General features: G+C 38.1%; 7 protein-coding genes across 11 annotated transcripts; 3 read left to right on the top strand and 4 right to left on the bottom strand.

Annotated features, from left to right (window-relative positions):
- Nucleotides 1-43,332: 43,332 nt before the first annotated feature.
- Nucleotides 43,333-47,571, bottom strand: LOC128019438 (transmembrane protein 182-like). Its single transcript, XM_052605427.1, has 5 exons — nt 47,276-47,571; nt 46,298-46,436; nt 45,843-45,941; nt 44,929-45,066; nt 43,333-44,778 (listed from the first exon to the last, which is right to left on the bottom strand). The coding sequence occupies exons 1-5, from the start codon at nt 47,417-47,419 to the stop codon at nt 44,555-44,557; spliced, it is 744 nt and encodes a 247-aa protein (XP_052461387.1). The 5' UTR covers nt 47,420-47,571; the 3' UTR covers nt 43,333-44,554.
- A 2,495-nt stretch (nt 47,572-50,066) lies between these two features.
- On the top strand, nt 50,067-56,629 carry LOC128019427 (major facilitator superfamily domain-containing protein 9). The gene is made up of 6 exons (XM_052605410.1): nt 50,067-50,303; nt 51,437-51,524; nt 52,495-52,538; nt 54,248-54,377; nt 54,458-54,667; nt 55,182-56,629. Exons 1-6 carry the CDS (start codon nt 50,220-50,222, stop codon nt 56,033-56,035), a joined length of 1,410 nt encoding a protein of 469 aa, XP_052461370.1. The 5' UTR covers nt 50,067-50,219; the 3' UTR covers nt 56,036-56,629.
- Nucleotides 56,630-62,104: 5,475 nt separating this feature from the next.
- Nucleotides 62,105-93,877, top strand: LOC128019424 (inositol polyphosphate-4-phosphatase type I A). Of its 4 annotated transcripts, none has more exons than XM_052605398.1 (24): nt 62,105-62,226; nt 70,722-70,898; nt 71,646-71,690; nt 72,164-72,282; nt 80,023-80,139; nt 80,213-80,292; nt 80,411-80,519; nt 82,408-82,498; nt 83,114-83,261; nt 84,463-84,593; nt 84,682-84,786; nt 84,885-84,993; nt 85,420-85,437; nt 85,760-85,946; nt 87,000-87,218; nt 87,311-87,452; nt 88,317-88,349; nt 88,456-88,628; nt 89,428-89,551; nt 89,628-89,895; nt 90,665-90,762; nt 90,845-90,957; nt 91,119-91,273; nt 92,324-93,877. In XM_052605398.1, exons 2-24 carry the CDS (start codon nt 70,799-70,801, stop codon nt 92,454-92,456), a joined length of 2,817 nt encoding a protein of 938 aa, XP_052461358.1. In that variant the 5' UTR covers nt 62,105-62,226; nt 70,722-70,798; the 3' UTR covers nt 92,457-93,877. The 4 variants fall into 4 exon arrangements, with proteins under 4 accessions (XP_052461358.1, XP_052461356.1, XP_052461360.1 ...); XM_052605396.1 differs by having other exon boundaries at nt 87,311-87,575; XM_052605400.1 differs by lacking the exon at nt 85,420-85,437.
- A 1,396-nt stretch (nt 93,878-95,273) lies between these two features.
- On the top strand, nt 95,274-100,468 carry si:dkey-4e7.3 (uncharacterized protein LOC402865 homolog). Of its 2 annotated transcripts, none has more exons than XM_052605393.1 (7): nt 95,274-95,587; nt 95,770-95,815; nt 96,067-96,251; nt 98,219-98,398; nt 98,474-98,585; nt 99,704-99,840; nt 99,948-100,468. In XM_052605393.1, the coding sequence occupies exons 1-7, from the start codon at nt 95,507-95,509 to the stop codon at nt 100,293-100,295; spliced, it is 1,089 nt and encodes a 362-aa protein (XP_052461353.1). In that variant the 5' UTR covers nt 95,274-95,506; the 3' UTR covers nt 100,296-100,468. The 2 variants fall into 2 exon arrangements, with proteins under 2 accessions (XP_052461353.1, XP_052461354.1); XM_052605394.1 differs by having other exon boundaries at nt 95,730-95,815.
- A 34-nt stretch (nt 100,469-100,502) lies between these two features.
- Nucleotides 100,503-102,250, bottom strand: LOC128019423 (cytochrome c oxidase assembly factor 5). The gene is made up of 3 exons (XM_052605395.1): nt 102,015-102,250; nt 101,276-101,359; nt 100,503-100,730 (listed from the first exon to the last, which is right to left on the bottom strand). Exons 1-3 carry the CDS (start codon nt 102,114-102,116, stop codon nt 100,689-100,691), a joined length of 228 nt encoding a protein of 75 aa, XP_052461355.1. The 5' UTR covers nt 102,117-102,250; the 3' UTR covers nt 100,503-100,688.
- A 710-nt stretch (nt 102,251-102,960) lies between these two features.
- On the bottom strand, nt 102,961-135,485 carry LOC128019421 (alpha-1,3-mannosyl-glycoprotein 4-beta-N-acetylglucosaminyltransferase A-like). Its single transcript, XM_052605392.1, has 16 exons — nt 135,317-135,485; nt 134,665-134,966; nt 121,590-121,757; nt 120,975-121,115; nt 117,228-117,361; nt 115,469-115,515; nt 115,220-115,333; nt 113,763-113,838; nt 111,329-111,443; nt 110,683-110,813; nt 110,366-110,473; nt 109,727-109,920; nt 107,818-107,896; nt 107,326-107,386; nt 106,908-107,020; nt 102,961-105,930 (listed from the first exon to the last, which is right to left on the bottom strand). Exons 2-16 carry the CDS (start codon nt 134,756-134,758, stop codon nt 105,904-105,906), a joined length of 1,602 nt encoding a protein of 533 aa, XP_052461352.1. The 5' UTR covers nt 134,759-134,966; nt 135,317-135,485; the 3' UTR covers nt 102,961-105,903.
- A 4,122-nt stretch (nt 135,486-139,607) lies between these two features.
- Nucleotides 139,608-142,811, bottom strand: LOC128019419 (protein CREG2). The gene is made up of 4 exons (XM_052605389.1): nt 142,317-142,811; nt 141,278-141,447; nt 141,030-141,143; nt 139,608-140,453 (listed from the first exon to the last, which is right to left on the bottom strand). The coding sequence occupies exons 1-4, from the start codon at nt 142,731-142,733 to the stop codon at nt 140,312-140,314; spliced, it is 843 nt and encodes a 280-aa protein (XP_052461349.1). The 5' UTR covers nt 142,734-142,811; the 3' UTR covers nt 139,608-140,311.
- Nucleotides 142,812-144,179: the final 1,368 nt, after the last annotated feature.

Here is a 144,179-nt window from a genome sequence, read left to right as displayed (position 1 = left end):
AATAAATCAACATCTAAACCTTAGTTCATTCTCAATAAGATCTTCTGTAGACGTCTGACAGAAATAAAGTCAGTCTGGTTATTAATAAGTGGAGCTGGTGATGCTGTTTGTGGGGTTGTTTAATCAGATCTTGAGAGATTTCATGTATTTTATTTCAGTTGATTTCATCTAAGTCTGTGTCTGAAGTCAGTTGTAGTAGTTCTTGTGTTTCTCTTTTCTTCAGTGATTCTGTTTGTTAACAGCAGCTGTTCATCACTAATTCACAATTAGCACTTAGTTAATCACTTAATTACTTGAATGCAAAGTTTTAAAACTTACATGGTTTAAATCAAGGCAATCTGTTTACTCAAACGATTTGAGTTAAGTTAACTTGTCGGGTTTTACAGTGTAGATGAAAAAGAAAATATAAAACGTTCTCATCTATTTACATTATATAATGCAGACTGTATTTCATGTGTTTTGTGCAATTAATTACTTAAAATGACTTGCTGTTCTTTTAACTGTTTTCAACATCAATAATAAATTAATATTTCCTTAGTATCAAATCAGCATATTAGAAAGATTTCTGAAGGACAGTGTGACACTTAAGACTCGAGTAATGATGCAGAAAATAATCGAAATAATATTTTACTGTATTATGATCAAATAATTGCAGGCTTGGTGATCGTAAGAGCCTAAAAGAGGTCTGTCTTTTAAAAATTCCTTAACCAATAAAATCAACCAACTTCTAACACCTAAATCGTAAAGGCACTTTAAAGGAAGGTTCATTTGGACACTATGGGAAATGCTATCCTGATCAATACTTTCCCTTTTATGCCCTTTAGAAAAGAATAAATCATCTGTTTAAGAGAAAGCCCATCAATGTAGAAATACGCTTCTCTTTTCTGCAGGCTCCTGAATCAGCAATCCCCATTTTTTACTCACATACTTTCCTCCCACAAAAAACACCTGATCCAACCTTTCCTGATCAGACTAACATTGACCTCTGACCTCTACCCCTCTCTCTGATGACCTATTGATCAAGTCTGGACCTGACTTTGAGCAGCATCCACTGATAAACTAAGTGGAGGTTTGAGAAGATGCAAGTGTGAGGTATTCATTAAAGATGTACAACTAAAAATGAATATAATACCAATAACTTGTGAATGATTCTGATTCTTATGAATGGTAATTAATTGAATAAACATCTAACTAGCAAACAATCCAAAACCAAACTCAATTCAAACCCACTGACTTCTCAAAGGCCATGTACAAACTGCAACTAAATGTGACTGTCAATTCACCTTATAGTGCTTAATCTTGTTCTGTACACACACAGTTCATTAATTTACAGAAGAGACTGAACAGAACTGAATAAAACAGAATAGTGACCTGAATTAACTCTCAAAACGTGGGTTGCGACAACTGCATTTACAAAAATTCTATGCAGTGTTTATGAAACTGAACTGATCAACTAGTTGTTAATTATGTATGATAGTCATGTCTGTCTTTTATATGCGTGGTGCATGAAATCACAGGAATAGTGGTGCATCTTCACTTATTAGTGTTGCCAGATCTTGGTAGAAAAGTACAGCAAGTAAGAACAAGCATATAATAAACTTAAATCCAAACACGTTATCTTGGAATTAAGCCACATAACACATTATCGTGATCAGCACCTGTTGACTTATTAACTCCAAAAACTGGATAGTGCAACATTTTAAATATGCAACACTTTGAAAGTGTGCTCAGTGAAACAGTCTTCCAAACATCAAACAAAGCACAACTACTCTGTAGAAGGTTGTTTAGTTAAAATTGGCAAAAATAATGAGTCTTTGTAATATTACTCTGGTGTAAAATAGCGGATTTCCAAAGACACAAGATGCCAGAACGCTGCTGTAGTTACCGTAGTGTCACTCATCGCAATTTTGAGAGTGAGTTCTGTTCTGTACACACACACACACACACACACAACAATAATTTAGGTATTCACTCCTGTATTTCAACAAGGCTGTCGCTCCTGAATCTTTACACATACGCCACAGTATCTTTACTTGATTTATATTTAAATGTTTTGCCTAGATGTTTGGATGTGAATCATGCTTGCATGCCATAAAGAAAATCCCTAATCTCCTGCCTTGGCTTAAAAACTAAATCCGAAATCTTTCCAGGAGCGCATGAAAGAAATCAAAACTACAGCACAAAATGAAGTTTGATATGGATACAGGTAGCTGTCAGATTCAATATCACACAGACACTTTTTGATCTGGAGGGAAGAAAATAAACAGGAAAGGTATCTGTCAAAATCAACAAGAAGATAAAACAAAAAAAGAAAATAAATCAATATCTGCAAGGCTCAAATCTGCCTCCATGTGCACTTTCTGTTCATCCCCTCCCAACATATCTGCCTCATTGACACGTTGTGTTTCTCTATGATGTGTAAACCTCTGAATCTGACCTGCTGCTCTGTAAGGCCTGCAGCTATCTCCAGCATGCATGTGCAGCCCCGATGGGAGAGGTGCAAGTCAAACCTCTATAAATATTTCACTTCTGTTTTCCCCCGCTCCCAGCTTCTTGCATTGGAACTCTCTCACCTTTGCTGCCAAAACTACAACATGCTCACCAAGCAACTGGGGTGAAAACACACAAAAAAAAAACAGCTGCATAAAATTGCTGTTAAAGACGAATGCTTTGAATCATGCAGCGCTGATGATAAACACTGTGTGCTTTAAAATACGCGTATAGGGCATCATAATCAGATATTTAGCTTTCATATTTTATTCATAGCATGAGGGTAGGACATGCCTCAAGTGCATGTTTGTGTATGTTCGGTATCCAAATCGAGGATCAAGCTTCCCTCTTTCCCCCTGCCACTTCACCAGTCTCTCCCTTTTACCCTCCTCCACTATCCCTGCCTGTCAATCCTCTCTTTCCCAGCCATTCCCTAATTTTTTTTTCCCAAATAATAAATATCAAACCACTTCAGACAGATGACCCCTCTCTGGGGAGATATCTTGGTCTTGTGAAACACTATTGACTCACTTTAACCCACATCTCAAACTGCCCAGTGGGCAGGCAGATCGCTCAGGGTGTTGTGGAGGGGTGCGTTGTCAGATTTAATTTGAACAGCATTTGGCTGGCGCTTGTACTGTCCTGCTGGTTGCCCCCAGCACTCTCCTAATTCTGCTAAAGAACATGGGTTGGGATCAAAGGTCATGTCACAGGTCAAAATGCAGCATTAGCGCAAGGCCAAGGTGAAATTTCAGAGGTCAAAACCAAGGGATTAGCTGAAGGAGAAGGTGACGGGTGGGTAGGATAGAGGTAGGCGGTTTCTAGAGCACATAGGTCAAAGGTCAGATTACTGGTGTTGGTTCATGGTCAAGGTAACAGAGTTTTCTCCTGAGGGTGAAGTTCATGCCGGCTTCTGACCTCGAAAAGATCAATACACTCTCCATTTTGTCTTCTCTAAGAGAACTGGTCTTCCCATCTTTCTTACCCCAATAGAAGAGTCATTCCTACCAACCCTATCAACGGAGAAAGCACAATGTTTTACATGGGGGACAAAGCGATTTGATGCGGACGATGCGGACCGTAAGCACATTGTATGAAAACAAACAAATGAGATTGTAATAATTCATGCCAGAATTGTTTTCCAGAATTGTTACGAATTGCCAAAGTGTGTTTTCTTCTGTTTTGTGTGCAGTGTTTCATATACTCGTATGTTTATTTTACCCATTATGCATTGCTGCATAATGGGTAATTAATTAATTTATATGTTTTTATATGTCGATTTATCTAACATAAACATTCTTGTTCTTAATGGCATTGATGACAACAGCGCAACTGTGAGTATAAGTAGTGGATTTGATTAATTCTGTGGCGTTTTGTGGTATAAGTTGGTTTGGCTGACCTCTATCCTGTCTGAAACTTAATATCAGTTTCAATATAATAACACTACAATATTACAAAAAATGTATGAAATATTAAAATGACCTCATACTGTATAAGCCAACACTAAATCGCGTATTGAGCAATGATTTACTGTAGCTCTTTAATTCTATCCTGTTCATTTTGTTTCCACCCTTTTTATATAAGCGCTTTTATAAATTACAACACAAGTACATTTTTTTTTTTTACAGTTAGAGTACATGAGAAATGACCTCTTTCTTATTTTTCCATTTCTCTCCACCATTTGCTTACAAATAAGATCCAAAACAAAACTTTGATATGAAATAGTATTATTAGACACGTATTTGAAAAGATTGAGCTCCTTGACCAAAAGCCATCCTCATTGTACATATGGAATCTTTTGGCTTGTATCGTGTGCAATTTCCACTGGCTTCTTCTCAGCATGCATCACTCTGGTGCTTTTTCTGGCCAGAGAATGGTAAAAGGCAATAACACACATGACCAAGCTGATAGCCAGACAAATAGCTGCAGCCTTTATCATCGGGGAGAGAAGACGCTGCTGTTGCTGTGACCCACTGCTGTAGTTTGCATTTCAATTAAAAATGGATGAAAACTTGTCCTATTTCATTCAAAAAGCAATTGTAGGGCTGAGCACTGGATAAGGGTGGAAGAGAAGCCAGGTTTGCTGTAATGGAAAAAGAGCAGAGCAAACAATAAAAAGATTGTATCAAGAGGCAACATACTTTGTTTCTTTCATTTCCTTTCAAAACACTATAGAGATGAAAGTGTGTGTAAATTGAAATCTTAACAGTTTATAAATATATATAATTTTTGAAAATCACTAGAAAAAGGGAATTGAAAACACTGATTGATTGCTTGTGCAACATCTGCTAAAATTGTACCCCAAAAATGTTAAATGTACCATGATTAAAATAGCATATTCTGTGCTGTTCTGAAAACAAGGTCTGAAAACTCCTTAATCAGAACGTGGTGAATATTCAGAAGTCATTTGTGAGAGGTTCATTTCATAAACAAAGATACACAAATACAATGCTCTGATGTTATTTATGGAAATTAATAAAAATTCATTCAGATCCTGAGTCGTACTACTCTAATATAATCATCACTCTCCAGGGAGGCTGTAAAATCATTAAAAAAATTATATACTTATTTTTAACTTCATTCTTCACTTCATCTTATTCAGTTTAAAGACTACTCCTTAAACACTTAAGTCTTTTTATTACACTTATGCAATATCCTGCTATTTGCATAAATTGTAGTATTTTTGGACATCGACTCCTCCATGGTGAAAAAAAAAAAGCCTGTGAAGCATACAACATTCATCGCTTCAGTCAGCACAAGTGAATGCAAAAAAAAAAATTAATAATAAAACAATACAATTAAAATGAAACCCTCAAGTGTGAAGTCAGTATATTAGGGTACCACTGCAGTGATGTCTGGTGTAATGGTCACTACACTGGACGTTATAGCCCAGTCCAGTAACTGAATCCACTACAGCATTACAACAGCACAATAAATCTGTCTGGGTTTGTGTTATGGCAGCTGATTTATTCTCATGTTGCTATTGTGTATGTGTGGAAATGTTAATTTTTTTTTTTTTTAAACTGTGAATCATTCCAATAATAGAATAATTTGGAAGAATAAAGCTGTTTTAGTCATTTCAGCAATTACAGAGTGGGGGGGGGGGGTCTCTGCTCGTTTATTCATATGCATTAGTTCTCTCATTGTGTATTCCAATTGACTGGCCTTTGAGTCTAATCAATATTACAAAGAAACACTAAAGCTGTTCTAAGTGGAGACTGGAGATTGTTAATTACCACTACACTGATTACTCACTGATAGAGACATCTCTTCAAACTTAACTCCAACCTTTTCTGATTGTCATTTGTTTTTTGTCTTTAACATTAACTAAAACGGTTCCTTGAAATTTAACTGAAAATGGTGTCACAAAGTCACTACTACATAAATGAAAGCTTAATAAAAAATAAATAATGAGTTAGTGTATTTATTATAGAGCCCCTGGAGTGCATTAAAAACCCAGAAACTTGAAAAATGAGTGTTCAAGTTTTGTGTTTTGTGTTTTCAAAATCTTATAAGCTCTGATATAAACATTTTCTGAGATTAATCAGAATGGATCATTTAATTATTTTAGAATATAATTAATGATTTATAACTAAAATATGAAAAAAAAAATATTTTATGTACACAATCTTTCAAAAGTTTGGGTTTTTAAAGAAATCTATTTCTTATTATCATCAATGCTGAAAACAGTTTTACAGCTTAATATTTTTGTGGAATACATGATACTTTGATGAAAAGAACGTTCAAAAGAGCAGCATTTCTTTGAATTGGAAATCGTCACAGTATCATAATACAATGATTTACACTCACTTTTGATCAATTTAATGCATTCTTTCTTAAAAGCTGAAAAAGACCAATGTACCTGTAGATATCATTCTAAATGTATAGTACAAAACCACTCAAATGTAAAGTCATGACATTCTTTGCAATCAAGACCTATTTGTATCCTCCTTCCTTTTCATTTAACCTGCAGTATCATTTGTAGAACAAGATCTTTCGGGTCCAGACCTCACTTTATGGCTTTGTCTGTGTATAAACTCTCATATACCGTTCTGAGCCGACACTGAGCATTGCCAAACACTATCTTTGCCAAACAATCAATGCCAAATGATTGTCCCTCTGCATCGAGACAAAAATACAAGACCAAAGAGACGATGATGATCAAAGACTCAAATCCAACACTGAGGTCCTCAGGAGCAACGCCTGGCCAAGCAGGGAACAAAGGCAGCAGTGTTTCCATCCAGACCTCTGTTCACTCATATAGACTTGATGAGGCCGCTGATCTCAACATGAGAGTGAAGAGTGACTTTGGCCAGCCCTCCCATCGCCCTTGAGAAGAGTTCTGTCACTTCAGAGCGAGCCGTTTTCTGAACTTCCTCTTACTCTGACGACTCAGCAGAAAAGTGGTGCATAACTTCAGGACATGTACTATTCCCCCAGTGCCTACCGTTCTCCACACTGCCTTTGGGGCTGCCTTTGAATGGGCATTAATGTATTATTTACAGCCGGGGCTGTCTATGTATTTGATCATGCATTGATTAAAACATGCACAACCTTGAACAATTAAGCCTGTTTTCTTCAAACTTGTGGAGAGCAGACATTAAACTTCTGACATTTCACTTCAAAACACCGGCCTAAATAAGACAAACAAGGACAAAACAAGGACAAAGAAAGAGTATTACCTTTAAAATTAGATCACACATACAAATCTGAGGATTCCTCTAAAAATGTACACACATGCATGATCGTACACTTTGATTATAACCTAACGATATGCAATTACCTTTAACATTTTTAAACCAGCTTCTTCAACGTACTCTTCTGTACCAAAAAGCCCAAAAAGTCCAGCACTGTCCATGTAGTAAACACTCTAGAGTTCAAAAATCTATTTGTAAACCTGCGTAACTGATCCTCACAGACATTTATAAGTAAAAATGACTTTATACCACAACTTATTGAGGAAGCATTAAGAATTTCATGCCTAGATAAGTGAATTAACTAACACTTCCATTAGCGGTCATGAGGGACACGTTGCTGCATCGTATTCTTAATTAAAGAGCCCACTCCTGACAGCTTGTTTCCCCACTCTGCTGCTAAATGAACCGTATCAGATTCGCCATGTAGCTAATTATGAATGTTAATGCAGAGGGTTCTTTTCAAACGGCGACCCTCACCGAACACTGGTAACATCCGCAGTCATTTGCTCCTTCCCACCAGACATGCTTCAGCTGCGCCATTATTTTTCATACATGGAAAGAAAAGCCACTTTAAAGTTGGTGCTTGCTGTCCCATGGTCGGGGAGACATTACCTCAGAAGTTCAGATGTGGAATTATGCTGATATTTGCTCTTATGCATGTGCAATGAACCATGGACAAGAACTAGAACTAGATTCAGTTTCGACACACTGAGCAACTATTCAATTCTGTAGACAGTAATACACCTCAATGCTCCGTTAAGGAACAACTAACCTCCTTCTCTGCTCCCTCCAGACACTTTTACTCCTTCAGTCCTCCTCCACCTCCTCTTCTTCCCTTTTTTTCCCTTCATCCTCTCTTTCCTCTCCATCACCCTCGCCCCCTCAAGATTTGTACTTGCTAATGAGGTGCTAAATCCTACAAGAGAGATGCATTACAGGGCCTGCTTTTATTCTGCGTTGTACTTGTCTTTCCCAAAACTTGTTTTTCTGTTTGGACCCCTGTTACTTTTACAAAATCTCCTGATTTCAAAAGCTGGCCTAAACACTTGGTACACATTACTGAGCAATTGTAACTCATGCATGCTCTAAAAAGTCAATGTAAAAAGGATCATAACCACTGCACTGAGAATTCACAGTTTCTATTGAGGAGTTCATACAGTACATACTGTTCATCTATCATCTATCTATCAATGGCTACTTGTTGGTGTTTTTGTTTGCATTTCTTCTTTAATGATTAAATTAAATATTTAATTACTAAAAAAAATAAATAATAATTTTCACCCCTCATCCACACTTTAGTTTTAACCAGAATATAATATGCTCGGTTACATTTATGGAAGGCTTTAGGGAAAGCTGGTAAAGTTTGTTTTATTAAATCCTGTTCACCTCCAAACGAATTCAATTCAAACACATATTGACGCACCAGTAAAAAACGCACAACAAGCTCAAATTGTGCAGAAAAACCACAGTATGCAGCAGTTCCATCTTTATTTGTTGGAGTTACAGTTTAAAATCAGACTAATCCATCATTCTGCCATGTAAAACGGTAAATTAACGTCAACACAGAAGAATGGATTTTTCACAGAAATCCGAAGAAAATGCTGATTAAGCATAAGAGGGTTACAAGAGGAGAGATATGAGGTGTATCTGAGTTTACTTTCACTAGATTCGCAGCTCATTCACAATGATGATTACACATAATATCGTCACTCCCATTAGTGACCAAGCTTTTTAAAAAAATATTAAACAAACTAAGTCATTCCTTACTGCTTTTACAGAATTTGCCACAGTACATTTGAGTCATTTCATTTCTTTTCCTCGACTTTATGCAGATTGTGTGTTTAAGTCTTATGGCAATAGCAGCCAACTTATGTATGCAAATAGATTCGCCTCTCTGTTGGGTGAGATTACTGTGAAGTGCTGCTATTTGCATTTGAAAATGATCCGGATTGGAGTGAGCGTGAGGCGAGGTGCAGTTAGGGATGATGGGTAAAAGAGAGCTTGCCACGATAAGCTGAAAATTGTGTTTGCCTAAATGCTTGCAGCAGCACACCTCGCCAACGCTTTGTAATTTCCCTTTTCTTTTTTTGTATCTGTCCTTTTTATGTACGTGGTTTAACAGTAACGCTGTTAACAGAGTTGCGGTTTAATACCAAGCCTTCTTTTAAATCTTCAGCGTGGCGTGATAGCTCTGGCTGGGGATTACTAGTCCTCAACAAAGTCAGATGTCAGAGAGACCAGCAGTAAGAGTACCTGCAAATACTCAAGATCACAATGACTTAAAAACACAGCAACCCCCTCCCTGCAAACTACCTAGCTAGTCTGAACACACCAGAAGACACTTTCATTTATACTATTTGGTGTTTGATGTGGACTTTCCTGTGCTGCGTAGCATCGAGTGCAAACCTTTAAAGAGAGTAAATCAAAAGGGACTTGATTTGCAAAAACATGCAGGGACAATTTAGCATGCTCAACAAATGTATTATTGAAATGATCTATATTGAAATTATAAAACTGAAACAATTCAAAAGCTCCTGTTCAAAAGTTGCATATGAGTTGTGTGTGTTTTCTGGACTGATTTGAACATACTATTAGAAAAAGTATGCGCTGATCCTGTAAGTATGAATGTGACAGCTTTTCAGTCAGCAGAACTGAGAAAAAGTCCACCGCAAACTCACAACTAGCATAAATTTGTTAGAAATGCTAAAGTGTTCAAGAGGGGTAAATTTTACTTTTGCACTTTATTAATTAATTAATTAATTGGTTTAAAGTTGTGTATAGCTACTGTACAAAAGTTCGTCGTCAATGAGTGTTTTTTGGTGTTTTTTAATTAATAAAAAATCTTTTATTCAGCAAGGATGCTTTAAATTTATCCAAAGTGACAAAGTTACAAATGTTACAATATATATCTATATATATATATATATATATATATATATATATATATATATAGGAAAGTTACAAATGTTACATATTACATATATATTTTATTTTTTTTTTTTTTACTTTCTTGTCATATAATACTAGGGTTTTGCCATCGCAGAAAAAAAACATTTAAAAATATATCACAATAGGAAACAGCTATTTTAAGTTGTAAAATTATTTTAGAACATTACTGCTTTTTGTAAAATGTTTGATCAAATAAGGCTTTAGAAATGTATAATAAAAATTCAACTTGTAGCCCAAATTTTTAAATGGTAGTTTTGAAAATATCAAATTTATTATCATATTTTTCAATATGACCTGCTCTATTAAAAACTGATGCATTTTTATTTATTTATTTATTTATTTTTTAGCATTTGTATACTTTTAGTACTTCTATTATATCTGACTCTATTTGGTTATACATTTAATCGAAATGATTAATGACTCCCAAAAAGCAATAAGTAAAGCAAATGAACAAAAATGAAAAGGGTTACGGTTATCCCCCCGAGTTCCCTATTTCCTATTTACTTACATGAAACCACAAACTCAGCACAACCTCAGGAAAGAAATGAAATGAGAGGCTCCTGCTGACCGTGATAAGAGAACAGCACAGTCTTGTTCAGACAGTAGAGGAGATGCATGTCTACCAGTCAAACAGGAAGACAAACAAACTTATTAGAGGTGAAGTTAAAGACCTCCACTGATCTGAGGCGATAAGACTGATATCCACTCTGGCAGACCTGACTCTGAGCTTATGTTTCTGTGAGAGAAATATAGAAAAGAATACTCTACTCACTCCTCTATTTCAGAACAGCCGTGCCAGAAAGAGTACAACAATTATTTCATCTTTCAACACACTCCTATTGTAAATAGACACCATAATCTCATATTATGGGTAAATAGAGTATGATAGATAGTTTTTATCTTAGATGTGTGATAACCGATCATATGTATCACATGTCTTGGAAGACCGTGGTCATCGCCGTCGTTAAAGCCTGTATGAAATCTCACAGAATAGTATGTGTCTACAGCACACAGACTCTTGGCTGAATCCCATTAAGCCTGCACGGCGCTGGGTAATGGGATCGGCCACGGGCCTTTATGTTCCCCCACTCCCCCTGCTTCACATCACGGCCTGCGCGGATCCCACGTCTCAGCCAGGATTACGTGCCACAGCCCAAGCCACCGTCACAGATGAATATTCATTAGCGCAGCTTTTGGTGAATTTTCTCCTGGATACGGCTGGCCCTCCACCCCTCCTCTTCCCCTTTGCTCCCCTGAAGGAGAGAGAGGAAGTGGGGTTGGGTGAAGGGGCGGCTGGGTCTCGTAACACCTCAGGTCTGGGACATGTGTGCACAATTTCGATTTCATCTGTGAGCCGCTTTTTACGCGAGATGTTATGAGGCAGATGGAGGGGAATCGAGCTTTCGGAAGCAGTAAATGTACAATATGTGACAGTGAAACAGAGCTGTGACAAGAACGACTGGCAGTGTAAAGGCTGAACAACAATGGGTTTTTGTAAGGAAAACATTCATTATGTGAGGAAACGGAGATAAGTTATCCCTCTCATTCTGTTCTGAAGAAAAAGTGTCATAACCATTTCTAATGGTTAGAAGAAAAATGTTTAATCATAATTGTCTACCAGGGCAACGTGATCTTATTAGCATTCATACTGACACACTTTCAGCTTATCAACAGCATGTAAAATATAAATACTTTAAAATATAAATGTTCATGGATTCTGTTATTCAAGGTTATTGAATTCATTGTTTGATTTCATTTCTCATTGTATCATAAGTGAAAAGAATTCAATACACTACCATTAAAAAGTTTGTGGTTAGTTAATTTTTTTAATATGCTGCATTTATTTGATCAAAAATAAAGTAAAACAGCAATATTGTTACTATTTAAAAACTGCTTTTTATTTTCACCTGTTAACTTAAAGTTTTCAGCATCATTACTCCAGTCTCCAGTGTCATATGATGCTTCAGAAATCATTCTGATATGCAGATTTGGTGGACAAGAAAAAAATAAAATCTTATTATTAATGCTGAAAAGAGTTGTGTTTGCTGAATATTTTTCAGGATTCTAAGATGATTAGAAAATTTCAAAACAACATCTATGATCAGTTTAACCTGTGATCAGTTTCATTTCCTGGCTGAATTAAAGTATTAATGTCTTTGTAAAACAAATTGTATCCACCTTATTTTTGAGTGCAGAAGTAAGTCGTTTTGTACTTCTAAAAATAGCTGGAAGCGGATGACACCGGAAGCCACGCACATTAAATACACAAATGGAAAAATAAGGTGGATTGAACCTAAAGGTTTGATGGATATACTGTATGTTGTCAAATTTATACCTGTTACAATGTTATAATTTGACATATAATGTTAGAATTTTATAATTTGTTCCATTCTATTACACTAATATTAAATATTTGGTGAACTTTGATGCTAATTCAATTTTTAAATGAGTGCTAATTACTTTATTAATTAGTTAAATATATTAGTACCCATCTGAATTCCATGTATAAATATATTTCCAATTAAACAGTCTTTCTCTGGCAACGTTTATTAATCATTAAATGATAAACGATAGTCCATCTGTGGGGACTGTCCCAGAATATACCCAGTCACCTGCTTGATACCCTTACAACACTTTCAGTTCGGACTAGTCTGACTATTTGTATGCTTCCAAATTTGATGTTATGTAAAGGGTACTGCATTACGTTAAAGGAACATACTGTCCGTTTCAGTAGCAAAACACAAAAAATTGCATAAAACAGCACAAAAACACTGTTCAGGACAGGCTACACCATGAACTTTGACCCTCAAATTACTCCATACTTATACTACTGACCTGGGCCGGGGTCTGAGGGGAAACAGGTCTGTGTAGCAGAAGCTCTCAGACTTTGTATCCAGCGAGAGCCTGAAGCCTTCTTCCCTCAAGACAAGCTCTGTATCACCATTACTGCAATCTCAGAACTAAAGCATGAATTATTCCTATTTTTATAACTATATTAACCACATAGCAATAAATTGATTATTGGGAATGAATATAACAATACATATAGAAAGCTCCTTTTTTCTGGACAAAATAATGTTTCTTCTCTCACATTAGCCTCTCTATTTTCCGTATATGTTATTAATTTACCAAAACCTTCACAGGGCAGACTTAAAAAAGGAGGAGGAGAAGGAGAGAGAGATTGAAATGAATGAGAATAATTCTGACCTTTGCCAAGGGTGATGGATGAGAGAGAAACGCTCACTGGCATCCGCTGCACTGGAGACGTCACCATGACAACCCTGACAGCCGCGGCAGCGCACATGAATATGTACGACCCACATCTGGACAGATGCTTTAGCCAATGCACTCCTGGTTAGGGTGTGTGTGTGTGTGTGTGTGTGTGTGAATGCATGCATATTTGCATATGTGTGTGTGTTTTGCTACTAAGAACTGATTTTTTAAATACATACATTTAAAATGATAATGCAATACAACAAACGTAAACAAAGCGACGAACAAGCTGTAAGCAAAAACAGTTCCGCAGTCAAGCGGCAGTCCAGCCGGGCATAGATGTTTTTCCAACATTTCCTGAGGTGAACTTTACTTTGCATTGTAGTACAACTTGGTCAGAATACATCCGTCAACTCGCGGCAGTTTGGCGTGACACATAATTACTGGCTACCCCTTGGATGTTTGAAACCATATGGTTTCTGACCCGTTTTTCATTTCAAGTCATTTTCAATTAGAGAAATGCAAGAGAACATAGTGGGCGAGAGAGGGCCGTAGCATGTCCTGACTTCATCCATCATACCATTTAATCCGAGGGGTGCGGATAGACATCGAGAAAACCGAGAAAGAGAGTAAGAAAGTGCACGTCTTCTATTTATACAGCATCTGGACTCTCTTTTCAGATTATTTGTTCTTGGTGCACCCAGCAGTGTATGCGCGCACATGTGAGAGAAGCAGGGCATGGAGAGAGAGAGAGAGAGAGAGAGAGAGAGAGAGAGAGAGGGAGGGTGGCTTTGTTACTCTTTCTCAGTTCACCTCATTGAATTGTAAATAAGGTGTGATATTTTTACAGAGGGGGAAAAAACCTGCACAGCCGGTGCACAGCAGACAGGCCGTCTGAATGTCTGAATGTCTGCCCGCATTCTGCCTTTCCTCCAATGTAACTACAACACTCGAAAAATCTGCAGCCTCGGCCAAACGCATAAGGGAAATTTGATTTAAACATGTAATTCTTAATCCCAAAACAAACAGAAAAGCAGCCCACCGCATAAATCTAAACACTGCGGTTTGAGACCTAACTTCATTTTCAAAGCCCTGGATGGATGAGCTGACTATCAGTGACAACTTAATGGAGTTTAAGTATGCATTTAAAATGTGAAATATTTATGGTACTTTTTCCGTTGACAAACAGTAAATGCATAAAGGACTTCCAGTATGCTTTCATAATACTGTCATCTTAATTTGTTACTTAAGCAATGGTTTAAAAAAAAGTTTGAGAATTTAGACTTTAAAAATATAAGAAAATGTAACATTTACTTAAGTAAGTAACAATGCACTGTTGTGTACATTGTATACGAGTTAAAAAATCTGTTTATATTTGTGATAAAATGTATTCTACTGTAAAAAAAATAAAAAAATAACACTGAACTATTAATGATACATAAACTGCTAGTAAATTAGCTTTACATGTTGGTGGTGGTGGCCTTTAGATGTTTGGTATTCATAAAGTGATCGAGATGCCACAAAGCATATACTGTATACAATACATGCTATAGACTCTAAGAAAATTGTAAAAATACAGCCCAATGTTGGGATTTTCTGCATTGCATTTTCAGGTGTTTATCTGTTTTTAAATTTTTTATTACACATTACTTTGTGTTTTAGAGAATTGACTGTAAAAAAAAAAGTACTAAAAGTATTAATATGTACACTTTAGGTAGTAATATCTACCCTTCAGTGGCAAATAAAGTACAAAGGTGTAGCTTTTGAAAAGGAACTGCCCCAGTGACAGGTTTTATAACTTTTTATGTATCTAATTTTCTATCAGGACATTATTAGTTTTTCTACAGATTTCTTTTTTATTAAAGTGTAGTGAATATAAACATCTCAATAAATATGTCCATGAAAAACTGAGCTTGCTTCTTATTCATTAAATGATTAATTCACCCTAAATAATAATTCTCCCATCATTTACTTCCACTCATGTTGACTTTCTATCTTTTGTGGTGCACAAGGTGAATTTTTCATTTAATTAAAGTTAATGGCTACAGAAAATGAAAAAATAACGGCACGGTAAAATGATTATAAAAGTGGTCAAACTTGTGCAGTGTGCGTTCCAAGCCTTCTGAAGTATTTGTGTGAAGAACAGACCAAAATGTATTCACTGATATTTTTCCCTTCTGATCTGAAATCACTGAAAGAAGTCGACACAAAATAATCGACTACAAAAAAAAAAAAACGCAATCAAAAACAATCATCATAGACCAAACTTCATGGCACATTTAATGGAATTAAAATGGAGTGAAAGGTTTTCAGTAATGTTCCGGCTGTTCTTCACACAAAGCTACAGCAAAACTTTGGATCTGTTTGGAAAATAGCACTAACACAGAGTCATTTTGAAGCTCGTTCACTTTCATTGGATGGAAAAAAGCAGGGCAGTTTTAAAAAATTCTCCATTTTGTGTTTCAAAGAAGAAATAAAGACTTATAGGATTAAAACAACGTGAATATGAGTAAATGATGGCAGGACTTTAATATTTTTGGGGGGATGATGTACTAAAAGAAAATCTCAAACATGATTTCTTAGGAGAGCCAAACCACTCATTAACACAAATTATAACATTTGCACTGTTATAGTTGTAGTGTGTTTTGGAGGTATTACCCCAAATTTGACTTTTATATATCTCACTCAATATTTTCCTTGCCATGTTGCTTTTTTATGCCATTGTCTTCCCCAGTCGCAGTTGAAGTGATGGGCTATTCTTTAATTTAACAGGAAGGTTTGAAGATCTCGAGTTCATGTAAACAGCACTGACACCGAGCTCCTCTTCTGCTTTTGTCTTCTCTCCTTTTTATAGTAGCCCAAGGTCAAAAGATGCCAGAGACTGTTGAATCACCTCAGAGGAGCCTGGTGTCTGATGTGAACTCCACCTCTCCACTTTGGTAAAGCATGTCCTCTCTTTCATCTCCCTCTTTCCTGTCTTGCGCTGTCGGGTCTGAAAACTCTTCTATCTCTCCCCTGTCCTCCATTCACCTTCTCCGTCAAACATCTCCGTCCTCTCATCTATCTCTCCACTCTTTTTAACTATTCACTCTATTCTTCTCTGTCACTCACTTCTCTTTCCTGCATACCTATATCTCTGTCTGCGTCTAAGTGGTCTGTGAAAGGCCGGCTCTTTTGAGAGGACCAAAGGGTTGAGGGATGACCTTGCTCAGTAGGTACAGCACAACTGAAACTGCTACTCTGCTGAAGAAAGCATTAGAGAGTTTGGTTTCACTTGTTTGAAGTGATGGTGGACGGCTCTTTGAACCGCTGCTCTCATAAATAAAGGTTCCTTTGAAAAAGCAGACCTGATCAAAACAAGAGCATCTTGCAGGTGACAGCGGTGAGCTTACAGACTATGACTCTCAGCTCTCTCTCTGGTTGGTTATGGAAACTGGAATTGATGTATTTGCATTACGAAGAGCAAGGTATAACATTTTGACAAGATGCTTTAACAAATGCAATTTAAATATCGTATCATGGTATCATTTAAAAAAAAAAAAAAATTACAACTTATTTTTCTGAGAAATTTGTGAGCCAGCTTCTTCAGAAATGTGTTGTGTAACACTTTCCGCTCCCACAGTTCAATGCATGATTTCAGCTTTCCCATATTAAGTGAAACACATGAAAGGTCAAACTCGATGCGTTTATGAATATTCAGACGACACATGCAAAAGTAAATTACAGTTGTTTGCAGCAAACTTCTCTGAACCCTCTTGAACCCAATTTATTGTGTTCAGAGTTTTTCAAGTGGGAATATTTTTGAAGTACAATCAGTTTAGAGGCTCGCACAAATAAAAATGCAAGTGCAAGGTTTTCTTTTTTATACATCACTTTCAAAAGAGCTTTCCAGCAACCTATATTAAGAAGTTTTATGGTGATGTATTAAAGTAAAAAAAATACAATACAACCACAAGAAAGATTAAATGATCAATAAAACACCTTAGTTTTGGTTTGCAATCTGGTTCAGTTTTATCCAATAAAAGCTCATGATTAATATAATTTAACATCAGCATAAAAAAAAAAAAAATATTACAAATTAAGTGGTTGTGTTGTGTTTGTAATATATATATATATACACACACAGTGGGTACGGAAAGTATTCAGAACCCCTTAAATTTTTCACTCTGTTATATTGCAGCCATTTGCTAAAATCATTTAACATTGCACAGTACACACATTGACAGAAAAACACAGAACGGTTGACATTTTTGCACATTTATTAAAAAAGAAAAACTGAAATATCACATGGTCCTAAGTATTCAGACCCTTAGCTCAGTATTTAGTAGAAGCACCCTTTAGATCTAATACAGCCATGAGTCTTTTTGGGAAAGATGCAACAAGTTTTTCACACCTGGATTTGGGGATCCTCTGCCATTCCTCCTTGCAGATCCTCTCCAGTTCTGTCAGCTTGGATGGTAAACGTTGGTGGACAGCCATTTTCAGGTCTCTCCAGAGATGCTCAATTGGGTTTAAGTCAGGGCTCTGGCTGGTCCATTCAAGAACAGTCACGGAGTTGTTATGAAGCCACTCCTTCATTATTTAAGTGTTGTGCTTAGGGTCATTGTCTTGTTGGAAGGTGAACCTTCAGCCCAGTTTGAGGTCCTGAGCAGTCTGGAGAAGGTTTTTGTCCAGGATATCCCACTTGGCCGCATTCGTCTTTGCCTGGAGCTCAGCCGCAGTGATCTTTGGGTTCTTCTTTACCTCTATCACCAAGGCTCTTCTCCCCCGATAGCTCAGTTTGGCGGGACAGCCAGCTCTAGAAAGGGTTCTGGTCATCCTAAACATCTTCCATTTAAGGATTATGGAGGCCACTGTGCTCTTAGGAACCTTAAGTGCAGCAGAATTTTTTTTGTAACCTTGGCCGGATCTGTGCCTCGCCACGATTCGGTCTCTGATCTCTTCAGGCAGTTCCTTTGACCTCATGTTTCTCATCTGCTCTGACATGCACTGTGAGCTGTAAGGTCTTACATAGACAGGTGTGTGGCTTTCCTAATCAAGTCCAATCAGTATAATCAAACACAGCTGGACTCAAATGAAGGTGTAGGACCATCTCAAGGATGATCAGAAGAAATGGACAGCACCTGAGTTAAATATATGAGTGTCACAGCGAAGGGTCTCAAAACTTAGGACCATGTGATATTTCAGTTTTTCTTTTTTAATAAATCTGCAAAAATGTCAATAATTCTGTGTTTTTCTGTCAATATGGAGTGCTGTGTGTACATTACATACATATACAATTTAATTTTAATACAAATCATAATGCGGACTGGATTCCCACACACAGATAAGCAATTTTCATATTAACAATAATCTGACATTCTGAAACCATCTATAAAGTATTTAATGAACTGACCCTTCAGCCCGCTCATCCCAGCTCATGTCCTATCCACCGCCCCTGTTGTACCTGGAACAGTGCCCCGCTGGTCCCTTTTATGTGCCCATGAGACAGAGCTGGCCACTCCAAGCACATACCCCCACCCCTGTCACAACCTCCCCCCCAGCTCCCCAAAAGTGTCACCCAGTCTGCCTAACAAGGGTGAAGGCCATATGTGACTCTCTCATTAACGACTACATGAAAGAGACAAGAAGTACAGAGGGACATCTGGGCCTGACTGAGAAACAGAGGAGAGAGAGCGAGAGAGAGAGAGGGGGAGAGAGAGAGAGAGAGAGCATGAGCGAGAGATGAGCAAAGCATCAAGTTGTACAACATGCTGCTGTAAGAGTAAAGGCTCTTTCACATGACTCACATAAGTTGTCCAAGTCTATGGACTGTTCAAATGACATATAATGTCCATCTTTGCAAAGACAAATCCAACTTTGCTAGTGATTTCCACAATGTCTTATTTAGAAGTAAAAAGAAATGCTTAAAAACTGTCATGAAATGGCTTGTGATTTGCAGGGCATTTACAAGCCGAAAAGGGGTGGGGGTGCAGTTTAACTATCACAATGTCTTGTAATTTATTTTTTATATTTATTTTTTCATATTGTTTTAATGAATATTTAATGGAAAAAAAATAGATTAATAGTTTCTTAATTTTGTTCACTGTCATGCGTTGTATGTTTGGTATGCTTTTTTCTCCCCCAGCAGGGGATTATATATATATATATATATATATATATATATATATATATATATATATATATATATATATATATATATATATATATATATATATATATATATATATATATATATATATATATATATATATTCTTTTATAATCTAATTTTTATATTATCTTTTGTTTCTAAGCTGAAACTGTGGATAGTTTTAATATTGTCTGTCCATTATGTATGTATGTATTTTTGTCAGTGTATTGTACCTCTCCTTCATGAGATTGAAGTAGGTGAGATCATCAAATGTTTTTGCATTTCATTGATTAAATGTATAGTGAAAACAGTAATATTTTTAAATATTACATTTTAAAACAACTTTAATATATATTATATATTTAATATACAACAATATAGCATTTAAAGTCTTGTCAGTGTCACATGATCCTTCAGGAATCACTCAAATGCTGATTTAGTACTCGTTGTTTTGATTATTATTATTATTATTATTATTATCAATGTTAATGTTGTGCTAATTTATATTTTTTCCAAAAGAACAAAGTCTTTACTGTCACATTTGACCAATTTAAAAAGGACGCTGCCCACTTTACACATGTTGGTATGATTCTTTAGGGTCTTCATGAACTGTCTGTAACATACTTTACTTTGATTAAAATTGCTCTATAGTCTTGTAATACAACACCCTGGCTTGTCAAAACAGCTCTGTTTACAGTGACCCTTTTCGGTGCATGTCTCTTTAAATGCTAATGAGCTCTGCTCACCCCGCCCCTGTCTTCTGTGAAAGAGGAAAGGTGATTGGCAATTAATCATAAAAAATATAAAGTGTGAGACTTACTTCTTCTGGAAGTGCAGCTATCACTGATCCATCCTTAAATTTGAACGTTTTAACAAAATCTGACTTGAATTGTCATTAAATTTAGAGAGTTAAGTCTTTGTGTTTCAAGAAAAAAAGTAAAGATGTGCAATTATTGTTGAGAATAAACATCTCTAGTTTTCGCATGTAACCATGGTTCCTTGAGGGAACCCAGATGATGTGTCGAAAATGCTACGGGGAACCTGTTTAGCATGAGTGACTCTGAATATCACATGTAATCTGTCTTATGGAAGAGCGTAGCATCACGGGCGGGGTGACGTAAGCGACCAGGAAGCTATAAAAGCACATGCCGCGCAGCTGGCATCAGCTTCGAGTACCAGTAAGCGCCGGCAGGGGTGCCGTGGGTATGGCATCGAGATGCAGCGCCTCAGAATTGTTGTACATTAACAGGATGCTATAATAACAGAGATTTTCTTTATTAAAATTATTAAATAGAAGCTGCCTTATTAGCACAACAAAGCCCTCCCTATAGCCTACCTATACCTAAACCTACTCAATTAATACATCATTAAACACTCATTAGGCAATTGATTTCCACTTTTCCAATGTGATGTGTGATGAAAAAAGGATTCATTCACGAGCATTACGCTCTAAAACCTGCGTCACTGCAGACGCTGACTTACGCTTTCCAATGAGAGCAAATGAACATGACACAAGTGTGTTTATTCTCAGCATTTTATTTAGACTTTTTTCTCTAAATTTAGTTTTTTTCTCGAAACACAATGACTTTTTTTTCTCATAATTTAATGAGTTTATTCTCTACATAATTTTGACTTTTTGTCCTCAAAATTTAACGCATTTTTTCTCGAAGCACAACTTTTCTCATAATTTAATGAGTTTAATCCCAACAGTTAATAAAAACTTTTCTTGAAATTTAATTTCAAGACATTTCTTGAGTTTTTTTTCTCAAATCACAAATTTATTCTCAAAAATTAAATTATCTAATTCTCAACATTTTATTTTGAAATTTTTCTTGCAATTTAGCGAGTTTAATCTCACATTATAATACCTTCAATCTTGAGATGGTTTTATTTTTTTTATTATTGCTTGGCCCTTATCCTCTTCTGTAGTATTCGGTGGTGCATTTCCATCAAAAAAAGAAAAACTAATCCACTGTGTCCTCTTATATTTATTTTGCATCCTTATATTTATGTGCATTCCTTTTTGCTACAGCTGCTAGAATGAAGAAAAATGGCAGGCAGCATACAATTGTCTGAGGGCGGAGATATGCTAATATGGGACAGTCGGTCAGCAGCCATGGCATGACATGACATATTGCCCAGGAAATCAAGACATCTCGATCATAGAGTTTTTTCATTTAAAAAGGTAGTGACTGGATTTTTATCATTGTAGGGTGTTTGTGTCCACACTCTTACAGCCGGACACACACTGTACGATTATGGCAACAATCTGGCCGTCTGAGATAAATTTTGCAAATCCTAAAAGGTTCCTATGATCCTAAGCTAAAATCAAAAGTCTTTGGTCATTAGTTTGACATGTTCATTGACAGCCAATTAATGACTGTTGCGATTAAACTGTACCTCCAACAAAATAAAAGTGAATTTTGCATCTGATGCAAATAAAAGATAAATAAATTAAATTTAAATGTAAATTAAAATTTAAATTTATAAATTATAAATACACCTTATATAAATTTATGAACACCTTACTGACCCTAGTTTTGAACAGTACTTTATTAGTTTGATCATTTCTGTCATGTTCGGTGACTAACTTCAGACTAACTGAGGGGAACAGACAGAAACATAACAGAAACCAAAACACCAAACAGAAGTCCATGAAGGGCATGTTGAGGCACCCACCAGGGCGGAGCAGAGGACCACCACAGCCGTGTGGTCAGGGCGGAAGCCCCTCAGGACGAAGCAGAAGACCCCCACAGCCATGTGGTCAAAGCCAGAGCCCTCCAGGGCAGAGCGGAAGACCACCACAACTATGTGGTCAGGGCGGAAGCCCCCCAGGGTGGAGCAGAAGACCACCACGTTCTCGAGGTCACCGCCCGAGTCCCCCAGGGCTGAGCGGATGACCACCACGTCCTCGTGGTCGCCGCTAGAGTCCCCCAGAGAGGAGCGGATGACCACCACGTCCTCGTGGTCGATGTCGGAGTCCCCCAGGGCGGAGCAGATGACCACCACGCCCCCGTGGTTGAGGCCGGAGTCCCCCAGCATGGAGCAGCAGACCACCCAGTGACTCGACTTGGCTCTGGAGGGTCATCGGTGACTGGCCCTGGCTCTGGAAGGTCCACAAACACCTGATTCGACTCCGGAGAGTCCACCGGAACATGACTCGACTCCGGAGAGTCCACCGGAATCTGACACGACTCCGGAGAGCTCACGGGAGCATGACTTGACTCCGGAGAGTCCACCGGAACCTGACTCGACTCCGGAGAGTCCACCAAAACCTGACTCGACTCCGGAGAGTCCAGCGGAACCTGACTCAACTCCGGAGAGTTTACAGGAACATGACTCGACTCCGGAGAGTCCATCGGAACCTGACTCGACTCCTGAGAGTCCACCGGAACCTGACTCGACTCCGGAGAGTCCAGCGAAACCTGACTCGACTCCGGAGAGTCCAGCGAAACCTGACTCGACTCCGGAGAGTCCAGCGAAACCTGACTCGACTCCGGAGAGTCCAGCGAAACCTGACACGACTCCGGAGAGCTCACGGGAGCATGACTTGACTCCGGAGAGTCCACCGGAACCTGACTCGACTCCGGAGAGTCCACCAAAACCTGACTCGACTCCGGAGAGTCCAGCGAAACCTGACTCGACTCCGGAGAGTTTACAGGAACATGACTCGACTCCGGAGAGTCCACGGGAATCTGACTCGACTCCAGAGAGTCCCCCGAAACCTGACTCGACTCCGAAAAGTCCACCGGAACCTGACTCGTCTCCGGTGAGTCCACCGGAACCTGACTCGACTCCTGAGAGTCCACCGGAACCCAACTCGACTCCGGAGAGTCCACTGGTACCTGACTCAACTCTGAAGAGTCCACGTGAACCTGCCTTGACTCTGGAGAGTTCACAGGAATATGACTCGACTCTGAACTGTCTGTGGAGACCTGAGGCGGCCCAGCTTCGGGCACTGCCTCTGGAACGGCATCGGGCACCGCTTCGGCATCGGCCACCACCTCGGCCTCTGGATCAGCATCGGGCACCGCCTCGGCATCGGGCATCACCTCGGCCTCTGGAAGAGCATCGGGCACCACATTGGGAATGGCCTCGGGCACCGCCTCGGCATCGGGCACCACCTCGGCCTCCGGAACAGCATCGGGCATCGCCTCGACCTCCAGAACAGCATCGCGCACCGCATCGGGAACAACCTCGGGCACCACCTTGGCCACGGCATCGGGCACCGCCTCCGCATCGGCCACCACCTCGGCCTCTGGATCAGCATCAGGCACCGCCTCAGCATCGGGCACCACCTCGGCCTCTGCCTCAGCATCGGGCACCACCTCGGCCTCCGCCTCGGCCTCCGCTTCGGCATCGGGCACCGCCTTGGCCTCCGGAACAGCATCGGCCACCGCCTTGGTCACTGCATCGGAAACGGCCTCGGGGATGGCAGCGGCCCACTCAGGAACGTTCACCTGGACAGCAGCGGCCCGCTCGGGAACGTCCCCCTGCCCGCTCAGGAAATACTCTAAGAATGAGTCAGCGGCCCTCTTGAACGTCGGCGCTGAGCTGGTGGCCATCTGTTACTGTGGTGTGAGGCTGGTTTCCATCTTGCCTCGTGGTGCGGGGTTGGTGGCCATGCACCGCAGAGGCACTGGGTTGGCGGCCATCTTGTGCTGTGGCGCGGGGCTGGCGGCCATCTTGTGTTGTGGTACTGGGCTGGCGACCACTTGGTGCTGTGGCGCTGGGCTGGCGGCCATCTTGTGCTGTGGCGCTGGGCTGGCGGCCATTTTGCTTCGTGGTGCTGGGTTGGTGGCCATGCACCGCACCGGCGCTGGGTTGGCATCCATCTTGGGATGTGGCGCTGTGCTGGCGTCCATTCTGCTCCGGAGGGTCCGCTGGAACCTAATTCGACTCCGGAGAGTCCACGGGAATCTAACACGACTCCAGAGAGTTCGCGGGAGCATGACTCGACTCCGGAGAGTCCAGCGGAACCTGATTCGACTCCGGAGAGTCCAGCGGAACCTGACTCGACTCCGGAGAGTTTACAGGAACATGACTCGACTCCGGAGAGTCCATCGGAACCTGACTCGACTCCTGAGAGTCCACCGGAACCTGACTCAACTCCGGAGAGTCCAGCGGAACCTGACTCGACTCCGGAGAGTCCAGCGGAACCTGACTCGACTCCGTAGAGTCCAGCGGAACCTGACTCGACTCCGGAGAGTCCAGCGGAACCTGACTCAACTCCGGAGAGTCCAGCAGAACCTAACTCGACTCCGGAGAGTCCCCCGGAACCTGACTCGACTCCGGAGAGTCCACTGGAACCTCACTCGACTCCGGAGAGTCCACGGGAATCTGACTCGACTCCGGAGAGTCCACCGGAACCTGACTCGACTCCGGAGAGTCCACCGGAACCTGACTCGACTCCGGAGAGTCCACCGGAACCTGACTCGACTCTGGAGAGTCCACCGGAACCCGACTCAACCTCAGAGAGTCCACTGGTTCCTGACTCGACTCCGGAGAGTCCACATGAACCTGCCTTGACTCTGGAGAGTTCACAGGAACATGACTGGACTCTGAACTGTCTGTGGAGACCTGAGGTGCCCCGGCTTCGGGCACTGCCTCTGGAACGGTCTCGGGCCCCGCCTCGGTCACGGCATCGGGCACCGCTTCGACATCGGGCATCACCTCGGCCTCTGGAAGAGCATCGGGCACCACATCGGGAACGGCCTCGTGCACCACCTCGGCATCGGGCACCACCTCGGCCTCCGGAACAGCATCGGGCACCGCCTCAGCCTCTGGAACAGGATCAGGCACTGCCTCAGCCTCCGGAATGGCATTGGGCACCGCCTCGGCCTTCGGAACAGCATCGGGCACCACCTCGGCCTCCGGAACAGCATCGGGCATGGCCTCGACCTCCAGAAGAGCATCTGGCACCGCATCGGGAACAACCTCGGGCACCACCTCGGCCACGGCATCGGGCACCGCCTCCGCATCGGCCACCACCTCGGCCTCTGGATCAGCATCAGGCACTGCTTTCAGCATCGGGCACCACCTAGGCCTCTGCCTCGGCATCGGGCACCACCTCGGCCTCCGGAATCGGCCTCCGGAATTCCGGAACGGAATCGGACACCGCCTCGGCCTCCGGAACGGCATCGGCCACCGCCTTGGTCACTGCTTCGGGAAAGGCCTCGGGCACCGCCTCAGGGATGGCAGCGGCCAACTCAGTAACGTCCTCCTGGACGGCAGCGGCCCGCTCGGGAACGTCCCCCTGCCCGCTCAGGAAATACTCTAAGAATGAGTCAACGGCCCTCTTGAACGTCGGCGCTGAGCTGGTGGCCATCTGGTACTGTGGTGTGAGGCTGGTTTCCATCTTGCCTCCTGGTGCGGGGTTGGTGGCCATGCACTGGGCTGGCGGCCATCTTGTGCTGTGGCGCTGGGCTGGCGGCCATTTTGCGGTGCGCTTCTTCTCACCTCTCCGTCCGGCATGGTCAGACGGTGGCTCTGACCCATTCCATAGTAGCCCTGGGTCAATGGGAGGCCATGGTTGAGATCAATGCTGAATCTCCTCTCGACTTCCTCCTCGGCGACCTCCCCTGGTCCCCCGGAAAATCACCATGCGAGTTCCCTCAAAACCGCTTCTCTCCCACTCTGTGACTGGGGATGAGATATGGGCAGACATACTGCTGGTCTCGTGTTGACAGAGTCCTTCTGTCACGTTCGGTTTTACAGGAACGAGGAGAGAGAACCAAGTGCAGGTATGAATCTTTTATTAGGGGATAATCCAAAGGGGTAAACAGTCCAGGCAGGGTCAAAACCAGAGAATCCAAATCCAACATAAACATGAGAGCAAGACAAGATGGCAAGGCAAGGCAAGGCAAGGCAAGGCAAGGCAAGGCAAGAATGACGGACAATGAATAACACTCGACATTAAACAAGGACTCCGTGACACAGACTGAGACAAACCGGGTATAAATACACAGAAGGATGATGAGGGAAGTGGAGACAGCGGGGAACAATCAATTAACACAAACAAGGAGGAAGGTGACCAAATAAGGGAAAGTGAGACCTCTAGTGGACACCCAGGGATACACAGACCAGACACTGTGACAATTTCAACTTGTTTGCCATTTTAGAATCATATTTTTTTATTTCAATATAAAAAAAATTACAATAAAATGGCATGGATATTGAGTAAATGAAGGATGGGATGTCTATGTTTTCTATTAGCGTAACAACAGCACTCTTTGGATTTAACATTAATGTATTATTTATGACACTGACAGGGATAAGCTGAAGATTTCTTTATTTTGTAGCATATTGTATACAATTTAGAGATTAATGTCAAAAAAAAAAAAAAAAGTTTCCGAGTTTAATAAAAAAAGGTATCCCTTACTGGATTTTGCAAAGGTTTATACTTCCCACGTTCTTGCTTTCTTTCTAGCACTGAACAAGCACCTCTTAGTGACTAAATCTTCAAGCCGTTTGAACCCATGCTGTCTGGTGAGAGTGCCTTAACAAAGTTTAAAAGAGTTTTTTTAAAAAGCAGGAACCACAACAGGAGAGAGGACAGCAGATACAGTAAATCAGAAGAACACATACCAACCAACGTGAAGCAGCACGCTGCGTGCAGTCAGCACTCACTTTCAAATGTACTGTGGGCCGACTAATAGGACATCACCGCCAGATCATTTCTGCTTGTGGAGTGCTGACAGAGATGTCGTCTGTCTCTCCGACAGCCTCAGCAGTAAATACACACAAAAACACATTTGAGCAGGTCTCAGAGCTAAATCAATCCCAGGATGCAATGACACTCCTGTCATTTCCAACACCTCCATTCCCATGAAGACTTACAAGTACTGCAGGAAACTCCATCTTCCAGCACAGGCCTCGCTCACTGAGAGCTGACAGCCAGCTGTTTAATGTGCTCCTCTTCGGGTGTAAAGCAGTTGGGTTTGTACTGACTGCACTGAACATCTAAAGCCACATATGATAATGCATCTTGTTTTCAGCAGGTTGTACAGAACATTCAGTACTAACTGTATAATGATCCACAGACTAATATATATATATATAACTCCGAGGAGACTGTAAGTGCTGCAGTGAAGGACAGAGTAAAGTGGAATTTTAGTTAATTGAGACAGACTTGTCCAGACCTCTTTCTGAACTTTTCATTCCTTCTTCTGTGAGCACTACATGTTCTTTTTCTATTAGCTCTCTGCAGGAAGAGTGAGGAAGGTTACAGACGCTCCATCACAGTGAGGGCATCCAGGGCCCCCTGGTCTGGTTAAGAGCCCTCTATCCTGGGGCATTGTCAGGGGGAACCGCTAGCTTTTAATGGCAGATCACCAACCCCCACAAATAACATTTCACTTCGGAGGAGCTGGTTTACCTCACCAAACTCACCTGGTGAGACATGACATCATGTTGTTAGCATCTCAACATTTCATACTGATTTTTCTTAAGACAGAATATTTTTATTCATTTTGCTTTTTTTTTTTTTTTTTTTTTTTTTTTTTTTTTGCAGTGGTTTGATCTTTTTAATCTGTGGTCACATTCACTAAGGGTATTTGGTTAGACCTGTTCACCAGAGTCATGGGCCATGCACTGATCAATCCCAAAGTGACCACAATGATTTATGTTAGTATATCTGAACAACCAATAAAATAAATATATATATATATATGTATGTATGTATATTCCTTGTGCAAACTATAGCATGTCCTTCAGTGCCTCGTTGTAATTTTCCTTTTTCTGTCCATCTCTCTGCTTTTTATTTTTCAAGCAGAGACGGTATGTGAGCTGCTCATCTCAGCTCGCAGTGTGTGTGTGTGTGTGTGTGTGTGTGTGTGTGTGGCGACTGGAAGAGAGAGTCCCTTGCACAGGTATATTATAACTCTCACAGAGACAGAACTTGTTAGCCGGCCTGTCAATCAACATGAGGCACATTGGGGAGGCAATCACAGCATCTCCAGCAAAGAGGTCACCTATGAAGACATTCATTTTCAATTCATCCATCAGATCAGCACTGAAATCAATTTACCACACATCAGCGACACTGGGCTGCCCCTATGGAAACCAACACGGCACAAACCTCGGGGAATTCAGACTATTCTGACTCGCAGCACATCTGATTATCAAAACACCCAAATGCTATTAAAGTCCAGAACGTCACCCTTATCTACCACTAAATAATAATCCAACTTTGAACATATGCTAAGGACTAAGTAAATATATGGCTGATTGTGATTATTATCTTTCTCGATAGATAACTCCTTATGGATTGGGCACTGAGCTGACTGTATGGATGCACTCGCTCTTGCATGTTCTCATTGAGATGCAGTGGGTGACATGCACGCCACGGGGAGATTCGATCAGCCGCGTGCGTATTAAATTAGTTGCCGGCATTCTGCATATGTCAGCACAGTAGTTCATTAATGATGTTTGTTTTTGAAAACCTGAAGAAATATGATAAAAGGCAAGATAAAGGAGAGGATGAATGAGGACTGAGGGAGTGTGGAGAAAGAGAGAGGGAACGGGAACAGTGAGGGGATACAGAGTCATCAGAGCACCAAGGACACCACAATGGAGATTTGATATAGATGCTTTCAGCTGGTATCAAATTATAATAACAGATAAAAAGAGTAAAAGCAGTAATTTAGTAAAATATTACAGTTTCAAATATATTTTTTAAATGTACAGTGATTTGCAGGAGTCTTTACCCCAATCTTCAGTGTCACATGATCCTTCAGAAATCACTAATAAACAGTTATTAGTGTTATTATTATTATTGTTATTCATGTTCAAAATAGTTTTTGGAGCTAGTTGTGTGCTGTTCTTTTGAACTTTATATTAATCAAAGGATTATTCACAGTTCTCACAAAAACATTAATGTAAAATATTTAAAACATTGATTTAACATTTAAAATTGATAACAATAAGAACCATTACTATTTCTGAGCATGGATGATGAGCACTAACTATTATGTAATGAATGCTGAAAACTCAGTTTTTCCATCAAAGGAATTAAATTATTTTTTTTTAATAAAATATTTCAAAATATTGAAATTGAAAAATATTGTTTCAAATTCTGATGATATACACCATTTATATTTTTTTTTTCTTTACTGTGTTTTTGATCAAATAAATGCAGACTTGGTGAAAATAAGAGTAACCCCAACCCGAAAACAAAAAAAAAGAATATATTTATATATGAATGAATATATATATATATATATATATATATATATATATATATATATATATATATATATATATATATATATAAATGTCTGTGTGTAATGTTTATATATATTAGAGAGAGAGAGATAGACTTATAAATGTTTTGCTACGTGAAATCCTACACTTTTTAAAGGACAGTAAAATGTGGTAAGTTGATAAGTTCTTGTCTTGTGTAGTTTGAGTGCACAGAACAGATGCCGTTCACTCCCCACCCTGACGTGCAAGTGTGACAGCGCCAACAGACGGATGTGTGAGGACAGGTCTGCAGGCCATGACAGGGTGCAGAGGGGCACAGATGCACATCACAATGCTATAACATAACTCACCCCCCTTTTTCCACCTCTCTTGCTCTCTTTCTCTCCATCTCGCACGAGGCAATCCAGGGAGCGAGAGGCGTCTCAGCGGTCCCGCAGGCTCATCTTTGAACAATAGAACACCTGAGATTCAATTAGAGCAGGTTAACAGAAGAGGCGAGGGAGCCTCATTAGTGGGCCTCTGTGTTCTGTGTGGACAGGTAACAAGTTATCTAGCATCTGATCGTAAAAAGGTTGACAGGATAGCTATTCCAGCAGACAGAGACAGGCTGCCATCTAAATGTCATTTGATCGGCCTACTTTGCATAATTACAGAATCTCAGATGAGTAAATCTTCTGTCCGTCACACTTCCCAGACATTTCTCCGGGCACAGCTATGCCTTTCAGTGAATAATCCTTCAGCTAAGCGGTAAAGTACAGTCTCAGGAGAGAGAAGGTTTGGCACGGTCTCAGTGCCGCGGCTACAGCTGAGACGGGCTCCAGAGGAATCGGGGATCTTTGCTTCCTGCCACACTCACAGTGTATTATTAAAATTCATGTGCGTTTAGCAGAATGCCCCTGCGACACAACTACACCCCTGCTGAGACCAGCTCAGCAAAGCGTGCTCAAATAACGCTGGCTCAATGTTGATCTAACACTCATCTCCGGGGAAGGGTTAGACAATTACAGTGACGATTTCAGAGTCCTACACCTTACAGTAGGAAGAAGTGGACGTCTGCCAGCTGAGTGACAGGGCAATAATGAAAGAAACCATGCGGCGATTTGACTCAGTGCCTCTTGTGTACGCGGTTTGTGTTTATGATGAGCATTTCAAAGTGAACAGAAGACACATCACTCCACGCTTTGAGCAACAGTGAATGTGTGAGTGTGAGGAGCAGAGGTTCATTTCACAATCAGCTGAAAAATGAGGTTTACGGCAGAATATAATCGCTCAGGAGTGGACTTGATAGGGTGTGTAGAAGAAAACAACATTAAAAATCAACAGAGTTTACTAGTCATTTACTGGTAGTGTACTGCCATTAGAAAACACAACTAATGAACAGAAATGAAGACCAAATACAGTAAATAGAACAGTGTAAGTAATAAATAAATACACCTATTTAATCATAAAAAGGGTATATGATAAAATGATTATTTATCTTAACATATATAATGTGCAATAATTAATGAAAATTTGCACATTGCCTCTATAACAAAATATCATGTCCTCTAGTAACTGCCGAGGAAAAGAAAATATAAATAAACATTTAAAATATAATTGTGTGCTCACATGTACCTAGATGCACTTTAAGCAACAGCTAAATATAAATAAATCAATGAATAAAATCATTCAAAGTGATTTGCTTATGGCAGTAAGTGACAAGTGAAACATGCAGACTTAAAAAAAGACTAAAAAACTTCAGGCATAATAAAATAAACTTTTAAATCAGATTTTAAAACTTTTTCAAATCAGATATTAAATCAACAAATGTTTTACATAATAAAGAACAGCAGACCGCACACACTTTACTTGAACATCACTGATGTCGATGAAAAAAAAAAGTCTAAACTAAATCCTTTTTGTTGAAGTGACATAAAATCAAAGGTGTGCCCTTCATCATCAGGGTGTCTGTGGAAACACTGTAACAGTAAATGCTGTGAAAAACAGACAAATATAATCCAGCATCAGAAGAGCAGCCACTGACTAATGTAGGTCGGAAGGACCTGTCTAACTGTGACGCCATCTAGTGGCTCAGATGTCAGCTCTACAACAACAGAAATCAAAAGCAAAAGTATTTTAAAAAATAAATGAATAAATCTAATATAATCTATTAAGTCTTCACTATGCACAGAATTGCTAAATATATGATAAACATAAAAATGGATTCATGGAAATCCATCACCACAGCAAAACACTTAAATGATTAATGCAAATACTATGAACAACCTCTTACAACACAGGCCTACATGAACCAAAATTATTCCAATACCAGCCGACATATATAATTCATATAATCAGATGAACACAGATGACTAAAGTGCTGGTGTAGGACATGATGTACCATCAGCACGCTTGTTCTTCCTGTTTAAGGAGGACCATATCATTAGCTGTAAAGGACAACTTTAACTCAAGCATGAGGAGGGGTCCGTATGCACTTAGTTTTGCACTGCTTCAGGGCATATGGGGTGTTGTACGATGGGGAGGGGTGTGAGACAGATTTTGCATGCAGATATTGTAAATGCAATTGTCTTCTTCGCACGGGCAAGCGAGGGGCTGTTTGGAAATTGACTTTTTGATTATTCATTTAGTGCGATAATTAAATAGTCCTTGCCCTGGGAGCGAAGAACGAGTGAACCATGGCGAGGATATCTAACAGGGCTTGACGGATCCTTTAAATAATGTTTATTTATCTCCACTAATATTTTGCTACCTAAACAAGACTCGGTGTGCTCGGTGACCCATGGCTTTCATATCAAAACTTCTGGAGTCATCTCATTTCCAAGCGCTTTTAAAAAGGGTGTCAAGTTTGGATGAAGTCTCCTGGATCTTCGTCAACTTTCTTTCTTTCTTTTTTCTTCCTTTAAATTATGCTGAATGCAAAATAAAGTAGAAATATCAGCAAGAAATTCTTTTGGACATTAAATCGATCAGTCCCATTTAAAATTGATACATAAACCTCATCTCTCTTGAATTAAACAATGTATAACTCAGAATCCATCCAATTGTATAAATTAATAAATGAATACATGAACATTGCGAATCTGCTTTGTGACACATTATGCACTGACCCCCTACATTTCAGCTAGAGATGTTATTATAATTTAATTATATACTCCTGCGCGAGGAAATTCATGTGTTTTAATGTATTTACTCCCTTCTAATGTCAATCCTTTTAGAGCTCAACACAGGTCTGAAATTTGCAATTCCAGTGATATGTTAAAAACATAACCAGCCAGAAGATGTAAAAGTGACTGGGAACGCTTTTCCCAAGCCGCTTCAAAGTTTCAAGTAAGAGAAAGAAAGCAGTCAGCAAAGGAGATCTCAGCGCATTCACCGCAGCTGTGGAAATAACATGCAGCTCCACATCTGAAGCATCTCTGGAAGCCGGAGAAGTTCGGAAGATCTTTATTATTTTATTTTTTTTAAATGTGGAGACAAAGGAACATTTTCAAAAATGAGTAAGTTGTATAATTATGTTCTGTTTTCTTTCATTGTAACACATGTGCAACATCAATTGCATTTAAAAAAGCAGCAGAACTTGTGAAACAGCACTACTTTAATTTAATAGTTTAAATTTGTATTTATTAATTTATTTTTTTATATTTTGGTGAAACTCTCTCAAATCTAATTTTCCGAACTGCCAGAACCATTCTTGGTAATTTATGAAGTTTTCTAAAACACACATCAGAGATGCCTAATGCAAACACACTGTGAAAGTGGAATCTGTTGCAGTGAATGTCAACATTATAAAATGAACATGAAGTCTTTACTTTATTAACCTCGGATAAACTTTTCACTGGTGTTCGTATAATGCCTCTCAGCATTCAGAAATCACACACATACAGCCTCGGCAAATTTCTCTGCTATTATTGCTGGTTTTGTTTACCAGGGCTCACATGCTTAGACAGTCATCCGGCCATCGTCAGTCGAAGATCTGCTCAGATGAACTGCGCTCGCACACTTTACTGACTGGAGGTGGAGACGTCAACAAAACCATGCTTGTGGAAACAGAAGAGTCCTCGTTATGCAAATTCACGACACACTGACAGGCACGGTTTCTGTTCATGAATTACCAGCCTTGTCACAAGTCAAATTACATTTGAATAACCTGTGAAAGGATTTTTTTATTTAATAATCCTTCTCTAACAGAGAAGAGACTTCTTGATTTGGCCACTGGTCTCAAAACAGGCCCTGTTGTCCTGTTTGTATAAATTAAGTGGCATCATTTTCATAAATCTTATTCAAATGAAGTTGTGTTACATATTCAACTGTGCTGTGAATTCACGTGAATAATTGCAACAATGAAAATGCTACAAATTTACATAAAGGCCATTTGAATTGTACATTTGCTCATAATATATGGAAAGCAGCGTTATTTAGCGTATATTTTAAAAATGATTTTCCACATTCTACAATCATCACCGCAGAGATATGACAGATCATTACTGCAAGGTAACATTAATAAACATGTTTATGTAAGTCTGTATGTATTTAGTTGATAGGAAAAAGGTGGACGAGAGATAAACTCAGAGAACGAAACTTGCAAAACTTACACCAAAGGATTTTGAGGGGTAAAATATGAATAAAAGAGAAAATAAAAGCATTGGAGAGAAAAGAATGAAAACCAAAATGTAAAGAAACCAAATTAATGAAAGGTTATACACACACTTTTTTATGCTGGAATGTGTGTACAAATGCATGACTTCAATCTTATATTTGTTTATCAAACAGAGAACATGTGGAGATAAATAAAATCTGTTTAAATATTTCCCTTGAACATAATAGCTATGATAAAAGGTTAATGTCTTAATGTAGCGTTAAAACCAACAAAGAGATTTGTTTAAAAAGTCTATATTTCAATGCCTGTGCCCATGACATTCCTATAATAATTCCAGAATTATTAGAATTTTTGAACCAGTAAAATATCAATAAGTAAACCTAACTTTAGACATTTAAAAAATATCCATCTTTGAAAAATCTTTTTTTTTTTTTTTTTTTTTTTTTTTTTTATTACACAGAAATGCAGAATTCCATGGAAGTCCTGTTCATTGTGTGGCCAAACTTTTACAAACATTTATTGAAAATTTTGTATTTTAAATAAAACACTTTATACAGTTCAAATCATTTTAGCCAGCACTCTAAAAAACTGGTGCAGAAACAATTTTCATTTAGAAATTGCTAGTAAATTTTACAATTTCCCGTCTTAGTTTTATTTAAAACATCAAAAAAGTATTTTTGTGTCTAGTCTATTGCATGAAGTTGTGTTTTTCTCTGTACAAGTCCACTTTGCTCACTACCGATAGATCACACAAAAGTAATGAGTACCTCAGTGAGCAGTTCTTACCTCTATCCCCCGCAACCCTTTCTAAAATTGTTGCGGCTAATTTCAATATTCATGAGTTCTCCACAGGCTCAGTTCAGCAGTTTCCATTAAGCATTAATTAGGTGCCGGAGGGGGAAGCAAACACAAATAAGGAGCTGAATAACTAATTAAGGTGTTTGAAATGCTGGAGGCCTGCAATCCCACTAATGGCTGGTTAGGCAAGGTATAGGAGCAACCGACAAGATCCCCACAAGAACATACACAACCAGCAGAAATACACAAAACGCACAGATGATAACACAAACAAGCACATATTCACAAAAGTTTCTTCCGATTTGGTTGAACAACTGGTGATCTGCTGATTTCCGTTGTTCATTTTGGTGCCGAAATCTTCAGGCTGTCTACAGATGTTGTCCAGATGTGGCTCGGCTTGAGAGAGAGAAAGAGATTAAAGGCTGCTTATTTTCTCCCATTGTGGTTAAGGATATAAATCTATGAGTGTGAAACGATCTGTTGTCGCCGTTTTATGCGATTACGACTTTATTTGAACGGATACTACAAAGATATACCACCATGCATTCAGTATTTGGATTTAATATACATCATATATATCCACTTTCTTGTCATAGCTTTCGTATTTTAAAGACTATATGTAATACTATAATTTAATAAAGTGGTAATATGCATGCATAAGTGCTTTGATTCTAACATGTCCAGACGAACCTGAATGCAGATGCTCCCAAACCCAGTCTTCATGATCTAGAATATCATTTCCATGTTATTAGGATGCTTTTTATTCATTATCATATGCTTAAGGTATAAATAAGATTATGTGCATGTCATTGTGTTTAACATGTTGGACAAGTGAGCTCATTTGTTTTAAAGCACGCTGCTAACATGAGTAATCTCATCAGATTTTAATACGTTACGGTCATGCTGACAAATTCTCCACGTGGATGAATTCAATTACCATAACTTGTGTAAACAAGGAGGTCATTGCATTTCAGTTAATATAATCTGCTTTAAGGAACATTGCTATGCATTTTGTTATAATAATAATATTAATGTGAACGTGAGGTTTTGGGCGGCACGTTGTGTAAATACAAGAACATGTTCGTGTGTTCTCTCTTGGGCTTTCAATGACACCAAGCACTATTTATTTTCTCTCCACGTTCTATTTTCATTAAATCTATTTGTCCCATTTGGCCAAAGCTTTAAGGCCTCGAAGATCTGCAATACATGAGCAAAATAAAGGACATTTCTATAGCTGTAGACTGAGGAATATGACTGGAATTGACCCGATGAATCCTAATCAGGTGTTTTTAGGTTTTCCCCATGCACTCTGGTCAGATTACTGAACTCACACCAGCGCTTTATTTGAGCAAAACACTAAACCGCACAAAGCAAATACATTTCTCTCCCAATAAAAAAACTCTCCCAACCTTTTGATCAGATATGTTTGTGGTGGAAACTGAAACACTTGTACTGTATGTGTGTGTGTATGTCACAGTATGAGCATGACATACACACATGAAAAGAGCTGTGTGTTGTTCAGATGGCTGTAATGATTAGTAATATTCAGATATAGATTTAACTTGAGCTTTCAGTTGTGTTCATTTCAGTGACATCTGAGAAATCTTATTCCATTAACGATTCGATGGAGATCTTGTCAAGCTTAAGGTCAAATAATACCAAAAAAATACAAATAAAAATCAGATAAATAAAATATAACAGAATTTAACAGCATTTAGCATCCAGTATTCATATTTAATTTATAATTGATTATCAGGGTTATTATAGTTAACAAAAAAAAAAAAAAAAATACATTTCCGTTACTTGAAATAAAATACATTAAACTAATTCACATAAAATATATTAACCAAAACTGAAAGGCAAAATTTCTCATTTTAATATAGTTTCATTTACTTTAACTTGATGTAATATATATGTTTGTGCATGTGTGTTTGTGCATGTGTGTGTGTGTGTGTGTGTGTGTGTGTGCTCTGATAAATGAAATAGTATTTATTATTATGTAATTATTGTAAATACAGCAACAGTGAAAGGATTTAGAGAATTCAGAAAATCAAACACCACAAACTATCATATCACTAAAAAAATTCATCTTTAGAGATAATAAAAATAAATATTATCTCTAATAAAGAGAAAACAGATAATTAAAATCAAAATCAATATATACAGTATATACAGTACAGACCAAAAGTTTGGAGTTTTCTTTATTTTCATGACTATGAGTCACACTGAAGGCATCAAAACTATGAATTAACACATGTGGAATTATATACATAACAAAAAAGTGTGAAACAACCGAAAATATGTCATATTGTAGGTTCTTCTTTTGCTTTGATTACTGCTTTGCACACTCTTGGCATTCTCTTGATGAGCTTCAAGAGGTAGTCTCCTGAAATGGTCTTCAACAGTCTTGAAGGAGTTCCCCGAGAGATGTTTAGCACTTGTTGGCCCTTTTGCCTTCTGTCTGCGGTCCAGCTCACCCCTAAACCATCTCGATTGGGTTCAGGTCCGGTGACTGTGGAGGTCAGGTCATCTGGCGCAGCACCCCATCACTCTCCTTCTTGCTCAAATAGCCCTTGATGCCTTCAGTGTGACATAGTCATGAAAATAAAGAAAACTCTGGTGTTTGAGAAGGTGTGTTCAAACTTTTGGATATATATATATCAATTCAACAATAAAAAAAAAGTAAAGCAGAACAAAAAGAAAGTAAAGAAAAAAAAAGAGTAAAGCACGTTTTCTGAGCTGAGAAGGTCTTTTCACCACACCACCATCATGCGGCTCATTACAAACAGAGAGTATTTGCAGCTTTGAGAGGAGTGAGCCCACACAGATCCTCTCCTCCAGAGAAGCGTTACCCTCTCCCGGCCCGTCAGACCCAAGACTGAGATCTGATCACCCAGCGCTCCACACTGCTGTGAGGGGAACCGCTTCAAATTAAACTAATTACTCCAGCACTCTTCTCCCTAAACCAGGGCACTGCCCAAAGAGCAGTCTGTTCAGACACTTAATAAGACAGAGAGCAGGGGTTAATTTGTCTCACTCCTAATTTGAAACGTAATACATCCTATCTCCAACCAAGAGGTCCTCAGTTTATTCTACTCTGACACAAAACTCTTGTTAAAGCTAGTAGTGTTTTTTTTAGCAATACAGAGTTTGAAACTATACAGCAAAGTGCAACAGATGTAACAGATGTGTTAGCAAAAGCACAGCGGTGAAGGAGATTTCACTCACAACAAGAGATATCTGGCAGCATTTGTTTAGATTTGTGCTGGACCATGCTGTATGATATTATATCAATTCTATCATGGATTTCCATTTAAATGTCAGATGCCTGTTGTCAAACTCTTCCTTTCTGTTTTTGATTTAAATGGTTCTATTTATGCTAAACAGTCATTTGAGAATTCCAAAAAATGCAAATAAAAGACAACAATAACAGAAAGAATAACAGTAACCAGAACATTAACTACACTCAGAAAATGTATTGCTAAATTATACACTGTAAAATAATAATAATAATAATAATAATAATAATAATAATAATAATAATAATAATAATAATAATAATAATAATGATAAATAAAAACCTGGCATCTGTGGTTGCCAGATATTTACAGTTTTAAAATATATATTGTGCGTTTCTGGTATTACGGTATGACGTTTTATAACTTCTTACAGTCTATTCCATTAAGTGATATAATGTTATTATACCAAGCTTGAAAAAGTGCCTTTTAGCTTTAAAAACCATATTAATAAAGCTGGAAATTACATAATTAATTATGTAATTAGAGTTCCTGTCCATAAAACATGGCTAATGCTCATTACCAATTACCAATAACTAAAAGAAACATAACTACTATTTAAATAAAATATAATCAAATGTGACGTGTCACACAGAAAATGGAATACAACTTTTGGTATTGTCTTTAAAAAGTAGTTTTTCAGCATAAATTGAATCGCAATTCATAGTTTTTTATTTGAAAACTGTAAATTTGACAATATTTTACAGTAAAAACTACATATAATGTAACGTTAAACCACCTAAAGATTTTCCACTGTATATGGTAGAGTAACTCACACTTCACCAAGAGGTGTTTCCTACAGTATTTTTATAGTTTTTTCTCTTTTCTTTTTTTAAGTTGAATTTTAAAATTGTATTCATCATCTCATCAGTGAACCATGATACAACCTCAGTACTGGAGCAGCAAAAACTCCTTGACTCTTTCTCCAAACACGAGTCACAAGACCAGAGCGTGCTACACGTCTAACACACACTGCATCAGGAGAAGCTCAGTGTGCAGATCAACAAGGGTTCTGGAGCACTTCTGTACCACTTGATTGCAAGTAATTATTCAGAAGCCTGTGCCCCTACTCCACCACACACCACCTGACACTCCACATCACATGGCAAAACGGAGAAGAAGAAAACACACACACACACATAGAAACACAACATGTAATTTTGCTTGGTGCAGCTGAAAAGGATTGTTTACCGTAAGCTTGTAATCAACCTGCCCAGCAGCTCCACTGTAAGAAGCCCAGCACACTCGGGGGGTGAGAGAGAGAGAGGACCGCCTCTGACGAGCCTCCTCACGGTCTCAGGGATGGAGCACAGCGCTGGCCTCTCTATCGTCCTCTCGTCATTTGTTTTCTAGAAGCGCAATTTCCATTTCAGTTGGATTACACCTTTTAATGTATCACAAGATTTAAGAAGGTATAAAAAAAATAGAAAACTGCATCTCTCATGCAATAGATTTCAAACGGGACATTTGAGCCTTTGAGTGAAGAGGAGCAGAAGAGTGCAGCCGCAATTAAAATCAAAAGCCCAGCGAGACGGAGCAACAGTCCTCAATAACCCTTTGTGTGCCATGGAGGCAGTGGATGATACGGGCAGCTGGAACTGGGTTATGAGACGAGACGTCATAATATACATAATCATGACGATCAATCATGTCGCATTGATATCACAACATCCTATACAACAAACCTTATGTGACACTTCGAAAAATGCCTTACAAGATGCTGCAAGATGTTGCTTCAGAAGACTTGTAGTTTGCAGTCATGCAAAAGTTGGAGGTCCAAATCTTTTTTAAATACTTTTATTTAGCAAAGAAGCATTAAATTGATCAAAAGTGTCAGTAAGACATTTATTAGTGGTTTCTATTTTAAATAAAGGCTGTTCTTTTGAAATTTCTGTTCAACAAAGAACCCAGAAATATATATATATGAATGAATGATTTCTGAAGGATCATGTGACACTGAAGACTAGAGTAATGGCTGCTGAAAATACAGATTTGACATAAAATTGCATTTTAAAATATATTTAAATAAAACAGTTATTAACACAGTTAGGCTATAATATTTTACTGTTTATACTGTATGTTTTATTAAATAAATACAGCCTTGGTGAAAAGTCAGATAGGTTATGAATGAATGAATGACATGAAAATTGTTAAGATAATTTTAACACACACAAAAAATACATTTCATAAGATTATTTACTTGAGATTAATTTATTTTAGATATAATTAATTAAAAACACACTATCTCATGGTGTGAGGGTTCAGTAAATATCTTAGACAGACAGTTGGTCACGTCAGACATGGGAAGTCATAAGGTATAGCGCAGTAGGTTATTCTCTTCCAGTTTATGAATGTTATTGACCCCACAGGTCATGCAAACTTGGGTCTTTTATTTGTGTTTCTCCAGTAATTCTTTGTGGCTTCCTGCCCACACCAGCACAGTTGATTTTGAATCATGGCTCTTAATTATATGCTCGTGCCCTGCATTAATACGTGCATTAACATAACACATTGTTTATTCATTATTTCCAAGTCATTTCTGAAATTATGTAAAACCATTTCTAAACAAAGAGCGGGTTTTAATAAGACTTGCCATTTTGTTTCATGCAATTCAAATCCTAGCAAGATTCTGGGGACTAAAGCGTCAAAAGGGATTACAAACTACATATAAATAGGGCTTTAGGAAAACTCTGAGAAAAAGGCAAACAGGAGTCACAACACAAGTAACAGGGGGTTTTTATGGTAGCGTGTACAATCTTAGCCTTTCTGCAGTCTAATTTGAGCTTAATTAGAGTTATGATGCTCATGAATGACAAAAACCCCACTTCACCTTTCAAGCATTTTACCTTCAGTATTGGATTACATCAGATTAACACACAGCCAACATCTGTAACCATGTCACACATCAATATGAAGAATCATAAGCTTATCAGATTTACAGGACATAAATCAATTATGAGGCATGAATATAAAATGTCACGTCTGGTTTCTAATTTGATTTGTGATCAATATCAATGATGTTAAATAAAAGGTATAATCTGAATCAGCAGGTTGTCTTGTTTAATTTGATATAAAACATCCATATAAGCATTTTATCTACAGTACATTATCAGCCTTTCTGCTCCAACACAATTTTTTGAAATAAATATTAAAAATAAATATTATTCCAGTTAAAATCCAGAAGTTTTCAAATATGACTGTAAGTAAATAAATAAATCAATAAATAAATACAACTTTTAAGAGTTGAATTACGTCATTACATTTTTTATATGAAATGGAAAAAAAAAACTAATTTTACAAAGTAAAGTGATGAGTTCATTGCGCTTTCTGAAATCCCTTTATTTAATTACTAAAAATTGAGTAGAAATTATAGCAATGACATAAGCTAAAGAAACATGTTGTCACATAGTGAGCACGTCAAAATAGCGAAACACCGCCATGTAAAAATGATTTGATGTATTTTAGAAAATGTGGCCAATGTTTTGTTTAGTTAGAACCACTGTGTAATGAATTACTGTATACACTGTAACCAAGAAATGGATCTCTAAGTTGAAAAAAATAGACAATAAAAAAAAACAATGTAACTGTACTCCCCAGTTTGTTCTATTACTGTCATAAAAACATGCATGATTGGGTCTGTTTAGTTCAGAAATGCATTGATTTTACCGTGTGCTAAACAGGTGTTGATGCACTGAATCTGTAGGTCACTGTACAGCTCCAGACTGTCCTGGCAGCGCACGTGAGAGTCTTGTTGTGGAACACAGTGCTTTGTGCAGTGCTGTGAACATGCTTATTATCAGCACACAATTATCTGGCCTAATCATGCAGAACCACACAACAGTCACCAGGGACCAAGGAAGTAACCACATTCACACCCAAACTCGCAACAGCACACAAACAGGCATTTATTGACAGTGCATCACAAGAAAGTCAGTGTCCCGTCAATATTCTCTTCACATATTTCCTGTTGATTTGATTTTCAGTCCATATTTCCTGACTGATTGATTTTCACCCCCCGTCACATATTCACACACACACACACACACACACACACACACACACACACACACACACAATGTGTGGTTAGATAAACCTCTTTCGAAAGCTGCTCTGGTTCACCAAAGTGTGATGCACATTAATGTACAGTATATTGCAGTCTGGGTAACAGAGTCCACAAAGCATCGGTGCGGAGTTATTTTCTCTTTCAACACATTCAGAATTTATTCACACATCTGTGTCACATCCCACGGAGAGTATGCTGAAAACTTGTGAGTTGTGTAAGGTACCTGGAGCATCAATCCCACATCTAACAGACAACTCTGATATGTTTAAATTAGAAGCTACAACCAATATTTGTGGGGGTGAATATTTCATAGTAGACAGTTTTAAGATAAAACAAAAAATTATAATAAATTAATTAATAAAAAATCCTGAAGCACAAGTAAATGAATTCAACATATCAGAAATGACCTGTTACCAAGAGCAAAAATGTACTGTAAATAGATATGTCTTCAAATGTTGTATTATAATATAGCCGACTCTTTGGATTAGATAATATAAGATAAAATTAAGATAAGAAATTTGAATTACAGCAAACACATAAAAATTACTAACGGAAAACACTGTCACAAGTTAAAAAGAAACTGATGTTGTTATAACAAACACTGTGCCATGAAAACTTTAATGTGTAGAAGACTTATTTAATAAATTTATAAGCCCCATGAATTTTAGCATCAGCCTTGAAAAAGATTTTGGTAACACTTTAACATTAGGAAACTACTTTACTTAACATGAACTAACAGTAATAATAATAATAATAATAATAATAATAATAATAATAATTGCAAATGTATTATTATTATTATTTATATATATATATATATATATATATATATATATATATATATATATATATATATATATATTGTTCATTGTTAGTAAATGTATAAACCAACTTATAGGTCCTTTTAGTAAAGTATGAACAAGATATTACCAGACCAATAAAAATGGAAAACTGTTAGTTCATAATGTTATATTTATTTAACTGTCTCGCGTGTCAGACATACATTAATTTCTAACATCATATACTCCCTTTCATTGTCTAGTGTTTTAAGTACGCATTGATTTCTCATGTAACAGTGACCTCTAGTGGCTGAAATGTAGATGGACCCCCACAAATCAAATGACTCACAGGTCATATAGTGAAAACTAGTTTAGCACAGTATATCTGCAGCCTTTTTCAGGAAAAAAATGGTCAAACTGGTTTAAATCCTTTCAGTCAGCATGAGCACACTCAGCTCTCTTCTCATGTGCAATATTATCCAAGACCTTTAAATAACACACTGCATAGCATTGCAGGAGGCCTACAGTTGGCCCCGAGAGAAACCAAATAGAGACAAAGACACACTAAAGACTGACAGTAATAGCCTATATATACAAACATGCAGAAATAGATACACACACCCTCAGTGAGTTATGTGGCAAACGGTTTGGAAAGAGAGCATGCAGTAATACATCTGTTGATATGCATGCTTAAGTTTAATGTTTGTACCATTGCCTCTAACAGTCCTACAGTGAGAGTGCACACAGCTGTCACCTGCCATATAGATGAGTCATTGCTCTCAGCCATTCTGCTGTTATAAGGACGCACCTGTCAGTGTCTCGTCTTCTGTCTGTCTCTGATGGGATCGTAATATTGTCTTAAAACTGCATTCTCATTTGGCTTCCTTTGTTACTTTATCAATGGAATACAGTTTTTGGTTCTGGAAATGTTTAAAGGTTAAAGGGATAGTTCACCCAAAAATGAAAATTTGAGGTTTATCTGCTGACCCCCAGGGCATCTACGATGTAGGTGACTTTGTTTCTTCAGTAGAACACAAACTGAGATTTTTATCACAACCCGTCGCAGTCTGTCAGTCTTATGATTGATGTGAATGGGAATCACAGCTAAAACATACATTAAAATCAATTTAATTGTAAGTCTGCACATGAAGTGATCGATTTGGGACAGGACCAATCTCAATTAGGGGTGTCAGTGGTCCACTTGAAAGATAGGTGGCGGTGAAATGACTGCAGACTGAGTTTGGGGGGGGGGGGTGTAAATGATGACAGTTTTAATTTTGAGGTCTACTATCACTTTAATGCATTTTGTGCAATTGTTTTGAAACCGTTCAGGAGGTTCAGTTATAATGATGTTGGACTGCTCGGCCAATCACTAGGAAGAGAAGACCAGACAGAAGACAGAAGAACACGCCCACAGGAGCAAACATGAAAGAGAGGCCATAACTCAAACTGAGCTCGAAACCAGAGCACTTATACGTCTGATATTCCTTATACGAGCTTATTACATCCAAAACATCTAACCAAAAAACATACATAACAGTGACAACGAGAAGCAAGAAACCTGGAGAAAAGAGACAGCATTGAGAGTTGGACAAGTGAATAGCAAGACGAAAGAGAGAGGTAAAGGGTAAAGTATAAATTAGATGTATGTGAAATTGTTGAGTGCTGCACATGAGATGTACTTTACCTTCTCGTGCAATCTTTTACTTACCAGAAATGAGGTAGAGTCCACCTCCTGCTTTATAAAGGCAATGATTGGCAAATGGAGCTGCGCAAATAACAATGAAGCCTCCGGCCACCACAGCAGCCACACCGAGCAACATAAAGACGCTCCAGAAGCCTCTGTAGACTAAATAATGATGACGATTGTTCATTAACACAAACCAGAGGGAAAACAGTTCACATTACAGTGGCCAAAACATTATACACTATGCAGTGACACTAAGGTAGACCTTTAAAAACAATGCTGTATGCTACTTCAAACCCATTTCATTTCTGTAGCTTCACTGTGAAGCATGATATTTGTGGGGGAAAAAGGTTCGACTTGATTTGTATCTTGAGTTTAGGTGGAGAGCAGAAAAAATATAAGGGGTTTGTGATGTCAAACAAAAAGTCGTTTCAGAGACAGAGCAAGTTACTAGATTTTAATGTGGAATTTATTTTTATTTTTTTATATTTAGAATAAGAACAATAAGGCAATAAAAAAGTAAATATGGTTCATTTTAATTTCATATTGACAGCTGAGATCACAGCAAGGCAATTATCTAGATACACAGTTATTTAATGAAGTAAGCTAATTATTTAAGGCAAGCTAATTATTATTATTAAAACAAAAAACAATTATAAAAAAAAAATATATATATATAATTTTTCGTTAGTTTGTATGATTTTATTATAAAACCATATCAGCTACAATGGGTATTTTCATGGTGAGAAGTGGGATAAATTAAATATAACAAAATATTAATAAACTGAATTTTAAAACAAATAGAAAAAGATAGAAGTGTGGAGGAGGTGAAAGATACTGATATTGGAATTTGGCATTAGGGGCATAAACAATATTCATGTGTTAAATAAACTAAAATGATAAATAAATAAATCAACGTCAGTAATCAATAAACTTACTTATGGCAGTCTGATAACTGGTAGTGTTGTAGCTCTGGTCAGGGAATGGAAAGGGAAGAAGATATGCAGGTTTGCATTCCCTCGCGTGTGGCTGATTTTCTAAGGGAAGATCGAGAAGAATTGTCATTTTTTCTTAGTGTGCTAGTTCATTATTCATTGTTTCATATAAATGATTGTTTAAATTAAGATTCAGAACTGTAGCATATCCGAGTTGTTTGCTGACTGAGGTAATCTGAACAACTATTCCCTCTCTTTCTTTTTGCCTTCTGCAGGGCCACAGGTCAGACCCCTGGGATATTTGTGGCAACATCTCACCCAGAGCTTCACAAGAGGGCTAAATACCACGAGCACATCACACTTTGTAATATGAAATAATGGTAACAGTTTATAATAAGGTTCAATTAATTAAAATGAGTTAATGATGTTGCACCAAAGGAAATATAACAGCCTCTTACCAAACCAGAACTTCCACAGATCATCACCGTCCATGATTTCATTAAAGCTACAGCGCCAAAAGAAGCCTTCATGATGAAAGGTAATGTCCTGGTCTTCACTAAAGTGGTCCTGACCCTGGTTAACCACAATATCACCTCGCTGTGAAGGAGCAGAGAGAAGAGGTCAGAGAGCAATGGACACATGTTGTCAAGCCACTGAAATTACAAATGTAATGAACAACTAGAGGACTGACACTTGCAGTCTATGGATGGACATATGCTTTTTATGTGATGCAGTTTACAAAAAAAAAAGAAAGTCAAGAACATTATGGATTATGTGCTTTATTGCATTTAACTGAACCCTGCTCGAGAATTAAACTTAAACTGGTAACTGTTAGAAACCTTCAAGGGGAACTTGTATCCATAATACAACCACTGACCGTTATGTTTAGGGGTGGACCTCTGATGCATACTTTTTTCAGAATTTCAGCCTTGTGAAAGTTTCGTTCTCTCATGAGATGGAGTTGGTTGCATTTCAAATTCAACTGAAATCTTTATGAGGCAAACCTCATTTGTGGCTCATTTGTGACTTCTGTTTGAATAGACACTGCACTGAGATTCAGTTCCGTTGGTTAGTATTAAGTGTGGTGTCAAACCACAGCATAGCATAGCACAGCAGAGTCTACACTCAGACTGTAAATAGTGACGTATATGAGGATGTCATGTAACGGGTCACTGCTTATAAACCAAATATGCCTATGACTGCTTGAGGATCTTGCTTCGGTAAGGATCAGAGAGCTGAAATCTAGTTCAGTTTAGTTTCAATACAAAACAGATACACTAAAATCCAAAACATACATTTCGTATTTTTAGACAGGCCATCCCTAAATCTACTCTTCTGATAATGCACCAGAACTAATATTCATATCAATAAAATAGTCATCCACTTCAAGCATTTTTTCTTTGCCCTTAAAGAAATGAAAGAACACTTCCACCCACCTGCAAAGTAACCAGACCTTTTGAATGGGAATTGCAGGTCTCAGATGCCAAGAGCCAATAGTCCGTGCCAAAAGACAAGAGAATGAACAGAGTTGCCAAGGCACCGAAGAGCCCGGCAAAAAATAATGTCACATGTAACTTCATGATGACAATCTTTCTCAGCTGTGTACTTCTTGTTAAACAGTCTCTCCTCCTTCACACATAAAGTAGGCACTGAAATTAAGTAACTCCTCACAATCTGCGTGAAAAATAGTTGCTTAGTCCAAGTGGCTGTTTAGTAGGCTACTCTTTCGAGATCCGATGTCTATGTGTGTGTGTGTGTGTGTGTGTGTGTGTGTATCCTCTTCGGACCTGGCACTGGGTGGGGAGGGGGCTTCATGACAGCACACTAGCGTAGAGCGGCTCATTGAGCTATTCTGGTGAGTTGAGTGAAGGTGCCTGCTGCCTCTCTCAGAGGAGTGGTTTAAGAGTGGGATTTCAGCACGGACATGAGTGGATCAAAATATCCCACCACAACCACAGGACAATCAGCTGAGAGAGGAATGGAAATGAAGACACTAGAGCCCAGCATTTCCAAACTCTGTCACAAAGCCCATCAACATCTGAGAACTGAACTCTGAAGGATGTTAATGAAGCTGAAACCAGGTTCATACAGTAAATACATCCATTTAGACATACCATGTGGATATACATTTATATGCATTACTCTTCAAAAATGTGGGTTTAAAAATGTATAGTTGTATTCAGCAAGGATGCATTCATTTGTCTTTCAAAAGTGAAAACCATGTATAATGTTTCATATAAATGTTGCTCCTTTAAAGTTTCTACTCATGATCGAAGAATACTGAGAAAGCATCAGTTTCCACAAAACTATTAAGCTGCTGTTTTCAATGTTGAAATGTTTTTTAAGCATGAAATCAACAGAGGGATCATGTGGGACTGAAGACTGGAGTAATGGCTGCTAAAAATCAGGTATAAATCACAGGAATAAATTACCAACTTTTTTTTTATTTTTTTATATATATTAAAATAGAAAACATACATTTAAATCAGTATTACTGTTTTAACTGTATTTCTGATTAAATAAATGAATCCTCAGAGAGCATTATATACTTATTTAAAAAAAATACTAATAAATAAATAAATAAACATCAAATCCCACTGACCCCAAACTTTAAACAGCAGTACAACTGCTTCCACTATGTATCATGATTTACCTTGAATCTATTGATTGAAATTGTCAGAAAATACACTCATTACACGTCAAGTGGGGCATTTTGCACAGAGCAGATAAGTATCACTGTGTTGTGAATGAAGACGAGAGCCACTGAAGTGGACACAAACTGGCTTTTCCTGAACATCTGCCCTTGCACTGAGCTGAGGGTAGAGGGATATTTAGGGATTAGAGATAACAGGAGAAACATTTTACAATCTAAAATTAAAAATAATTACAACAGATGTACATTGATGACTGCACGTGCTGGAAGTCTTGTGTGGTGAGGTAATGTCTGTGGTGGTGTTGTTGCACAGTAGAGCTGAGGTGGTTTATATAGAGTTCCCTGTGCTGCTCAATTTATCTCTGCACACTGTATCCCAACCTAGGTTGCTTTAGCCTGTTATAATATTGAGAAACAACAGTCCTTTTCACCCATGCAGACAGACAAAGTTCATGCTACTTTACTGTTGATTTGGATTCATTATCTCAAATTAAGCTGTTATATGTTCTGTTATACAAAATCAAAAGCATTCCTTTACCACGAGATCTGAGGATGGGTAATTGTGAGTGTGTTCATATAAGCTATCTTGGGAACATCACTGTATCAGCTGCTCTGGGATGATGGAGGGTCTTGGGTTCCCCAATTCCACATTCAAAGCCGGAGAGGATTTGCAAACAAATTTCCAGAGAGAACCATGACATAATGTTGGACTGAGTCAAGCTCACCTGACAGTATAACATGTGGATAATGATTATAGGTACACACTCAAATTCACAAAATAAATAAATAAATAAAAAACCTGTTGAGGTCTGTAGATCAAGGCAGGTTATGTGAGAAATATAAACCGAAGGTCATGCGAGTTCTCAAAGGCATGGCATCCACCCTCTCGCTCAAGTGACCCAACAAGTTGGTACAGTCTGACAAAGAAGAAAAACTCCCAGATGGGGCTCAAGTATGCAAAATAAATACATTTAATAAATACCTAAGTGGTTTTTTTTTTTTTTACATTTTTTACCTAATTAATGTTGTTCAGTTGCTTTGACATAATCTTTTTTGTTTAAAGCGCTATATAAATAAAGGTGACTTGACTTGACTATATTAAATATGTATTGTTTTATCAAATTAAATAATAGGGTATTATTTTTAATTGTATTTCAACGCAAAAAAAATGTTACAAAAACATTCCATCAAACATCGACATTTATGAAGATCGGCTGGGATTGTTCTAAGTGTTTAAAACATTTTCACTTCCTTTGAGCAAAGTCGTTTTATATTGTCTCTGCTTTGAGGAAGCAACGAAAAATTCAGAAACGCCCAATTTGAAATATTTCAAAATAAACGCTCAATTTTAGAAGATGACCTGCAATACCAGATTCATATCATCCGCAGTTCAAACGCAGCGCGTGTGTCAGCCAGACGCACTCAGTGGACTGTACCATTAACAGGAGATCATCGACACTATATGAACCACCTCTCGGCATTACACCACGTCAAGTCCCGCCCATTCGAGCGCACGACATTAGCTACATCTCTTTTGAAGTGATTACATACAATTAGCCAAGGATTTTCGTGTTTTCTAGGTGAGTATGGCTGTCAGAGCACATCGCGCCCCACTTTTAAAGGGACAGGTGGTATAAACCGCGTGATGCTTCCTCAAGAACAACACAGCAGCGCTCTCCATCGCTTCCGCATTGACTGACTTCTCTAGTCTCCGTCAATGCGGGAGAATGAATAACTCGAAATGTGCCCTTGCCCACAAACGACGGAGACCAACGCTGATCATACGATGTATAAACGTGGTGGGATTCATGGTGAGTATGCTATTTTGTATTTGGAGAGGGTCTTTGTATGGTATTGATCGCAATGACACATCAATTTAATCTGCTGTCAGTAAGTTGGCAAACATCAGATGTCCCTGTTCGGCACTTGATCCATATTCTCATATTCCCAATGGCACATGATCAAGATTTACAAATTTTAAAACTTGGATAAAACTGTTGTAGGACAGGAGTGTAGTTATCAAGGGCTCATTGATAATGGTATTTTACCTCTCAAGCCCGTTGTTCTTTATTTAGTTGTGTTCATGATCACAATATTGTCACGTGTGCTTTTTTTTAGCTTCCCATATTTAAATCAGGATGCCTTTTTTTTTTTTTTTTTGCATCAGTAGAAATCTGTTGTCCTGTCTGTGAATTTTGGCAGCACCCATGAGAACTCCTCTTCTTTCCCTCTCAGATACATTTTTTTTTGTTGTTGTTGTTTGTTTTTTTTTCCTTCCTGGCTTTAATTCACTGGTGGTTTTTGTTAGATTAAAAGTTTTAGTTTAATAGAAAGTGCCGAGACACTGCATTGAGGTACGGCGTGACTTCAATCAGGTCCTTGGCTGGCACGACTGTGTATAAAAATCCAGATAAACAAGCTCAGTGGTGTATGGCTTTTGTTTAAGTTAACCTACGCTTATTTATTCCAACTGACATTACTGTAATGACAGCTGACACCTTCATTCAACCAGTGTTTTTAGCATGTTGTTAAACTACTTCCACAAAGCACTTTAATGTTATTAGTTTCAAAAAGAAGTTTTTTTTTTTTTTTTTTTTTTTTCAGCTGTCAGTGAATATATTTTACCTGATCAGGCTGTTTTATCTTAGGAAAACTTCACATTCATTATAACTTTTTATTGGAAAATGCATTGATTTTTTTACTCAATGAATCAAGTGGCAAAATGCATTGTAGAATAATATTTAAATTAGATTTAAATGCCATTCTGAAGCTCTGTTTTGCAATTCAGGATTCATGTAATCAGTCAATTTAATTCCATATCCTTACCATTTCATAGTAAATCTGTTGACATTGTACTGTAATAATCGTTATAGGGAAATGCTAGAAATCTATTTATCAAGCTTTGATTAGCTGATGTATAAATCCCCTGTGTGTGTGTTTTCAGGACCTCTTTGGGGTCAGTATGATTATCCCTTTGCTGAGTCATCATGTGAAGTCTCTAGGAGCAAGTCCTACAGTGGCTGGGATTGTAGGTAAGCGTCTGTTGTTGCTCAATTCCATGGTAGCCCTGAGATCCAGTATTAATAACATATTTCATTTATTGTTGCCTGTTATGAAGATTAGCATCCTTTGGTGTTATACAGAGAAAAAGCTCACATTTTAGGAATCTAGACTATATACACAATACAATTAATTTGTATAGATTTGTATAAACCTCTACCTAGAAATGGTATGTATTGAAAACTCCCTTTGTATTGAAGTCAGTTTTATTTGCCTGTTGATTATTACTGAAATAGCTGATAGCAAATAAATTGCAAAATTTCACCCTCAGATCTTAGACCATTAATTAAATTATGTATTTATCAACAAGTAAGTAATATTAAATAAATCCTAGTAAGAAAAAAATATATATATCAAGTTGTGTTTAAAAGGTATTTATTAATGGGACGCCAGCTTGCCATCCCTGTCAAACTCCTATGAATATTAGACGGCAATGTTTTAATGCAAGTAGAAAATATTTTTACTCAGAAATATTTCACTGATGTATTGGAAAAAGTGTGAGTCCGAATGTCCATTCTCCCAAAATCAAATTCAATGCAAAATAATTTTAACGGAACAATAGGCTTTTGTTTTTCTAAATGTATACGTCCAATCTGCACATCCTTTTCTCAAAAGGACCAAAGTTAATTCACTTTTCTTGCTTTTTCAGTCAACAGATGACTTAATAACCGGCGGATTGTAATTTTTAGACAAGCAGGTGATTGAAATCTCTTGCACATTGCCTGCGCCTCGTCTCTGATTAAAAGAGCTGCTTACACACGGCCCATAATGTCATTGGAAATCACCAACTCAATTGATATTTTCATGAGGCAAGCAGCTTAGACTGTGATCACAGGGTCTTGTTCTCTCAACCGCTGGATTGTGAAATGAAAATTATTCCTTTGTTTAGTGGTTAATTTATTTAGTGATGTTAATAATGATGAATGTTTTCCATTGCTGCAGGATCTACATATGGAGTATTACAATTCTTCTCTAGCACCGTGGTGGTAAGTAGTGATTTTTTTAGTAATTCATTAATCCATGTTCAGCTCATCTGATCTCTGGCCATGGAAACTAAAGCACGTATCGCAGTCATTATTTATTACAATCAACATTACAGGGAGACTCAAACTGCAGATTGCTTTAACGTTTAGAGTGTGTTACTGTAAAATGGGTCGTCATGTTACCATTGACGAACACACTGGCACACACAGATTTAAACTGGTTAAAGACTGAAGGGTCACGGGGCTAGTTAAGAAGTGAAGGAGATGTTTGTCTTCTCTTGGATGTTAAGCATGGAGACTGCAGACAGGAACAGTGAACCTTTATGACATGCCTGTAGGCCAGAAACAGAGAGAACAGTAAATCCAATTTAAGTTTTTATTGCATTACACCAGTGTGCTGTGTGTGTGTGTGTGTGTGATACCTCAGTCTAATAAGTGCTGGTATGGAGATGCCTGTAGTGCTTGCCTCGGGCCTGAGATGTTTCATTTGTCAGGTCCGATCTGTCTGCCTGTAGGCTTTAAGCTTTAGCTTTCTTCACCGAGACATGCTTTTCTTTAATAAACGACTAAGATTCTCATTCAAAGTTTCTCCAATTGATATCACACAGAAAATGTCCTACCAAATGATGGGTATCACTGAAATTGGTTTCCTGAGATTTCACATCTATGTCTATCTGTGACAGCACTATGTTCTGTATAGAACAAAAAGAGTCATTTTAAAGCTTTTGGTTTGCAGATTTGGAAGGCAGGGTTTTGGAGTGAGCTGTTTTGCTAAAATTAAGCAAGGTTAGCTCTTTAGCAAAACAGGTAGCATTGCTTACAGCATCTTTACGTGGTTATGTTGTGCAAAAAAAAAAAAAGATTGTGTATTTGCTAAAAAAAAAAAAAAAAAGTTCACCAGCATACACTACTTTTGCATTTATTTATTATAGAAATAATATACATATTTATAAGAATATACTTACATGCAAACTGAATGTAATGTTTTTGGCAATTTTAAATGTTTAAATTGATATCAAATGCAACTAGACTGTGAATAATAGATCTTTGGCTGGAATTATAAAATATTCCCTTCCTATTGAAACTTGTATGTCATTTATTTATTTATTTGTATATTTTATTTACACATTTGGAATAACGAAGCTGCAATTTAGTATGTTAAAGATATATTAGCCTTCAATGTAAAACCAAATAACATACTACAGTAAAAGAGAAAATTACACTAGTACTTTACATGTGCTTTAATATGTAAGTCACCACATCAAAATAGATGTTCCTCTTTAAACACAACAAAATATTATTTTTAACAACACTTGCACTACCGTATTTTTCGGACTATAAGTCGCTCTGGACTATAAGTCACATTTATTTAGGCCCAAGAGAAAACATTACCGTCTCCAGCCACGAGAGGGCGCTGTGTGTGTTCAGTGTAGACTACAGGAGCAGTGAGCAGCATAGAGCGCCCTCTGGAGGCTGGAGACGGTAATGTTTTCTCTTAGTTCATTTCTCTCGGTTCATGTCAAGTTAATTTAGATAAATAAGTCGCACCTGACTATAAGTCGCAGGACCAGCCAACTAAAAAAAAAGTGCGACTCATAGTCCGGAAAATACGGTAATTATGGAATTATCACCTCAGGTCCGTGTTATTATTTGATAATGTCCTCTTTTATATATTTCACTGTCTCTTATGTGTTGTATTTTCTGATTGGCAGGGAAGTTGGAGTGATGTGGTTGGGAGACGTTATTCACTACTGACGTGCCTTTTGCTCAGTGCCTTTGGATATGGCCTGCTGGGTCTGTCCACGAGTATTTCACTCTTTGTGCTGGCCAGGATACCAGTGGGTGCGTAGTGGCGTACTTTGGTTCATATTGCAAATTAAGAAGTATAGCATTACTGAAATGATTCCCTTTCCTATGTAAAGGGCTGTTTAAACACTCCCTGTCCATCTGCCGAGCGCTCCTGTCAGATCTGGTGTCGGAGAAAGAGCGGCCTCTAGTGATGGGACACTTTAATGCCGCCTCGAGTGTGGGGTTCATCCTGGGACCGGTGGTGGGGGGATATCTCACCGAACACGAGGGCGGTTTTTACTTATCCTCATTCGTCTGTGCAGCCATTTTCCTTCTAAACGCAGGTGAGCAAGATAAACCCAGTGTTTTCTGACATTATTTTCATCCAAAAGTCAAATTTAGGTCATTGCCTAATCACCCTCATGTCATTCCAAAATCACACCGCTTTTTTTCCACCGGACACAAAAGAAATAAAATTTGGAAACTGTTTGCCGTGCAATTGCAATAAATTTGAGCTAAAGTTTGCAAACTTCAAAAAGGACATAAAAGCACCATAAAGAATTATAAAACTGCTTCATATGTACAGCATATGAACAATATTACAAGTCTGAAGCCAAATCATGACCGTTAAAATGATTCAGTATGACAAATCAAAAATTAAAAATAAGTACTTCTTTAAAGCATGACAAATGAGTATTAAACAATTTTTTAAAATGAACTTGCTGTATCTGCAAGTACAATTTTTTTATATATATACTTTCTGTGCACTGCAAGTACACTTTCAGCACAGTTAAGTGCACTTCTTTTTCACAAGCGATCCCTTCAGATACAAAGCTTCTCCAATTGTTGTTTCCTCAGGTTTGGTCTGGATGTTACCGTGGCATGAGACGCTGAATCACTGCGTTGACGCAAACGCTAACAGTAAAACCAAACCCAGCAAATCCTACAATGAGGTAAAGAACTCAGTCCAGCAGAACTGCTCCGACAAAAAGCACATTCGCCGTCCTAATGCCTCGGCAGTCCGCTGTCAAACAAATGGAGGCTGGGGCTGGAGAGACATGTCTGTCGTCCAGCCTGCCTGGAGACAGCTGACCTCGGTGTGGATACAGATCCGCGCGGTGGCGTCCTCCGACATGTGGGACGTGTTCCTGGTGCGTCTTCTAATGGCTTTATCCATAATGCTTTACTACAGTAACTTCTCCTTAGCCATGGAGGAGCGTTTCGAGCTCAAACCAAAGGTGACCGGCTATTTGATCAGCTACAGTAGTATGTTGGGGGCTCTTGCTGGATGTTTGGTGGGACCGGTCACAAACCTCTATGGCAACAACATGTCTGCTCTGTTGTTGCACTCTACTGCACTCACCTGCACGTTGATCTTTCTGTATGCCACGGCACCCAACGTCTGGCAGGTCCTGCTCACTTCCACGTTCTTTGCCATCTCTACCACTATCGGACGCACATGCATCACTGATTTAGAGCTGCAGCGTGGGGGATCCCAAGCTAGCGGGACGTTAATTGGAGCGGGACAGTCGGTCACAGCTGTGGGACGGGTCCTAGCACCACTGCTGTCTGGTCTGGCTCAAGAAGTCAGCCCCTGTGGACCTCCTAGTTTAGGGGTTGTTCTGGGACTGGCAGCTGTGGGTTTGCTATTCGTGAGGACTCCTATATGGGAGAGTAAGACAAAAGTTAAAGACAAGAGTCCAAAACAGTGAGGTGGAAACCACTCAAAGTGACCGAACGACATTTGACGGCAGCTGTCATTATTTTTTCCCTCTCAGGTGATGTAATCGTTTTTTTGGAGAATTTGGGATCTTAATACCAGCTACTAAATGCCATGATGTCAATGTGAGTCGCCCGTTGGTACGGCTGCTTCCGGTGCCGTCGCTGAAAGAGAGCATCTGTCTGAGCAAGGGCAGATCTGACAGGGTCTGATGCTAAATCTAGTTGGGTGAATGTTTATATCAGATCATTTTGCTGTTAAATGGTTCAGCACCAGTGCCTTAACTAGTGTAAAGTCAAACATATTCTACGTCAAAGCACTAGATGTGGGATATTCATTATAAAAAATGATTTATGTGTTGATTTTATGTTTCCTGGACACATTTCAGACTAAAAGCTACATAAACAAGAAACAAGTACATGTTTCAAAGAAAACCGTGGAACATTTTGGGCGGGATGAACTGAACTATGTGATTGATTTTTACCTCTGTTTAACCACTGTTTATGGTCGATGCACTACAGAAAACTCACTTCCTTCTGTGTTTTAAGATGTATAGTTAAACAGTTGCCTCAAAGGCTAGCAATAATGTTTTTATGAAATCTGTACAGAAACTTGAGAACAGCTCACGTACACTATTGTTCAGAATTAAGGGTGGCGACAGTAAGATTAGTTTTTTATTGTTTTGAAATAATATAATATTTCTATTCAACTAGGATGCATTAAATTGATCAGAAGTGACAGTAAAAACATAATGTTACAAAAGAATTATATTACAAATAAATGTGGTTGTTTTGAACTATTCTATTCCTCAATGTAGATGTGTATATATATACTTTTTTATTGTAATAATACAAAATCCATTTTTGATCAAATAAATACAGCCTTGGTGAGCATAAGAGAACTATTAAAAAAAAAAAAAAAACATTACAAAATCTTACTGACTCCAAACTTGTTTGTGTTTGGGAAATGTTTTGTTTAGATTGTTATCACCATCTGACTTTATCTATTTACAATTATTATGTTAAATGTAGGCTTTTTTGTTACTGTCACAAATACCAAGGTCATACATATTTGTTTTGTAATAATGTATTTTAAAGAATCTTGAGTCTACACACAATTCTGCTGTTGCACGATTGTTATTTTATAGTTCATTTAAAAAGTATGTACTGCATGTCAGGGTCAAATGATCTCAAACATTAGAGGACGGTTTGTGCTAATAATATATTTTTCTTTAATACTTGTGCCCATGTATATTTCACAGTAAAATTAATACACACAAAATTAATGTTTTGTCCTATATAGTAATTTTCATGAAACAAATAATTGCTTATAACGTGCATAGAAAATAAAGTTGATATTTCAGTAGATTTCTATATTCATCCGTAAAATAAATAATTTAATTTAAATCCAGTTAAATCTAAAAAGTTTCCAGAGACAAAGTTCAATTCAGTGATTCAAAATAAAAAATAATAAAAACTTGTATCAGTTTTACCACTATCTAAATAGCATCTGGACCAATTATACACACAATTTTTCATTTGATTTAACAAATTATTCATTAGATGAGCAAATGATCACAGACCCCTAAAAACATATGGGTGCCAGGATGTCTGCAAATGACTCCAGACCCCTGGTTACCATGGCAACCAAGACACCTCAGCAAGATAAGATAACCTTTAAGACCTAAAAATATGTTCTCTCTGAAACACAGTGCTATAAAAATGGATTCCTCTCTAATAAATTCATAGAAAAACCTTTCTTTGAATGAACACACGTATACTTCATGTCATTGTGTATGTTGTTCCTGTTCTTATATATTGTCTTTTTGTCTTGTATCCTGTTTTATGCATGCTTGTGATAGAACTACTGATTCATGTAATTTTACCTACAGTATATGTAATCTTACCATGTTTAGTATCTATGAATTCGTCTGCTGATGATCTAAACGAGAGGGTATATTATATGTTGATACCTATGAAACATATTAGTGTTCTAAGAATCCTTACTAGTTTGTTTATCAACTAATGATCCAGTTACAAATGCAAATTACCAGGCTTTCACACAAAGGGGTTGTAAAACTCCCGCTTGGAATTTCAGCCTTTCTCATTGGACAAGCCCTTCCTAAGAGGTTTGAACTCTCTATGTGAGCTAGATCTCTCTTGGACCTTTAAGTCTGCACCAGGACTCATGCCTTGATTTTTCCATTCACCAAAGCTCTTAGGATCTCAGCTGATGTCTCTCTTAGTTCTATTCACTTTCCACTGAGAAAAAATTCCCAATCACCATCGAGGCAGGACACCTTTGGAATTCATCACTCTTCAAAACCGGAAGAATGTGATCCCGACTCCTACACCACCGAACCTCCAAACCATCAAGACTTTGCATCCAGAAGCTCATTCCAGGCCAAGGAAATGCAAGTATCATACATTTATCTAAACAGGTGGACTCTTTTTATAGTGTGTGTGTTTGTGTGTGCGCGTGTGTGTGTGATTGTTCTCAGGTGAACTTGCAGTGGATCATAGGAAATGTAGTCCAGGGTGTACTGTGTAGTGTGAAAGTCTGTGTGGTGAATTAATGGCAGTTCAAAGACCGGATCATGACAGATGAACTTAAGAGACTTCTTTCAAAGACATAAAAAAATTTAATTATTCAGATTTATTCCCTTTGTGTAATACTGCATAAAACATAAATGTAATGAAAAATTTTGTAATTAACTGGTATAAAATTTGCAGAGTAAAGCTTCAGTGGAGCAGAACGTGGATTTGAAATGGAAATGGAAGCCACAAACTCGTTGAAAAGATCAGCTACTAATGAGTTGTTGTATCAACAGTCTAGCTCTAGTTTTGGGAAATTCAGACCACAATTACTCAAATTACAACAAGTTTGCTGTACTTGTAAACATAGTTCATATAAAGGAATTCTTAGCTAGTTTACATGCAAGCTCTCCTAAGAAAGACTCATTCGATCTTGTGAGAAGGTACAGTACCTGAATGAACACTGTGAAGATGATGACGACAATCGTGCCTGTGATTAACAGCTTCTAGCAACCAAACCAAACTGATCTTTGTTGAAAAGAATTGTGCGGAAGGGGTTAATGATCTGCATTAGGACCAGGATTCCTAAACAAAAAAGAAAATATGATGTATATAGTTGTATTTGTTGCCAATACCTTAAATGATAATGTCAATAATTCCAAATAGTTTTCATGTAATATTGTTGTAACCATGTGACATGCCGAACAGTGCTGCAGAAGCACTGGGACACATTCTCCTCAACATAATGCTTCATAGTCAAAGCGCAGATTACAACACTGTAGAAACAGGAACAAAACATTCCATGAAAAGCCAAAACAGTGCTAATTCATTACATAATTACAGTACTTAAAAAGTAAAAAATTCAGCAATTGCGCTTTACTTAGAAGACGTATTAGGGTTATTTGGTGATATAATATTATGGCAACAAGTCTGCTTTATTAATGAACAAAAAAGCATGTCAAACTTCAGGAAAATAAGGTTTGAGGGCATGCTATTACACATTTATAGAACTGAATCAAACATGTTCTAATTTTCGCAACCATTTGTTTAAAAAAAATGGCTAATTTAATTATTTTACAGATATTCATTAAATATTTTCTCGGTTTTTATGAAGTATATGTTTACTGAATTTCAATTTTGCCAACATTCCATGAATGGATTTGAGATTATTAAATGGATAGATAGTTCACCCAAAAATGAAAATTATGTCATTAATGACTCAGTCATGTCTACTTTATTTAGCATTGTCTTCTCTTCCGGGTCTGTTGTGAGCACGTTCACCGCAGTGTAGTGATATGCTGTTTCTCAAACACAGTGAACACAGCCACCACTTCTACAGCTGAGATGATGGAGGCAAATAGGAGGTTCTCTTGCAGGTTACTATCCTGCACACCAAACACCTCGATCTGGCAGATGGCAAACAAGGAGATCCCAGTGCCAATGGAATTCCACGAGGTGACAACAACAGCAAACCACAGCACCGTAACGAAATTCTCAAAGAAAGGCCGAGTGGACATGAAGTAGCCTGAGTCTAGAACAATGAGTGGCAACATAGAGGAAAAAAGCACTGGAGATGAGCACTGCCGGCGGCTCCTCATGCACCGAGTGCATAATGCCCCTGACTATAAGACCAGTAGAGATCAGTAAACACGACTCTGACACCCAGAACGTGATCTTATGGTATACATGGAAACCTATTCAGAAAAAAACAAAACAATACATGTTATTTGTTACCTAGTGTGTGTGTGTAAAATTTTTATCTAATTTACTGTATCTTTTTTTAATTAACAAGTAGCCTATTTTTTATGTATAAATTAGTCATTTTTGTTGTTGCTTTACCTTTTTACCAAATGTCATTATTAAGAATCTAACTGAACTGGGGAATAAAGTTGTCTTTCTGACAAGCCATTTCATATGATAAGTAAAAATGCCTATAGTAAAATGAGATACAAAAAAAGTTACTGTAACCACCTGCATAGTGTATACAAGTATAGTATCTGACAAATAGCCTAAAGTGCTAGTAAAACTGGAATAGACTCACTGGACTACTTAGTTAAAACAAACAAGTAGGCTGCTAGTAACAAAAACTCACTTAAAGAATATATGAATATATAATAGCTTTGCCACTGAATGTGCAATCGCTCAACTATTTTGGCAAAGTAACACCCATGAAGTAATATCAAACGGGATCTGAATGCGTGTAGTTCAGTGTAATCACCTCTTGGGTGGTTTTACCTGGGTGGGGTAAGGACCAGTCTCCTCCATCGGGCTCCAAGGGGAAAGTTTAGATGGAGAAGTAGGAGTCTGTTTATAAGGAACATCGACGTTTAAGTTTAAAGGCATCCTCTCATTAAAATTAAGCACCATATTTTCTAAAAAATAAATAAATTGGCATACGTACAGTAAATATGAAAATAATTCAAAGTTCATTTTAAAGGTGTTCCCTTCATATATGTCCCTGTTTGTTGAGTAAAGCGCACACTTTTGACAGTTTTGGCTCTCTGTCTCAGTGAGCAGGTGTGTGGTCAGATGGGGGCAGGGGAACAGCTGATGATGCCACACCTGACCTGACCTTGTCTTTGAAATAGCAGTTTCGCTTTCCTCTAGTTCTCAGAAAAAGATTCTTAATGGAGGCAACCGGTTCCTCTCTGCCATACAAACACTTCTGAAGTAAAACTCCTAGTTTCACGAGAATTATGCAAATTAGTGCACCTGCGCTACAAAGTATCTATAAGTAACTATAGTTATTAAAATAAAACTCCCTTGCTAATTTAAGGGTTTAGAGGTTTAAAAAAAGAAAGTAATACGATTAATACAATCATTTTATTTTATTTTATCCATAATCCAGATCTCAGGATTTTTTCTTAATGGAGGCAACCGGTTCCTCTCTGTCATACAAACACTTCTGAAGTAAAACTCCTACGAAGGAATTTCATGAGAATTATGCAAATGAGGGCATTAGAGCACCTGCTTTACAAAGTATCCTAATTTCCGCCAAAATAGTAACTACAGTTATTCAAATAAAACTCCCGTGCTAATTTAAGGGTTTAAAATAATATTAATACAATTATTTTATTTTATCCATAGGCCTACTGAAAAAAAAAATTCACCTTAATTCAACCTAAACTCGTGTATGTTATATTGCTATGTTATTACGGCAGGTGCCCCAGAATGTTGCAGAAAGGAAGAGTATAGCTGCAGTAGTACTACAGAGTTATACATTTCGATTTATGCACCTGCAGTTTATTGTAGAAGAGCTTTAGGCTGTGATCACTAGATGGGAGTCAAGATCTTCTGATAAAGCAACTGTCACGCGCTCGTTTAGGTCTGTCAACTATGCACCAACAACATTTTCATAGGGCCTTCTTTAATACAGGCAGACGAATAAACAATATAACAACACAATATACAATATAAAACAATATAAAATTACACACAATTATTCAAATCGTGCATGGTCGATGCACGGTCTCTGATCCGTGAACGAGGCGGAGCTTTGAGAGCAACAACTCTGACGTAATGCGCGGTGACGTCACACCAGGGCGAGTCCAGAAGGCAGCGCAGATGAAAGAATCGCGGAGACCGCTGTGTATCAAAACACTGATCTGCATACTAGCTTCAAATCATGGAGTATATCATTGACTGAAACGTAAGTGATCCCTGCTGCATTTTTAAAAGCTGGTGATGTGTGAGTGATGATTAGCAGATCAAATTGTTTTTGTGCTATTGTAAGACATAACGGAGGACGCAATCACTAATTCAGTCGTCTTTCTATTCCGTCATGAGCATTAACCCTGTGTCAAGATGTTATATGAGCTGGCGAGATGTAATCAACTTGTGCTGCTGCAGTAGATTAATTATTTTGCAAGATGCTCCAATAATGTTCCTGGAGGTTAAATAATCAGCTGGATCATAAATTGACTGTTGACATTATTTTCAAGACTTTTTTTTTTTTTTTTACACTGCAGATGGATATATATAGTGTAGGTTTTATATATATATATATATATATATAAAGGCTTTGCTTTCTTCTGTCAATGTAAGTGTTACAGAAGCAAAAACCTTGAACCTGTTCTTTTTAGTAAATCAAAGCAAACTTATTTTTTATCAATTAATCAATAATTATTTTTGAATCAAGAACATTTAAGACTCTGAACTGTTAGTACTGAATAATTATTGCTTGCTTACTGAACCATATCTTACTGGAGTTCTGTAAACAATGGTACTTTATTAAAATAAGTGAATGAAATTGTGATCGAATTTGATATATAGTTAGGAACCACTATAAAGACTTGCATTTATGCCACCTTTAAAATATCTCTAAACATTCCGTGTAAACATCTTTTGCAATAATTGTATTGCATTAGTTTTCTGATAAATTCTGCATTCATGCTATGTCATAATTACTGTTTTCGAGATGACAAAACATGACTTTTTACTCGGAGCTTTCCACACCTTGCACTATCAATGCCTAAACATAAAGCCTTTTGAATCTGGGGTGGTCAGGTGGCATACTGGTAAGTTGTAGCTCACAGAAATCTCCCAGTTCACAAATCCTCTCCCTTGACCTCATGGGATAGTAAACTGTCCACTGTATTTGCACTTACGAATCTCACTGATAATAGTAGGTCATCTTGGTGTTTATTGCTTACTGTTTCATGAGTACTTGTTGGCTACTATATATAGTACTGAAGTATGCGATCTTGGATGGAGCCAAGTTCTGATTACAGTATGTCACATAACTGGATGAACCTTTGATAGTTCTGATGACCACGTTTTGATTCGATATCAACCCTATGTCTTCTCATTCAGTATGTTTTCATTGTAAAAACAAGGGTCTGTTTGTCTCAAGGCTCTTTCCTCAGTACTTTTTGCATTTGCCTTTTCAAATGTGACCAGTTCTTGTTGTTACATGTACAGTATAAAAGGTTCACAAAAAGGAGTGAAGTAAAAGGAAATTATATTATTTTTCAATGTCATACAAAAAAATGAAAACTACAATGAAAAGCCTGCAGCTTTGTTTCTATTCATGCATAACACTTGTCACGATATACAATCGATCAAACATTAGTCGTTTTTTCCATCATCTCTATTCGACAACCTCTCATTGCAAGAGGTACTCACTGGCATTTACAAAGACAACTGATGATGCGTAGGTTTAAAACAAATACAATTTTTTGCAGTCTGAAAAGTGTCACAATGGTCTATGAACCTAAAGTTCATGGATTTTTTTTATTGCTAGACAGATGCTGCCGATGACAAGTGCTTTACTGTTTTTCGGCCAATTCATGCATGAAACACACATATAGCACATTTGTTACGCTCATCCCTGTTCCTGTTCTGTATGTCTCCTGTGCAAGTCAGTCTCTTGTCTGCCCTACATCTTCACTAGGGGTGTGAATCTTCACGGGTTTCACGATTCGATTACAATCCAGTTCGATTCAAGTCACCTTCATTTATATAGTGCTTTATACAGTACTGGTTGTGTCAAAGCAGCTTTATAATAATGCATTGTGCAAGAGAACAATAATAGAGTAATCTTTTCAGCTAAAGTCAGTTCATTGATGATTCAGTGATGTCATCATCCAATTCAGCACTCTTCCAATAGTGTCTGTGTAATCAGTCAAGTGCCCCAAACTAAGCAAGCCGAAGGCAACAGTGCCAATGGACCAAAACTCCATCTGTGACAAAAAAGGAGTAACCGGTTCCTCACCTACTGTAAAGTTTTCGCTGCGTTCACCGCTCATCACACCACAGCTGTTTCCTCCAGCGAAAATGTTGCCCTTAACACATATGAACGTATACTTTAATTATACTTATTTAAATATTGAATTATACTTTATACATACATTACTGTGCAAACGTCTTAGGCACGTTAGTATTTTCACCCCAAAGAATGGTGCTCGGCCAGTTATTTATATCTTTTGCTGTAGTGTGTCAGTAGAAAATACCTTTGCTCACGTGAAAACAAGTGCATGCACAACTGCGAATGATTCATTTCTCACTCAAGTTGAGTCAGGGGTGTGAGACACAGACAGCATCGTCTGCGATGATATGGGAAGTGTTGTTGTAATGAAGTGCCACCAAATATCACCAACCACACAGAGTACACGCAGATTGATTTATTAGTCTATTAAATCTCAAAATTACAGGCATTCCAAAATTTAGATGGCAAAAATCATTCTGTATGTTTTTTTTATATTTATATAATTTAATGTAGGCCTAGTTAATTTTCACGAGAGCAAAGTTGTAACAATTGCAAACTCCAGAGCACTGATTCGTCATTTTTATAAAATATGGCCTTTCTATCATATTCATATCAATACATGAAAGATGAAAGATGCACCATATCTTTAAGAAAGCATCCACTCTTTTTCTCTGCAAAACAAAAATGGATACAAAGGAAAAACTCTTAAATCTACATTAATTAATTATATTATGCTCCAGTCTTCATTATGACAATACTACAGAAATGTTTTTTTTTTTTTAATCTTATTGCAATTTGAAATAATAAATTAATTTTATTTTATGTCTTTTAAAGTGTAATTTATCCCTGTAATGCAAAGCTGAGTTTTCAGACATTACTCCACATGATCTTTCAGAAATCATCATAATATTTTGATTTGATGCTCAAGAAACATTTCTTACTGTGATCGATGTTAAAAATAGTTTCTGATGAACAGAAAGTTCAAAAAAGCAGCATTTATTTAAAATAGAAATTATTTGCGACAGTATAAATCTCTTTACTGTGGCCTTTTCTTAATCTAATGCATCTTCAGTGAATAAAAGTATGACCCCATGGACATGGATAAGTGCATTTATACACACACAGCCCCACACACATGTAGCATGTAAAGAGCTGTTCATGCAGAAACACTCTCAGGCATGGATTCGTTTCCTCTATGTTTATCATGCACATAAGATCTCTACATAAATAGAAACATGACTCATTTCTAGGCTTAATATTCTAATTTATGCTTTCTTTTACAAACAACTTGGTGGCATGATTTCAGATTACAATGCTATACTTATGATATATATGTATATATATTCCTTGTTTACACCACATTAAGGTGTAAATGACTTCTGATTTCTGACCAAAGGTTAGTACGCTTCAAGATTCATCTCAAACACTCTTGTGTTTCTTAAATGAAAGCTTTATATAAAATTCCCTCATGATTGTACCGCCTCCTCCGTAATATTGGCCGCCTCTGTGCCTCTTTCAGTTTCGGAGATGCTGAAAGTGTTGACCATGCCATAAATACTTTAGATCTCTTCTACTTGATTTCCCTGTCACATTGTTTCAGAGGATACAATACATCCAATTTTGGTCCTCTTTTTGTTCCACTTCCAGTTTGCTGTCATGTGTTTTGAGTAGGGAAGCACGATAATATCGGCACAATATCGGTATCGGCCGATAAAAGCTTAAAATGACCATTATCGGTATCGGCCGATATGAATATTTCTGCCGATGATCCAAACCGATATTCTCCAAGTGAAATAATTGACCTGTTTTTCAGATGTGAATGTCTGTCTACATTTGTAAAATAATAAATTTATGGTAGAATCAGTACAGAAGAGATACATGGATTTCTCTTCAGTAAAATTAAAGTTTAAATATATCAGTATATATTTGTATATATATCGGTATCGGCATCGGCCAAAATTATTTAGAAAATATCGGCATATCGAATATCGGCCAAAATCCAATATCGTGCATCCCTAGTTTTGAGTACAAAAAAACACGAGAGACAGGCGCTCTCCATAATACTGCCCTTCATGTGTGCTTGCAGACTTGCATTTTACATCCATGAAGAGATTGTAGGCTGTCCCATTTGACAATTTGGTTTTAAAGATGTGCTCATGAGCCCCCTTTTTGCACGCACCCTTGATGGAAGCTGTGTAAAACATATGCATTGCATTGGATGAATGAAACATCTGTGTTAGGACCCAAGAAACAGCACCAAAACTGAGCTATTGATTAGTACTGAATATGCAGCTCAGCAGCATATATACACAGCTCTGCTGAGGCAACAGTTAAACAGAAAGTGTTTACTCACTGCCAGTCCAGAAAGCTCAGCTATAATGAGAAAGTCACTCACACTTCCTGATTAAGCGAAAGGCCAGGATGTGGTTGTCTAAGACTGAGAAGTGACAGTTTAGAGTGACACTGCAACAGCGTGCATGTCCAGGTCTGTCTGCGGACGGGTTGTTGTGTCGTGTCGCAGAAATAACTGTTTTCAAACAGGACTTTATGTGTGTAAATGGTTTGAGCTGAATTAACTGTAGAAAACACTGCAGAAGACAAAGAATAAAGATAAATATTGCTCTTTAAACAATGATAATGTCATCATAATACAGTAGTTGAATACTGAAACAGAGGTTGAAGATGTGGAAGTGTGTGACACCGAGCTTTCTCCTAACGGACACACGTCTCTATTTCTGACACTGCACATGCACTCCAGCTAGTTTATTTTCGCAGACCGTGTAAAGAATTTTTTATTTTTCAAATACCATTCAAAAGTTTGGGGTCAAAATTTTTCCCTTTCATGCAGCATTTATTTCAATATTCTGCAAAATATGACTATATTTTTTAAATGACTTTATTTTCTATTTTAATATATTAATTATAAAATGAAATGTGATGTATTCCTGTAATTTGAAAGCTATATTTTCAGACATTACTCCAGTCTTCATCGTCACACGATCCCTCAGAAATCAATCTAATATGCTGATTTGCTGCTCAAGAAAAATGTCTTAATATTATCAATGTTGAAAACATTTGTAACAGATCTTTGGAGACTGTGATACATCTTTTTTTCAGGAATATCTGATGAATAGAAAGTCAGAAAGGAAAAGAAAAAACTGCATTTATTATTATGATAGTAACATTTTGTAACATTATAAAATGTATTTGTCACTCTTTATCAATATAATGCATATTTTCTCGAAGTAGCCCCTCCCCCCAGCTTGAACCTTTTGAAAAGTAGTGTACATGTAAATGCCCTATGAGCGTTACCCCTTATGAAACAAAAATATATTGCAGTTTATTGGAAAATATCATGTAATATATTAGGCATATATTCTTATATATATTAATTTTTTCCAATATATTGCAATATATTGAAAGCGGCAATCATTTGTATATTTTGCAATATATTATATAATATATGTATCATCAATATATTATTAAATGTATTCAAATATATAAAATATTAGAAAATAAAAAGGGAAAATAATATATTATAATATATCACAATATATTTTAAGAAATATATTGGTAAATATATTTTCCTTTCGTAAGGGACAGTACATTAAAGTCCTAGACTTTACACAACACCGGTGTCAACGACACACGAAAACCTTTCTATTTTTCCATGAACGTGCCCTGAATCATCTCTTTCTAGCCATATTGATATGCACTTGCTACAATACTAGCATTATAATAATAATCATAAGTCAATTCACTTTATAAAAGTGGATTCTGTTGAATAGGATGCATAATTATTCACTCGTTTTCTTATTCCTGAAATCAACAGCGAGAAAGGCTCATAGCTGATTGGTCTGTGCTAGAGATCATTCTGGGACCACCCATCACTGGTCCTCTCAAAGCTGAAGAGATGGCTAACCTGTGCACCATTTTCAGATACTCTAGTTCCCTTTAAAGGAGTCTTGCTTGTGACTTCTCTTTTAAGTCATCTTGGTTTTTACACAGAGAGCTTTGAGGCATGATTTGGTGAAGCAGTGTTGCTTGTAACTTCCTCTTCCTGATAACTGAATCAGCAGTGTTCACTAAAGCATCCAAACACATTTTGTTCTCAGATCTAACGGGAAATAATAACTGAATTACTCTTTTCTATTTGACTGTATTTTAAAATATAATTTATTCCTGTGATGGAAAATCTAAATTTTTACAGAAACGATTCTAAAGGTGTGCTGCTTGATATTTTTGTGAAACTGTGAGACATTTATTTTTTCCAGGATTCTTAGAAAGATAAAGAGTTAGCAGCATTTTAAAAATAAATACAAATAGAAATCATTTGTAACATTATAAATGTCTTTCTGTTTTATCAACATAATGCATCCTTGTTGAATAAAAGTATCTATATCAGGCAGATGGATAGCTGGTGGGTTGTTGGTCGTGTTTGCTAGAGCTTGAGTCGTAAAGCAGTCGTCCACCTCTTCAGACCCAGACTACAGCCCACTACCGGCTGCTTTGCCTATACCACAGCCAAAAACCCTCCATCTGCCACGGGTGTAGAGTATTTGCATCCTCATTCTCCTCTGTCTGTGTCAGGATTCAATCGTGTTGTACAGTCCCAGCCAAACACAGAATAGGAAGTTGCTCGACGGAAACTGCGTTCAGCTGATTTTGTAGTACTACGTTTACACATTGTTTACACATGTTGAAAATAAATGATGCTATCTCTGGGCCTGGTTCATTTCTCCTGAATCATCCCTGAGGGTTGGACATGCTGAGAGTCTTGCAACCCTATTTTCAGTCTTATTTTGATAAAGCGCTTGGTGATAAATATAATCTCCAATTCTTTATGGATGGCAAAGTGACCAACATCAGTTTATTTTACACTCTCAGAAAAAAAGGTACAATAGTTGTCACCTTTGTGCAGATGTGGGCATGAAGAAGCACTTTTTTTCTCACGACAGCATGCAGTTTTTCACGCATGATCATGGTGCACCCCACAGGAAGGGACTTTTTTTTATTTAAATAAGTTTGCTGTGCTTCACAAAATATAAATTAAAAAAAAATAATTTATGCATTTAGCAGACGCTTTTATCCAAAGCGACTTACAGAGCATTCAGGCTAACAGTTTTTAGCTAACATGTGTTCCCTGGGAATCGAACCCACAACCTTGCGCTGCTAACACAACGCTGTACCACTGAGCCACAGGAACACTCACATGGAACAACATTCTGTCATTAAAACACCCAGTAGCTACTTTATAATAGGCCACATAAGACTGCTCTTTTAATACTGTTTACAATAGAATGTCGATTAAAAATGATAATTAACATTTACAATTGTTTTATTAGGAAACGCACATTTAACTGTGCTTTCCACAGGCATTCACGATCAGATGGACAGTACTTTTTAATTAAATGTATTTAAAATACTTATTTAATGACTTTTGACAATTTTGTCATTTGTATTTCACTGAGAAAAAAAATCTAATATAATTTGTAATGAAATACTTTTTGTATTAGAAACACTTAAAGGTGCTGTAGGGAACTTTTGTAAAAAATATATTTTTTACATATTTATTAAACCTGTCATTATGTCCTGACAGTAGAATATGAGACAGATAATCTGTGAATAAATCAAGCTCCTCTGGCTCCTCCCAGTGTCCTGTTGCCATTTTCAGAAAGTCATCGCTCCCGGTAAAAAACAACCAATCAGAGCTGCGGTCCATAACTTTGTTTGTGTTCAAAATGTAGAAAAATTTATATAATAAGCGAGTACACCATGAATCTATTTTCCAAACCGTGTTTTTGGCTTGTCCTGAATCACTAGGGTGCACCTATAATAAGTGTTTATATTCGGACTATTTTAGATTGCTTCGGGGGTACCGCGGCGGAGTAACCCAGTACCTTTGTGATTCTTCATAGACATAAACAGAGAGAAGTAGTTCCGGCTACGATGTTCTTCCGCAAGACGCAAGCAGTTCTGTTTATTAACCGCTAGAGCATCAAAAGTTCCCTACCGTAGCTTTAAAATGGCAACATAGGCAGAAACTAAAAGGGATAGTTCACCTGAAACTATCATGAAAATAAAAAATGAAAATGACTCTCCCTCATGTCATTTCAATCCAGTAAGATCTTTGTCTTGGTCTCATTTTCTGATCTTTTAGCTTCCTGTTTGTGAAACATTTCCTTTAAGAAATGAATTATCCATTCACAAACATAAGACAGTCTGGATTTCTGATTGTTCTGTTATTGTGATCAGTTATAAATGTCTTCGTTTGAATCCGTATAAATAATACAAAGACATAGATGGTGGTTTGAGATCAAGCACAAGTCTCACTCTGTGCCTCAGGTCAACAGTCTCAGGGTCCGCTGGTTCTTCAGTCTCCAGACAGTGTTGACTCATCGTTTCGTCCCCTTCTCTCTCTTGCTTCTCTTATCCAGAGCTTGGATAACTGGAAGATCTTTAAGATAAAGTGGGAGTGTAAGAGTTCCTTACATTGTTCACTGAAGTAACCAGGATGGCAGGAAGAGAGCGCAGTCCGCGCCACAGGCCATGGTCTGTGTACCGAGCCAACACATTTGATCTGTCCTCTGAGATGATGGGGCTGGCGCTAACAGGTAATATTATTATTATTATTATTATTAGCTTGATAGTGTGGGGTTTTGCCTACATTAATAACTTTTGGCTGTAGGTCTACAAGAAGCTCATAACCTAGTGATGTATAGTAACGCATACATCATATACTACACATAATAAATGTCTGCTTATAAGATGTCTGTTTTTAGATATGTTTTTCTGTGGTAATAATCAGAATGCCACCGGTGCTCTGAATAGACCTTAAAGGTATAGTTCACCCAAAAATAAAGATTAGTTATAAAGATTTTAAAAGGCACCGTCAGTTGAATTCTGAAAGGTTTTAATTCCGTGGTGATTTATTCACCCTCATATTGTTCCAAACGTGTATGAGTTTTTTCTTCTGAGTAACAGACAAAATTAAATATTTAGAATTGTAAATGATGACAGAAGGAACTGAGCTTTTAAGTTGTGTTTAACTCAAGATTATTCCCATTTTAATTGAGAATCTGTTTTAAATTCTATTTCAATTTGTGATTCATGTTCAAAGAAATGTTAGTAATTTCTAATCTGCGGAATTGCTTGAATATTTAATAGTAAACTGTATTTTTACAGTTTAGTGGCTAATGTGGATAATGTGGACCTTTAAATTTAAATTCATAGATAATATAGTGAATAAGAGGCATAATTTAACTTTTAATAGTGTTTTAGAACAATATTTGTATAGTAAAATAATGTAAAGATTATATAATTTGCTAACAGACTAATGAAAAGAGTTGTCGTGTGTTTAGGAAACAGTCAGGATCCTGATGAGCCGGTGCTGGAGTTCAGTCTGGGTGAGTATATCAGCTGTCAATCAATCAGAAAGTCATCAGATTGCAGCATTACTGAAGTGAATTTCCTGTCAGTAATACAACGCCACCTGTTCTTCCTCCTTTTTTGGGTTACCACCACTAACAATATGCGGCCTGCTGTAATTTGTAAAGAAAACAAACTGCTTCTCAGCCATAGCCTCTTAGCTCAGATGTAATAAACAGTTATACAGCCTATCTCTGGGCTGTTAAATCAAGTATTTCCATCGTGTTAGGTGCACTGGGTTGTGTCTGACTTTAGCTGTACTCTCTGTGATGAAACATTATGTTGGCAGTTAGCCACCTTAGGGTTATTTAACATTTGTTTGTATGGCATATTCCACTTTTCATCCAAATATATTTAGATGGTTGCTTACAAAGATTGAAGTGTAATTACAGCTAAATCACTTTTCTCATTTCATGATTAATATACTGAATGGTTGTCCTTCTTTTCCCAGCATGCAGTGAGCTGGTCACTCCATCGCTGGACCGTAAGCCCAGTAGCTTTGTAGCAGTGAGCTGCACCACCCCTCCTCAGGCGTTTTGGACCAAACACGCACAGACTGAAATTATAGAGGTGAGGATGAAAACAAAAAGCACTATGCATTATGAACATGGTGTACAATCATATCATTCAGTAGCTTGGTGAGGACATCTGATTACATCATTGTACGTTAGGGTTACAGACATTTATTTGATGCTGGTCTGTCATGAGAAAACGTACACTTGAGCATACTTTTAAAAAAGAGTACTTGTTATGGAAATGATATGTTTAAAAGAATATAATTAATTGCAAACTGAATGGACATTTAATTGCATGTTACTTGCAGATAAGTGATGTGTTATAGCTCATATTAAATCCAATTATCTGAACTTACATTTTTTCATAATTACTTTTATTGTCTTTGAAATATAGTTAAAGATTACTGCAAAATATTCTGACTATCATTTATGGTAATCAAAAATATGCTTGTCAGACACAGACGAGGACACAGAGGATTCAGTGATAAGGTAGTTTAATGTGAATCAGAGGTTTCAGACACAGGTGAATCTTGACACGTGGATAGAACGGTGACAACACAACTTCCCTTATGGTGAACGGTGATCCAGATGGTGCTCAGATGAAGACGATGGGGACAGGAAGACTGACGAGGATGAAGAGGTTTCAAGAGTTCAGGTAGGTTTAATAATGGCGTTCAGGCAAGTGAGGAGATCGGTGCAAGACCAGAAGATGAGTGATGGTGACTGATGGCTTTATATGTGGTTCTGGTGATGATGCACAGGAGTTCAGAATTCGGGTGATTGGGGATGAGTGGGTGTGGCGTAAGTGTCCGATTCCGGGAGTGTAGAAGGTGTGGCTGTGACAGTACCCCCTCCTCCACGGGCGGCTCCTGACGGCTGGGATCTTGTGCGACGACGGGGTCTACCTCGGCCACGGGGAGCGGGGCGGTCTGGATGGTCTTGATGAAAGTCAGTGAGAAGGCTGGGGTCCAGGATGTCATTACGATTAACCCAGCAACGCTCCTCCGGGCCGTAGTTTTCCCAGTCCACAAGGTACTCCAGTTGAGGACCCCGTCGTCGAGAGTCGAGGATAGCTCTCACCCGGAAGATGTCGTTGTCGTCTTCGATGGCCGGAGGAGGAGGTACGGCATCATCACCAGGTTCTGTGGATGGAGGAGACAAAGGTTCAGTGAAGGGTTTGAGGAGTGAGACATGGAATGAAGGTGAGATACGGTACTGTGCAGGGAGTTGGAGTCTATAGGTCACTTCGTTCAGTTGCCGTTCAATAGTGAATGGTCCGATGTATCGGGGACTCAGCTTACGGCAGGGCAGTCGGAGGCGGATGTCCCTCGTCGAGAGCCAGACTTGTTGTCCAGGTTGGTATTGCGGCGTGGGTCCTCGACGAGCGTCCGCTTGCTCCTTATGCCTCCGCACTGCCCGCTGGAGATGCACGTGAGCCGAGTCCCAGACCCTCTCGCTCTGTCGGAACCAGTGATCTACCGCTGGGACCTGCGAGGGCTCACCTGACCATGGGAAGAGCGGAGGTTGGTATCCAAGGACACATTGGAAGGGGGTGAGCCCGGTGGTAGATTGCTGGAGGGAGTTCTGAGCGTATTCGGCCCAGGGTAGGTACTGGCTCCAACAGTCCTGGTTACGGTGGCAGTAAATCCTCAGGAACCTCCCCAGCTCCTGAATCTTACGCTCCGTCTGGCCGTTGGTCTGAGGATGGTATCCCGAGGAGAGACTGACGGACACCCCTAGAAGACGGAAGAAAGCTGACCAGACTCTAGAGATGAATTGGGGGCCTCTGTCGGAGACGATATCTTCTGGGATGCCAAAGTGACGGAAGACGTTGTGGAATAGTGCCTCTGCCGCTTCGAACGCAGTGGGGAGTCCTTTGAGAGGGATGAGTTTACATGATTTTGAAAACCTGTCGACTAGGGGTGGGCGATATCTCGATATTTAAAATATATCGAGATATTTTTTAAACACGATATGGATTTTGACATATCGTATATATCGATATGTCGTTTATATTTAATTCTGATTCCGCCACTTTGCTTCTTTGCCTTCTCTGTGCTGTGCTCGCCCCCGCTCGCTCGCCCCCGCCTCCTTGCTTTTGTCCCCACTGCCCAATCCCTTCGCGTGTATAGAACTAGTCTAAAAAACAAAGTCTAAAAACAAAAGGACAACTGGCTCCATTATATGGAGATACTTTGGTTTTAAGGCGTAGGACGAACAGAAGGCAGATGTCTAACGTAGGGCCCAATGATTTCCGCGATGCAGAAAACGCGGACGGAATCCAGTCATAAAAACGGTATTTACAGTTTAACGCGGAATGTCACGGAATTGGTTACATTTTGAATGAATTATCAAAAGTAGGTCATGCACTTAAATCAAATCGCGATATAGACTAATATCTGCAAATATTAACCCGGAAAAGTCTATTTAAATATGAATCATGCATGTTCTGCGTGTCTGTGTTAACGAATGGCGCAGAAGCGCGTCTTCATTCATTAAACACACGGAAGCGCGTGATGCTCGCGCTGATATCAGCGTCTTTTCTATCACTGATAAAGATGTGAACACATGAGGAACATCTCCAGAACTGCACCGAGAGTCACTTCATGAGCATCTGACCATTTGATTTGAGTAAAACTAGCTCATATCACATCATAGACTGTAGTATCACATACACAGAACTGTAAAGGTAAACCCGTCAAAATAAAAGTATTTGGCAGAAATATTTTACTATTGTTCAGCAGAATGTACATAGCCCACTACTACTATTATTAAAATGAAATGAACATATTTTTTTAAGGAATAATCACACAACATTTCTTCCATGTTTTATTTTTAATAGTAAATCCCCTTTGTTTACCAAAAAATAAAGTTTGCTTAATTTTAAATAATTAAAAGATAAATTAAATAAATGTTTTATGCCTTCATTTGACAACCAGAAAAATGTAAATACACAGAATTTCTGAAGGGAAAAAATTTCACATAAGGCTATTTTAAGATTTTTTTAAACTAATTAAGTTGTTTTTATGCATTTAAATAATTACACATGCTAAAACACAGAATTAGGTAACAATAAAGTATATGGTGAAGAAAAAAATAAGACGTTTCATAGGGCCCTAAACATGTAATATTTGGCATATTTGTTTTTGCAGTAGTTTTAGGGGGGTTATTTTTCCTGTAAAGATATCGAGATATATATCGCATATCGAGATATAGCAAAATATATCGAGATATATTTTTTGCTCCATATCGCCCAGCCCTACTGTCGACCACTACCAGTACACAGGTGTAGCCTTGAGAGAGAGGGAGGTCAGTCATGAAATCAATGCCGATATGGGTCCATGGACGTTCAGGAATGGGCAGAGGCACCAGTTTACCTTCCGGGAGTCTTCTAGGGGTGTCTGCTATGGCGCAGACGGAGCATCCTTTGAGGTAGCGGACCGTATCCAGAGCCATCGATGGCCACCAGTAACGCTGTTGTAGGAGCGAGAGGGTCCGCCTCCTGCCTGGGTGTCCAGAGCCCGGAGAGGTGTGAGCTAAGTCCAGGAGGGTAATCCGATGTTGAGGGGGGACGAAGAGTTTCCCTTCTGGACCTCCCGGCGGAGCAGGGTGTTGAAGGTTTTCCTGTGCAATCAGATGATCAATACTCCACTGGATAGGACTAACTATCATGGCTGGAGGGAGGATTGGTTCTGGAGATTCGGGTTCAGGATCTGCTTGATGAAGACGGGAGAGGGCGTCGGCTCTATTGTTCTGGGAGCCAGGGCGATAGGTGACCTTGAAGTTGAATCTCGTGAAGAACAAGGCCCATCTAGCTTGGCGATGATTCAGTCTTTTGGCTTCACGGAGGTATTCCAGGTTCCGGTGGTCGGTTACCACCTCGAAAGGGAACTGGGCTCCCTCCAGCCAGTGACGCCATTCTTCCAGAGCCAGCTTAATGGCAAGTAGTTCACGGTTACCGATGTCATAATTCTGCTCCGCCGGGGATAGCTTCTTCGAGAAGAAGGCACATGGATGGAGTCGTGGTGGATTCCCCTGCCGCTGGGAGAGGACTGCTCCGACCCCGGTGGATGAGGCGTCCACTTCCACGATGAACTGGTGGCTGGGATCAGGGTGGATGAGGATTGGAGCGGTCTTGAAGGCTTGTTTGAGCAGGTGGAAAGCTTCAGTGGCCTTGGGGTTCCAGGACAGAGACTTGGGCCGGTTCCGGAGGAGAGAAGTTAGAGGGGAGCTGAGTAAACTGTAGTCCTTGATGAATCTTCGATAAAAGTTGGCAAAGCCCAGGAAGCGTTGAAGTTCTTTTATGGAGCCGGGTTGAGGCCAGTGTGTGATGGCGTCCACCTTCCCCTGGTCCATCTTCACGCCACATGGGTCGATGATGTAACCTAGGAACTGGAGTGAGGGTGTATGGAACTCACATTTTTCGGATTTGAGGTAAAGGTGGTGTTCCCGGAGTTTTCGGAGTACGAGGAAGACATGATGGATATGTTCTTGCTTGGATGTGGAGTAGATGAGGATGTCGTCGATGTAGACAATTACGAACTTGTTGAGGTAATCTCTGAAGACTTCATTCATGTAGTTTTGGAAGACGGATGGACTGTTGGATAACCCATACGGCATGACCCGGTATTCATAGTGCCCGGAAGGAGTGATGAAAGCGGTCTTCCATTCGTCCCCCTTCCGGATGCGGATTAGGTTGTAGGCGCTCCTCAAGTCCAGTTTCGTGAAGATCCTGGCTCCGCGTAGTTGTTCCAACGCCGCTGGGACCAGGGGAAGAGGATAACTGAATTTGACGGTTTGTGAATTGAGGTGGCGATAATCGATGCACGGCCTCAAGCCTCCGTCCTTCTTGGCCACGAAGAAGAAGCTGGAAGCGGCAGGGGAAGTAGATGGTCGGATGAACTCCTGAGCGAGGGCTTCCTGTATATACTCCTCCATGGCCTTCTGCTCCGGGATGGACAGGGGATAGATTCGTCCTTTAGGAAGGGTTGCTCCAGGCAGGAGGTCAATGGCGCAGTCCCATGGCCTATGAGGTGGTAGCTTCGTTGCCAACCGCTTACTGAACACATCCTGGAATGCCCGATATTCAGGAGGGAAGATATGATCCATCTTCGTGTCGGAGCTCTCCACTGATGTGGACTGGACCGGTAGGGAAGACTTCTTTAAGGGAGGACTGACCTTGGGGATTTTAGCTGGAGGAGTGATGCAGGTATGATGGCAGGACATTCCCCATTTCAGGATCTCGCCAGTGGGCCAATGGATGTGAGGTTGGTGGAGGTTAAGCCAGGGGCGTCCCAGGATGATGTCTGCGGTGGATTCCTCCAGCACCATGAACGTGATGTCTTCTTCGTGCAGGAGTCCCACGCGGAGGATGATTGTGGGGGAGAAATAGTGGACACGACCCTTGCCCAGCGGCTTTCCCTGTATGGTGGTTACTTTGAGTTCGACAGGGCTTCGGTGATGTTTGGCGTTGAGACGAGTTAAGGTTTGCCGGTTGATGAAGTTCCCCGCCGAACCGGAGTCGATGAGGGCTTGTACTGAAACAGAAGAGCAAAGGTGTCTTAGAGTAACCCAGGTCTTAGTTAGATGAGCAGTTTGAGGAGGTATATGGATGGTACTCACCGCTGGGCGTGGAGGTCGAACTGGACAGGATGGTAAGAGGTGTCCATCTCCCCCACAATAGAGACATAGCCCGGCGTTGATCCTCCGCTGACGTTCCGATGTGGACAGATGGTGAGAGTCCACTTGCATGGGTTCAGGTGCTGGAGGAGCGACAGATGGTATAGCGGGCGGAGGAAGTACAGCGGGAGTGAGCGGATGACAGGCAGTGAGTCTCTGGGCAACTCGAATGGATTTCTGAATGAGATTCTCTAGTCCTAGTGAGTCTTCGTACACAACTATCAAACTTTGTATCTTGTCATTCAATCCGTGGCGATATGCTGTAATTAAGGCAGTTTCATTCCAGCCGCTTATGTAAGCGAGAGTACGGAAGCGTATGGCATAATCACTCACAGATTCATCTCTCTGTTGGTGAATGGTAAATAATTGGTCATGGACAGACAATGCAGAAGTTTGATGGCCAAAGACGGATTTTAACTGGGAACAGAAGTTAGTGACGGATCCAAGGGCAGGTGAGTTCGAGTCCCAGAGAGATTCAGCCCATTGGAGGGCCTTACCTGAGAGTAGGTTGATGATGAAGGCTACTCGACTGCGTTCGGAGGTGAATAAATGAGAGTTGGATTCCATATAGAGGGAACACTGTAGCAGGAACCCGCTGCAATCCTCCGCCGTGCCGCTGTATGTCGCTGGTTTGGCCATGGGACTCGCAGGGGCAACTGAAGAAGTGACCGGAGTTGTAGCGGTGTTTGAGTTGTTGACAGCCGGTGAAGAAGGGGGAGTTTGTTGCATCAGTGAGGACCGTACAGCGTGAACCAGTTGCGTGAAGGGATCCGCGGTGCGGTCCTCGCCCGTGTCCGAAGAGCTCTGCATGCGGTCTGGTCTTCTGTCAGACACAGACGAGGACACAGAGGATTCAGTGATAAGGTAGTTTAATGTGAATCAGAGGTTTCAGACACAGGTGAATCTTGACACGTGGATAGAACGGTGACAACACAACTTCCCTTATGGTGAACGGTGATCCAGATGGTGCTCAGATGAAGACGATGGGGACAGGAAGACTGACGAGGATGAAGAGGTTTCAAGAGTTCAGGTAGGTTTAATAATGGCGTTCAGGCAAGTGAGGAGATCGGTGCAAGACCAGACGATGAGTGATGGTGACTGATGGCTTTATATGTGGTTCTGGTGATGATGCACAGGAGTTCAGAATTCGGGTGATTGGGGACGAGTGGGTGTGGCGTAAGTGTCCGATTCCGGGAGTGTAGAAGGTGTGGCTGTGACAATGCTTTAATGCAATATTCATTTAAATGTGCATGCCATGGATTTTATAAAAGTTTATTTGTTATTAAAAAAAATTAATGATGAAGTTGCAGTTTTGTACATTTAAAATATATTAACTTAAATGTATTTAATTTATATTATATATATTAATACTTAAAAACTTGAACGCTGCTGCCAGGATTCTGACTAGAACCAGAAAATCTCAGCATATCACACCAGTCCTCAGGTCCTATTAGGATTAATTTTAAAATATTATTATTTGTTTCTAAACCACTAAATGGCCTAGGAGTTCAATACGTTGCAGAAATTCTCACTGAATATAATATTAACAGACCACTCAGATCATCAGGATCAAGTCAGTTAGAAATACCAAGGGTTCACACAAAACAAAGGGAATCTGCTTTTAGTTATTATGCCACCCGCAAGAACCAGCTCCCAGAAGAGATCCGATGTGCTAAAACATTAGCCATATTTAAATCCAGACTCAAAACACATCTGTGTAGCTGTGCGTTTACTGAATGAGCATCGTGCCACGTCCACACTGATAGCATTGTGTTTTATGTTATTTATCATCATCTTTTATTCTTAACTGTCTTAAGTGTGATTCCTTGCTTTCATTGTTGTTATTATTTTTATGATTAATTAATTTCCTTTTATGTAAAGCAATTTGAATTACCATTTTGCATGAAATGTGCTATATAAATAAACTTGTCATAAATATTTTGTATATTCAGAAACATTATACTGTATGTAATATGTATGAAGTGTATTACGTTAATGCCATGGAACATGTTAAACTTACCCTAAAACCTGTTAAATATCAGATTTTTTTAACTGATGTTTATTTGAATGCAGGCATATCATTTTTTATTTTTTTTTGTTGTTGTTATTTTTTTAGGGCACTAGTAATCCAATCTTCTTGAGCAGCATTGCCTTCTTCCAGGAGTCTCTGATTACCCAGCAGACTCAAGTCAAACTGTCTGTCTACGATGTGAAGGACCGCTCACAGGGGACTGTAAGACAGAAACCTGCTATTCTTAACATCCTGCTCTGTTTTGCTCTGCCTCATAACCTCTCTGTTTTATTAGATGTACCTGCTGGGTTCGGCTATGTTTACAGTGAAAGAGCTGCTTCAAGACAAACACCACAGGCTACACCTCACTCTGCAGTATGTGAGATCAATATAGGCACAAATCCAATGTGTAATCCCACAGTTAGCACAGAATTTATTAGTTATTTCAGGAAATATAGTCTGACACCTTTTTGTGGTTATTTCACTGTCTCAGATCAGCAGAGAGCGAGCGGATGGGTAACATTACCATCATCGCTTGGCAGATAGAGGAGAGTAGAGACCAGCGAGCTCCTCTGGCACGCTCAGACACAGTTAATGGCAGGGTAAGTGCTTACACACGCTTCTCTACACACACTATACATTAGTGGTCGACTGATGTGAGTTTTCAAGTGGCCATTGTCCAAAACCAATGTATAATTAATTTGAAATATATATTACCAAAGCCATTACTTATTATTGTATCATTATATACAATTATAGTATTTATTAATATCCTGGATGGTTTTTATTTTATAGTTCACATTTTAATAAAATTGTGTTGTTTTATTAGTATTTGTGTATATGTGTGTGTGTGTGTGTGTGTGTGTGTGTGTGTGTATATATATATATATATATATATGATGAGTTTGGTTCCAAAACACAATAAACAGCTTTTTTTTATTGAGTTTCCACTAAAATCAATATTGTTTCTGGTCAGTATTGAAAATCCAATTTTTAATTTTAAGCAAAATGCTATATTCACAGAGTTATTAGGTCATGTTTTCTCCCTTTTTTTTTCCAAACTGCGACAAACGCTAGTTTCCCTTTTTTGCAGAATGTGAGATATCCACTCAACCAATCACAGCCCACTATTCCACACACTGTAAACGGTAACAACCAACCACAGCGCACCATTCCACGCACTGTAAACAGTAACAACCAATCACAGCGCACCATTCCACGCACTGTAAACAGTAACAACCAATCACAGCGCACCATTCCACACACTCCTGACAGTAATAGCTGCGCTTGAATACACCTGGCATCCTAGTTTTCCTCATTTACTTTGTACTTTGTGATCAGCAATCAAGGGCTGCACTATAAATCACGTGTGATTGTCAATCATGCCCATCTCATAAGTAAAGCCAATTCTGTGATAAATGGTAATAGTTAATCTCCATCATGTGCTTTCAGCTGGAGATTATTCAGATGCATTTATTACACAGATCCGTAGATCAGTAACAAGGTACGCTATATCACATTCATTGGATGAGTCGCATTAGATTATGAACGCGATATTGCCTCGCTTGTCAGGGTTAGTGTTTTTATTAATGCCATTTATGTTTATGTATTGTTAACACATCACATAGCACTAGTCAACTAAATGAATGTAACATGGCAAAGATGAATGCACTTTTGGAAGTTGAATGTTAGGGAAATGTCATTTTGGAATTTCTGTGGTCTTTAAAAATTATTTTATTGCTGTAATTAATTCATAGCATTAAAAAGATGACCCGTTGAATTTATTTTGGAAGTGATGACTGATGGTATTTACCAAGTTCAGAGGCTGTCATATGTGGATCAACTTACTATGTTGTGTATTTTCACTTTCATATTGATTCAATGATTTTTTTTGCTTTTGGGGAAAAAATAAAATACAATTTTATAATGCATTTTTGAAAATCAAAACCTGGATTTACATTTTTAATGTTATTATAACCTAAAGATGCTATGTGAAAGTTTAAAACAGAAATGAGTGGTTTTCATCTTCAGCCACATTCTTTGGTAAAGAAAACACATTTTTACTCAAATTAATAAAAATTTATTTATTAGGTTTTGGAACCAAACTCTTCATATATATGTCTATATAGTTTTTCTGTTTTAGTTATTTTAGTTCTTCAACTTCAACAAATAAAAATTTAGATTTTTATATTTAAATTAATTTCAATAAACATTTATTTTATTTTAATTCAATTTTTATTTAAATTTAAATTTTATTTAATTTAATATAGATGTTTTCTATCTGTTTAGGTTGTAGTCCATGATAACAACACTGACTTTCAGTAGTAGATTTTTTATATATTTTTTAATTTTTTGGTAAAAGGGGAACTGGCACTTCTGTTAAAGAGATGAACGTCTCTATTTTATTTTGTACAACTGTGTCTATTTAAATCACTGTCTCCTCAAAGAACATGACGATCTTGTGTGTAATCGTTCTCCTGTTCCTCACAGATGGTATTACCTGTGGATGAAAGTCTGACCGAATCCATGGGAGTAAAAGCTAAATCAGCTTCCCTATGTAAAGACCCTCTTTTAAAGGCAGGTGAGTGTCTAATTTTGATGTCTATTTAAAAAAATAAAATAAAAAAAAATAAATAACTTAATTATTGCAGCTGCATTCCATCTGGAGGAAGCTGTTTATTTCTAATGTGCCCTTCGTAACTGAAGCAGTGAGCCGTAGCCTTCATTTCCTGCTGTGGAGACTCATGTGTACCACAAGCTGTGTGAAAGAGGTTCTGAAAGCTGTTCCTGCAGCCATAAAAACACAAGAGTGCTTATTTGTAGAGTGTTAAATCATCTGTGTGAATAAATCATGCATTGTGTAACTAGATTAGCATTTATTGGAGGATATACTAGTGCTTTGAGGCAACAAAAAGAAGAGTTTGAAGTGTTCTTTAAGGTTAGGTTTAAAGCTTTAGTTCCGCTTCAATAAAATGCTGCATCCATCAGCATGTACTCTAAAGAAACTAAATAGGTGATGAAGCATTTTTCACTTAGAAATTGCAGTAACAGTTACCATATAGTTAACTACATATGTTAATAAAACCAGCAATGAATAATGTCGAATAATCGTAGCTTGTTACAAATGAATGCTCCAGTAGATGTAGTAAAATGCAGTAGCTGCTCTTATTACACACACATTGATTGATTGATGCAGTGTTTGGAGGCACTATTTCACGGATGTACCGGTTTCCCACGACTGACGGAAACCACCTGCGTGTCCTGGAGCAGATGGCAGAGAGCGTGCTCTCCCTGCACATACCGAGACAGTTCGTCAAACTACTGCTGGAGGAGGACGCTGCCAGGTAAAAGCAGTTCTCAGTTAGTGCTCATGCTCAGAATGACTCTTTTCAAAGGGGACATGAAATGGAAAATCAGAATGTCCTTGTATTTATACATAAAACAGGTTATGCTACAGTAAAAACATACTGCAAGTTTCATAGCTCAAGGTAAAACTCCGCAGTTTAAAATAGTTTTTGTTTTCCACCCTTATGAAATGCCAGGATTAAAGGAATAATTCATCCAAAAATGAACATTTGCTGAAACTTTCCTCACCCTCTGGCCATCCAAGATGTTTCTTCATCCATTTGGAGAAATTTAGCATGATGCATCTGCTTGAGTGAATGGGTGCCGTTACAACGAGAGTCAAACAGCTGATAAAAAAAACATCACAATAATCCACAAGTAATGCACACTACATCAATCTTGTGAAGTAAAAAGCTGCTTGTTTGTAAAAGTCGATAATCAATCAAAATCTTTCCCCTCACATCCACCAACACACTTAGATCCGTGCATATCTCTCCTGATTCAGATGAGACAACTTTTTCACTTGAGAAAGCTATTATAGATAAAGAACTTGTTTGAAGTTAAAAATGTTTTAATGATCAATGTGTTTCTTAAAAACATGCAGCTTTTCGCATTACAAGACGTTATTGGACTGTTTTATCAGCTGTTAATCTGACGGCACCCATTCACTGCAGAAAACCCATTGGTGAGCAAGCAACACTACAATCAGTAACACAATTTGTTAACATTAGTTAATGTATTAACTAACATGAACTAGCAATGAACAATACATTTGTTACAGTATTTATTAATCTCTGTTAATATTAATGAAAATACAGTTATTCATGGTTTGTTCATGTTAATTCACAGTGCATTAACTAATGTTAACAAATGCTAGTGCATTAGTAAATGTTGAAATGAATATTGACTGATATCAATAAATGCTGCAGAAGTATTGTTCGTGCTTAGTTCATGTCACCTAATACGGTTAACTACTGTTAACTAATGAACAACCAAAAAAACAGTAACCAACTCTTCTACATCTTGGATGACCCGAGGGTGAGAACGTTTCCTGCAAATGTAATTTTTGGGTGAACAATTGATTCACTTTTGTTCAGTATATGGAAATTGCATGATTTATAAGATTCTAGCAAAACTCAAATAGTATGAATTCATATTTCAATATTTAAAAATAAGTTTGTATTGTATTTCTGCACACAGGGTGTGTGAGCTGGAGGAGTTGGGCGAGTTGTCCCCCTGCTGGGAGAATCTGAGGAGACAGATCATCGCTCAGTATCAGACCATCATCCTCACCTATCAGGAGACTCTCAGTAACTTACACCAATACAAGGGTAAGTGTTGCGGCACCTGCTCAACCAGAAGGAGGAAGTGAGAGCACTGTAATTAAAGCTGATTTCAATATTGTATTCTATCTGTCAGGTCCTTCCTTTAAATCGAGCACCCTGAAAGGAGAGAAGAAGCTAGAGTTTCTGCCTACAAACCTCCACGTTCAGAGGATGAGGGTGCAGGGCGAGTCCGGCTACGGTGAGAGATCTCTGCTCAATATTTGCACTGCAACACTGAACTTCTTTATCAGTCTGTCGAAGTGGGTTGGTCTTGATGTGACATACATCTCTGAACAGATCGCACATATGATGTGGTGACCACAGGCGCCCCGGCTGCACATCATCAGGGCTTTAAGGCCAGCGGATTGAGGAAACTCATTCAGAAATTTGAAGAAGCCAAAAAGCAGTAAGAAAAAAATATTGTCTTGGCTTTTCTTAATTCTCCTCTGTGATATTCTTGTAGCGGTATGGAAGCTTATTTTCACCACAAAATAAAAAATGTAAAAAGATCATTGGGATTTTTTTTTCTTTCTCACAATTGTGAGCCTATATCTCACAATTCAGGCTTTTATCTTAAAATTGTACGGTTGTGCGGTTGTGAGTTATAGACATTACTTTTCTTCTCAGAAATGCATCTCTTGATTCTGAAAATCATAATTGCAAGAAAAAAAGTCTTGAATTGTGAGAGATAAGCTCAGAATAATGTTTTATTAGGAGGCAGAAATAATGTTCCATAGAGCTGCACTTTTTTATATATTCAAATTGTATTTGGCATTTATCCCATGACTGTGATTGTAATCAGTTGATTTCATGTTGTTTGCTTTCCGATCAGTTCGTATGAAGGTGAAGGGTGAGTTTCAGGGTTGTCATTTTCAGATGTTTCATCTTGTTTATGATCCTTTACTTCACTTCCATTAAATGTGAAGGATCTTTCTTGTTTGCAGCAACATGTGTGTTTTCGAAGGACGTATTAGCACAAAACTGCTCTCGCACTCCATCCAATTATGTGCACTTGGCCTTTGTGTATGTTTTCTGTGTGTGCTTGTATGTCACAGCATCTCATTTGAAGTATAGTCCACTCGGTCACAGCTTGTGCAGCTGAACTAGTGATAACAAATGGGGAATTGGAGAATGTGCTGTTGTTTAGTTTTGAATGATCTGTCTCGTTTCAGTGCCGGGGAATCTGCTCCTCTTTCTATGCGCTACCAGCCACAGGATGTGTTGAAAGCTAAAGAAATCATTTCCCATATCAACACGCTGAAGACGCAGGTCAGCTACTACACTGAGCGGCTGTCCCGTGCCGCCAAAGAACACTCAACCAATGCATTGGAAAGGACCCTCGCTATCCTCACAGACAAGGTGAGAGGAGTTGCATGAACCATTTACAGTCTGTTCACTGACCATCTAATGCATAGCAAGAACTGGCTGAAATCCACAGTCCAATCGCATTGTCTGGCTTTACCAAACCTAATAAGGACACACAGTAAAACTCTGAGTTTTGCTTGAGGCACTTAAACTAGCAATTAAACTAATTAACAGTAAGCAGAGCTATATATTTTCCATTGCTTATGTCTGAAAAAACTTGAATTTATTAATATTGGAAATATTTTCTGTATGACCATTCACAGAGACTACAAACACATTAAAATTTTTCTGTAAGATTTAATTTAAAAAAAATAAATTGTTACATTTTAAAATAATATAAAATAATTCAACTGTAATTATAAAAATGTAATTATAAATATTTTATTATTTTACAGTTCTCTATATATTAATTTAATATAGTATAATTCTATACGTTATTATAATTTATAATTAATGTTGTAGTTTTATTTTAAAAAATAATTATTATAACTCTATTATTTAATTTTGTATTGCCTTTAATTCTATATATTATTATAACTCTATAATTGTGGTATGATATATTTTTTAGAAGTAACTGTCCACTGAATGGCACAAAACAAAACCAACTTTTTTGAGTTGCTTGATCTGCCAATCAGAGGGTCTCTTCCTGTCCGAGGAATATTTATGAATCACCATTAATCAAAGTTCAATCAAAATTGAATGTTCAATTAATATTTCAGGTATATCAGGTAATATAATACATTTTTTAAATATTATGGACCCTTTTCACATTCTTTGATGATGCATTTCCACAGTTATTAACGTCATAAATCTTGGGGTGTTTTTTATATTTCTTTATTTTAATGTAATGCACATTTATAACACTACCATGCCGTAGAAATGCTTTCCATTTATCATTTTATCATTTACTATTTACAGTTGCTTCTGAGAACCTGAGAATGTGAAAAGGGTTCATTAATGAAAGCTATTATAAAATGTTTCTCGTGCTCAAGTAAAAGCTGTTGAGATCCGCTGAATGAGTAAGTGTATTCTCTGTGTGTCTCTCAGACGCGGCAGCTGGTGACCGTGTGTGACAGTAAGCTGCTAACTACAGCTATCCAGGCACTGAGTGCTGCGCGTCCAGAGTTCATCACCTCCAGAGGCTCTCCGTCCACCCACGACACCGAGCGCGTGGTCCCGAGGAACGACCAGGGCTCTCCACAGGCCAAGAGGAGCGGGACAGGGAACAGAGCATCCATGAACCTAAACTGGCAGGAGGAGGAGTGGGTAAGATCCCGAGACTCACATTAGTTTCTCCTGATTTAGAAATACTGCAGAACCTAAAAGATTTCCTCTGTAAACTTCTGTTTCTGCTTCAGGAAAAGATCTGGCTTAATGTGGATAAGAGTCTGGAGTGTGTGATCCGCTGTGTGGAGAGACTGCTGACGAGAGAGCGCTCGCAGAGCGACAGCAGTGAAGACGTCTTCATGTCTGACCAGCAGGCCGACACCAGCAAGAGAGGTAGCCAGGGCAATGCATTCTGGATCAACCCTGGTGACGGTTCCTCCACCCCCCTGACCTCATCACAGCCCCTTTCATCCTTACTGAACCCTGCATGTCCATCCAGTCCTAACACTCGCTCCTGTAGGTTCCACCCCGGGTTTTGATTCTGTTTAAAACTGCTCAGATAGCACAGATGCTTTCAGTTCTACATCCTCTTTTACTGGCACAAGTGATAACTCTGCACTCCACTGAAAATCAGACGCGGCGCACTCCTGCTTGATATCTCTGCTTTCAACCATCAAGGAGACCTTTGTGAAAAACTACTCTTTAGCATACTTTTGTAATGAGTACTTATGATGGAAATAATATACTTAAAAAAATATAATGGCATGTTTACTGCAATTGGATGAAAATATAGTGTTAACACTTTATTTTCAGGACCAGTTCTCACTATTAACTAGTTGCTTATTATCATGCATATTTACTTGCATATTGGCTTTTTATAAGCACATAATAATGCTTTATTCTAGATTACCTTAATCTACACCCCTCAATACCTAAACTTAATTACTTTACTATTAACTATTAATAAACAGGAAGTTAGGAGTTTATTCTGGGAAAACTCTTAGTTAACTGAATATGTGTTCCCTAATCTAAAGTGTTACTACAAATGCACAATCAATACAATTAAGCACACTTCTTTTTTTACAAGGGGCTTCACTGCTAGAGACTCAACATAAAGAGTTAAATTGGGATGCAACAAAATGCTTGCTTTTAGTTGCTTATGTTTTGATGTGCATGTATATGCTAACAAACCAAACATTGCATCACAAGATTTCAGAAACAGTTCTTCTCCCTTCTTCTCTCTCTGTCCTGCTTTAGATGGCAGTCCCAGTGTTGAAGGCTCCTCTCCTGGTAAGTCTGTCACTTCAAACTATCTGTACTCGTCGCAGCTACTGTACATATATGTGGGCTGTGCAGTTTTTTGGTTTTGTTCAGCTGTGTGTATTGTTGGCTGTAGGTGAATGGAGTGAAGCTCTGTATCCCCTCCTGACCACTCTGAATGAGTGTGTAGCAATGATGAGCGACAAAGCCAAGAAGTCCATGGTGTTTCTCCTGATGCAGGACAGCGCTCCCACTATCGGCATGAGTCTGTCACTACAGTACCGCAGAGATGTGGTTTTCTGTCAGACAGTTAGTACAAACTATTCTATACAGATACACAACACCATTGTATTGTGAATGGGTTATAACCAGGCACGTGTGCGTAGAATGTGCTCTGTAGAACATTTCAGTATATACTCCTGAATTTACCCAAATAAGTATTTTAAGATTGGAAATGTATTTTTCTGCCACTTACATTAAATGTTCTAATATATTGTGAAATATATTAAACCGGTAACATTTTACAGTAAGGCTTATTTGTTGATGCATCAGTTGACATGAACTATGTATTAAAGAACCTTTTCAATGCTGGTTAATAAATTAGACATTTTCATTGTTTGTTCAGGTTAGTTTCTCAGTGCATGTTCTGAAATGTTTTCCTAATGTAGAAATAACATTAACTAAGATTAATAAATGTTGAACTATTGTTTATTGTTAATGTTAACTATTGTAGTTAACTAACGTTAACAGATTAAACCAAATAATATATTAAAAAGGTTTAAACACAATATATTTTACATTTGAAAAACATTTACAAAAATTGCCATACTGACATTCAACCCATAATGCATCAGTTTCCCCAGGCTTGGTAATGAAAAAAAAAAAAAAACAAAAAAAAAAAAAAAAAAAAAATATATATATATATATAAATTGTATTTTTTTTTTTTTGAAATAGTTCTACTTTCAGAATACTCTACAATACTCTTTTATATTGCAATCCTTGCACTTAATAATGCAATGTTGTGCTTTCCAGTGTTTAGAAATGTTCCTAGCAGACTGTAAATTATAGTTTCATATCCATTTTAATAGTATCCATATTTCTTTGTAGCTGACGGCCCTGATCTGTGGGTTTGTGGTAAAGCTGAGGAACTGTCTCAGTGACAGCGGCTTCCTCAGACAACTCCACACTATCGGCTTACTGGTCCAGTTTGAGGGGCTCCTGAGCACCTACGGTAAACATACAAACACATTTTAGGTGGTCAGCTTATCTGGACGTGTGAACTCAAGCTCTTTTTTCGTCTCTTAAAGGGGAGGAACTCGCCATGCTGGAGGACATGAGTGTAGGAGTCATGGACCTCCGGAATGTCACCTTTAAAGTGACCCAGGCGACCTCCAGCTTCAGCCCCGACATGCTGCCTGTCATCACGGGCAACAGAGATGGGTTTAACGTGCGTGTCCCTTTACCGGGGGTGATGTTTGATGTGTTGCCACGGGAGATCCAGAATGGGATGCTGCTGCGAGTTCAACCCGTATTTTTCAACGTAGGAATCAATGAGCAACAAACGCTAGCGGAAAAGTAAGTGTAGGAATGAAATATAAGTTCTGTTTCTTTATGTGGACTGATTTAATCACACTGGGTCACGTTCACTAATAATCGCATGGATTATCAGTATTTATACGCACAGGAGAACTTCTCACAAAAATGAATTTGGAGTATATTTAATGAGCAGTTGCATGCTTAATGTGAGTGATTTGCATAAAACACACCCAGACCATCTCTTGGGCTTTCATCACTCTCAGGAAACATATGATGCTCTCTGAATACACACTGTTGCATGCGCAGCAAGATTCTCGAGCAATGCAAAGTTTGCCATTTTTAATAAACAGTTAGGCCCAGATTACAGAGATCTCTTTAGCCAGCTGTAGTACATGCACATTTGTGTTTTTATGAGAGGATAGTCACAGCTTAAGTTATAATGCAGCTTTTCTTACTCTTTCATTGTATAAAATTAAATACATAGTTTAAAGATGAAATATCTATGAATGAAATGTTATCTACATGCGATTATAAGGTCTCCCAGAGTATGTGAATTTTTCATTTAGAAGGTTCAAGTTGTCCCTTTTCACATAAATTTACCATACTTTTAAGTAATTGATGAATCATTTATGGATTGTGAAAAACTGTGTATGCAGATTTAATGCACACTGTGTGTGTGTGTGTGTGTGTGTGCATGCTTAGTGAATGAGACCCAATATTTAGTCTCTTCAGACTGTCATTATACAATATACTTTTCAGTATACCATATACATTTAAGTATTCCGATTCATTTTGCATTACCCTTTAGGTTTGGAGACACATCGCTGCAGGAAGTGGTGAATTTGGAGAGTCTAGCTCGTCTTACCTCCTATTATGACCAGTTTAAAGAGGTGCTGCCTGAAGACTGTGAGTCTCTCCTATACGCTCCTCTAGAAAGTTGGTAGATGGTTTATGTCCGTCCTAACCAGCTGAATGACTCTGTGTGTAGGTCTGCCCCGCTCTCGCAGTCAGAGCTGTGTGCCTGAGCTACTCAAGTCCCTCAGTCAAAACGTTAACGCCAGGAAGAGCAAGAATGTGGACATCCTGTTTCAGACAGCAGAGGTACAGTGATCTGACATTATCATTACAGTCTCCTGAAACATGGGAAACCATCATTCAGAGCTACTGTACGACCTGATTACAAAATAATGGCACTAGGGAACTCCTAGAAACGGCCTGAGTGTACATTACCAGGATGATATGGTTCTCATTTGTTATGTCAGGTTTGTCGGCGTCTGAATGGCGTGCGTGTGACCAGCTGCAAGAGTGCGAAGGATCGTACGGCCATGTCTGTGACCCTGGAGCAATGTCAGATCCTCCAGCACGAGCACTGCATGGCCCCGCAGGTCTTCACGCAGGCGCTGGACTGTATGCGCAGGTGACACAACATTTGCAGATAGGAAGCATTCATTCACATACTAAGGACCGCTCACACCAAGCAGGATAACTATAATGATAGTGGCGATACTCTCTTAATCCGTATCTTAATTCATGTTTTCACAATTTAAGGTCTTAATTTGGAGGACAAAATCTTAAATTCATGGCATTTAATGTTGCATGAACTGCAAAAATGAATATCTTCCTCACTATTTTTATTGTTTTCTAATACAAATATCTAAACATCTTCAAATCAGGGTACATTTACTAGAGATGTGCATTTACTCAGTCTTGTTTTCTGAAAAACTGAACAAAGTAAATGTATTTATGCTTATAGCAAGTGAAAACCTGTTTTCTGTATTAAACTGATTTTTCCAAACCCACTGGCAGATCTTTCTTGTTGTTTTAACCATAAACTCACTTCATTTTGATCAGTTTCTCATAAAACGAGTTTTCCTTGGTCATTTTGCTTCTCAAATAAAGTATTTTGAATTATGAATCCTTACACTGGAAAACAAGACAAAAAAAAATTTCACGAATATTTTTTTGTGTATTGTGATCAGAAAGTACATTAAAAGTTTTTTCTTTCTTTCTTTTTGTAAAATGACTATTTTTAGCACAATTATTATCATATTGTGTTCGATTTCATTTATTCCTTAAATTTTCTTTACTTGGTCATAAAAATCTTAAATTTACCTAATGTACATAAAGCCTACAGGAACACAGTGAAGATATAGTTTTAAAAATCAATCTAATTGTAAAAGAATAGCATATCAACCAACAATAACGGTAATAGCAGAGAGGAACAAAATCTTTGGATCACTTTCAAAACTATTTTGTGTGTGTGTGTGTGTGTGTGTGTGTGTGTGTGTGTGTGTGTGTGTGTGTGTGTGTGTGTGTGTGTGTGTGTGTGTCCTATCTGAGGAACAATAAAAACATTTGACAGTCATTCAGAACATTTAAAGTGCGATAAAACACAACGTTATCATGCATTAGTGTGGACTAATATAGTCATTATTGTCTGTTTCTCAATCACCTTTCTGTTCCACAGCGAGGGCTGCAGGCGAGAAAACACCATGAAAAACGTAGGCAGCCGCAAATACGCTTTCAACTCCCTCCAGCTGAAGACCTTCCCTAAACAGTACAGACCTCCGGAGGGCACCTTCGGGAAAGTGGAAACTTGAGCTGTTCGTTCTCTTTACTTCACCACCACACATCTGAGGGAAACTTTTATTATGCATAGTCATGCTGAAACAAGCTCTGGATATGATCCAGACGACAAGGCTAATATTTTTAGATCCCCAACCTCTTGGCTCTGAGAAGAAAGGAGATAGGGAAAGAAAATCACTTGAAGATAAATGAGTAGCTTGCTTGGCTGTTGCACTGAAAGAAGAAACGAAGGCCTGTTTGACTCTTAATACTTAAAAAGACAAACAAGTTTTTTTTTTTTTCTGAGAATTGCCCAAACAATCCCAAAGCATTTCATTAATTCCATATATGTTTAGTCAATAAGTCAATTTTAAGATACTTTCCAGAACCACACTTGGTCTTTGTACCAACATCCAAAGTTCAAAACTATAAGCACTTAAGCAAAGCTGTTTCGTCATCTTTAGATTGTATTTAAAGTTCAGTAGGTTATAGGTAACATGTCTGTTCTGTGATTTAGTAGATGATTTGTTCCCAAAGTCATCCAGTTTTAAGATTTATAAGAAAAAGTCAAGCTGTAAAGTCCTACTGAGGATCCATAGATGCACTTCGTTCTTCATCCTCACTTCATTTAAAGTGTACACAAAACTAGCTGCCTTAAGAGAGTCCACCACTGCAAACATCTGTGTTGAGATAAATATGTAGATATTTCTAATCTGTGTATGACTTTGTGATGTGGCAGAGTATGTTTTATTTATTTACAGTGAGACTATCTTTTTGCTGAAGTGTTAGTGCTTGAATGCAGGCCTTTCCCCTGCTGACTGTGCATTGAGACAAGCTTCCTCGTACTGTTGCCTAACACAGCTAGTCTCTGTACAGTGAGCATACTGTGGGAATATACATTCTCTAAGGAAATATGTGAGAAGACACTATTGATATGTATGATTTTTTTGTATATGTTTTCATAGTTAAAAGTTTCTCTGTGGGACATTTATGTCGGTTGATATGAATGTCAGTGTTGATCTAATATGGAGCATTGCTGCTCTGGTCCTAAAATATGAAGAATATTTCCTGGAGGGTTTTTTTTTTTTTTTTATCTTAAAGCAGAGAGAAGCATTTAGACTATTTATTTTATTGTAATAGTTATATGAAAACCATAATAGGCGTTAAAGATCAAAAGTAACTCTACATTTAATGACTGTCAGCCTTTGTCTCTGCACAAATAAATGCACAAATCGTCTGTAATTCCTGGTTTGTATATTGCAAGATAACAACTGAAAGCTTATATTTGCAACTAGGAAGACAAGGGCATGGGTCTTAACCTCTGCTGAAATTATTATTAGTTAAAATAATTAAAACAAACAAACAAATAAACAGATGCAGTGCATGGAAGGTAGGCTACAATTGTTAAGTTTACACTTATATATATATATTAATAAATGCACATGTAATTATATTACCTCTTGGTAAAAATCATTTTATTTTCATTGTCATGCAAGAGTCATGCACTCTATTGTAAGTGCAAAAGCTATGTTGTAAGAGCATGCTGCGCTATTGATCTTTCAGTGTCTGTTTAATTATTATATATATATATATATATATATATATATATATATATATATATATATATATATATATATATATATGTATATATATATATATATATATATATATATATATATATATATATATATATATATATATATATATATATATAATTTTTTTTTTATGTACCAGTATGTTCAAATACCTGCTGTACAAAATGCCTCTCTTTCCTCCAAACATACTTCTTAATTTAAATTAAAATTATAAACCAGGATAAACTTCAATCTATGTTATTGTTTCGTGCACTATTGTGTTCATTTACATACAGCATTATGACCATTGCTAATTATATAAATAATATCTATTTATTTACTTTTTTTAAAATGGTGAATTACAGTGTTTAGTATATGTGATCTGCTGGGATCTGGGAATTTTATGGGTGTTTCCAAGTTTGAGTATCATGCCTTTATTATCATGTCCAAACTTCTTAAAACTTTATACATCACCGAGAAGTGAAGTGTTTACATTGTTGTAGTTTAGTTGTACAAAACTTTTGATTTTAAACACAATATAACTATTTGAATCTGAGCTGTAAGTGTTATCTTCACACAACTGACCTATGACTGACATCATATAACATGAATCTCAACAATGACAACGCAATAATGTGTACAGGCTTTTTCTAGTGCTACATAGACATGGCGCCCGATTATGTATAATTAAATATATATATAGCCCTATACATAAACACTGTTATTGTATTGGATGGATAAGTAAAACAATAACATTAGCCTATTTTTACTTTTGCATCCAATGGGCGCTCGACTGCTCAGTGCTCAGAAATCCGAGTTCCCATTGAGCCCCCTTCAAATTACATAACGTTTTTTTTTTATATATATACAACTAGCTTATAAAATAAATATAAATATTCCTTCCCGAACTTGCTACTCTTCTCTGGAAAGTAGTTAAATAAAAACGTTTAAATGTTGAAATCGCACGCATTTGCCACGTGACATCAACGTACACTTGTGACTGAAGTCCGCGAATCGGTTCTTTTGAACAGAAGATTAAGAACCGTTTAAAAATATTCCATGTTTACGTCAAACCTGGACACGTGGAGTGGGATAATAATCTGTACATAAAAGCACTGATCTATATATATGATCAGTGCATAAAAACCACATGCACGCAAGCACACTGCTTTTTACTCCTGTTTTATTTTTTATTTTTTTATTTTGTTGTTGTAAGTAAAACGGTTCGCTGAATCATTCTGTGAACTGATTCATTACAATGATCTGACTCAAACGAACGATTCGTTGAGCAAGAAGAACAAGAGAGTATTTGTTGAAAGTGGATCCTGGCGGAAAACGCTAGTGTAGATAATAATTTACATCTAGATAATGAATTAAGTCAGTTAAGTAAGTTAATAATCAACAGTTAATGTTAATATAAGAGAATTATTATTTCGACACGACGCGTCGTGCATGAAAGACGACTCCTCGCTGAGTTCAGGCTGCTGATATTTCTCTTATATATCAGTCGTATGTTCTCTTCCGCAACACTTAGATGTACCTTCAGAGGACTGTGTCTGAGGACAGCGGAGAGGTGGATTAAACAAGACTCGGTAAACATTTGTTTCGTGTTGGCCGTGGGTGGGTTTATCCACACATACTGTATTTCCTGTAACATTGAGAGCCCTACGATTTAAATACGATTTTAATCGAGAACGTGCTGTTTTTCACGTTGCGTAATTAATTATCCAAAAGCTCCAAAGGTTCTCCTACAGATAACCGACGACCCTTACAGATACCGAGAGCTTTCAAGAAACACAACCAGAGACACTTCACTAAAGGTGAGTTAAGAGAAATCCTGCAGAGAGACATTCATGTAGGTAACGTTACTAATCTAATAATTAATCACTTAGCTGATATTTACACTAAGTATCCAACAGTACATTTCATTTTTTTTTTTTTTGGACAATACACACTGAAACTGAAAAGCCTCAAATTGTTGTTGGTTTTGAATGCGTCATGTTGATCAGCCCAGATATTTAACTAGGCTTCCCCCCCACCTGGATGTATTTGTTCTCTTGTCTCTGTCCAGAGGTCAGCATGAAGAAACTGCTCGTGGACGTGGACTGTGGTGTGGACGATGCTCAGGCTCTCATGATGGCTTTGGCGGTTCCTGACGTGCAGATCCTGGGCATCTCCTGCGTTCATGGAAACACTTCAGTGGAGAACGTCTGCAAGAACGTCCTGCGCGTCCTGAAAGTGTGTAAGCATCTGGAGGTGAGATGGTCTTATATTTCATATCACAATGAGAGGGACAGTTCTTTTGTATCATGCAGTGATGCATTGTGCGTTTTATGATTTTCATTCAGATTTTGAAATTATAATGCTAGGTGTGTTAACAATTGATGGCATGCTTTTTGAGGCATTGGTATTTCAAAGAGCGCATACTTGACCCGCTGGATTGACGGGGAGGTAGTATTTCCAGAAAGTATTGTGCAGTGTTTGCATAACCTTGAAACTTGAAAACAAATCATTGTACAAGATATTGGTAAACAAGAAGAAGAGGATAAGAAATCTCATAGAAAACCTAGAGCCTAGGTTTACATACGCCTTTCAGAATCTGCTAAATGCTAGTTTGAACAAATTAGCATTATGTTTCTGTTTTGTAGTAATGCTTTTTAGTAAGAAGGCAACTCAACCATGTTGGAGTTAACTTTTGAAAAGGATCAAGTTATGCACATTTGTCTTGTATTGTTAACCTACAATTTCCTAAATTTCGAGGTCACTGCCTAGTCCTATTTCAAGTTGTCCTAGCAGGGCTGTTCTTTAAAGGGGGGGTGAAATGCTTGTTTTCACTCAATATCCTGTTAATCTTGAGTACCTATAGAGTAGTACTGCATCCTTCATAACTCCAAAAAGTCTTTAGTTTTATTATATTTATAAGAGAAAGATAGTCTGTACTGATTTTTCCCGGAAAAACACGAGTGACTGGAGGCGTGACGTGTGGGCGGAGCTAAAGAATCACGAGCGCCAGTCGGCTTTTGAGTCGAGAGCGTTTGGAAGTTGTGACATTACCGTGAGGAAAAAACATCATTCAAAACAAACCATGGCTAACAGTCAGATTCAGCCGTTTATTTATGATCCAGAATCAGATCCCGAGGCTGAAACTGAACGAGAGCAGCAGCAGCAACGACTACAGCAGGACGTCTCTATGTGGTATGTATTGAAACTGTATATATTTGCTTAGCGCTTTTGGAAAATGACTAAGTTCCACTTTATGTGTGTTTTTTTTTTTTTAAGCTGTGCATGTGGAAAGTGCAGTTTGATGACAACATCGCATGTTGTGTACTTGATGTGCTTACGCGCTGATAGCTAAGTTAACAACACAGAGATATTTGAAGCAGTTTTACTCACCGCCTGCGGTTCCAACACACGATCGTGACCCTTTTTCGTTGGGACTGCATTATCCTTAAGAAATAAACGATGTGCAAATCCGGCGTCAAACTGGGCCTTGCTTTTAAAACAAGCATCTTCGAAATGCAGGGAACAAACACAAACACTTGCACAACTCCGTTGATGCTCTGTAAAAATAAACTCCATCCACTGGTCCCTTAATACTGTTTCTCTTTTGGTAATCTGTGCAGGGTTGTCTTGCCCTGGCAACCAAAAACACACTTCTTTTGTGACATTTGGCGACGCTCTCGCTCTGATCAGTGAAGTCTGTTGTGCTCTCAGTGCTCTGCTATACGGGAGCGCGCTCTTCCGGCAGAAGTGCCTCAGGACCCATATAAGGAAATTCTGCTCCATCTAACGTCACACAGAGCCATACTCGAAAAAAACTTTCCGAAACTTGTGACAAACCGGAAGAGGTTTTTTGGGAACAGAAATACTCCTTCAAACGTACAACTTAATTTTTGTAACTTTGTCCATGTTTAGCATGGGAATCCAACTCTTTTACAGTGTAAAAAACTCAGTATGCATGAAATAGCATTTCACCCCCCCTTTAAGCAAATGTCATAAATAAATTGTATTCAGTATAAAAACTATTGAATTATTGAATTGATTATTTTCTTTATGTTCAGTATTACACGTCCTTTAATAATTCTAGCTGTTTGCAGAGATATTCTGAGCTAAGTCACTACAGGAATATCTTTACTTGCTGCACAGGAGTGCATTGTTGTCCAGCACATGGCAGCCATTACAACACAATTAGAAAACCTGATTGTGTGTCTGAATGGCTTTAGATTCCTGTATTCAGTGGAGCAACTAAATCACTCTTGGGGCAGACCGAAAGTGCTGGAGATTTTCACGGCAAAGATGGACTCGGGGACGCCCCGGACCCCGATGCTCCTGGCCTGGACCTTGTCCAGAAAGAGGGCGCCGTATCAGCCATGATCCGAATAGTCAATGAGAATCCTGGAGAGGTCTGTATGATTATACTATATGAAATATCATTGAATGGTTATGTGTGAATCACGTGTCGTTCCTGTTTCTCTAAGGTGTCTTTAGTGGCCACGGCTCCGCTGACAAATGTGGCTTTGGCAGTGAAACTTGACCCCTCATTTCCCCAGAAACTCAGAGGCCTTTACATTATGGGTGGCAATACAGACTGTGAGTCCCTCTTACTTTACACTAACTATTTGATCAGAATAGGACTGCACAGTATATCCAATATTAGAGCTCACAAGTTTGATTCATTTCAGTGAATTGAAGTGACCATTTTAATGAATCAGTGGCGTTAACGATTCCTAAAAACAGACTTTTACCCAGCAGCAATGTCTTTTTAGTTGCAATTATAGCATCTTTCCATTAATAGTAATCTAGATGTTCACTTTAAAATGGATTCACTCAAAATAAAGATTTTAATGCACATCAAAGCCAAAATACAATATATTATACACTATCATTATATACAACATAGAACATTTTAAAACATTTTTTAAATGTTTTTGAAAGCCATATCTTATACTTAACCAGGCTGCATTTACTTGATCTAAACTCAGTAAAACGGTCATATTATTAAACTATATATTTAATCTGTTTTCTATTTGTTTATATTTTAAAATGTAATTAAAGTCTTTTAATGCAAAGCTGAATTTTCAGCATCATTGGAGTAATGATTAAGTGATGTACATTCAGCTTTTCATCACAGAAATAAATGACATTTTAAAAGTCTTCAGTGTCACACGATCCTTCAGAAATCATGCTGATTCCCAATTCAAGAAACATTTATTATTATTATTATTCATGTTAGAAACTGTTGTGCTGCTTAATATTTTTTTTTAAGGATTCTTTTTCAGTGAACAGCACTTATTTGAAAAAAAAAATGTTTTTTTTAATATAATATAAAAGTTTTTCCTTTCAAAATTGATGGATTAATGCAAAATTGATGGATTAAAGATTATTATTTTACCATATATTAAGCAGCACATTTTTAACATTGAAAACAATTACATTAAATTACAAATTAAATTTACAAAAAATATATTCAAATAGAAAAAAATATTTTAAATTGTATTACTTTTTCACAATATTAGTTTTTATTGTATTTGAGCAATTAAATGTGGCATTGATGTGTATAAGTGACTTTTGACCTGTACATCAGAAGGACAAATATTTTTTTTATTTAATGCATTACTGCCTCGTGCAGATCAGTCTGTGCATTGCCTATTTTCATTATTTTTAATGCAATTAAACCATGCTAGAGAATAACGTGTGTTTATCTTTAGCTCGTGGGAACACCACTGTATGTGGAGAGTACAACTTTGCAGCTGATCCTGAAGCAGCATATATCGTTCTGAATGAATTCATCTGCCCAGTTTACATCGCAAGCTGGGAGTTCACCTGTCGCAGTAAATTACCCTGGGTGAGATCATTATTATAACAATGCATATAGATGATTATGTATAATTGCTGGTTTATATTCTTGCATACCCATCTTATATATGTTATATTTGTACATGTGTGCTTCAGGAGTTCTGTGACGGCTGGCTGGCTCAGGACACAGATAAGGCTCGGTTTATGAAGCAGATCTTCAAGCACAGCATGGAGTCGTCCCACAGCGAGAGGATTGAGAAGGAGCTGGTGGATGGCCAGGGGTTCATCTCCTGTGACTCTTATGCCATGGCAGCAGCCATAGACGACACGTATGTCATTGAAACTGAACAGAAAGCCGTCACAGTAGAGCTGGCGGGGAACTGGTGCCGGGGAATGATGGTTGTGGATCACCTCGATATCCTGAAGAAGACTCACAAAGCCCACATCTTGAAGAAAGTGGACTTGGAGAGGTTTAAAGTGCTCATGATGAACGCTTTGAAATAAACGATCTTTAGCAGGCATCACATTTTTATCTTTGTGGAAAATTGTTTACTACTGGCTACTTAATCATTCACTTTTTTTACTAAAATCATAAAACCATTCATACAGAAATGCTAGTCACCTGTTGAATGATATATATATATTCTTAAATAAACTCCTAATGTTTTGAATAGTTATCTTTTGTGGATCCAGTGATTTTATGAGCAGTCGTTCAGAACTGGAAATCTGTTTTATTTGATGATTTCTGGTGTTGATGCAGTTCATCATGTTCCCAAATGAGCATCATGAATCAATGACAACTGAGTTCCACGAGACAAATTTGCTTAAAAAGCATAACGTTTACACATTTGAGATCACGTATTGACATCTTGATACAAAACATGTTATTCACATTATTCAGTATCCCTTTCTGCCTCGGAATCGAGATCGGGTGTCCAACTGTAATTGAAGGAGAAGGAAAGGGCTTTTATTATACAGTAAAGACATTCTGACTCGTTAACATGTGCACTTTAATTTGAAACAGAGCTACACAAAACTGAATTAAATTAGACTAAATTAGACTGAAGGCAGTGGCACACAGGTCCAAAGTTACCATAAAAACCACCTTAAACCATAATAATAAAGAAAATGTAACTTCAAATAAAAGTTACCTGAAGAAAAGATTAATAGTTTTAAGATTTATGACCATCACCATTCAAAATTTTATAATTTGAACATTGAATGAGAGAAACATATAATGTTAAGTTGATCACATTTTAAATGCTCGCATACAAAAACCTTTTTAATGTTTGTACACAACTCATTATATATCTGAATTATATATGATTTTGGACTCTTGTAAATTTACGTCTTTATTTTTAACTGACAGGTTTACTTCTTTTAGCTGAGAGGTTGTTTTCCTTGTCTCAACAGTACATTAATCAGAATCTAATAAATTTTATTATTTTTTTATAAGAAATTGTGCATAATTAAACAGTACTGACCATGGATCTCTTGCACTCAAAGAAAGCCACATGCAAGCCTTTGCAATGTCCTTCCTTCAGACACTCACTGGGCTTCTTACCCTCCTGAGACACAAACAGAGACCATCATTATTAGACATTAGAGCTGCGTTAGGGAACTTTTGACGCTCTAGCGGTTAATAAACAGAACTTCAGAACATCGTAGCCGGAACTACTTCTCTCTGTTTATGTCTATGAAGAATCACAAAGGTACTGGGTTACTCCGCCGCTGTACCCCCGAAGCAATCTAAAATAGTCCGAATATAAACACTTATTATAGGTGCACACTAGTCATTCAGGACAAGCTAAAAACACGGTTTGGAAAATGGATTCATGGTGTACTCGCTTATTATATAAATTTTTCTACATTTTGAACACAGACAAAGTTACGGACCGCAGCTCTGATTGGTTATTTTTTACCGGGAGCGATGGAGTTTCTGCAAATGGCAATAGGACACTGGGATAATTTTTCACAGATTATCTGTCTCATATTCTACTGTCAGGACATAATGACAGGTTTAACAAATATGTAAAAAAATATTTTTTTACAAAAGTTCCCTACAGCACCTTTAAGGCATATGGATCAAACGGCTTTTGTAGCACACCATGCATCAGAAATATGCTCTGGTTAAACTCGCTGTTCTCACTGTCACTGACAACAACAATCAATTAATCAGAGGAATGATATATCTGTCTGGCTGAAGGCAATACTTGATGTTACCTTCGCTACACAGTCATGCTGAAGGAGACAGGCTTTGAAATCTTCTCTCAGTCCAGCGCAGGCGCGGCCGTCGTCCTCTTTATCCTCGTAATACTTGGGCATTGTGTAGAGCTTTCATCCGAGAGGGTTTAAACGAAAATATGGGATGAGGAGGCAAATATAACACAACAGCTAGCCTACAGGAGAGTCAAATGCGACATTTTAATGACAGCGGCCATGTTACGTATGACGTATTTAAGGGAGTAGGACGGAGGTGCATTGTGGGAACTGTAGTTCGCAAATGTTCAATTGGTTAGAAGTGTGAGGCATTTATATTGACCAGAAGATGGCACTAAAATAATGCGTTTGACGTTTACGTTGGCACCTAGAAAATTGTGGAAGTTAGTTTAAAGAAACAGCATTTTCAGGGAAAATGATTAAAAAACTGTACTGTAAGACAAAAGAGTCTAAACAATTACTTTGAACATGTTGGTTGAGTTGAGCATTTTGTTTGCAAATTGGTTTGATTTTCCCATTCCAGATTTAATATACAACTGTGCACTAAAAAATATTTAGGTCTAAATTTAAGTTTTATGTAATTGAATGGCATTTTAACAAACCGATTAATGAACTTAATGTGATGCATACTTCTCAGATATATCTTAAAAAAAAAAAAAAAAAAGTGAAATGAGAAAAAATCAAGGCATAGATTACTTTATTAAAATTCATTTATTTGATTTTATTTAAATAATTTCAAAATGCATTTTTTCAGATTGCTCAGAATCTGTTAATTGTAAAAGCAATTAAATTTATCCAGTAAACATGTATAACTATAATAGAAATACCTGTGGACAAAGCATATTCAGTTAAAATATAACATATCGAAACAAACTGACTGATCATAAATATATAAATCTGGTTATTGTGTATTTAAAATGCATTCATTGTATTAGTACTGACAAATACATATCATAAATGTCTTTATTTGTGGGGTAAGTCCTAAATTTAGACCCATTTTTCTATAAGACGAGAAGAAAATATTGTCCTAAAACGGCATAATTCATACATACATCACTCTTTGATGACGTCACATCACAACATGCCTCTTCAAAACAGGAAAATATTACATGCGCAATGAGGGAAACACGACAGAAACATAAAATGATGAATTATGTCAAAGGCTTATTTTGGAACAGTTTATTCAAATCAATGTCAGAGCTGGAGAAAGACAGATGAAGGCACATGAACGTCAAGAATGCACCACACAAGAGGAGCACATTTCATGTCCGATTCATCTCAATGTAAGACTGAAGGGTGGGTTTCAAGAGGGACATGCACTGATCCCCGATGGGAAACCGGCCCATGAGAGTTTAACAAGAGGTAACAATCCATCTTTCAGTGCTAAAACAGGCGAGGAGACAGATCATTGAGCACAAACCTGACTAAAAAGGCATAAGTTCGACAAAACACTGAAAACCACTCTACTGTGGTCTCTCAGGAGAGATCAGAAACGAACTGTAAATAAATGGTTATGACAGTATTTTGGCCTTTTATTAAAAACACACACTGCTCAAGTAGTCACTAAAATGAAGGTGTATGCATGTATAAAGGATATGCTCTGAAACTTCAGCATCAAGGAAAACACAAGGACACATGATGTCCGACTGAACTAAAACTTCCATCTTATATTTACAATCACATGAGATGAGAGCACTTTGTGAATCTGTACAGCAGTTACCTCAGCTTCAAGTCCCTACGTCAGGAGCTACAAGCTAAATCAATACGAGCCATAGCTTTGTAATATGATAAAGGTACAGTGTCATGAATCCAGGTGTCAAAACCAGCACACACACACTTCACACTACTGAAAAATAGCTGTGAAGCCCTGTTCACACCAAGAACGAGAACTATAAAGATACGGATATTAGTGTGCACACTGGGAAAAAAATGGTTCTAAAAATGATAACAGTGGACTCTGCTATTCTTTAATATTGAGAATGATTTTTAGAACGAAATCTTGATTGTTATCATGCTTGGTGTGAACGGGCCTTAAATTCTATTCCATTTCCATTATAAATCTGTGGTTCTGCAAATATTTTGCTCCTGACCAGGTCCACACAGAATCTGCATCTGCAGAACTCCACAGAAAGCTTTAAACGCCTGTCAAGTTCTGCGCATTTTTACATATTGTGACTTATTTGATTGAGTCAAGTGGACAAGGTGATGAGAAAAGAAAGATATATATATATATATATTTCAATGTTTTTGAATTTGCTTGTTAAATTGCATAAATGTTACATTCCCCCAATAAAATTGGTGTTCGCTCACAAAACGTTTACAAAAAGTACTGTGTTTTAGTCCCAAAAAATTTAATTCGCTCACTAAACTTTTTTCATTATCTATCTAAACTTTTGCGTTCTCTCGCAAAGTCTTGAAATATAGTTGTTGGTCCTAACGTATATTTCCATCACAAAAGCTTTTAGAGCAAACATATAGTTTGTCCGGAGATGCAAAACATTTCTGCAAACCCAAAGTTTGTTGGTGAAATGTGAACATTTAGTGAGAGAATCAAAAACACGGAAATATAATTCAGTTTTTAAAAGGGTCAGCTCATTTTATTTCCCCATGTCCATTCAGGGTCTCCGTAGATTGTGCTTTCAGATACGAAGTCCCCTCAGCTTCTTTAATCACCACATTTGAATTAATTCTGTGCAGAAAAACCCAGCAGATTGCATCTGGACTTCATCATGCCTCACTGAACATTCAGACACTTGTGATACAGCATAGAAAGACGAACTTGTCAGACTGACGTGAAGAAAGCCGACTGTTTGAGATGAACAACGAAAGATTCTGAAACATAAATATGAACATGCCATGCTCTAAACGTGAGCGTCTCTCTTGAATCAAGCATCTAACAGACTATCTGATTGTACGATTGAAGGGTTTGGACGCAGGGCACAAGGCAGTCCTTTACCAGGCCCCAAACTGGGACGCTGGATGTGAAGGCACAGAGGTGGGCGGCCCTGCACCCCTCTCAACTACACAAAGATACAAACAATACATTCTCTACCACATCAGAAACTGCCAAAGAATATAAAATAAAAGCATTTACCTTTTGTACAAATTAAAGATTTATTTCAAATAAATTAATTCACCTTCATAGATCGTCATTATCATAATAATAATAATAATAATAACAGCAATTAAAAACCTTCGGATTAAAAGCCATGATTGATTTCTTTGAATAAACCAACACAGAGGAAGAAAAGCCACTTCTGTAGACCAAGTGGACGCACAAAGATATGCAAAGATATTTTAGATTTTGGCAAAGCAGTCAATTAAATAATAAACTGGTCTCCACATGTTCTGAACAGAGTGTCGAACACCAACGGCATCAAACCTAAAAAACATTTCTTTCATCCCACGTTCATCTCCAGCCGTGTTTATCTGACCCAAAGTGTATGGTCAGTTACGGTCCACGACGGCAGAGCGCTGAGGACAATCTTCTTATTATCCAGCATCAGTGCAGCTTTGAATCCTGAACTCCAAGCTTTATCAACAGCCATGATTGCAATTCTTCACGACACAGATTTAGTGTCAGGAAACATTCTGTCAAAAAGTGTTGGCTTGCTTGCTTTCCTGTACAGTAGTAGTCACGTTCACACAACAGAATTCAGGGAATATTAAAAGGTCAAATAAAGTCTGACGAAAGAGGCCAAGGCAAGTAGAAGAGAAGAAACAATGTCAAAACTACCAGAGGGAGACGAGAAGAAAAAGAAAAAAGAGGAAAAAGTAAAGTTTAAGAGGTGAAGCACGAAGCCAGGGTTCCTCCACGCGCTCTGGTAATGTGAGGGTCACTCGATCCGCTGTAGATGCCAGCAGCACCAGACCACTGGAGACTTTCAGGCCGTTACCCAGGTATCCTCTTGATATGGATCTGACAAGACACACCACAGAACATCATCTATGCACATCACCAAAAACAGCAACACATTGCAACACGTCTCGTTTCAAGCAACTCTTTTATTGTCCAGTCAACTGTGTTCTGATTTGGGACATATGAGATGTCCACATCATAATGTCCTCGTGTGCCAGACGCCGTTGTCTTTTATTGCTGGTGATGACAAACAGTGCAAACACAGAAGGGGTATGATATAGGGCTTGATGCTTTGTTGAAAAAGGTTTATAAGATATTTAGTAACTGTAGATGTGATCCAAATGATTCACAGCACAGGCATGAAGAGGGAGAGCACGGGATTGGTCTAGGGTTCGACAGCATAAACAAAACTCAAGAGTCATTTCATATCTCAGGAGTGGTGTATATAACAATATAGTTGTTGTAATAGTTAATAGTTGGGGGGTTATGTTTCAAATAATCACATGATATTGTCAATTTATGAATAACCCCAGAAATAAATACTTTACAAGTTAAAGGTAGTTCTTTATTAAAGGCATCTAATTAATCTAGATGTATTAAAGCTACTTATTAAAAGGCATTTATTTTATATATTTTAAGATTGTTCATAAAGATATAAGTCTGGGATCAGTGCATAAAGAAACAAAACTAATGACTTATATAATAATTAGTGGTCGACCGCTTTATGCATTTGCCCACTGTCATATTCATGTCGTTTTCACTGTGTGCTGTGTGTTAAATGAGGGTTAAGGTTTTATTTGAAAAATATGATTGCCAATGCACACAAACTTCCCAATTGATATAAATTGATTTTATATCGGCACCCCTGCTTTCCAAGATATCGGTATCGACATTGGCTGTCAAAAAAAACAAAAAAAAACACAATATCAGTCGACCACTACAACCTACAACAGTAAGAGCATAGCACAATCCCTACTTCTGTATACTGTGCTACTGTCCAGCCCTAGACGCGCCTAAACCAAAGGCAGCAAGCAGACCTCGCTAATAATGGCCCACACGGCGGAGTCCTTCTGGACCGTCAGACGAACAGCCGCCACGGGGTTGAAGACCGGGTCAACCGTCCCCTCTGCCACTCCTTTCTCAAACTGAGCTGAACACAGGCACAAAGGACAGACAAAATATGACCAGAAGTGATAGTAACATTTTGCATTCAGTTATTTGGCAGACACTTAAAATATTTACAAGTTAAAATTCAAGGGCAACATTAGAAACATAGGGTCTGAATAAATATATATAAGTGAATACTTTTTCAGGCAGGAAGAGCAATGTGCTGAAATGAATTAGCTAAATAAGTGCCATCACTGTTATAAAGAGCACACCGTGCACTGGGTTCATCTATTTGTGAGGAAGGCACAACAATCATTTGCTTCAAGTGCAAAACTGCTAATAACTCACCAAGCTTATAGAACCGATCTTCTGTTCGTTTGTACTTCTCTTTGGTCTTCAATCCAGCATCCTGTGAGACAGAACGTCCTCATTAAGAAGCACTTCAAGAGCCTGTCTGAAAGGTCCTTGCACTATTCTATCAGTGTTAGACAACGATTGTATTCAATGATAAAATAAGCAGCAAACCTAAGCTCACAAACCCATTGACACAAACTCAGATGCACGAGCAGCCTCATGTATTCAAGGAACATCTGCAAGAGCAAACATCAAAGCCCATTCGGAGGCGTTTTGAGCTCTGTACGCAGCCTCATTACCACAGAAGCTCAACCTGCCGTTGACTCAAATTAGCTCTGGTGGCAGCGTACACCGGAGACCTACGCCAGATATTCCTGTCAAGCTGCGCTGAGACTCTCACAAACCTGTCACCCTGGGGCTTGTTGGGACATTTAGAGGAAACCGTATAGATCTAATTGAGAATGTGTTTTTTTTTTTTTCATTTACCGAGAAGGGCAGGAACTCGACAGTAGTGTTCTCGATTTTGTCTCCTGGGTGCTCCTGGTTTCCACTGCGAAAAAGGAACCTGTCAATCAAAGGCCGATTGTTAATGAATATGCATGAACAGGCACAAACTCATGAATATTCGAGAACACGCATGTACAAACAACATGGACAAGAACTTGTGAAGACTGAGTCTAGCCGAACACACACAGGTGAGGGGTTTCTAAATAGGCCCATACTTGAGCTGCTAATTAAATCCAGTCACACGTTAGTAAATTGATCCTTCGTCTTTATCAGCACTGTTTCTTCTCACAGAAACACTTTGAACAGGTCTCTGTTAGACGAAGAAAATGAATGGGCAAGCAGCATGACTGTATGTCCACATCTATTTCCGAAATGACCCTCATCTCTCTCTGTCTTTCGTATTCACTAACAGCATCAGCCATAAGGGTGGTCTATCGTACCAGGACAGGTGTAAGAGTTTGGGGCGTAATACATCAAAAAAAAGTAACAGTAAAATTGTGAAATATTATTACTATTTAAAATAACCATTTTGTATTTTAATCTATGTTCAAATGTTATTTATTCCTGTGATGCAAAGCTACATTTTCAGCAGTTGTGAGGCTTTTACAGAAACCGTAATACTTTTATTGTACTGAAATAAGAGACAGTTGACCAAAAAAAATAAAAGAAACAAAGAAACAAATTTTGTCATCAATTATTCACCCTTATGTTATTTTAAAACTGTATGAATTTTCTTCTGTGGAACCAGCGCCGTTGAGAAACAGAGTTGCAACACTCACATAGGCATCCTATTTCGTGTGACCATGTGACCGCATGAGATCAAAGCATGTGGCAACTCTCTCTCTCTCTCTCTCTCTCTCTCTCTCCCCAACTCTCTCTCTCTCTCTCTCTTTCAACGGCTCTGTGCGAAACACACTATAAAATATGTTTTGAAAAATGCTTGCAAGACAGGAACCCGGTAGCCCTTGTGATGATGTCATCATCAAATACAGATATCCTCACTGTATGAGCAAAACCAGTCAAATCATTCTTCAAAATATCTTGTATGTTATTCAGAGGAACAATACTGTAGGTTCAGAATCACATGAGGGTGAGTGAATGACAACACCTTTAACAGCATGGTTATGAATTCTGTGCATTTAGATATGTCACTAACCTAATATCTAGTTGGCTGATATACTGAAGATGAGTTGTTGTTTTTTTTTTTAACTGACGACAAAAAAAGATAAGATAAAAGCATTAGAAAATATGTTGAAATTTCAGAAATTATTTTTACGAAAGATTTATATTTCTAGAATAGGTTTTATTATTTATATTCCTTGTTAAAAAAAAAAAGCTTCACAAAATTCTAAAAATATATTTTCTGACAAGCACACAGATATGTTGCTAAAAATACAGGTCGTTCTGGCAGGGCAACCAAAAATCCTAACCACCTGACCCAGATTGGGCGTGCAAAAAAAAATAAAATAAAAGTGAGAATCTTCTCCTAGAGTTGTGTATCTGCTCAACATTGTTTTCTCAATCCCATCCCTCTGTCTTCCTCTTCCTCCAGAGGTTTTTGGTTGCAGCGTCTTATTTTAGAAGCTCCTCATTAGCCACCTCTACTCCCCTGTGAGACATGGAGACGTGCGGGTGATGTCTCCCGATCACAGCGAACATCACTTTCAGGAGAGGGTGAGGATTACACAACTAAGTCATGTGGGGGTGTGTATCTGCATGTGAATAGAGTATTAAATAAATGTGGATAAATGCAATAATGGTCCCTTAAATGTCCTTAACCTCTCTCCCGCTGGTTCTAGGTCATCGCACCATCATTACAGTCGATCCCTGTGAGAGAAAGAGTGTGTGTGTGTGTGTATCTCTCACAGTCGTCCAGAGACAGACTGACCTTTCTATGTTGACGGGCCGATCAAACTTGAACAGGACGTAGTCTCCAGCCATTGGAGTAATGGCCCAGAAAAAGTCCTCGCCCATGTACGTCTTCTCCAGTGTATGACCTTGATACACTTTTAAAGAGGTGGACACCTCCGCCGGCGGGTTCACGTGAATCTTATGCAGCAGAGGTTTCAGGAAGTCTTTATCCTGACAGAGCACAATACAAAGTTAACAGGAAGTGCAGCTGATGGCCGGACTGATTTATAACAGTCCTTAAGCGTAAAAACAGCATGCGAAATTGGGTAAAAGGTCAGCTGTTCAAGATAAGAAAACACTTGGGTACAAGAAAACAGGATACAGGAGAAAGACAAGATGACAGGAAGTCAAAGCAAGTTTGTAGGGAAGAGAATCATGACTTCTGTGACAGTTGTGCTAGGGCATGAAAAGCCAGTAATAACATCCATCTCAGGTGGCGTGATTACAGGTTTAACCGGGCTCCATCATTCACTAAAACTACATCTGTAGTGTAAACAATACTGTGTCCTGAATAACAAATGAAGGCCTTGCTTGTCAAACGGTTTAAATGTAGCTGGTTAGGTCACCCAAGATGGATGTGTATATCAGGAGTAAGCACTCATGAAATAAGAGTTACCGTGAGTTTCTGGATTTTCCCAGCAAGGGAGGAGTGTAGGCCTACGTGCTGAAACAAAGAGGGCCTGAAACGAATGCGCAGACTCGACTTCTGTCTCTCACAGTGCTTCTGCAAAGAAAAAGAATGATGAAGCCAAGTTAGACTGTGAGAATGATGTAATACAAATAGAGTTAAAAATAAAGAGATGCAAATAGAGACATGCCGTGTGTATTCGTAGAGAGAAAGAACGATCTAAAAAAAACAAGTTCCTGTTCTGCTGAGGAGAGGAGAGATCAGGGTCACAGAAACACACTTGCAGACAGAGAGTATTAACTTACGCCATCTTTCTCTGGGTTGCACACTTTGACCCAGAGAATGTGATCCAGCAGCCAATCAATGGGCTTCTCCTTATAAAACATGAAGATAAACTCCACAATCAGATTTAGATCTGGGGCTTGGAACATCTTACCTAAGAGTGACAAAAAAAATAACAAATTGTAATAATAATGCATTAATTTAAAAAAGACTTTGGGGTTGTATAAGATTTTTTTTAATGTTTATTTTTTTATGTTTTTTTGATAAGTTTCTTATTCTAACTAAGGCTGCGTTTATTTAATATAAATACTGTAAAAACTGCAGTGTTGAAAAAAAAAAAAAAAAAAAAAAAAATTAAAAAAAATATATAATTATATATATATATATATATATATATATATATATATATATATATATATATATATATATATATATATATATATATATATATTCAAATGTAATTTATTCCTGTGATCCAAAGCAGCATCATTACTCCAGTCTTCAGTGTCACATGATCAGACACACACACACACACACACACACACGCACACACACACACACACACACACACATTGAAAACAGCACTAAAGTCATACAGTTCGAAATGAAGATGAGGAAATGATGACAATATATTTTAAAATAAAGATATTCAAAATATAGTAGTCACACCAATGAAGCCCAGCTGTGAAAACTCAAGGATCATCCAGTCCTCTGAGGCCAGTTGAACTGCAAAGTTTTTCATGGTTGCAAAATAGTTGGGTTTGGCAACGATGTCATCCTCCAACTGTTAGAACGACAGGAAACAGTTATGAAACATACAGAAGAGTTCATAAACAAGATCTGCTTTGACACGAGCTGCACCTACTAAAAATATCACATCTAACTAGCAATCAACCTGGAGAAAAAAACCTTCACACTCTTGCCACTAACAGAAGCACAGACAAACACTAAGGCCCTGTCCCAAATCACACCCTAAGCCCTCGCTGTCCTCCTCTGAGTCCACACTTTCGTGATGTAATGCAGCTTTGACTGTCAGGTAGGAGTCTAGTCCTCAGTGTGGGCTCAGCAGAAGTAAAGGAGGTGTTCACGAGCACCCCACCGTAAGCTAAAATGACAAATGGGACACCCCACCGTCTCATGGACTTCATAGACACGCGGCATCCACAAGACCGCAGATGCCCGTCAAGTGTGCCATTTGGGACAGGGCCGAAGTTAAAGCATGTTGTCCTATAACCTTGAGTAACTTGAGTTCCAAAAAAACATGAAAGCAATACCTTTCCCCTCTCCTAAGAGAGCACAGCGTGTATTGAGAGCACAAAGACATGGAGACACTAGAGAGATTATTGACACAGCAAAGAAAAAATGAAAGCAAAAACACACAAAAAATGTATGAAAACATTCAGTACAGTCCACCACAGAGACATGAAAGAAGCACGTGAGACGGAGAAAGCCATTTAACATTAATACGGGATGCTTTTTTTTTCTTTGGAAAACATGGTTAAGATTAGAAAGGGTTAATACACACAAAACATGCTATTGTTCAAAAGTTTGGGGTCAGTACAGTTTTTTTATGCTTTTAAAAAATAAGTCTTGTTTGCACACAATGAATGCATTAAAATTGTCAAGTATTACAATCTAAAATAACTTTACTATTTATTTCATATAATGTTAAAAGTCATCTATTCCTGTGATGCTCCGCTGAATGTTCAGCATCATTACTCCAGTCTTCAGCGTCACATGATCTTCAGAAATCAGTCTATGATCTATCACTCTATACAAATATTATCTGTGCTGATGAATTCCTTTTTGACAAACAGAAAGTTCAAAATAGCATTTATTCATATAGAAATATCTCTACTGTCACTTTTGATCATAGTGGCACTTTTTACTGCTAGTATTAGCTTCTTTCAAAATGTAAAATCTTACTAATCCCAAACATTCGAAAGGTAAGGTAAATGTAATAAATGAAAATAAAGCTTTTCATCAAGAACAACTGAAAAAGTAGGAAGAGCATCTCATCAGCCTCTCATCACAAGTATGATGTTAAGAGACAAGCTTTCATGTGTGATATTGCATAAATATTTAACCTCGTTTCAAACAAGTATAAATATAAAAAAGCATGTATTAATGTATGGTATTTATATAACTCAGATACACATACAGCTGATATCTTGCTCACTGCAGAAGTAACGGGTCGGCAGAGGTTTTCATCATGTCATGCTTTTCGTGTTTGTTTGTTCGGTGTCAGGTTGAATGTTCTGCCGCTTTAAAATAATTATAACTTCATAAAAACAGAAATCCCACAAACCACCAAGTCACATTCACATGACAATCGCTACAGAGCCAAAGTGTGTCTTCAGGTTACATCCAGATCCATGAGCTATGTCTGTCTGAACCGAGGAGCTTGCTGCGGGGACTAGAAACCTACGCTGAAATATATGCATCGTTTGGGAAGCTGACTGTTAGCGGATAATTCAATCAAAAGATATTTCATCAACACCTTAAGTTTAACACTGGTCTTAACTGCTCAGCTTCATGTCTATGTTTAATATGCTGTCGGTTAGCAAAGACAAGAGTTTTGATTAGCACTCCAGCGTGCATTAGTAAAAGAAACCTGCGTTTATAATAATGACTTCAAATTGAGGAATATCATCATTTAAGATCACACTGTTCTGAACTCTAAACAAAAATAGAACAATGTTCACTAGAAGTGTTTAAGTTTTTCATCCAATATTTATATATTGTTTTACATCTGCTTTATTTCAATTAACGAAAATGATTATATAATTTGGTGGCAATTCACAGCATGCCTCAAATGCTGTTAATAGACATTAGTTTGCAAATAGTTAAAATGCTTTCTACACTTTTCCGCTTGTTTATGCAGAAACAGCTGTAAGTAAACCATAGGTTGCTTTACCCAATATGAAGCTTTGAAAACATTGCTCTGTTTCTATATGCATCCTGCCCATCCTGAGACAGCCACGCTCTCTCAAACAATGGTGTGAGTTTGCCCACCAATAGCAGACAGGGGAGTGTTTTTCGATTTGTGATTCTGTTGTGCAGACATTACACACTTCACCTTTACACTTGGTGATTTGATTACCTGGACATAATAGACCCCTTTGTTCACGGCATACATCATTAGAAAGGAATAGTCCAAGTTCTGCTTGGTCCTCCATCTACAAAGAAACACAAATACAGCACATCATACATTTGTTAAAAAAGGGAGATGTCCAGGAGCCTAAAAGCCTAGGTTCAACTGGCCTGTTGACGACGGAAAACAGAAACAGAGATGCACAGACACTATTTAACTGAACAGAGATGACATCACAATGATGAACTGCCTTTAACTATCATTCTGCATTATTGACACACTGTTTTCCTAATGAATGTTGTTCAGTTGCTTTGACGCAATGTATTTTGTTTAAAGCGCTATATAAATAAAGGTGACTTGACTTGACTTGACTAGAACAGCATATCAACTGCTATTGAAGATCTCAGTGGTATTAAGAATAATAATAATATTCGGCATTGGCATAATCAATTTCTCAGTCGTGACAACCCTAGGACAGACAGAATCACAGTTATGAAAGAGAGAGCATGACACCAGAAGACTGAAGAGGCAGTGAAACAAAGAGATGCCCAGAGTGATTGAGATTACATGGAGACAGCTGTGGATGAAAGATTTAGGGAGAGCAGGAGATGAGAAGAGGAGAGAGAGAGAGAGAGAGAGAGAGAGAGAGAGAGGAGGGAGGAAGGAATGAAGGAGTTGATGTCTTTGACCTTGATTTTAGTTGCTTCCTGTCTCACAACAAATCTGCCTCTCGCTCGGTCTTTCTCTCCAGAAAATCTGACTGACATCTCTCTCTCTAATCACATTTGTGACAGTAAATCAGCTCTGAAATATCAGATCGGGGCTAATCAAAACTTCACTTCATCCTCGCCGCAGAAGTCTCTATGAGCATCTTTATAAATACTGTCACGTGCACGCAACAGCCAGAAGCACCATATGACAGAGCACAATCAACACACCTACACACCACCTGACAAACGCTCGAAATTAAATACTTTGGATTAGTTTTGTAGAGAAATAACATGCTGTCTTTTTGTATACATTTTATATGAATTATGCATAAAACACAAATACACAATTCCACAGTTTTGATGGCTAATATCTTTAAATATGGAAAACGGTAATAATAAGTAGGTGTGTCTAATTCTTGACTACACTACTGCATACTATTATACTTTCTTTCATATGCAGTATGCAATATTGTTTCAAATCAAAGTACACTGAGTACAGTATGGCAAAAAAATTCAAATTTTCGATGAAGCATGCACATACAATTTTTTTTTTTTTAGAAAGAATATTGACAGCAAAAGTTTGTAAAGATTTTAAGGTAATAAATTAGATTTAGGTAATAAATGTTTCTATATGCTGACGTTCACAGTACACAACAAGGCAACTGTTTTACTATATATCCAGAAGTATGTCCTTCCCCATAGTGTGTTGTAAACACATGTAGCTGCTGTAGAGCATAATGTTTCCTGAATACTTACTTCACCCGCTCCTTCGAGTCCCCAAAGGTCTCTTTCAAGTTGGCGAGGTCTGGGTAGTAGCTGGCAGGGGGAGATATGACCTCCAGTAACCCCGAATTCAGCTCTGTGTAGAACCTGATGGACAATGACAGTCAAGAACAAGGGTTAACAAGGCGTCTGAACCGCTAGCTTTAATACAATTGAGATCATTGATGGGCAAAACTTAATCTTGGGGGAGTTCAACTTGTGTCGAAAGAAAACGGTACTTACTCTTTTTCAAGGCCTGCAACCACACTGTTTACATAATCTATGTCCGTCTGCCAGAAAGCAAAGAAAGCACTGGTTAGGAGCACACACACACACACACACACACACACAGGCTCGGCAGAAACACAGGTGCAGTAACAAAGTAAATCCTGGAACTGGACTGACTCTGCTCTGGGCTGTTTGTTATCTCGTAAGGAGGATGAACTGTCTTTTCTCACTGATATTTTTTTACCTACACCATCTGTGGGTGCAAGTACTGTAAAACTGCATTGAGCGATGTGGGAAGGGATATCCTCCCTCTGTCACACACACACACACACACAAGAGCCTCATTAAAGGGTCTTTAGATGCACATGGCACTGGGTGTTCCCTCTTTCCTAAAGCACTCCAAATTAAATCAAAGAAAAGCACAAGAATAGCTGATGACTGATCAGACGAAAAACATCAGCCAGACCCAACAGACACGAAACCGGGTACAAACAAGCACTGCACACAAACCTGAGCTAAATAACTACATTTATTAGATCAAGACGGTTAACGAATAGAAGCACTGTGTTACTGTTAGATGTTAGGCTGTTTATTAAAATACACTCTTTTTTGACTAGTCAATAAATCTCAGAGATCTGCCACAGCCCACTGCAACACAGTAACAACATTCCTGTTATAAATATTCAAGTATACTTTCTCGTAATGCAGAAGGATTTTAACTTAATGAATTATTTTTTTTAAAAAGCCTCTTTGTATATTATAAAATCAAGTTTTTTTTTTCTTTTCTCGGTAACAAACACTAGTAATTGCCATTTTATAGATTACTGTTTAAAAGTCTGGGAATAAGTAAGATTTTGTTTATGTTTATCAAATGAGCTCATTAAGGCAGCATTTATTTGAAATACATTTATACAGAAATACTTGAAACAGAAATCTTCTGTAAGATTATAAATGTCTTAACTGTCACTTTCGAACATTATAACGCGTTCTTGATGATCAGAAAATATTGATTTCCGTTAAAAAAAATCTTGCTGACCACAAACAGCAGTGTAGATTTTTAAACGATTTAAAATATGTGGGTAAATACTGCTGCCAACAATGTCTGTTCACCAAAATAACCCATTAAATCAAAAACAAATGCAAATTACCTTTACAAAGCTGTGAATAAAGAGAGATTTTTACATAATATCACCCTGCGTTTTCTACTTTAAGATTGACTATTTTTCCCTCGCACTCTGTGTTCGTCAGACAGACGGAGTTGTTGCAACAGATGAAGCGGGACACAGATGCTGACAGGTATGTCTGCGTGTCTGTTCCTCTTGCTCTATCGTTCAGACAGCAGAATAAAAGCATCGAGACCCCTGTTCTCAGCGTGAACCGCCCACACCCCTCAACGGGTGGTAACAAAACAAGTTCAGCCATCTACAAAGCTGGTGATGGTCTCACAACTCAGATCTTACACTGAACTCCAATCTCCCTCGAGTTTTCTTGCGAGAACATAAATTATTCCCATGCAAAGGAAGCTTAAGGGGGAAAGGCCCGGACAAAAAAGAAAACAAAAAATGCCCTTAAAACTGTTTTTCCCAGTTGTCCGTGGCTCCATTAGAACGACTCGTTGAGACACACCGGTTTAGTCGGTGTTCGAGTGTGAGCCTGGCACGGTAATTTCCATCATGGCAAGTTGAACTTCACAAAAACTTCACAAACAGGAAGTCAGAGCCAGCCACAATCCTCACACGCAAACATTTCTCAAACCACTGAGAAAAATGCTCACCTCTCCCACGAACACGATGATGACGCAGTCGAGCTTCTCCTCCGCCGAGAGTTTATCGATGAGTGAATGAAGCGTCTCTGACAGGTATGACTTTACTTTCCGCTTCACCGTGGGGATGCCCATCACGATGGAAACTGCGCAGAATAGAGAACAAAACCTCAGTTCCAGCCTCGTTATCTGAATTTCATCAGCACACCATCCAGTCATCACCAGGCAGATGACAAACTACTCTAAATAACATGAACTAGGTTTGTTTAGAGACTGTCATACAAGATGGATATCAGACACAGATGTTGATTGAGGTTCTGTGGCTGTATTATTCTGGCTAGATATCTCAAATCTGGAGCCAGTTGCATAAACACAGCCACTAAGTTAAGACTAGCTGTTAGCCAAGAGGTTATCAAACTTACCTTTTGGGTTCGAATTAGAACATTCTCCCCTATTATTACTGACTTTTTAAGATGCATCTCCATCTCTGCATTGTCTTTTCACAAGTCTAGCATTAAAAGCATGAGAGCTGATTTGAGTCACAGACTGACAGAAGCTCTGTCACGCTTCATCAACAGTAAACAAGATAGTAAAACATGTCCTCGTTTTGCACTGCAAGCCAGAAAGTGTTTCGAGAGGTAACACCATGTGGGCAAGGGATAAAGTAAACTGAGGATCAAAGAGAGGGAGAGGGAGATAGAGAACACATTAAAGAGAGGAAGATTATCAGACAGAGGGGTAAAGCACCTGAGAGAAAGAAAAACAGAAGTGGCACATTAAAAAAAAAAAACCTTTTTAAGGTAATGTGCATTCAGCACAAGTCATCCTCTCTCCCACACCACCTCTTCTCTTTCACATAAGTAGCGTTTGGCCTTCAGGCGCTCGATTACATAAGAGCCGCTGAGCTGCATCATTCTCCCAGAATGCTCTCTCTTTACTCCTCAGCAGAGTCTGTATGCTTCTCTTTGAGACAGCCACTCAACTACAGCCGATTTATTCGCAGACGGTCTCTAGAGATGTTACAGTGCCTTACTGTGTTTGAGACAGCAGGGGCTTTCACTGAAACCCTGTATCGTTGAACATTTTCATTTTATTAGTGTGGGCGTCTCTCAACTAACCCTCCCAAACTTCTCAGAGCTCTCGTGCTAATTGGTGTATATCAAGGGCTTTCAGCCTTCGCAGGTTTAGTGACGCCCAAACAGACTCTAAAGCTAGATATCAGGGTGGTACATTGTTCCTGATTTCATAATGAAGGGGAAATACTAATGACAAGAATGAAACTCTAAAAATAAAAACCTTAAGGAGTCTGGCATACTGCTTCATTATTATTTCTTTTAAAAACATTTATATTTCTTCAATGCATACTTGGGAAAAATGGTCGGCCAAAATAAAGTAATGTGGTGAATTAAGCATGAACAAACATAAAACATTAAAACCGTTAAATGCAAACACACACACACACACACACACGCGCGCGCGCACACACACACGCGCGAGCGCACGCACACACACACACACACACACACACACACAGTGAGAGGAAGAGAGGTTGGAGATTGCAAATTGCGCTGTGCACAAACAGAAACTTATTGTCTGTGCTGCCCCATGACTTATTAATAAAATAGCAAAGATACTAAACAAGGTAAAACTACAAGGTAAAATCTAAGAAACTAAATCGCTTCACTGTATCTTTTTGTAATGAGAAAAGGTTATTTGTAAAATGTCATGTGGTGCGACTCTCCAGAAACTGGTGCAACTTGCCAAAACTTATGATATTTCTATATTAATAAATCATTTTATATATATATATATTATATATATATATATATATATATATATATACACGCATATATATATATTTTTTTTTTTTTTTACTTGAAATTTTTACATACATAGTTGCACCACATGACACAATGGTATAAATATTTTTCAAAACCTTTTTCCTTTTCTTCTTGTTTTGTCATTGGCTTTTCTAATGATTATTAGACCATTAGTTAACGTTCATACAGTTGTCATGAATATTTTAGTTCTCCATAGACTGCATAACAAGCAACTGTTTGCAAACCCGAGTCGATATCGATCAGGGGGTGGTGGTGTTGAGCGTGAGAAATGGTGCACAGTCTCTAGGGTCTGGGCAGAAGATGATGTCCCCATTTAATGCTCTAAAAATAGCCTTCTGAGCCACAATCTCAATGATAAGAGAGGGACCGCAGGCACGGGCACAAGCCAGAAGTCTGTCCCAGCATAGGATGTCGTTGTAATAAAGCCAGCTAGCCGTTGACTAAACTCCTCTGTCGTTAACCCACAAACTGCCTGATACAGTATAGTGTGGTACGATGAACCACAGAAACAAGAACAAAATAGAGCTCACCACAAAAGAGCACGACAGCTCCAGACTTAGGTTGTGTATTTTAGCCAGATTAGTGGATTGGCTACACTAGGAAAACATGCCCAGCCAACCACTACAGACATTGAAGAGGACACTGACTTCACAATATACACATTAATAATCAAGAGATTCTTAAACGTTTACATTTGTATACATATCTGTATACGTCTCTACAATCACAACCACCAGGTTAAGCTTTAGTCATCTTATGGATACATCAAATACTGCAGAAATATTTCAAGATGTCCGCTTTTTATCTTTTTACTCAATCTCACTTCCTTCAGATAGTTTTTAATTGGTCGAGCGTGAACCAAACATGTTTTGCACATCATTGTACATCTGCACCAGTTGTGGAAGGGGAAGAAGAAGAAAAACTAACCACATTATTATTCACGCAGAGATCAAACAGAAAACCAAACAAGCATAAAGTTTGCCCAAAGTTTGTTCATCTGTTGAGATGGAAAAAAAAAATCACATTTTCTGTTGTCCATTTACAAAATATCCAGTTTCCTGTCCAGTTCCAATTTACTTATGTTTTAAAAACTCAAAATGCATAATTACTGGTAGGGTTGCAGGTAAAATGCAACTAATCACATAATAGTGCATGGTTAAGAAAGTAAACTAATGGGTTTAAAGAGAGGAGAAATTGAATATATAACGTTCAACGATGTTCAAAATGTTAAAACCGGAAGAAATGAGCCTCTTATCGGCCAATATGGTAGCTAAATACTGTAAATAAATTGCTATTTTATGTATTCTAATTTTTCCATCAGATTTTACAAATATTTTTCTCTTTTTTTAATGCTAAACAATAATGATATGATAAAGAACTCTAGTACTCTAGTTTGCTGCTTTGATTTTAAAACAAAAATGCATTATTATTATTATTATTATTGTTAATAAAAGATTTCACAACTTCACCACCCCCTAAAACAATGTTGTTGAGTGGTTCCTATCCCTGTTTTGGGTGTGTGAGGGGTGCACAAAAGGTCAGTGGGCCTCTGGCTGCAGCTTTATCCCCGTCACACTGACCGGTCTGTAACAGCTGTGGATAACAGGCCTGTAACACTATGACAAGCAAGGATGCGGCAGACAGCAACACCCCGCTGTTTGGGTGAAAATGTGAAAAATGGACGGTGAAAAACAAAAGTCTTAACAAGGCCTTGGCAGTGATTTGCAATTGTCTAGTGAACTTGGGCAAAGGACAGTGAAAAGTAGCACCTTTCACCCATCAATGAGAGTTCGGTCATATTCAAAGGACATTCACACTCCAGCTCTGGACTGAAGAGAGTGATATTTCAGTCGGTTTATCAGATGTCTGATAAGGATCGACTGTGAGAGCTTGACATGCTGATGAATAGTATGCTCACCTCCGGTTCGTCCCTGGCCCACCTGTACAGCAGGGTGCAGGCTGCCTTCATTGTTGAGCAGGTGAGGCAGATGGTGGTAGATATTTGGCACATGGAGGGGCTTCCTGTGAGCCAACTCCTTCAGCAACTTCTGTGTCTCGTCTGTAAGAAACCAGGGCACTTCAGCACTGTGACAATATACATAAACTATATAAAATGAAAAAAAAGTGAGATGTGCAGGTGGGAGGAGTTTAAATGCATCATCCAAAAAAGGCAAATCAAAAAACAGCATTATCAAGTCCAGGACAGCTGTTCCTTGGAATCTTAAACAATATTTGCTCAAAATTAATGTTTGGCTTGGGGTGTGTGAGTGGCTTTGCTTTTTTGTCTGATTTTCAAATATTTAATGCTATGTTTCACCTCCTAGTGGGGTTGCTTTGCTTCAAGGCTTAGAGGATTTTTATTAATCCCTATGGGAAAGAATGAATAGGAAAAATTCTTCCGGAACCAAGGCAAGTGTAAAAGTGAACAGGCACTGCTTCACACTTTAATAACGTGTAGGTAAAAAAACAGCTTGATAATTAGAAAACAGCAAGACAATGACACAACTATACATCCACGTTAACGTCCAGTAACCTGAGAAGTTGGAGAGAGCGTCTTTGCTGCCGTTGGTTTCTGCGATGGCCCGTCTGAACTGCTCGAGGATGGCGTTGAGCTCGGAGGAGCGCTGGAGGGTTCGGTGCTCCGCCACACGCAGACGCTCCCTCAGGGAATGAAACTCCCTCTGATAGGCTACCAACTTTTCTACAGAGAGAAGAAGAGGAGTGGACAGAGACCGGCATAACGTCAGGTAATAAAGTAATAAAGTAATAAAAATGACAAATGCAGATAACAAGTTACTAAAATGAAAACTGAAAATATGAAAATAATAAAGGGCACTATTAGTTAAGCCAGTGACACATCTTGCCCACAGGGGCAACTTTCATAGATATATATGTTTAAGATTGCTTTGACAAAAAAATTATTTTGCTTACTATTAAAAAATTCATAAGTAGGGTATTTTGCATTAAAAAGCTGCATCACTTTTCAAGATCGTGTGACTGTAAGATGAAAATCCAGATGCCATGACTTAATGGGTCCTTAAGAATATTAGGCGTTTTGCATAAAACGTCTGCTAATCTACAAAAACAGATCAACGGTAGGGGTGTGACGGTTCGTATATAACCGTGAGACCGACGGTTATAGTTGAACACCGTCATTAGAACTCTATAACCGCCAAAACCGTGTCATTAAAATATTTTTTACAAACATTTTTTATCAAAGATTATTTTCATTTTTTAGATAAGATCATAAGATGCGCAATATATCGGGAGACATGGTTTTTACCACTTAATGAAGTTTTGTAAATCCTCAGACATGATATTTACCACTTCATTACATTTTGCTTTGTAGAAAACCTTTCTTAAAAACGACTTTCGTTTTGAACAAATTTGATCTTAATTTTAATAAATGTTTCATCAACCAATTGCATGTATTTTCATCGTAATGAAACTCAGCGTAGGCCTATGCCTCATACATTAGCATTAAATATCTTTGCTGCATCCTTTCTAGAACAGACAAGGGCTTTTTTTTTGCGGCTCGCATCAGCAAAGCATTGCATCGTCCATAGACCGCAAAACAATCAGTGGATGGCGGGCGGGTGCGTCTTTGAAATTTGCTCAAAAAACGTTGGCGCAATGATGAGTTTTGTGACAGATCTCCTTAATAAACGGAGGTCTGAAATCTCTGCCCCTTTACCGATCAGAGTGGCGCTGACACGAAGTTAACCCGCTATCTCCAAGAACAACCAATTGACTTGGACCCCCCCCCCCCCCCCCCCCCGACGGTTATGTAATGAACCGTCACATCTGACTCACGTCATAACCGTCATCACCAATTCTGAAACCGGCACACCCCTAATCAACGGACATTAGCATGAGATTGTCTTAAGTTTGGGGCTATTCAAAAGTAACCTCGTGAACACTGCAGTACAACTGTACATCATGTGAAGTCAGCAAAAGCGTTATTTTCAGGAAGCAGACCTGTCAGCCCTTTCCTGATTGCATCAGAGTTTCTGAGAGATGGGGTTCCAGGAAGGTTATCTTTCTGCGCAGCACGGCGAGGAGCGAGAGAAGAATGTGGTGTGAGGCCGTGCCAGTGGGAAGTGCTCTCTGATAGAGCAGATTAGCCTCGGCTCACGCCACCTTTTATTTGCAGACTCAACGCGACGCGAGTCAGATCTCACCCTGAAACAAAGCCTTGCATTTGACCGCGTCTCAGAGCTTCATGAAGCTCAATGTTTCGCTCTACATGCAATGGAGACTGTGCTGGGTGTTTGTATCTGTCAATCAACTTTGATTCTCTTTTGCAGATCCAAAAGCTCACAGTTCAATTTGAGTGAGGATGTTCATGTCCAATTTGCCACAAGAGCATCAATTGAAGAATGACTGTTTGTTTGACCTCGGCAAGTTTGACCTCCTCTTGATCTCTCTTTTATCCTAAGCTTCTACATTCCCAGCAAGCTCTTCATTTTACCACCGAGGGGGTTTGATAAGGATTCAGCACCTCAGCATTTCAGTTTCCCCTTCAGCTACAGTGGTGCAGGGGTGACATCCTGTGCTCTTGGCTTATATTTTGGGCATCTTCCCCTCCCTTTATCATTTAAATGGGAGTTTCTTCAACCGTGGGCTCTTTTGGCACGGCTAGCTCTTTAAATACTTTTTGCAGTCACACTAATTATGGATCGGATCTGGGGTACAAAAAACCAGACCAGGACATCCCTGGTACAAGTGCAGGAACACTTGGTTGGTAAACCAGTTCAGAGTCGTAAACCTGTACAAGCAGATTAATGCATGCATGCGGTAATACTATACATCAAAATAAAACCATCTAAAGCCACATGGGGTCACAACAGTTTACTGTGCTCAACACTATATCACTGATCATGCCGAACTGCTACTGAACTCCTCTGTGGTTTGGGCAGTCAGTGCTATAGGGAAACGCTCATATTCCCAAAGATAATGACTTTAGTATGTCGGAGAGTCAAGGCACTTTATCCAACAATAACAAGAGCATCAAATTACACAGATCAGCAGATTTCCTTAATACATCTGACACCATCGGCAAACACATGTTTTTAATGTTAGGCCTGTGTGACTACAAAGAAAACAACATTGCCCTGAGTGTGGGCAGGATGTGTTCAAGCCTCCAGATTCTAATTCAAATTAAGAAGGCACACTTTAAAGGGCTGCAGGCCTATTACATGAATGTTTTTTAAATATTTCACAATATTATTGTTTTTACTGTATTTCTGATCAAATAAACGCAGCTTTGGTTAGTGCAAAGCAGGACGTCTTCCAAATATAAAAAAAAATAAAAAACATCTACTGACTTCAAACTTTTGAACAGTCTCACTTTCTCAACCCAAAGCTCCCTTCTCAGCGCACTCAACCCATTCATACAGCAAAAGCAGCTCCTTTTGGAAATGTTCCGGACATTGACGTCATAACCCGAGCACTTTACTGCCTGTGTTTATATATCAATGCCTCGGCAGTATTTAGCAACCACATCATCCTGAAGTGTGAAATACAGTCCCACATGAAGCTGGCCGATTCAATTTAAACAAGTCTAATAGTTTAATAACGTGAATAACTTCTATGATGGATGAGACTGAGCCACAAACACATCACAAGTCTGTTATGCTTTATCTGGCTTCACAGAAATAAACTGGTATGATTTCAGCCAGACTAAAGCTTTTACATCACAAATTATTGTACAAGCCTGCTGAAATATTGGCCTCATAGATCTGCAGAACCAAGCAGAAGCTGGGACATTTAATATATTTATTCAATTAACCAAACTTCATGTAATTTCCAGAACTAAATTTTCTTCAACAAAAACAATAGTCACTTAAGTAAAATATAAAATATGATTTCAGTTTGTTTCTTGACTTTTTCTAGCATTAACATAAATTAGAGATAGAAATATTAATATATAAATACAATGTTAAATACTTAAGTATTTTAAGTATTTATTAGTCCCCTCTTGGTTGACAACCACTAGTACAGATGACTTTTCTAATAGTTATTGACTGCATTACAACATCAGGCCAGTATCAGATTACGCTAATTTTGCAAGGGTCTACCAGTCAGCCCTAAAATCACCATTACCCTAGTGTCGGTCTCAACCACAGAAACTCATTCAATATCCCGACAGACGGCAGACACTTTAAATGGATTAGCACAGAAACTGTTGCACATCCCAGTAATCTTGTTATCTTTTCCCATGCCCCTCCAATTCCTGCCGCACATTCTCTCAATTTCGGCAATTCAGCACACATTGTTTTTCAAGGCACGTCTAACCTCTCTGTGAATAATTCAGACATATACAAAAGTCCCAACCTAGTTTTAAAACCCATTTGTTGCTGCTGCTTAAGCTTATTTTACTAAGAGCTGTTGATTCACTCACACAGCACTGTGACTGCAGAAGAGTCACTCAGGATCCTGGGCACCACCATCTCTCAGGACCTGAAGTGGGACACTCACATTGACTCCATTGTTAAAAAAGGCCCATCAGAGGCTTCATTTCCTTCATGAGCTGAGGAAGTTCAACCTGCCACAGGAGCTGCTCACACGGTTCAGTCGAGTCTGTCCGGTTCAGCTCAGCTACCGAATCGATCTTTAGAAGATAGCAGCGGAGAGTCCGGACTGCTGAGAGAATCACTGGTGTAACCCTCCCCACTCTCCAAGAACTGCACTCCTCCAGAGTGAGTAAAAGAGATGGCAAAATCACTCTGGACCCCTCACGCCCAGACCACTTCCTCTTTGAACTTCCTCTTGTTGCTCTTACGATCCGGTCAGTGCTATATACAGAGATCGGAGCACCAGTACCATTTCAGTCGGTCTCGTCAACAGTTAACTTGCCAATAAATGTGTAATACACAACACTAATTATACATTTATTTGTTGATTTAAAAACACCATACTTCTTATTTGCATTTCCTTGAATTTGTACATAAAACCTGTACACACAAATGCCATCTATTGCCGTCTACTTTATTTAAAATATTTGTTGTAAAATATTATTTCCTATTTATCATCTTTGTCTTGTCACTGTAATCTGTTTGTGCTGTGGCAGCTTCTGTATTTGAGTCCTTAATAAGGTCACGTTCACACACAGTTTGGTTATTTAAGGCTGTGACATCTGATTTAGACCAAATGCTCCGGGGAGATGGCGGCTCTCCACCCAAATATAAAAGCTGCTGTCGGTTAATGAAGATCTGAATCGCCATCCAATTACGGCTCAATTGGACTCTTGTTATATCAGAAGTGATCAAACTTTATTATATTATTATGCTGCTTTGGTAACTGGTAAGGAATAGGGCTTTGACTACCATTGTAAGCTCTTACAGACAGTGTACCAAACGTAACTGTAAGATGCTGTGCGAACGGGACATTTCGAGACTCACACCTGTTAGTAAATGTGGTTGTCAATCCCAAAAACTGAACTTATGTAATGTGACATGCACAAGTGAAAGAGAATATTGAGGTGGAAATAATGTAGAACAAGAGCTGTTTTTTTCCATCAGGATTTAACTGGAGTCTAAAGAGATGAAATATGTTATGCAATGACATAAGAAATAATGCAGTCATCCGAACATGATGCGGCAAATTCATGTGACCACGAGCATCCCGAGAGTCTGCTTGGGGAACTTTTTGCCCAGTCGATTTCTATTAAAATTATTTCACTTATGACATTTCACAACATTTTTTACAGCTGTGGCGTCTTGGTTAAAATAATAGTTGCTTCTGAGACAGAAATTTTAGAGAAGATTATATAAGCCACCAAACTATTTTGCACATTTCTATTTAAAAATGGTCAAATGTTTTTTCCAATTGTTTTTAAAATGACTACAGAATCAAGTAACCATTTTTGCCTGGGTGTCAACTTAAGTGCTGTAATTTTGTTATTGTCGGCAGAGCTTCTGGTTTTGGGTGAGGACAGTGTAGTGATGCTGACCATGTGACCTGTTCTTTATTCTTGTGCAGCTGTGAAAGCTGTTCCCTGCGCCGTCTCAAACTCAAATGCACTTCAGGAGAACTGCTCCAGCCATTCGTTCTCCACCCTCAGGGATAATTCAGGGTGAACACTGACATTTGTCACGAGAAAAAAGAAGTGACTCACAGGGGACATCAGTGGAAAAATGTAACCCGTGGACCAGCGTAGAGAACAGAGCGCCTTCAGAAGGACTGGCTTTGTTCGGTCGCGAGATGGAGAGACGCACTACGAAGAACAGATGATGAAAGCAAGCAGCAGGTTTTGGGAGAAACTCCTGAAAATGTCAACATGTAACAGTGTTTGCAACCAATCTTACTTCTGTAATCTGAAATACTTTATCTGCTGAGCTAAAGCAAATATACAGAAGGTCATTTAGGGCTGAGCGATATGCCAAACTAATTCAGAACGTTTAATGTATAACAAGAACAGCACCTGCATGCAAACACGAAATATCAAACATACAGTAGTTATCCTTTACAGGTTTTTTAGCATTCCAGTCTGCTGCTTTTCCATTGCTTTGTCTATGTAAACATGCATTTGATGGATGTGTTTGTCCAATGCGCTCGCATCTTGCGTAACATCTAAAAAAAAATCTAAAAACGCAGTGCTCTAGTTAAAGAAGTTCAAATCCAGTCGCAACCTTGTGTTTTATCTCATGCCACTGCCTCCAACGTGCATCTTGTGTTTTCACTGCAAAAACACATTCTGTGTGAACAGCTGTGACATCTACACAGAGTATATAATCGCTCAAGATTTAGTATAAAATGTAATATAACTGCCTCAAAACACTGTGATGTCCCTATAGGATTCAACTTTTGTCCATTGGGAATTAGCTGCATCATGTAAAATGTGTCAGACCGCAGGAACGTTTGCTAGAACAATGACAAAATAGCCATTTTACCAATTTTCAACATTATCCAAACGCCTGTGTGACCTAGGGGATGTCAGCTAAAATAGAAACTCATTAACTTTTAAACAAACATTCCCAAAGATTTTCTTTAGAACAACATGCACCAATGAATCATTCACAATTAGACCAGACGTGTGCATTTAGATATTAAAAATGGTTGAATGTGATTGAATGCTGCACCAGACATCAGCCTACCCCCCACAGGAAACAGAGAAGCTCTAAAAACGGGAGAGTTTTTCATTATTAACAGGAAGCCTCTAGTTGCTTTAAATTGGAAATTAGAGTTCACTACTTTTTAATGAACACTGTACATTATGAGGAACGAGAAGTTATTTAAAATACACAAGTTATATAACACAAACACTTTTGGGAATCACTGGGACAAGGGTCTACAACAGCACAAAGTCTTTTGGGTGTGTGTGTGTATGTGTGTGTGTGTGTGTGTGTCAGGGTCTTTAGAGGACAGTCACATGCTTCTGGTTCCAACCAGGACAGAGTGCAGAGGTCAAAACCCAAAGGGATATGGACATTCAGAACATGCTCCTTCTTTCCCATACACAATATTAATAAGGAACAGGGCAACAGTTGGAGATGACTGAAGCCAAGTCATAAATGGATCCAGTCACAAAAACAGAATTCACGGTTTAAAGTGGAATGTCACGGAATTCATTCATCAATTATCAAAAGTAGGTCATTACACTTAAATCTAATCGTGACATGGATTAGTATCTGTACATATTAAGCCCCAAAACACATTTTAAATATGAATCCTGCATGTTCTGCGTGCCTCTGTTAATTCATTTAATTTACTACACACACACACACACACACACACACACACTTGCTGTGTTTTCAGCATCTGCCGTCTCACTAAATGAGGACTAAACACATGAACAACATCTCCAGAGCTGCTCTGAGAGTCACTTCATGAGCATTTGACTGTTTGATTTGAGTAAAACTAGCATCATATCCTCAGACTGTATCACTTACACAGAACTGTAAAGGTGTTCACTGCACCCCGTCAAAATAAAAGGCGGTTTGATTAGAAGACATGGTGCCTATTACTATTTTTCAGTAGAATGTAAATACTACTACTACTATAACTACTACTAAAATGAAACAAACATAGTTTTTTAAAGAATAAAAAACCAACATTTCTTCCATGTTTTAATTTTAATGGTAAATCCGCTTTGTTTGCTTCATTTTCAATAATTAAAAGAAAAATGTAAGTAATGTTCTATGCCTTCACATGATAACCAGAAAAAAATGTTAAAGGAAAACGCAGAATTTCTAAAAAATATAAAATTAAATCATAAGATTCCTTTAAGAAAAAAAAAAATATATGCATTTAAATAATCAGACACGCTAAAACACAGAATTTGGTAACAATAAAAATATGGTGAGAAAAAAAATCATTAATAACCATTATTAAATTACATTTAAATGAATGCATTTAGCAGATGCTTTTATCCAAAGTGACTTACATTGCAATCAAGCTAACAATTTCCTCCTAACATGTGTTCCCTTGGATTCCCCAATCTTGTGCTTGCTAACGTAGCGCTCTAACACTTGAGCCACAGGAACACTATCGTTATTAATTTAATTATATATACATTTTATGGTATTTTTTTATATTATTAAAATCTACATTTAACTTGAATATCATTACCTTTTTATAATAAAAAAAAACGGGTTTAAGAAAAGTTATAAGCAAAAGCAACAATCACAAATGGCCAAATATTAATCAAAAAATCAGCCAGAGCGACACTGTTACTACATCACATATGATATAAACAAACCATGGTGTTACTTTACCAATGCCTAAAATAACAATACACTTTTGCCACTTATTCCACTCCAATTATTCACACACACACACACACACACACACACACTTAAAAAAATCAGATGATAAAGCTCTGTAAGCATTCAGTTTTAAGTTTGTTATTTGATCCTCAGTCCAAACGTCAAACCAGATCGAAGGTGTCAGCTTCCACACGCAGCGTGAAATCTCCAAATCAATCCACTTCAGATCATGTTTGAATTCATCACCACTTAGGCTTGTTAAACATAAACAGACTGTGAATGAGGGAATAAGAAACAAAGACAGAGGAAATGTTGAGAGCCATTGTGTGCTGGTCGTATGACATGAGAGAGAGAAAGGCCATGAGCAAGAACAAAGGGAAAGGTAGGGGTTAGGAATGGCTGGGATCCAAACACACTTCTCAAACCCTACCAACAATGAATGAGCTCCTTCATCTTCCCCTCTCTTCCTGTCTGTGCCGGTGAAGAAAGAAACGGCATTCATTAATCGCAGAGTATAGAGAATAATGGAAATCCTCTGTTCTTTTACAAGAGAGTGCCTAAATACAGCTCTGATTGTTCCACAGACAAGGGATATATGAACTTATCCGAAAAGTGGCATGAAAAATCAATGTTTAGCAAAAAAGTAAGACAGATATTAGACATTCTTTTCAGGTACTGCCCTGAAGAAGCTGCAAAACACATATTCCACAAGAATAAACTTCTGCGTTGTTTACATGCCCTTGGTTCTTGATGACATCCGTTGACCACCTTCAGAGTAACAGTGTTATTGTGCTGAACTTTTTCGTCATGTCATCAAATCCTGATTAATTGAAGGCTGCTTTTCTACTTAATGAGAGGAGCATTCGAGTGTCTCACAGAGAAGCGACGGGAGTGACTCGATCTAAACTACACACAGCTCGTATCTGCAGCTCTGGAAGTTAAGAAAAACACACACGGAAATACATAAATGACTCAAATCCAGGACTGACACCAGTATACTGCTGCTGTGGGAATGTGGCAAGAATTAAAAGTTCCTCCACTTTGAGAAAACTAAGAGCCAATCTTGTCTTGTGAAATGTTTCGTAAATATCTGTTGTGTCGCACAGCTTCATCAGAACAATAAAAAATTTTTTATGATCCATCTTATTAAAAAAAAGGTAACACATCTCACAGATTCTGCAAGCGGTATGAGCAGAATTCAGTACTGATATAAACAAAAGCACCATAAAATAAACCGATCGATGATGAAATATGAATTGTGTTCAACATTATTTTTTTGCTAAAGTGAGCACAGCAGAAGCATAATCTGATCCAAGATGTAAAGAGATGAAAGTGATCTAAAACATGAGTAAAGGAGATGCTGTAAACATTACTATATTAAATACTGGTTCAGTTCATGATAAACATGCTGACCGAACCTAACCAATAGCACTTACCTATTCTATTCTATTCTATTCTATTCTATTCAATAATGGATCCGAAACCAAACTGTTCCAGTAATTTCCGGTTCTCAATTCCCAACCCTACAGAGAAATAATGTAGCACATTTTTTCTACCTACCTACACCTGAAAGAGCGAGAGAACGGTGTGAGGTGACACAGGGAGGCCAATAACACCTGCCAGGAATGACAGCACGGAGATCTTGTGACAGCGCTCGAGAACAGCAGCCGCCGGCTCCGGAGAAACCTGGTGCTGAAACTGAAAAATGTCACGAGCTGGAAACATACAAGGACCTGACGAGGATGGCTGCGTTCTCAAGCCTAATATGGAAGAGGAATGGCGCGGGATGCCATAGTGATAAGAGTGTAACTGTGACTCAATGAGGACTTGTCTGGAGCGCTGACAGCGGAATGATCCGGAATGATCCTGGAGGTGAAGCTATAGAGTCATCAAGTTATAGAGACCAAGCTCTTTGCACGGTGAAACTCTCAAAGTCTCAGAGTTCATTTGCGTTCAATTGCAAATCTCTGCTTCTCTCTCTCAGCAGTGTGCTTATCACAACCCCTCGCTCTCCTGCTCTCCTCTTGACAGGGCACTCGTGGGCTCCTCTCGAAGAAAAACAATCCAGTTTATGGTCTCTCTTCTCCATGAGCTTCATTAGAAAACTGCGGCCTCCCTCACCATTTCTCCCAGGCTAATCACGCCTTCCCTGTTTTGCTATTTTTGGCCTATTGTGTTTTCCACACACCCTGAGGATGCGAAGCCTCTGTCGGCTCAGCGGAGCAGAAGAAGAGAAAATAGGAGGAGTAAGCAGAATGATGTAAAGTGCCAACTAATTACTAATTTGATTGAGCAGTCCCTTTTATCCAAAGCAACTTTCAGCAAACTAATTAAAGTGACCCCTGGAACATCTTAGGGTTAAGTGCCTTGATCAAGAGCATGACAAAGAGTCACGGATCAGCCCTAATGGGCTCTGAATATAAGCTACAACAGCTGAAGATGAACAGATGAAGTACAACAGCTGGTACTTACAAATGCTGGTAATAAGAAATAAAATAGTCGTTTTTTAAAACATTTTTACAATTTAAAATGTTTTCTCTCAATAGATTTTAAAATGCTATTTATTTCTATGATGGTAAAGCTGAATTACTCCAGTCTTCAGAGTCACATGATCCTTCAGAAATCATTCTAATTTGCTGCTAGAACACATTTCTTATCGTCAGTGTTGAGAATCGTTGTGCTGCTCAACATTTTTGTGAAAACCATTACCATTTTGATCAATTTAATGCATTCTCGCCAAATCAACTTTTTCAAATTTTTATACATTTAATGCATCCTTGCTAAATAAAAATAGTATTTTTTTTTTAATTCTTTAATACAGTACCTTATAGAAGTGGTACAATAAGAAATGAGTTTTTGTACTTATTTTTGATTACACACAAAGCAATAAAAGGATCTAAAGTATAAATAATTTCTTCTGAAATAGACATTTTATAAAAAGCAGAAATGTTTTATATTGATATATGACTCAATCTGCACAGCCCTATTTAACTTGATCTTTCAGGATCAGATTCTTACAAATGAGGAATACAAACACAAATACAAATCAGCTACTAAGACAGGCAGCTGGAAATAAGCAATGCTAGCTCAGCTAGGCTACAGACACCAATAACACACACACAACAGCCGCAGATCTGCTCAACCCTGAACCTTAGAGGACAATAATAAAAAGTTATGGCATTATAAATGATCAATTTAAAAGATTATAAATGTGTTTCCCTATACTAACACCACTCTGACAGAGAAAGGCAACAGAGCAGCAAGCCGACTCGAATTATTCAGACCTGAGAGCATTAAACTACAGAATAATGAGTCACTGTAAACCCTTGATGGCCGGGCTTCAGAGGTGTGTGATGTGGGAGGGATTCATGTCAATGAATACAGTGACCTTCCTCTCAAAGATGTTCCTGTTCATCTGCTGATGTTGTGCATCACATTTATTCTTAGATTTAGCTTAAATGTCTCAGATCTGTCCAATGAGCTGATACACAAGTGTCTCTCTTTGTACCTTCAGGCTATAAAGAGACTCTTCAAAAGAATTAACCTTAACGAGATCCAGGATGAACAGTTTCTCAAAGACAGGTTGAATATGATTATGATGTTATAAAACAGGTTTTTTGGGGGAGAGGGATTTTTTTCCAGATTCCTCTCCAGGACTGTGGTCTATTACACTGATTTGAGTCAAAAATCTATATACTTTATACAGAAGGACAGATATGTATTTATATGTACAGTAAATGTCTGTATAATGTGAATGTGTAGAATTTAATATGTCAGGTAAGTAGAGACACTATTAACGAATGAATTAAATTCATCAAAACAAACAAATCTCTTACAAGGCCAAAACTTTCACCCCAGCACTAACTTGCATGCAAATTGAATAAAATATCTCAAATACCTGATATAGTACAACATCTCATTGCCATTACAAAAGCTCTTCCATTTGTTTGTGCTGGGAATGCAAATGAGGGTGAATGCAAATTTGTCAACCTCTACATTTGGCTAAATCTCAAGGAGAAAGCTTGCGTGAGACCGAAGCAAGGATTTGAGCTTGGCAAACATCATCAACAACAAGCGTACAGAATTGTACAATCTGCTTTATACAACTCTAATCAATACTAGGATGGATTTAACTTGGGATTGACCGACCACAGAGCAGTGCTCCAGTCCAGAGCCCATTGATTTCCAACAAGGGCGGTTTGGTGCTATCATAAACTGAAGATCCCAACATTAAGACTTCTAAGAGCTCGCTTGAGATACTTTCTGGGCAGAAATGTGAAGTTCCTTTAAGGTTAATGTCATCTAGTGCGGCCAACCTGCAGTGCCCAGAATCAGTTCACTGATCACCCCTTGTGGGGTTTGAACCTACAACCTTTAGTTCACCAGCCCAGATATTAAACCATCAAACAGCTTGCAAAACATTACCAGTAATTCGATAGTTTAGGGCAAAAAAAAATAGTTACTACAATTAATTGCTTCAATAAAATTTGCACCCTACACCAGTGCCATCAAAAAATTCAGTTTGAAGGAATTGATTGATTCATTATACAACAGTCCTGGTCCTCCAACAGGGGAAATGTGAATTGCAAGAAAGCACCAAAAAATGACAACATGACAAATGTAGTGCATCTGGATTTCATCCACACTACTCACACTGATGCTATATAAAATGCAGTTCTTTCACAGTCGCAAAGCATCTTTATTTCAGACAGCAAGTTTTAATTGTACTCCGTTCACACTGCTCCAGACCAGATTTTATACTCAGTGATGCTTGATGTAATGTAGAAGTTGCTGGTTTCCTTTAAAACTTTTTTTTTTTGACAGATAAGAAATAAAGAGCATCAGCTCCTTGTGTTACGTAGCAATACTGAATTGACCTCAGAGGTGAACTCAACTCACCTTTGCCATTCTGCCAAGCCGTGTACCAGGACAGACTGAGAAACGACGTGAAGAAAACAATCGCAGTGGCAACAGTTCCATGTCTGAGCCTCATCTCATTTCAGCGCCTCCCCGTGCAGCCTCCTCTGTTCCTGCGGATCCGGGCGTGCATCAGCGCTTCAGGGGAGCGGACGGGGCCCCGGATCATCGGCTGTCTCCTGCTCCTCCTCCTTCGGCTCTCGGTCGCTGCTGGAGTCACGAGGCAGACCAGCGGAACTGATGCGTTTCCAGAGAAAGATGTGCAATCCTCATCCCTGCCGTTACTGGAAGGGAATACGGATAACGTTACATTAAAAAAAAAATACCGAAAGGCACAGAGATCGACATAAAACATACTGTTTTGGTTTCCTTCTTTCTTTCTTTATCGCACCGCATTGATTAAAACACAGTTAAACAGATAGCATTAAATATGTACGCAACCTGTGAGACACAGAAATAATACCCCGGTGGATATTTAATTAAGAGGCAGGGGTGACTGGGTGAGATAAAATATTTAAAGGTCAAAAACAGCCTGGGCTGTAAAATCCAGAGAGTTGACTAACGTTACCTGTCGGAGGACCCCAAAATATGTCTGACAGGAATGAGCAACAACCCCAAGTTCAGCACTTCTTACCTTCCGGCTTGTTGTTAAACAGCGAACCGACGCAGATAAGTCTCATAAAAAAATATCCAGTGAAAAAACGAGCAAAAACACGTTTTGTACTCTTTATTGAATAGCAATTCAGACGGACCGTCCGGCCAGAATCGTCAGCGGTGATGTGATCTCTCAGTCGAGCTTTGTTGAAGACCGCACCCACAGAAACCGACAACTCTGATTGGTTGGAGACATCAGACCCCGCCCGTCACTTACGTTGATTGGCTGGAGTCAGCGCGCGGCTCCTGTCTGCCGCCACACGGCGGTCTGAGCCTATTACACACCCCCTCAGCACTTTTGAAAGATTAAGATAATTTTTTACAACAATTCTGTTTGAATTATTGCGTGGATATAAATCCCGGCTGAAATACTACTGTCAGAGTATAAATTCAGAGTGCAAGTATTCATTAACAAGCTTTCACTGCATGGAGACTGACATGTACTGTAGGCCAGTGGTGGACAGTAACGGAGTAGCTTTACTTCGTTACTGTACTTAAGTACATTTTTCAAGTATCTGTACTTTACTGGAGTAGTTTTATTTTGAGCAACTTTTACTTTTACTTCACTACATTCCAAAGCATAAAATCGTACTTTTTACTTCACTACATTTCATAAAACATATCGTTACTCCCTATAATATATCACGTGCTCCGACACGCCGAAGCGGTGTCTGATTCATAATGAACGAACTGAGTCTTTTCAAAATAAACTTTTAAATCGGATCGCGAATCACACCAAACGATTCGTTTACGAATTAGAATGATCCGATTGCAGCTGTTTTGGAGTCGACCACTCACTGATTCAAATGAACCGTTTAGTGCGAGTCTCCAGAAGTAAGAACCAGAGATCTTGTGAGCGCGCGTGCGTCTGACGTTGCTAAAAGTAAGTTATTAATGTCGAAATTTTGGATTAATTATTGTAACTGAATATCATATTTAGGTCAAAACTGTCAGTTGTTTGGAAACTAAATCCGTTGTAAAGAGTGATCTATTTAAGCCCACTGAAATGCTCGAGTGCAGACGATGCAGACACAATTCTAGGTAAACAACAACAACAACAAAAAACCCATGAAATAACACAGATTAAATACAATAACTCGTGCACGTTCAAATTCACCGCTGCCGTAATGTTAACAGTTTTATTAAAATGTCCTATGTTACGTCTGTTTTTATTTTGTTTATCGACAGTAACGTTATATATTGTTTGGATTAACTAGACGAGTAGACAGACATGAATGTTCATCGTACTGAAAATAAGTAAATATTGTTAGCTGATGCTAACTGTCTAGCTAACAAGCTTGTTGGTGCTAAGTTGATGTAATTTTTATAAATAATGTCCAAATATTTTATATATAGCCACCTATATATATATATATATATATATATATATATATATATATATATATATAATATGTGTGTGTGTGTGTGTGTGTGTGTGTGTATGTATATATATATATATATATATATATATATATATATATATATATATATATATAGTTTACATCTGGTTAGAAAAGAAAGGATGTGATGTTCAGAACATGGTAACTACAGTAATTATCAGTGGGAAGAGATGCACCCCGTTTGACCAGGGGTGTTTTTAAACCACATATAAGATTTGAGAAGGAAAAAATCATTATCTTTATTTACATTTTTTTTTTTTTTTCGTAAAATGTTCTTCCTAACTTCAGGCCTTATTATCATGTCATATATACAGTACAGACCAAAAGTTTGGACACACCTTTTCATTTAAAGAGTTTTCTTTATTTTCATGACTTTGAAAATAGTAGAGTCACACTGAAGGCATCAAAACTATGAATTAACACATGTGGAATTATATATGGAATTATATACATTTCAAAAAAGTGTGAAACAACTGAAAATGTGTCATATTCTGGGTTCTTCAAAGTAGCCACCTTTTGCTTTGATTACTGCTTTGCACACTCTTGGCGTTCTCTTGATGAGCTTCAAGAGGTAGTCACCTGAAATGGTCTCCAACAGTCTTGAAGGAGTTCCCCGAGAGATGCTTAGCACTTGTTGGTTCTTTTGCCTTCTGTCTGTGGTCCAGCTCACCCCTAAACCATCTCGATTGGGTTCAGGTCTGGTGACTGTGGAGACCAGGTCATCTGGAGCAGCACCCCATCACTCTCCTTCTTGCTCAAATAGCCCTCGATGCCTTCAGTGTGACTCTACAATTTACATAGTCATGAAAATAAAGAAAACTCTTTGTATGAGAAGGTGTGTCCAAACTTTTGGTCTGTACTGTAACTTTGATATTCTGTAAAACAACAAACTTTAAAATACTTTGTTCTTACTGGTGAAAATCAGATGATCATCTCTGTTTTCTCTCAGGTTCATCACAGTGTAAGCTTCACAGTGAATATTACTCTCATCAGTGTAGTCCATATCAACAACAAAAATATATCTTGACTCCATATAGTGGTTATTTGGGAAAAAATCCAAGGTATTTTGAGCAGTAGGATTATAAAAAGGATATGTGCTAATATAAAATTAAATTAAGTAGCCTATATAAAATTGCAAACATCTATATTGCAGTACTTTTTTACTTAAGTACATAAAAACTCGAGTACTTTTGTACTTTCACTTGAGTAAAATTGAAAAAGGAGTACTTTTACTTTTACTGGAGTAATATTTTACCATATGTATCTGTACTTTTACTCAAGTACTTGATTTGTGTACTTCGTCCACCACTGCTGTAGGCTACAGATCTTTATTGGAAATACTATATTTGGAATATTGATTATGAATATTAAAATATTGTAAATGAACGTACGGTTTGTTTGTATTGTGTATATTTTGACAGTAACATATGTTGTATCAGTCAGTAGTCAATCATTCAATTATTTAAAAATCACTTAATTTATCTGTTTATTATAGAAATGTAAAAGAAAAAGGCTATTCGAACGATATAACTTATATAATGTTAATGTACATTTATATTTTATGCATAATCATGCATTATACAAATACATGAAAAAATAAATCCTCCGCACCGAAAACACAGCTCACTCAAACTTTAGGATGGTTGTATTTATTTATATTAAAGGTTTTCCTATCACATCTATGTATTCTTTTTCCACAGTACAGTAAATGTAAAAGATGTCCTTTTTACTTCTACTACTCCTATAATTATACTAATTTAAGAGAGAGAGAGAGAGAGAGAGAGAGAGACCTGCCATATTTAGATGTGCACATGTCTGAATGCAGGCGCCAGAGGGAATGCACATTTAATGAATAATTGATTGGATTTCCTGACCTTCACTGTCACTGATAGCTCGGGGGATGAACCTTTATTTTATGCATGCATTGTCATATCTTTTCTTTTAATTTCCCCATATCCTGTTATTTTAATGTAGTGCTGTTACTGTGGTATTACTGCGACCCATGCAAATTGCTTTTGTCTTCCCTGGTTTTTGCCTCTTATTATTATGTCTAATCTTCATTTGATATAATCATCTGGATTTGAATCCTCTCCATAAACTGAGCTCTTTCCCCCAATCTATTTTTATTCATAGGTTCGCCTCTTCATATGTACGCCTCTATGTGATTATATTTACTCACTGTTGACTCATATCGAAAGCTTCCTTTTGCCTGTTGTACTTCTTGCAGATAAGTTTGGTTTACAAGAACACGTACGGCTGGAGATGGAGATGATTAATTATAATTTGCACAGACCATTTTTAATTTTACTTAAGCCAGATACTGCATTACATAAGACACTTTTGCTGAAGTCTCTGCAATTTTATTTTAAGCTTAATTCTGTATTACACAATCATATTACTCCAATCAGCCCTTTTAGTAATCTATGTCATTGGTTCTGTGGTTGGACTTAACCACAAAACAGCAATGACTATTCATTCTTTCCACACATTATGTATTTTTAACATATTTCTTATTTTATTTGTGCAGCACATCAATATCATTGTGAAGACGTAATCCAAGGCACAAACAGATATTTGTGACCCTGGAGCACAAAACCTTTCTTAAGTTGCTGGGGTATAATTGTAACAATAGCCAAAAATACATGGTGTGGGTCAAAATTATTGATTTTTCTTTTACATAAAAAATAATTAGGATAATAAGTGAAGATCATGTTCCATGAAGATATTTAGTAAATTTCATATTGTAAATATATCAAAACTTATTTTTTGATTAGTAATATGCATTGCTAAGAACTTGTACAACTTTAAAGGTGATTATATATATATATATATATATATATATATATATATATATATATATATATATATATATATATATATATATATATATTTGTTTTTGCAAGCTCAGATTCCAGATTTTCAAATAGTTGTATCTCAGCCATACAGTGCATCAATTTCAATTTTTTTTCTTTTACTTATGACTGGTTTTGTGGTCCAGGGTCACATTTGAGATATTTCATTAAGGTGTCAACTACATGTGTTAGGTATGTAACATACGTGGTCATGTCCTGAACCAAGTCACTGTCCTTGAGAAGTAAATGCAAACCTGAAACTGAACTTGAAAAGCACTAGATGCCATAAATACTAATGAAAAAGTCTCTCATTTGCACGCACGCACACATAACTTGAGTTCATGAATTGTCAGACCTACAAGGATATATACAGTAAAGTGGGTTTCAGAGAAAACAGGCAAACACTACTTAGTATATACCTTTTCAAAAACTATTTAGTATATACCTTTTCTTTGTGTATGAGTGATTTGTTCTTTTATAATGAATGAATAGCTTTCCTTTCAGTACAGTGTCTATATAGTCTACTCGTGATAAAAGCCTTAAGTAACTGTGAAATTGTTCTATAGACAATGTTAGGCATCCTTGAACATAATTGATACATTCAATAAATCCGCAGGAACATGTTCAGAAGAAGAAACAAATAAACAAAAACATAACCACCTTCTGTACAATCGGTTCAGTTCTTCTCGTTCTGTTTTCATTATAGATTGTTGCACTTTTTTCTCAGAAAGGTGTTGCTTTGAAATACTCCTCAAGCGGAACGACAGAGACTCCTCCAACCCAGTGCTGCAGCCAAACCTGCTGCAGAACCAGCTTCATGAAAAACCAATCGTGTTCAGGGGGCCACTTCTTCATGACAGGGTGCCTAAATAAAGCACACACCAAAATTAATACCTTAGTTGCAAAACACACTGCTTACCCATTATACTCTCAGTAAAAAGGTATAAAACCATCACTGGGGCTCTACTAATATGAACTTTTGAAGTACTAATTTGTTCCTTTACGGTACTAATATGGGGTAAATAAGGTACAATGATGTACCTTTTTAATTTTTGCACCCGAGTCAGCTTTGCACCTTTTTTGAGAAGTGAAATAAATAAAAAATCTACTCTTGGTATACAAGTAATTTATTCTAATGCAGCTGCAAGGTGAATCCGGCTAGACTGTTCCTCTATCAGCAATGCATTTCAGCTATAAAATAAGTAGGTGCACGCTTCAGTTGCATCAGATACAAAAACTATATATAACTATATGAATATATCAATGAGAACAGCATAGAAAATAATCAAGATATTAAGCAAAAATAGACAAAAATCACCAATATTTCTTTACCAACAGACACATACAAACACATACATTAAACATATTGAACATATTAAAGTGTTTAGCTGCAGCCACTGATATTAAAATGTGTGTTGGATTAATACTTTTGCATAATTACCTGGAGAACATAGCCTCTTTGGCAAAGTCAAGCTCCTCTGGTCCCACCTCCACCATTTTACCAGTTAAAGTGAGTCTAGCACACCTGGGGTCCTCAGGGTCATAAACATGCTTCCTGTCGCAGGAAAACATGGCCAGATGATAAATTGCTTTAGAGGATCATTAGAATTCAAAGAAACGTTTTGTTTTGATATGTAAACATGGCTTCTTACTCCAGTTATGTCAGTGTTTTAAAGTAAGTGAACACACCTGCAGAAATCTCCCTCTGCCTCGGAAAATGTCAAGGAGGCAAAAGGGAAGCTGCGGAGATCCGTTACAGTGTCGTCCATCGGTGTCACATAAAAATAAGGAACGCCAGTGCTGTTGTCAGCTGGACCGTCGCTTACAGAGAAAATGTTTCCGAATGGAAGTCCTTTAATCTAAATAGATGATGGGGAAAAAAAGCCTAAATTAAAAACATTTTAAAACATTTGCCTTTTTTTTTTTTTGATTAGATTAGATTAAACTTTATTTTCTTTATGCAGAGTAAGAACAGGGCCAATGAAATGCAGTTAGCATCTAACCAGAAGTGCAAGTAACCAATGAATATAAATAAGAGTAAACCCGTATGTGTGTGTGTGTGTGTGAGTGTGTGTGTGTACAATAAACATTTTTGAGAGACAGGTGCAGAGACCTGCTCAATGCATCTATATATGAATTATGACTAGCTGAATGTCATTAAGACTTTAAAACACGTATTAATTACATTTTAAAAAAATTATTAATTAATTAAATTTAATACAGCAGTTCTCAAGTCTCAACCTTTTGTCCACACCAATATTCGCGTGACTTCTTCCAGTCGCACATCAATTACAGGTTAAAGATTTTTTTCAAAGCATTTTTATTCACAGTGTCTACCTGATAAAGTATTTTAGAGTTTGGCATAACAAAAATAATAATAATAATAATAATAATAATAACATTCATTATAAAAATAGCCAGTGGTTTTGAGATGTATTCATTTATATTAATTTTCCTAGCAATCACTATTAAAATTAGTCTAGGTTTCCCAAGACAGAAAGAACCTGCATAAGCATAATCACACTAACAAACAGCAGATGTTGACTGATTTTTAATGCTTTTTTGTTTTATTTTAAATCATTTCAGTAATCTTGAGTTTTCTGATGCCCCCTGGTGGGCCCCTTGTTGAGAACCACTGGTTTATTTGACAGAAATCTGAACAGAACAGATCAAAGCTTCAAGTGAATTTCGCGGGAAAGTGGATTAGATCCAGTGAATGCAGCATCACCTGCTCCTGGGTGGAGACGGTTGCTAGGTGACCCCAGTCGCTATAGCGCGCCAGGTACCGCGCTGCTCTCGCCGCCTGCTCGTGAGGTGGAGGAGGTGGAGGTGGAGGGATGCTGGACGGCACCTTCACCTCCTCCATTCGGTACGAGAACACACGGGACGCGGATGACACGTCCTCGCTCTTCGATATCTGCTCGGGTTTGTTCTCTGACGCGTCCCGGTACACGGAGGACGGATAGGCTTGTTCCCAGATGCCGAGCACAGCGGGCGCCTCGTCCGAGAGCGTGTCCAGCTCTTCCTCCTCCACCACATCACTGCTGACAGCCCACGAGACCGCGCTTCTGATGGTGTATCCCTCAGACACACACAGCAGCGTCGCTAGTGCAGAGACGAGCTGAAGCAGCTGAAGCAGCAGCATAGCGTTCAGGTTCACCGGCGCTGCGTCGCTTCTTCTCACGGCATGTTTATTTCACAACTGGCCGGAAACTGTTGCGTGTCTGAAACAGCGACTCCGTCTGGACCGCCTGAACACCGCAGCAGCTTGACCTTCATCTCTTCATCTCTCTGCTGTTTTATTCATCACACCGGAACCATCGTTTTCACCAAAATGCTGCAGTAATTTGATAATCAGACGTATCAGATCAGTAAGATTTGCAATGTTTTAAAGAAGTCTCTTCTGCTCATCATGGCTGCATTTATTTTTGTTGTTGTTCAGAAATAAAGCAAAAACGGTAACATTGTGAAATATTATTGCAATCGAAAATTATGGTTTTCTATCTTAATATACTTTAAAATGTAATTTATTCCTGTGATGCAAAGCTGAATTTTCAGCATCATTCCTCCAGTCTTCAGAGTCACATGATCTTCAGAAATCACTCTGACATTCTGATTTATTATCAATATTAGAAACAGCTTTGTTGTTTAATATTTATACAGTACAGACCAAAAGTTTGGACACACCTTTTCATTCAAAGACTTTTCTTTATTTTCATGACTATGAGTCACACTGAAGGCATCAAAACTATGAATTAACACACGTGGAATTATATATGGAATTATATACATAACAAAAAAGTGTGAAACAACTGAAAATATGTCATATTGTAGGTTCTTCTTTTGCTTTGATTACTGCTTTGCACACTCTTGGCTTTCTCTTGATGAGCTTCAAGAGGTAGTCACCTGAAATGGTCTTCCAACAGTCTTGAAGGAGTTCCCCGAGAGATGCTTAGCACTTGTTGACCCTTTTTCCTTCTGTCTGCGGTCCAGCTCACCCCTAAACCATCTGGATTGGGTTCAGGTCCGGTGACTGTGGAGGCCAGGTCATCACTCTCCTTCTTGCTCAAATAGCCCTCGATGCCTTCAGTGTGACATAGTCATCAAAATAAAGAAAAGTCTTTGAATGAGAAGGTGTATCCACACTTTTGGTCTGTACTGTATAAATATATATATGGATACTTTTTCAGGATTCTTTGATGAAAATAAGGTTAAAAAGAACAGCGTTTATTCAAAATAGAAATATAAGTAGAAAGAAGTGAATACTTTTATACAGCAAGAATGTGTTAAATTGATACAAAAAAGTGTTAATAAAGACATATTTTGTTAGAAAACATTTCTTTCTTAAATAAATGCTGATCTTTTTTAACTTTATTCATCAAATAATCCTGAAACAAGTATCACAGGTTCCAAAACAATATTCAGCAGCACAACTGTTTCAAGCATTGATAATAAATCAGTATATTAGAGTGATTTCTGAAGATCATGTGACACTGAAGACTGGCGTGATGATGCTAAAAATTCAGCTTTGCATCACAGAAATAAATTACATTTTCAAGTATATTAAAATAGAAAACTATTATGTTAAATG

This window comes from Carassius gibelio, chromosome A9 (assembly GCF_023724105.1).
Source record: "Carassius gibelio isolate Cgi1373 ecotype wild population from Czech Republic chromosome A9, carGib1.2-hapl.c, whole genome shotgun sequence".
In the NCBI taxonomy this organism is placed as follows: domain Eukaryota; kingdom Metazoa; phylum Chordata; class Actinopteri; order Cypriniformes; family Cyprinidae; genus Carassius; species Carassius gibelio.
Note: the sequence above shows the minus strand (reverse complement) of the source record. Positions and strands in the feature narration are given on the sequence as shown.

What these genes read in the sequence shown, in the direction of transcription:
- LOC128019421 (XM_052605392.1), bottom strand. Translation starts at nt 134,758, where the DNA reads ATGAGGCTCAGACATGGAACTGTTGCCACTGCGATTGTTTTCTTCACG. An exon ending in GACTCGAAGGAGCGGGTGAA is followed by an intron (nt 113,839 to 115,219) that starts GTAAGTATTCAG and finishes GTTTCTTTGTAG; the next exon opens with ATGGAGGACCAAGCAGAACT. An exon ending in CGGCCCGTCAACATAGAAAG is followed by an intron (nt 107,897 to 109,726) that starts GTCAGTCTGTCT and finishes TTTGATTGACAG; the next exon opens with GTTCCTTTTTCGCAGTGGAA.
- si:dkey-4e7.3 (XM_052605393.1), top strand. Translation starts at nt 95,507, where the DNA reads ATGTTCTCTTCCGCAACACTTAGATGTACCTTCAGAGGACTGTGTCTG. An exon ending in TCAATGAGAATCCTGGAGAG is followed by an intron (nt 98,399 to 98,473) that starts GTCTGTATGATT and finishes TGTTTCTCTAAG; the next exon opens with GTGTCTTTAGTGGCCACGGC. An exon ending in TATGGGTGGCAATACAGACT is followed by an intron (nt 98,586 to 99,703) that starts GTGAGTCCCTCT and finishes GTTTATCTTTAG; the next exon opens with CTCGTGGGAACACCACTGTA.
- LOC128019419 (XM_052605389.1), bottom strand. Translation starts at nt 142,733, where the DNA reads ATGCTGCTGCTTCAGCTGCTTCAGCTCGTCTCTGCACTAGCGACGCTG. An exon ending in CCGTCTCCACCCAGGAGCAG is followed by an intron (nt 141,448 to 142,316) that starts GTGATGCTGCAT and finishes TCATCTATTTAG; the next exon opens with ATTAAAGGACTTCCATTCGG. An exon ending in GCAGAGGGAGATTTCTGCAG is followed by an intron (nt 141,144 to 141,277) that starts GTGTGTTCACTT and finishes TTCCTGCGACAG; the next exon opens with GAAGCATGTTTATGACCCTG.
- LOC128019424 (XM_052605396.1), top strand. Translation starts at nt 70,799, where the DNA reads ATGGCAGGAAGAGAGCGCAGTCCGCGCCACAGGCCATGGTCTGTGTAC. An exon ending in CTGGAGGAGGACGCTGCCAG is followed by an intron (nt 83,262 to 84,462) that starts GTAAAAGCAGTT and finishes TTCTGCACACAG; the next exon opens with GGTGTGTGAGCTGGAGGAGT. An exon ending in GCAGGGCGAGTCCGGCTACG is followed by an intron (nt 84,787 to 84,884) that starts GTGAGAGATCTC and finishes ATCTCTGAACAG; the next exon opens with ATCGCACATATGATGTGGTG.
- LOC128019427 (XM_052605410.1), top strand. Translation starts at nt 50,220, where the DNA reads ATGAATAACTCGAAATGTGCCCTTGCCCACAAACGACGGAGACCAACG. An exon ending in GCTGGCCAGGATACCAGTGG is followed by an intron (nt 54,378 to 54,457) that starts GTGCGTAGTGGC and finishes TCCTATGTAAAG; the next exon opens with GGCTGTTTAAACACTCCCTG. An exon ending in CATTTTCCTTCTAAACGCAG is followed by an intron (nt 54,668 to 55,181) that starts GTGAGCAAGATA and finishes TTGTTTCCTCAG; the next exon opens with GTTTGGTCTGGATGTTACCG.
- LOC128019423 (XM_052605395.1), bottom strand. Translation starts at nt 102,116, where the DNA reads ATGCCCAAGTATTACGAGGATAAAGAGGACGACGGCCGCGCCTGCGCT. An exon ending in AGCATGACTGTGTAGCGAAG is followed by an intron (nt 101,360 to 102,014) that starts GTAACATCAAGT and finishes TTTGTGTCTCAG; the next exon opens with GAGGGTAAGAAGCCCAGTGA. An exon ending in TTGAGTGCAAGAGATCCATG is followed by an intron (nt 100,731 to 101,275) that starts GTCAGTACTGTT and finishes CTTCAATTACAG; the next exon opens with TTGGACACCCGATCTCGATT.
- LOC128019438 (XM_052605427.1), bottom strand. Translation starts at nt 47,419, where the DNA reads ATGAAGTTACATGTGACATTATTTTTTGCCGGGCTCTTCGGTGCCTTG. An exon ending in TCTGTGGAAGTTCTGGTTTG is followed by an intron (nt 45,942 to 46,297) that starts GTAAGAGGCTGT and finishes ATCTTCCCTTAG; the next exon opens with AAAATCAGCCACACGCGAGG. An exon ending in CAGTTATCAGACTGCCATAA is followed by an intron (nt 45,067 to 45,842) that starts GTAAGTTTATTG and finishes ATCATTATTTAG; the next exon opens with TCTACAGAGGCTTCTGGAGC.